Source organism: Cervus elaphus, chromosome 23 (genome assembly GCF_910594005.1).
Source record: "Cervus elaphus chromosome 23, mCerEla1.1, whole genome shotgun sequence".
Taxonomy (NCBI): domain Eukaryota; kingdom Metazoa; phylum Chordata; class Mammalia; order Artiodactyla; family Cervidae; genus Cervus; species Cervus elaphus.
In genome coordinates, this window is record NC_057837.1 from 73,890,850 (window position 1) to 74,018,929 (window position 128,080).

Consider the following 128,080-nt stretch of genomic DNA (forward strand, 5'->3'; position numbering starts at 1 on the left):
CAGAGGCCTTCAACCCTCAGAAAGGAATAGTTCTGTTGACTTCTTTGGTTTTATAACATGGGAAATAAAGCCCACCGGCCCAAACCCAAGGAATGAACTTGGAGACACGAGGAGCAGTGAGAAGTGCAATATCTGGCGTCTGGTGGGTAGGCACACCCAGGTTCATCATAATGGGGTTTTTATTCTCTCTGCTCCCAAGTCCCTCCCCTAGTTCCTCCTTGGCTGAGTACTACGAGGTTAACAATCTTCCCGAGGAAGTCACCTGGGTTTATTACTCTCCCTTTGCCTGGATTTTCCCATAAGCATCCTAAGGGCTATTACACATTAACAGGCTGTCACTAGGCTAGTTGTCCTTGAAAATGGACCAGTTTTAGTTTTTATTTCTTCCAACAATAGGAAAAGCTGCATAGAAAGGTCTTGGGGGCAGGGGCAGGCAGGTAGGGTGCAAGATGTGAAATTTGGCCTCAATTTCAAAAATGAAATTTGGTCTCAGTTGTTGACTGCCATTGGTTGAGCCCCAACACAACCCCAGTTCAAATTCAGCCCTTCAGCCCTTTCCCCCTCTTCTCTCCCCTTCCTGTCTGCCTCTGCTTCCCCCTTCCCCCACCCCCTCCCCGCCATTCCAGGCAGACAGGATGGGCTGGCCCAGATGAAGAGGACGGGAGGTCTGGAAGGACGTCTCTCCCAGTGCTCAGCCTGAGCTGCACCTGGAGCTCACACCTCCCTCTCCAGTCCTGCTCCCCACCTGGCAGAAAACCATCCTACAGTATTTTAAGATCCTCTTTTTTTTTGACCACACTGAGCAGCATGCAGGATCTTTGCTTCCCAACCAGGGATCTAACCTGTGCCCCTTTAAGTGAAAGCATGGAGCCCTAACCACTGAACTACCAAGGAATTCTCTGCAAATATATTAACGTCCAACAAGGGATAACTGGTTAGTTATTTTTATGGAGCTCTATTAAAGGAATGTATTTGATGGCATAAAAAAATCTCCAAGATATAGAATCTGATCCATAAAAAATAGAATTTTTTAAAAATTATCTTGGTCCGAAGAACCTAAAGAATGTCCAACAAGAGATAATTGGTTAGTTATTTTAATGTGTGTGTGTGAGTCGCTCAGTCGTGTCCAACTCTTTGTGACCCCATGAACTGTAGCTAGCCAGGCTTCTCTGCCCATGGAATTCTCCAGGCAAGAATACTAAAGTGGGTGGCCATTCCTTTCTCCTGGGGATCTTTCTGACCCAGGGATTGAACCTGGGTCTCCAGGCACTGCAGGCAGATTCTTTACCATCTGAGCCACCAGGGAACCCCAGTTATTTTTATGGAGCTCTATTAGAAGAATGCATGTGATGGCATAAAAGATCTCCAAGATATAGAATCTGATCCATAAAATATATATATATATATATATATATTTTTTTTTTTTTTTTTTTAATTATCTTGGTCCAAAGAGCCTAAAGACATCCCGTCCTATAGCAAAGTTTCCTGGAGGGGACAAAACACTTGTCTTGAAGCCAAGGGCTGGCACCCAAGTAAGGTGGACCATGGTGGCATCATCCAAGCGACTCAAAAAACTAGCCACTCACCCCAGTTCCACCCCAACCCTCATTCTCCAGCCAAAGAAAAGTCAGCAAGTCCAAAAAGAGGCCTGACTGTCCCTCTCCTGGAGCTGAGACACATGTCTATGGCAAGTCACCCTGGGTTTGGCATCCACCCATCTCCCCTTTGGCCGCACGCAACCAGCATCCATTTTTTGGTGTTCTCAGAATAGATCGCTTATCCCTCCTAAATAAGTCAATCCCAGAATCCCACAGGCACACTCAGACCCCTTTGCTCTCTTTCCTCAACTTAGCCCTCAAAAAGCACAGACAAGAGGGTCAGCACCAGCCTTTACTGGGGAAAAGAAGCGCCACACACCCACTGCCCAGGCCCACGGTCGGGTTTCCCACAGTCAAGGCAGCCGTCGGAACAGAAACAGTGGCGAGGGCAGTAACAGTGCCCGGGGGTGTCACAAGCCCCAGGACAAGAGTGTCTCCTGGCTGCCAGGACAAGCCCCCTTGATGCTCAGGACACATCAGATCGACGAGGGCACCGGGCCTCTGCAAGAAGAAACATCAGGTCATAATTGCACCCTCCTGGCTCCAGCTCCCCAGCATGTTTGTTTCCCCTTCTACACTGGAGAAGTTAGGCAAAGATTGCTCTCACAGGCCTTAAATGGCTACGTGCTTTTCAGGCAATCTGGGCTAAGCTGGCATGGAAGAGTCTTTATCACGCAGTGACCAACCTTATATCTCCTGTTGTAAAGACAGCCTGTCTGGTCCCTTACCCACTCTCGTATCACCCCCATCCCAGTTTCCCAAACGTGTCACATGCAATCCATCCTCTGTGTCTGTGGTCACCAGGCCACCCACCCAGCTGGTTCTCTGTGCTCTCCTCGCTGCGTCACATCTAGCCTAGCCTTCAGGGCCCAGATCAAATCCTACTTCTAGAAGGACCCTCCCAAGGAACCACACTTACTCTGATCACCTGTATGCCCATATGGCCCATACAGGGTCCTGACCTGTGAAACAGAATCTAACTAGACTCTCCAGGGTGAATACTGCCTTGCCCTTCTGGAGTTCCCACCCAGCATCTAAGTCGGTGTTTTGTACATAGCAGGGAAGACCGTTATTATTGACAACGAGGGACTGTACTCACCTAATTCAGAGTCAGACCTAATGGTCCAGGCGGGGTTCGGGGCCCGCTGGGGTGATGGGACTGGGTGGGACACAGAAGCGGCCACAGCCTGACTTGCAGCACTTTTCCCCAGGTTGGCAGTTCTCATCGACCATGCAGTTGACAATGCACAGGCCCACTAAGACTTTTGGACAGTCACCGCCCCACCCTGGGGGATAAACAGGCAAAGGTATAGAGCCAGGACGGTTAAGTTCCAGTGACTCCAGGTGGGATCCCATCTGGGACTTAGACACAGAGGCTCAGATGAATCCATCCCTGATTCTGACTAGATCTTAATCAAACATCTGGCTGGGACACCTTGAAGCTAGAGGATCTGAGCCCCCACAGGGCCCTAAGAGAGCATCTGGATTAATGATTTCCAAATAGTGTCCCTATTTGTTGGGTTGGGAAAGCTCCCCTGGAGAAGGGAATGGATACCCACTCCAGCACTCTTGTCTAGAGATTTTCATGGATGGAGGAGCCTGACGGGATACAGTCTGGGGTCGCAGAGTCAAATACAACTGAGCAACGAACACTCACTTTTTTCTTTTTTCACTTCAGGACTTGGTATCACTTTGGGTTTGGGGTGGGCCTGGGTGGGGTGCAGAAGCAGGGCTCCCACACCACTACCCTCTCCCCCGGTGCTTGGGCGTCCTACTCTCCACCCCCTGCCATGGCCTTCCTCTAGTTCCTTCAATGCCAACATGGGCCCCTTGATCCAGGAGAAGGGTTGCCTTGGCTTGAAGGGGGGCGGGGTATGAGGACTGGAAGGATAAGGATTCTGACTTCCTCCCACAAACAGAAAGAGAAGACCACAGATGGCCCCCTCCCTAACCAGCTCTGGGAGCCCAGGAGCACTCAAGGATTTCTTCCCCAAAGAGCTGACATACCTCCCTTAATGTCTCCGAAGCAGGCATGGCCACAGCCGGTGCTGCAGCACTTATGTCCCTGGGGACAGGATGTGTCCCCGTCACACAGCTCTTCACATGGAAGGGGGTCAGCCGGACATTCACCGCCAGACTCTGCCACAGAAACAGAACACTGGGGCTCAGAGGTACCCCAGCCCAGTGTTGCCAGTTATTTTCATCGGGACTCCAGCACAAAATGTACAAACAAAAATGTAATGGAAAGTGACATATTTTCCATTGTGTCCTGTGTGTATCTCATAAATATTCATGCTTAAAGTGTGTATATTTATGTGCATTCATGTAGATTCAATGCTGATACTTATTATTCTATGTCTTCTTTTTTTTAATGCTGGCCACAAAATACGAAGCTGATATCCAGATTCAGCTTGAAAAGCACGGCTGAGGTCTAACACATTGTGACAAACTCACCAGTTGCCACCCCCATATTCGTCTTCCCTCCGTGCTTACTGTGGTTGACACCAGCACTGCTGGCTGCTGAACTCATGCCCACGGGTAGCCCCCTTCCCATTGTCTCTGGGCTTGGCTGGGTGACGCTTTGACTGACAAGACACCAGCAAGTAGGACGCAAGCAGCGCGTGTGCGTGCATGCTCAGCTGCTTCAGTCATGTCTGACTCTTTGGGACCCCATGGACTGCAGCCCGCCGGGCTCCTCTGTCCATGGGATTCTCTAGGCAAGAATACTGGAGTGGTTGCCATGCCCTTCAAGGGACATGTTCACAGCCCCTAGACAGACAATGAAACTCCAAGAAGAGAAGCTGTTGGCCCAGAACCGCAGAGTGAGTCAGCAGCAAAGCAGGACGAAACTCAGCCTCTCAGTCTGTAGTGAAGCACTCTTTCTACTACACCATCCCTAAGACAGGTGGGCAACGGGCCAGGTCCACAGGGCAGGCACACCCAAGAAGTCACATCCAAACCACACCCACTTACCGTGACTCACTCCTCTCGGTGTTCAAGTTTTTTAAATGGAGGGGAAATACAGGCCATTCAAGGCTTTGTAGAAAACCAAGACAGGACTGGCCCAGTGCCTCTGAGAAAGAACATATACATACGATTGGACACAGCTGGCTCCGGGAAGCCTGACATGATGGAAAAAGCACGTGCTGGACTCCGAGAGAATGCATGCGGCTAAACATGTGCACATGCTGAGTCGTTCAGTTGTGTCTGACTCTTTGCAACCCTATGGACCGAAGCCCTCCAGGCTTCTCTGTCCATGATATTTTCCAGGCAAGAATACTGGAGCAGGTTGCCATTTCCTCCTCCAGGGGATCTTCCCCAGCCAGAGATCAAACTCCAGTCTCCTGCGTCTCCTGCATTAGCAGGCAGATTCTTTGCCACTGAGCCACCTGAGAAACCTCGTACAGCTGAACAATCCAAGGTATAATACCCTAGTATCCTTAGATTTTCTAAATAGCCCCTACTTCATGCCATTTCAGTCCATATTACAACTATGTGTCTTGATTGTTTTATTCAGAAAATATGATCACTGTTCATCACCACATCTCTCCCCACATCTCCCCACTTGTTTGACAAACACCAAAATCCCTCTGACAAGGAACAAAGCCTTTTATCCCCAAGGCTGAGAAGACTGAGCATAAAAACAATCTCCCCAAAAGAGAAAAAAACCAGCAACATAAACGTCTCACCAAATTATACCTTGTACCCTAGAGAGTGGAGACCTAGAGTCTCAAACTTCCCAGATTTCACCATTTTGCTGGGCCTGACTCTGAAGTAGCTTCCCAGGTGGCCCAGGGGTAAAGAACCTGCCTGCCAATGCAGGAGACAGAGGAGATGCGGGTTTGATCCCTGGGCCAGGAAGATCCCTGGAGGAGGAAATGGCAACCCACTCCAGTATCCTTGCCTGAAGAATCCCACGGACAGAGGAGCCTGGGAGGCTACAGTCCATGGGGTCACAAACAGTTGGACATGACTTAGCGACTGAGCGCACACTCATGACTCTGAAGTAACCAACGCCAGGAGCACCGGGCTACCACTGCTTTCGTCCGCAGGACCAGGCATAGACACCAAAGCTCTACTGTCTCCCAGGCCAGACTTCCTTGAGTTCCCTGGGGATTTATCAACTATCAGAAGCAACAAAAGGACCCTTGGAGAATAGGCTGAAGCCCTGAGGCTCAGAATATGTCCCTTCGGACCAGTGCCCAGTAGGGCCATCCAGTCCAACACCCTATCTGATGCCTGAATCCCTGCCAAACAATCCCCCATCCTCAGCTTGGAGAGCTGGAATTAAGGGAGCCTTACTACCTCCAAGCCCGACTACAGCCAGCCATCCTTATATTTAAGCTAGACAGCCTTACAGATAAGAAAGTCTTTCTTTATACTCAACTGAAGTCTGTTTCTCTCCACTGGCCCTTTACCTATCCCCAGACACCTGGTAAGATCACAGCTTGTGTCCCCTCTGTAGACATCCTCTGCCTTTCACTGTCTCAGCTTTGCCAGGCTAGCTGAGCTCAGTTCCTCCTATCACACGGTTTCCAGTCACCTCAGTTATCTTAGCAGGAATCAGGGTGAGAAATACAAATGACAGCCAGAACAGGGATGGTCAATCTAGCCTCTGGATACGCCCAATCCCAAGATCCCAAGCTATCACCAGAAAGGCAGAATAGAAAGCTGAAGCCCAGAAACACTCACTCACTGAATCTCCACTGCTGCCCCAGCTCCAACCTTCCACTAGGGAAAGACGCCAGCTGCTGGCAGGAAAGTGACATGTCAAAACTTCTTAAGCCAAGAAGGGCCCTGAGTCCTCAAACCTACTCCTTTCTTCTCATGTAAATAGACAGACAGACATCCAGAAGGGGGAGAGACCGGCCTGAAGTCAATGGTCCCAGAACTGGGCCCCAAACCCCCAGCTTTGACACTCGGTCCAGTTCCCTTTAACCCACATCATTACAATCCCCTACACTCTGCAAGGATCACCTAAGAACAAATCAACGAGCACTAGGACTCAGTTCAGTTCTGCCAAAAGACTGAGCAGTAGACAGCTTTAGGGGTTAGGAAAACTTACAAATAAACTAGTGTGTGCCTCGAGCCCCCGAGACCAGTCCTAGTTTTGGTGATTCACCGGGACTCAGCATACAGGTGTACACACGGCCATGATTTACAACAGCACAAAAATACAAAGCAAAACCACCAACGGGAAGAGGCGCACGACGCGAAGTCCAGAGGAAGCCGGGGCAAGCTTCCAGGAGCCTCTCCAGGAGAGTCGCACAGGATGGGCTTCATTCCTCTGGCATGAAGCTGTGACAACGCCTGTGAAGTGGCGTTCTCCCAGGGAACCCACTGCAGACTCAAGAGTTTTCCTGGGGGCTGGTCACACGGCACTCTCTGCCGAGCCCATACCTCTCTTAACAGTTAGGGTGGCACGAACTCTCTCGAAAATCTAAATTCCCAGAAGTCAGCCAAGGCCAATCTTGTGAACAGGCCTTTCTGGGAATGTTAACCTTGGACCTGCTGTGTTCTCTCTGTCAGCTGTACAAACAGCGTGGAGGTTTCAGGAAAGGGGGGCCCAAACACCCATGGAGCCCACACCCCCGATCCACACAAAAGGACGTGATGCATATGTCCTAATAAGCAAAACAGGCTCGGGGGGATCGGGAGGGGGACAACCTTCACGCAGTGGGAGGGGGGCAATAAGGGACCTAAGACAGACAGACAGAGACTGGCTCAGTCGTGTCCAAATCTTGGCGACCCCACATACTGTAGTCCACCAGGCTCCTCTGTCCATGGAATTCTCCAGGCAAGGATATTGGAAAGGTCTGCCATTCTCTTTTCCAGGGGGTCTTCCCAACCCAGGCATTGAACCTGGGTCTCCCACATTGCAGGCAGATTCTTTACCCTCTGAGCTACCAGGGAAGCCTCTGGGACAACATTAAGGGAGCCAAAAAGAACAACATTAAGGCCATTATCTGGATCTTCACTCTAAAACCTTCTCCTCCCAAAGTTGTCCCCTTCTCAGTAAAGAGTACGGCCATCACCCCAAGGCACCAGCCAGACACTCAGCATCCTTCTTGACACTTCCTCTTCCTCATCACCCACATCTGCTAACCAGGCCTGCCAGCTCCATCTTCAGGAGTATTTCAAGGACCTCCCTGGTGGTCCAGGGGAATCTGCCTGCCAATACAGTGGACCCGGGTTCAATCCCTGGTCCAGGAAGATCTCACATGCCCTGGGGCAACTAAGCCCATGAGCCGCAACTGCTGGGCCCCTCTGCTGCAACTACTGAAGCCTGCTTGCCGTGAGCTGGTGCTCCACAACAAAAGAAGCCTGAGCGCCAAAACTAGAGAGTGGCTCCCCCTTGCCGCAGCTACAGAAAGCCCATACGCAGCAACGAAGACCCAGCACAGCCAAAAACAGTAAATAAATTTTTTTTCCCCAAAAAAGTACTTCGAGTCTGCCACTTTTCCACGGTCTGAGCCATGGTCACCCCCTGCCCAGCCTGCCACAGTGGCCTCTCAACTGGCCTACCACCTTCTACATTTTCCTCAGCCATTCTTCACACACCAGCAGAAAGGTCTTTTTAAAATGAAAACCCAACCAGGTCTCTCCTGCTTTAAAGGCCTCCTGTCGCACTTACAATAAAGCCTTAGACAGAGGCCCTGGAGGTTCCCGGAGAGCCTAGCCCTGGACTGGAGCCACCCTCCTTCCCCATCCCTCCTCTCCAACCACACTGACCTTTCACCTCCTGAAAAAAGCAAGCCCAGCCCCACCCCACAGGCCTTGCCCCGGCAGTTCCCTCTTCCTAGCATTGCACCCAAAAGCCAGCTGCTGCTTCTCGTTCTCCAACTTAAAATGATACCTCCTCTTCCCCTCGCTTTTCTTTCCTTTCGTAGCACTCACTGTGACTGGTGCTTATTATTGTCCACTTATGATTATTTCCTGTGTCTCACATCAGGGGCTGAGCTCCACGAGACCAAGGGCCGTGACTGCCCTGCTCACCCCTGGATGCCCAAATGCCAGATAGTATAGACCGACTCAATGTGTACTGAATCTATTTATAAGCGAACAAGTGACATCTGCCAGACATCAGAGAGGTGGGAGGGAATCTGATCAGCAAGGTGCTGGGCATAACACTATAAGCTGCTGGGCATTATTTGGCAGGTTTTGTACAAGCTTTTTATATACATTTCTTCTCAACTACATGATTGGAGAAGGCAATGGCAACCCACTCCAGTACTCTTGCCTGGAAAATCCCATGGAGGAGGAGCCTGGTAGGCTGCAGTCCATGGGGTCACGAAGAGTCAGACACAACTGAGCAACTTCACTTTCACTTTTCACTTTCATGCATTAGAGAAGAAAATGGCAACCTCCTCCGCTGTTCTTGCCTGAAGAATCCCAGGGACGGGGGAGCCTGGTGGGCTGCCGTCTACGGGGTCGCACAGAGTCGGACACGACTGAAGCAACTTGGCATCAGCATCAACTACATGGGATAGACTGAATACTTGTACTCTCCGAAAATTCTTATATTGAAACCAAATACCCAAAGTGAGAGTATTTGGAAGTGGGGTCTTTGGGAAGTGATTAGGTCAAGAGACTGGAGCCCTCATAAGGGCAAGTAGCCCTTGTTGGCCTTCTGTCACATGAGGTCACAGCAAAAAGAGAGCCGTCTACAAACCAGGAAGCAAGCCCTCACCAGACACTCAATCTTCTGGCACCTTGATCTTGGATGCCCCCATTTCCAGAATTGTGGGAAATAAACGTCTGTAGTTTATAAGCCACCCAGTCTGCGGTATTCTGTTACAGCAGTGAGAAAGGACACTGCCTTATCACTCTATGAAAGAAATGTCCTTGCATGCATGTTTGTTTAGTCGATCGTTCATTTCCGAGTCGTTGCAACTCTTTGGAGCTCCCCAGGCCCCTCTTTCTATGGGTTTCTCCAGAGAAGAATACTGCAGCAGGTTGCCATTTCCTCCTCCAGGGGATCTTCCTGACCCAAGGATCAAACCCAGGGATCTCCTGTGTCTCCTGCATTGCAGACAGATTCTTACCTGCTGAGCCATCAGGGAAGTCCTGATAAGAGATAAATATGCTTACCTCCATTTTAAGGATGATAAAAAGAGGCCACAGAGGAGCCAGGCTTCTTACCCATGTTCAAACCCTAACTGCCTCAGGAGAGCAGGTCCAGGGTTCAGCCTGGACCCTCAGGCACCCTGATGTGCCCCTACCTTACCAAACAGACAGCCCAGGAAGCCTCTGGCGAATCAGGACTTAATGAAAGCAGAAGTTGTTCACAGCCCAGAAAGAGCTCCCAGTGCCGGTCATTGGGTGTACCAACGAGTCCCACTGGGTGAGTGGGCCAGCCCTGCTCCAGGACTGGAACTGTAGAAAAGCAGTTAACTAATAACCCCATGGCCAATATCACTTCCCACCAGACGAGGAACCCCACACAGCCAGTGGGCTCCGGGAGATCCTCAGAGAGATCACTGTTCTCCTGAGCTCCCAGGAGAAAAGCAGCCCCAACTGGGCTGGCCAGGGCCCAGAGCAGCTCACAGAGGTGCCCGGCTGGACTGCCAGCCTCACCCTCAGCTCCTACAATTCAGTCATCACCTTCAAACATGGGCAAGACTGTACCAGGCCCGACAAGCTGCCAGGGAGTGACCCGTGGGAGACAGACGCCCAGCCCTGGTTCCAGACAGGGGCCTCAAGAGTCCTGGCAAGGAGTACAACCCTCTATTCTCTTTTATGGGCACGCTGCCCAAGGGAGCTGCCAAACCCAGGTGCAGACGATCCCACAGGGTACAGGGAAGGGGCCTGCTACTTGGGGAGATTTGGCTGGCAGGTCAGCCTTCACAAGAACCCTAAGTTCAAAGTAAAAGAAGCACAAATAATCAACGGTCTATTCTTTCCTGAAAGAAAGCAAAGAACTGGGGCCTCTAGTGATTAAAGGAGAAGAGACAGCTCCCCCACCAAAAAAAAAGGGGTGGCGGCAGGGAAGAGGTGCTCTAGGTAAGCTAGACTCCAAGAGCCAACCTTGAAGACAGGAAGCTGGTTGGGTCTATGTAGCCCAGAGGCAAGATCGGAAAGGAGACATGGATTTTGCCTCTCGAGACATCCTTAGGGATGCCTCCTCAGCAGAGCCAACCACAGCATGCACCGCGGCGCATCTGCCCAGCCAGACAGAATTCATTCCCCTGGCACGGCTCTTGGCACAGGTTCTTATCGGAAGGATATTTTCCTTCTTTCACTGCAAAAGGTATCACCTGAGTTGGGGGTAACTGATAAGGCCTCAATAAATGGGGAATGGAAGCCAAATGCACTTCGGGGACTTTTAGCCTTTCCCAAATTCTTATCTAAAATATTTCTACAGCCACTTTCCCCTCCTCCCACACCCCCACCATCCACTAACATGCACCCAGCACCACTCAAGGACTAGCCATTCTGCAGAGAGAGAGACAGGTTGGGCAAACCCAGAACCTCTAGTAAGCCAGACTGGAAGTATTATCTCCTTGTCCAGAGAGGACAGAGAAAGCCAGGAAGACCTATCCTGGCTGCTGCCAGAATCAATCCATCCAGGTCCGTTGTACAGAGGAGACCATCATCTCCCCAAATGAGGACCCTCACTCTTGGGGGAGGCCAGGGGTGATTTCTCCTCTAGTCATTTTCAGTTACTCTTAGTCAGGGGTCCCAAAGGGTAACTCACCGCGCTCTCCTACAGTCACCCTGGATGCCTCGGACCCAAGAGCCACTATTGTCTTCAGGAGGAAGAGGCAGCCCAACACGACAATGATGCTGAGAGCTGAGATGAAAACTCCAATCCGGCCAGACATGTACATCTTGCCCAGAACATCAACCGAGGGAAGGGCAAGGCAAGGGGACTGGCCTAAGCCCAGCCCCAGATCCTTCCTTTTCGCAATAATTCCCAAGGATGTCTTCTCCTGACAAGAAGAAAAGTGATTGGTTGCTTGTGTGTGGGAACATTCCTGGTGCTACCAAAAGACACATGTGATCAGAATGATCAAACTCTGTACAATGGACAATGATGAGGAATCTAGGAATCTGGGAAAACAGAGGGATAGTCACTGGATCAAAGAGAGCCCTAGAGGGTTTTTCAGGGACATGGCTACAGCTGAAATGAGAGAGGAAAGGACTAAAGACACTACTAAAGAAAAGAACCAAAGCTAATAAAATGCACTGTGGCTCCTGTCCATCATTGCAACCTAGAAAGCAGAGACTAGAACCAACTGCATACAAACTATTAAAAAACTATAGAATGGAGAAGGAAATGGCAACCCACTCCAGTATTCTTGCCTGGAGAATCCCATGGACAGAGGAGCCTGGCGGGCTGCAGTCCATGGGGTCGCAGGAGTCGGACACGACTGAACGACTGACACAAACTTGTCTGTGGGGAAATGGCCTTTGAGCAGGAGTCTGGCCTCCTCCCCGGTTCCCGGTCTCTGAAGTGAAGCACACGTTCCTTTCCCACCAACCTGGCACCCCTGACACATGATGGGGAGGTGAGCGGGGCCCAAATGGTCACGTCCTTCCCCAGGAGTTGGCCGCCATCCACCGGGGCTGCTAAGCGCCGGCCTGGAGCCTGGGCTTTTCCATCCGAGCTGGTGCCTGAAATGGCACCAGAAACAATTCTGAAGCCCCCTCCCTTCCCGATGGTAGTTCTCTGTTATGCTTTCAACTTGCCTGATTCACATATTTGAGATGAGGGTTTCTTTTTTTTTTAATGCTACTTTATTACATAATATTTTTGAAGATACACATATTTGATTTTATTTTGTTAACTTTTCATCTTGTATAAGAATAAAATAGAGTGTAGCTGAAAAAAAAAAAAAAACTATAGAAAAGCAGTGTTTGAATTTCTTCAGAACTAACATAAATGCACCAAAAACCTACATCTTGGTCCGTCTGGCCTATATAGGACATTTTTGGACTATATGAAGGCTGGTTGACAAAACCCAAAAGAACAATTGCTGACTCAAGTAATAACATAGGTCATATAGATTCCCTTTATCTCTTCTTCCTATATTTCTTTTTACTTTTCTTTATCTGTCCCTTTGATCAACCATGATACCTAATAGTGTCCACTGGCATTGCTTAGTCTAATAAGGTTAAAGGGCAGGGGACATTCACGGTGCAAGGTAAAAAACCTCAATAGGGCCTAGGAGTTTGTTGCCAGAAAGTCACCTTATTATTTTAAGGCTGATAAATGAACATTTGTTGATCTAACATGTGCTTTACATATTTTATTTCTCACAACTGACTTGCAAAAGTAAGAAAACTAATTCTTTTTTTAAAGAGAAAACTGCCCAAGGTCATTAAGCTAGTAAGTGGTGGCTGCTGGAATTTAACAACAGTAATGACAGATAGCATTGTTTGAAGGTTTACTGCTGCCAAGGGTCTAAGTACTTTACATAAGTTAACTCACTTAATTCTCACTGCAACCCTATGAGTTAAGTACTATTATCCCCATTCTACAGATGGGGAAACTGAATCACAGAAAGAAATGTGGGTCACAGCTAATAAGTGGTAGAATAAAGGTGCACGTGTGCATGCTCAGTTGCTTCAGTCAAGTCTGACTTTTTGCAGTGTCCGAGTCCTTGCAACTCTATGGACTGTAGCCCACCAGGCTCCTCTTTCCATGGGATTCGCCAGGCAAGAATACCAGGAGTAGGTTGCCATTCCCTTCTCCAGGGAATTTTTCAACACAGGGATCGAACGGATGTCTCCTGCATCTCCTGTGTTGCAGGAGGATTCTTTAACCACTGAGCCACTTGGGAAGCCCAGAACAAAGGTAAGCAGTCCAATTCCATAGTCAGTGTTCTTTTATCATCATATCATAATGAATCTGAACTCAGATCTTTCTAATTGCAAAACTCATGCACCTTCTACTACCCCGTATTATGACCTCATAAAAGTAACTTTTGCTACTACATATAAGTAGGTCCAATTATATTCAGGGATGTCTTACCTCTAATGCAGAGCAAAAGGGGATCTGGGGAACGCTACAGCTGTGAAACCCCTGCATCCTCAACCTATCCCAGAATCAACCATCTGGGGAGAGAAGCCCAGGATCTTCATTAGATGCCTTCCGACGCCAAGAGGCAACCCCTGGGGTAAAGGCCTGGAGGGACCGCTGAGTGAGTGTTTACAATGCCAAGGGCCAGACCCCCTCCCCCTCTTGTTGGGTTTTGGGGTCCTCGCATGAGGCCCATCCAATTTTGGGAGCTGAGTGCCGAGCATATTAAAATCTAATTTTCAAAGAACCGCAGACCCCCCTGTACCAAACGCTCCCCTCCGCTCCCCAGCTCCAGCCCCGGGAAATCTGCTCCCTTCCTCCCGCCCCACACTTCTCCACGGGCCCTGGCCCGGCCAGAGAACGACCCTGACTGAACACCCCCAGTCACACCCGAAGCGAGACCGCCCCCGAAAGGGAGCCTGGCCACCCGACACGCAACGCCTCTAAGCAGCAGCAACCGGACGGGAACCAGCGGTTCGGTTTCCCTGGCAACCCCGCCGCTCGCCTCGTCGCGCTTCCGGAGCCTGCGGGCTGCGCGCTCCAATGACGTCACGGGGCCACTTTCCGGCCGGTGGCAGAGTCGGGCTGAAGTTGTGGGGGCCCGGGGCGCCATGGGGGCCACTGGCGACGTTGAGCAGCCGCGGGGACCCGGCGGGGCAGAGCGGGGTGGCCCCGAGCTAGGAGACGCGGGCGCAGCGGGGCAGCTGGTTCTTACGGTGAGGGCGCCCCCGGGGAGGCCCCGGCCGGGCCTGGGCTCGGGCCGGATAGGGCCTCGGGCTCCCGGGACCCTGGCCCGCGGGGGAGAGAACGCGGCGGCTGATCTACCGAGGGGGTTGGCGTTGTCGCAGTCCGACGATCTGGCTTCAAATTCTGTGCCGCCCTCCTCGCTAGGTGACGTGGGCCGGCCGTGTCAAGCCCCTGAGCCCCAGTTTTATCTTCGGGAAGATGAAGATGCTTAGCCCCTGCCTCGTAAAGTTGTCGGGGGGAGGGATAATAAATGCGGGTAAAGCGCCCAGCGCATCATCTGGCAGAGTAGACCCTCGGTAAACACTGGTCCCCTTCCTCCACCCTGTCCTGAAAAGTAGGGTTGGGACTTTGGAGGCAGGAAACTTTGCCTCGGTTCCTCTTCCCCTGCCCCACCCTACCCCAGGGTGGCAGAATCGGTGAAAGCACCCGAGAAGCAGGGATGTCTGAGGTGTAACTTAATACCCACGCTCCACCTCCACGCCAGTGTCACGGACCTCGGTGACATCTGCTCCCTTGGTCCCCACAGAACCCTTGGAACATAATGATCAAGCACCGGCAGGTGCAGCGGAGGGGCCGCCGCTCACAGATGACCACAAGGTAAGGCTAGCCCTGGATGGGACGTCTCTCCCAGGCACCGGCGTGGAAGGCAGCTTTGTGGCCCCCACTGCACAGGGCTAAGAAAGAGTTCATCAACTAGTAGAAAGAGGAGATTCAGATTCTGTAACTCTCTGTGTGATCTTGAGCAAGTCATTTCCCCTCTGAACTCAAAACGAGGGGGAGGCGTGTTGATTAGACAATGCCCAAGGTCCCTAACATTCATTGGCTCTTGTGTTTGAAGCTGCCAAAGAGGCAGAACCACATGGAGGTTATGAGAAACATGGGCCTGATAGTCTCCATCTCAGGGGAGGGAGGGAGCACAAGATGGGTCTTGGGATGCTGCTGGTTGTATATGTTTCTTGACCTGTATGTGTGTATGTATGCTAATTCACCTCAGTGGTGTCCAGGTCTTTGCAACCCTATGGACTGTAGCCCACCATGGGATTCTCCAGCCAAGAATACTGGAGCGGGTAGCCATGCCCTCCTCCAGGGGGATCTTCAGACCCAGGGATCAAACCCTCATCTCCTGCGTCTCAGGCGCATTCTTTACATCTAGCACTACCTGGGAAGTCTTGACCTGAGTAGTGATTAAATGGATGTTCACTAAAACTGTTACAGTGTATATAGACTTTTACTGTATTAAGTATTATACTTCTAAAACACTTTAAAAAATAATGCCCACTTCATAGAGTTATGAGTGTGAAATAAAGTCCTACGTCTGTGTGGTTTGCACAGAACTTGGACACATAGCTAGTTTTCAGTAAAAGTCATCTGATTGATTGTTCAGGGGTGGTTTGTTTTTTTCTTTTTCTAGCCACACTACATGGCATGCAGGATCTTAGTTCCCTGACCGGGGATCAAACCCGTGCTTCCTATAGTGGAAGCATAGAGTTTTAACCACTGGACTGCCAGGGAAGTCCCAAAGCCATCTGTTATTGTTGTTAAAGGATCTTATGTCAGTAATTGCCTGGGCAGACTGGGAAAGAAAATGTTTGGGACATGCCTCCTGACTGTGGCTTCTTCCCCTCCCTCCCTCTGCAGTTTCACAGATCCTGCCATCTCCATGGACCTCCTCCGAGCTGTCCTGCAGCCCAGCATCAACGAGGAGATCCAGACAGTCTTCAACAAGTACATGAAGGTGAGAAGGATGCAAAGACAAAAAAAAATAGCAATTAAGACTCATGGGTGATCCTTCCCTGCATCACAGTCTCCCTAGCTCTTTCTAGTACCTACACATGCCTAAAGTTTTCCAATTTGGAATCCCCACTCCAAGAATGTTTTTTCTCTTTGGGGGTAATTTGAATACCTCTTACTGTTACCAAAGCAAGTTTGGGTCTGCTCACACATGTGTGTGCTAAGTCGCTTCAGTCGTGTCCAACTCTTTGTGACCCTATGGACTGTAGCCCGCCAGGCTCCTCTGTCCATGGGATTCTCCAGGCAAGAAGACTGGAGTGGGTTGCCATGTCCTTCTCCAAAGGATCTTCCTAACCCAAGGATCAAACCTGCATCTCTTAAGTCTCCTGCGTTGGCAAGTGGGTTCTTTACCTCTAGCGCCACCTGGGAAGCCCAAGCAAGTTTGGGTCTGCTCGCCCACATGCAGTAAAACCAATCTACTGACACAGATAGTGGTGAAGGAAAGTGTGCATTTACTGCTGGGTAGCACCAAGCAAGAAGGCTGGGGGCTAGTTTGTTTCTGTTATTGTTATTTAGTCACTGAGTCATGTCCAACTCTTTGCAACCCCATGGACTGTAGCCCACCAGGCTCCTGTGTCCATGGAATTTCCCAAGCAAGACTACTGGAGTGGGTTGCTATTTCCTTCTCTACGGGATCTTCAAGCCCTCATCTCCTGTATTGGCAGGTGGATTCTTTACCACTGAGCCACCAGGGAAGCCCTCTGGGGACTAGACTAGTGCTTGAAACACCCAAACTCCCTAATGAGTTTCAGCAAAGCATTTTTAAAGACAAAGTGAGGGAGGGGCATCCCAGGGTATGTGCTCAGCTCGTGCACAATTCTCTGATTGGTTGGTGGTGAGGTGGCCATGTAGTATCACAGGGATTAACATTATTAACCCTTAGGCTCTGCTCATGTTCATCAAGTAGTTCATTTCTTCCACTTGGTGGTGGTTTTAACGTCTCTTAGACAACTCAGGAAATGTGCATCGGATGCTGTTATTGAGGAGCTTTAAAGCAGAGGATATGGGAGAGGAGTCTGCTCCCTGTCCTCCAAGGCTCCGTAGGGTCAGCTCCATTAGTTTTGCCAAGCTGTTGTGAGGATGAAATGACTTAAGTGTAATGTACTCAGTCTGTGCTTGGAATGCAAGTGTTCTTATTACTTGTTTAATAGATAACCATTGTTACTGTTTAAAATTCATTTCAATATCTATTAATAATCTTCTACACGGCTCTACCTGAATTCCCCACAGATGCCTCAGTCCCAGCATATTAAGGACTGACCTCTTTTGTTTTTCTTCCTAAATCTCCTCTTGTATTTATTCTTTCACTCGAGAAATATTTACTAAGCACTTACTATAATTCAGGCACTGTTCTAGGCACTTAAGGATGTAACAGGGAACAGAATGGGCAGCGTCCTTGCCCTCTTTAAATGTGTCCTTTGTCAGGGAGTGCCAGAGAGAAGGGGAAAGACAGTGGCCTGTAGGGAACAGAGGTGCTGTTTCATAGATTGTGTCTAGACAAGACATTTGAGCAGAGATCCAAAAGAGTGAGGAAGGAACAAGTCATGCATATACCTGGAGGGAAAGCAATCCAGGCACAGGGAACAAGAGCAAAGGCCCTGAGCCAGGAGCATGCTTGGCACGTTCAAAGCACCAGAGTGGCCAGTGTGGTAGGACCCAACCAAACCAGGAAAGAAGTAGGAGAGATGACCAGACAGGTAACAGACTCAGCTCAGGCAGAACTGTGAAGCCGGGGTGAGAACTGTGAATGAAAAACATTACCTGCCACATCAGAAAACAAAGGATGCTGCAGCCATCAAGCCATCTCTTTAGAGCCACCCTGCCTGGAGCCCCGAGGGAACTCAGGATAGAAACAGGATGCCCGCCATCTAGCGGTCAGCTGCTGCAACCACCACCGACAGTGCACCCTGAGGGGACTCAGGACTGAGAATAACACAGGATTCTGGCCCCAGGAAGCTAAGGCGCACATCAAAAGAATGGTTTCAGTGAGCCCAGACTCCTGCATCTTTCCATACATAGGAAAGCACTAAATTCCTCAACTGGAGATACCTGGTTTTCTTTATTTAACAGTAATCTTTTGATGTTCCAACTACCTGCTCTTTGTTACAAAAACTCTTGTGTCGATATCCTGGCTCCTCACCTTGCCTTCTTGGAGCAGTCTCTCAAAGCTGTCCTAGATGCTGTGTTCCACACTTAAGTCCTCAGTTTTGTCCACCAAATAAAACATAACTCTCAACTTTTAGGTTGTGCTTTTTTTTTTTTTTCCAGTTGACAGAACTTTGGGTTTTATTACAAGTAAAATAGAGGCTCTTGGAGAGTTCTGAGCAGAGTTCATGATCTGAACATTTTTAAAGAGTCTCTGGTGGTCATAGAGTCGACTTCAGGAGGAGCAGTTAGGAGGCCTGAGATGATAGTGGCTTGGGTATTAGCAGTAAGGGTGCCAGGAAAGAGTCGGATTCTATATGTCTTCAAGGTAGCAAACAGGATTTGCCAGTAATTCAGAAGTGCTGGGTAAAAGAAAAAGAGAAGTAAATAACTCCCAAGTTATTTGCCAGAGGCAGCTGTAAAGGTAGAATCACCACTGACTTAGTATGAAGAAGATGGAAACAAGCAGAGGAATCAGGAGCTCAGTTATGAACAAGTTTAAATGAGATCATCATTCACTTAAAAACCAAAGTCCAGTGGGCCCTGCCTTCTTCCACCTTCCATATTCAGTCCTGGGGTCCTGTGCTTTCCACCCCACACTCTGACCAGCCTGCCCTTCTGCCTTGCCTCTGCCTTGGTTCAGGCCTTCATTGTTTCTCCCACTGTAATCCTTAACTGCCTCTGTTCTTTCCCTCTTTCAGCCCACCCTCCATAAGTCCGGTGATCTCTAAAATGTAAATCCCTTAAAATCCCTCCACAACTTTCCATTTTTTCTGGGTGAAATCTGAATTCCTTCACGTGGCATATATGGCCCCCTGAGATCAGACCACAGCCACCCCGTGTTGTATACCTAGTTATTCCTGCCCCTGACTTGTGCACTTCCCAGGATGCCCCAAGTATTCTTATACCTCTGCACCTTTACATATGTAGAAATAAAGAGGTTAAGCCACTAGGAAAAGGCTAGACCAGGGTTGTCTACCTCTAAAGCACTTTACGGTTGCTTGTTCTAATGGTGGATACCATGATTCAGGAACTTTCTTTCCTGGACAAATGCTGAATAAACACAATTTGTGGCTTCACATTGTCTGCAAAGATACCTCCTTGCCACGCTTGTTTTTAGAACAAGGTACAAATGACTTGATTACATCACAGCTTCGGATTAAGTCCAGGCTCTTGATCAGCCTCATCAGATCACTTTGTTTAATGGTGTTCCCAAATCTCAGCTACCCATTTTCTTAAGAATGTTCAGAATAATAACTTCTATAAATGGCTGATCTTGTCCAAGAAATGTTTAATTTTATCAGTTTATTCTTGTTATTACTAAATGCACACCCCTTGAAAAAATATTCTAATAAAAAAAAATTCTAATAATATAGCTTAGAAAATGAAGAGATGGATGGATAAATGGGATGGGTAGATGGCTTTGTGATAGCAAATATAGCAAAAGGTTAGTTGTAGACTAGGTGGAAGGTATTAGTATTCACTGATTGAATAAAATTAACAACCAAAAGTCACTAAAACTTACCTTATAGAATACCAGACTGTTAATAATGACCATGTAGTCTCCTGTATTTATTTGTGTGTGTGCGTGTGTATGTATGTTTAAAAAATACAGGATCATTTTACACAGTTCTGCGATTTGTTTTTTTCATTTAACAATATATTTTGGTCATGTTTCTAGGTCAGTACGTAATAGCTCACACTGATTGTTTTGTAATAGTTGCAGAGTAATCTAGTGTGTGGATGTACTGCAGTTTAGCTAGCTAGTTCCTAGAACACTTGGATTATTTACATTTTTCTCTATTACAAACAGTTCTACATTGAACACTTTGAATGTATATCTTTGTTCACCTGTGAGAGTATTTCTGAAGGATAAAGTTGTAACGATGGAATTGGTGGGTAAAGGAGGAAACATTTTTCCCTCAAGAAGATTTCTCTCCAGAAATGTTGTGCCATTTTGCATTTCTACCAACAGTGCTTGAGAATTCCTTATTTATTCTCATCCAGAGATGGCTTACATTTAGCCTACTTATTCCTTCTACTGCCCGCCTCGCAGGGTAGTTGTAAAGTACCCACGTCATTTCCTTTAGCTTTTCACTTAGTCATTAGTCCGCACTGAACCCCAGTATTCATCTCCAGGTTTTAGTTTTTTGTTGTGAAGTCAAACTCATCTGATCATTTTACTTAATTTTGCCCGCAGAATTTTCCTCCTGAGCTCTTGAGCTCTCTAATCCAGTGCTTTCACACTCTTCTCCTTGGTTTGATGTGAACAACAAAGACATATATATATAAAATGCTAAATATAGGAGACCTCCCTGGTAGTCTAGTGGCTAAAACTCTGAGCTCCCAATGCAGGGGGCCAGGGTTCGATCCCTGGACAGGGAACTAGATCCCACATGCCACAACTAAAACCCGGCACAGCCAAATAAATATTTTTTTTTTTTTAATGCTCAATATAAAATGATTGTACTTCCTCATGGTTGTCTCCCTCGGGAGGTGCATGGGTTTTAAGTTTCAGAATTGTTCTATTTACTGAAGAGAACCGATACTTGATTCTAGAGACATGGACTCTCTTTTTGATGTATTCCCAGTGTCTCAGTTTGGACCTCACATCACCTTGTCCCTTGATGTTTTCAAGCTTAAGCTCTCCCTCGTACCTGGTGGAGGAACCTTCTGCCTTTCCTTTCCCCAGCCAGCTGGGGCTGCTGATACCCGGGGACCTGGCCAAGTCTTACACCTCCCAGCCTACAGATGTTTCTTTCAGATTGGGTAAAGTCAGGATTCAAGTAGGCTTTTCTGCCCACTGGGTCTTTTCTGGCTTCCCTGACCTGTTCATCTCAGGCACTGGCCTGTTTTTTTTTTCTTCTTCTATGGAAGTAAAACATGTACATTATAGAAATAGAGAAGATTTATAGTTAAACAAAAAAAAAAAAAGAGAAAACAATCATGATATCACCACTTTAATATAGTGTATTCTTACAGTTCTTTTGTCTGTGTTTGCTTTTTGCTATTTTAGGCTCACGCTATCCCAAACTGTTTAATAACTTCCTTTCTTCACTCTTCACTTGACTATATATCATGAATACCTTTTTGTGTCAAAAATATATTCTCCTGTACCTTCCTTACTGTGATTTTTGATACTTGTCTATTTCTTCATGGTATAGATAGTCCATAGTTTACTTCAGTTGTACTTGGACATTTAGGTTATCCTTTGATTTTGTACTGTCTACACGTTACTGCTGTGAAGACCCTCCTTTGAGTACCTCCATGATGGTTCTCCTCTGTAAGAGAGGATAAAGAGGGGAAGTAGAGGCAGGGACCTGAATCTAAGTCTGGCTGATCCCAAGGCATGGTCATGATTGCATTTCCCTTCTTTATGCATGCGTGTGTACTTAGTCACTCAGTTACGTCTGACTCTTTGCAACTCCATGGACACCAGGCTCCTCTGTCCATGGAATTTTCCAGGCAAGAATACTTGAATGGATTGCCATTTCCTACTGCAGAGGGTCTTCCTTGAACCTGTGTCTTGTGTGGCTCCTGCGTTGGCAGGCATATTCTTTACCACTGCGCCACCCGGGAAGCCCCTTCTCTTCTTTATAAGGGTGGATTTTATGTACCATTCCCTTCACGTTGATGCAAATCAGCAGGACTTGCCCTGTCTTCTACTGTACTTCTCCCTAGTTCTTCCAGAAGGCAGCACTGAACGTACGAGACAACGTTGGGGAAGAAGTGGATGCTGAGCAGCTGATCCAGGAGGCCTGTCGGAGCTGCCTGGAGCAGGTGAGATCAAAGGGGAAGAGAGATGTAGGCACAGGGGTTAGCCCTCTGGGCTCGGCAAAGACATACGGTCTCATCATCAGTGGTATATGGAAGGAAACCCGGTGAGCTTAGACAGGGCTTGGAGCTTTGCAGACAGAGGGAAGGGAGGTAGCTACTAGATCCAAGTACTAAGGTAGCGCTTTCATCTGCATGAGTTCATTTCCATCTCAGAAGAAACCTGTACAGAAGGCACATTTCAATTCCTAGTTTACAGATGAAGAAATTGTGGCTTAGAACAAGCAGGAGGTGGAAGAGCTAAGATCTGGCTCACCTTTGTAAGTGCGTGGTGACTTGACCCTTCGTGTAGTCACAGCCCCTTTTGGTGTCATGAGCACTCCCACCCTTTCTGCCTCCTTGCCTCCCAAGGTGTGGTCAGGAGGCATGACGTCATGCCTAGAAATGGCTGTGTGCTCAAGATAGTCGTGAACCTGTTTGCATGTGTCAGCTGCTGTTATTAATAGGAACTGTCAACATCACCCAGATTCTGTGCTTGACTGTGAAACCATTAGCTGTCAGAGATGGAATTTGCTTCATGATGCCCACAAGGGCAGGCTGGAGTTCAGTCCTTTGGGGTTGATTATCATGTTGTTCAGTCGCTAAGTCGTGTCTGACTTGGTGACCCCACGGACTACAGCACGCCAGGCTTCCCCTGTCCCTCACCATCATGAGTTGAGAGAATAATGTCTTCTGGGAGGTTGGCTGGCAAGCTGCTCAGGCCCAGCCTCAGAAAAGAGCAAGACCAGGGCCTCGAATCTGAGGTTGTTGCCATTCCCCCTGAGATACACATCTCATCTGTCTGAGGACCTGTTTATCCAGAGCACAGAGTGCCTCTTTTTTGTCTCGAGTTCCTCTCGGGGTGCAGTCTGCTTGCAGTGGGTTACAGCTTAACCCTCGTAGAGCTGAGCAATGCTCTTTGTTTTGTTTTGTTCACAAATCCCATCTCATCTGTGGCTCCCTGTCCTTCCAGGTGATTTTATCTACTCCTATGGCTTTGAAGCCAGTGTAGCTGTTGATGATTCTAAGCATACAGCTCAGCCCTGAGCTACTTCCCCATTTGCCTTCCTCCACTCTGTCCTCACAGCAGCCAGCCCCAGGTTTTTAAAGATGAATCGGATTGTGTCTGATCATGGTCCCAAATCCTCTTTTCTATGTGTTTGTTTATTTGCTTGCCATCCAGATCCAGCACTTACATACTAGGCACTCAATATTTATTTAAAAAAAAAAAAACAGCAGCTTACTGAGGAACATGTTTAACATCAGTGCATTTACTTAGAGAAAAATATTTAGCATATGTTTACATGGAAAAAGTGAGGAAGAGTCTTACATTGAAATGCTAATAGTATTCTGTGGGAATTGAGGTTTCAGATTTTTTTTTTTTATTTTGCTTATTAACATTTTTGTAATTTTTTAGTAATGATCCTTCATTATTCAGGGTTTTCAAAAAAGGTGTTTATTTGTATGACTATTTCAGGATCCCTTTGTACTGACCGTGAAAAAGTTTTAACAGAGTTTGAAGCTGTATCTAATGGAGGTAGATAGGTTTACCCACCAAAAGAGTGACTGATAAACTTTTTTTGTCTTTTCCCTTCAGGCTAAACTACTGTTTTCAGATGGAGAAAAAGTCATACCCAGATTGACTCATGAGCTTCCAGGGATAAAGGTCAGAGTCCCTGTGTGCTGGTGTTTTGCAGGCAGGACTGATCAGACTGGGAGGCTGGAGAGCTCTGTGGCCCTGAGGAGGCTGCACGGACCACCCCCTGCTTGTGGGACCAGGTCTGAATGGCATCGTGCCAGGAGGGCTGCTGAGTCCTGGCTCAGGGAGGTGCCAGAGGGTGTGGTCCAGGGCTTCTGTCTTCTGCTGCCCCGGGGACCTGCAGCTCCCGGGCAGCGGCCTCCATCTGACTCCCTTCCCTTCCCCACCCCCAGCGTGGCCGGCAGGCAGAAGAGGAGTGTGCCCTCCGAGGAAGCCCCATTCCCAAAAAGGTGAACCATCTCCTCATTTTCTGGCTGGGTAAAGGCCCTGCAGCTCCAGAAGAGGGTGGGCTTCCTCAGCGCCCCTTTGGGTCTTTCTAGCATGAGAGGCAGGCGTCTAGGCACAGTCACCCTCCCCGTTCGCCCCCGAGCGTCATCTGGCCTCGCAGGGAAACCACCTCCTTGGAGCGACCCTGGTCCTGCAGTGGGCTGGGGGCCCCCCAGGGCCAGGCCTCTGACGGCCGTTCTGTTCTCTGTGGCAGCGGAAGGGGCGGCCTCCGGGACACATCCTGTCAAACGACCGGGCCACCGCGGGCATGGTGTGAGTAGAGGCCCGCAGAGCCGCGGGGAGGAGCGGGCGGGGGGCGGGCCTGGAGGACAGGAAGCTGGAGTTCGCTGCCAGCAGCCTGGCAGACGCAGACTCATCTGTGCAAGAACCCAGGGAGGAGAGTTCTCTAGTCTGAGGGCTGGGGGAAGAAGGCAGCGAGGAGGAGGGTGTCGTATCCTGCTTTTACCCCAGAACAGTTCAGCCCAGCTTCATTGAACACCAGAGTTTTTCTTTAAACACCAGAATTGTGTTTTATTAGTATGTACTGAATGTTTCTGGGGCTTCCCCAGTGGCTCAGCGGCAAAGAAACCTCCTGCAATGCAAGAGGCACAGGAGATGCAGGTTTGATGCATGGGTCGAGAAGATCCCCTGGAGGAGGGCGTGGCAACCCACTCCAGTCTTCTTGCCTGGAGAATTCCATGGACAGAGGAGCCTGGCATGGGCTACACAGAGTCAGGCACGACTGAAGTGACTTAGCACACACACATGAATGCTTGTAATGTGCCATCACTGGTCTAAACACCTAATACATACTTTTCCTTTTAATCCTTCCAACCACCCTCTGACAAAGGTATAATTAATTCTACAAATAAGGAAACAGACTCACAATTACTTGCCCAAAGTCAGACAGCTAATAAAAGGCAAAACTGTACCACATTGCCTCCAGGATGGTCATTTTCAAAGACTATTGAAGGAACAGAATCTTTTTCAAACAGCTTTACGTGGAAGCCTAATACTGATATGTAAAAAAGATAAAGCCTCCCTGGTCAGGGAACTGAGATCCTGCAAGCTGCAGGGCATGGCTGAGGTTTGGGGGTAGGGTGAGAAGGAGCCACACTGATCTGGTTAAGAGAGATGAGATAGTTTGAAACCACTAGCTTAGGAGATGGATTAGTGTAATCCTCACACCTTAGACTTGTCTCCTGCCTTAAGCAAATTCATTCCTCACTTACACAAGACTGGAAGTTGCTACTGTTACTTCTTCTGACAGATGAGAAACTGCAGCCCAGAGAGGTTCCCGGATTTGCCCACGTGGCTAGATAGTGTCAGATCGAGTCCTAGAGTGGACTAGGACCCATTCTTTTTCCCTTTGCACCCCCTCTCATGGGCACCAGGCAGCAGTCCCCTTGAGGGTGGAGTGAGCGTGTTTGAGGAGCTCCCACCAGTAGCAGAAAGCTTTCTTGCAGTCCTAGGCCCTGTCTCGGAGAATTCACCTTTCCTCTTTCCCTCCAAGCAGATGGAAACCAAAATCCTGTGAACCAATTCGCCGGGAAGGCCCTAAGGTATGATGCTGTGAGCATGGCAGTGACCGCTGTCCCAGGGAGACCCCCGTCCAAGCTCTGGGCTCCCCCTTGAGGGAAAGGGGATGGGGTTGGTGAAGGATGTGTGCACCAGAGCCATTTTACGCGCCCACCTACCTCCCAACTCTGGCTTCCAGAAGGATCCCAAATAAGGATTGAAATTGGGGGCAAAACAAAGAGTGGACTTGGTCTTTGCCGCACCCTTCTCCCTGTAAAAGCTTGATGTCACCAAGACTTATCCAGTACTTATATGTCATAGGTATGGATTGCCTCATTTAATCTTTATCACAACCTGTTGAGAGAGATTCTGTTACCTTTCTATGGTTCATGAGCTTCCTTTCCTACCTCATGGCAGAAATTATTTTATCTGTTATCCTACACATTTGATACGCTTGAGGATACTAAGGACTACAGAGTTGCCCAAAGTCACATACCGAGTAAGTGGCAGAGCTGTGTCAAACCCAAGGTCTAGGGACATCAGTCCGGGTTCTTAAAACTGTTAGGTTCTGTTGCCTCCAGAACAGTTGTTTGCAGACTTTTTTTTTTTTTAACTTTAATATTTTTAACACCAAAAACATTTTGTTTTGGGGTATGCCAATTAACAATGTTGTGATAGTTTTAGGTGAACAGTGAAGGAACGCAGCCACGCACATGCATGTATCCATTCTCCCCCAAACCCCCCTCCCATCCAGGCTGCCACATAACACTGAGCAGACTTCCATATGCTGTACATTAGGTGTTTGTTTGTTCTCCATTTTAAATAGAGCAGAGTGTGCATGATATTCCCAAAGTCCTTAACTGTCCCTTCCCTTCTCTTCCCACCTCCACCCCCCACCACTCCACTGGCAACCATGAGTTCATTTTCTGAGTCTGGGAGTCTCTGTTTTGTAAGTTCATTTGTATCTTTTTTTTTTAGATTCCACATAAAAGCGATGTCATATGATATTTCTCCTTCTCTCTGACTGACGTATCAGTGTGACACTCTAGGTCTATCCATGTTGCTGCAGACGACCTTATGTCATTCTTGTTAATGGCTGAATAATATTCCATTGTGTATATGCACCACAGATTCTTTATCCATGCCTCTGTTGATGGACACTTAGGTTGTTTCTATGTCTTGGCCGTTGTAAGCAGTGCTGCAGTGAACACTGAGATGCGTGTATCTTTTGGGATCAATTTTTTTCTCTGGATATATGCCCAGGAGTGGGATTGCAGGATCATACGGTAGCTCTGTTTTTAAAGGAGCCTCCATACTGTTCTCCGTAGTGGCTGTTGCAGTTTATATTGTCACCAACAATTCAGGAAGGTTCCTTTCTCTCCACACCCTCTCCAGCATTTGTTGTTTATGGATTTTTTGATGATGGCCATTCTGACGGATGTAAGAATAGAATCTTTTCTTCAACTGAAATCATACATGCAAGCTCACCATCCAGTCATACATGATAGGTGAAAGCTCCACCATCCAGATTGAGGCTGTGTCCAGTGGAAATGGTCCCCCCGTTGTTGTACTGGCCCGCTGCCTCCACCAGGGCCCACGCCTACCTTCTTCACCTCTGCTCCCCACGAGCGGGTGATCCCACAGCCTCCTAGAGCTCTGTCTTCTTTCCCAAACACCCCTTCTCTCTCTCCAGTGAGTCCTTCCTCCGCAGTGGCTTGTATAAGTGGGCATTCCCCAGAATTCTCTCCATTGCCCACTTCTCCACCTCAGCTTTCTCTCCGGATGACCTAAAGCATCTACGCTTATTAGATCTCGGGGACTAGTACTTGCCGAAGTTGCCTTACCTCTTTGTTTGTACCCCACCTTTCCCTCTAGTTTAAAACCTGTATATCCTACTGTCTGCTGGAGCTCTCAGCCTGGAATCTCCGTAGAATTTCAAACTCAGCGTATCCAGAGTTGAAATCAGAATCTTTCTCCCACCTACTTCGACCTTCTCTACTTGAGTCATCTTTGCCTCTTCCTTCCCTTTCCCTCCCTACATCCAGTCCCGGCTGATTCTGCCTCCCAAATACATTCCCTAAAGAGGTCCCTATTCCCTCTTCTTCCTTCATCCTATTACTGCGGCCCTCATCTTCCCTTTTTTTGGCCAAACTGGCATGCAGGATCTTAAGTTCCCCAACCGGGATCGAACCCATCCCCCCTGCAGTGGAAGCACAGAGTCCTAACCACTGGACCACCAGGAAATTCCCCTTCATTTTCCAAACTGCTCTGTTACAACTACCTCTAAACTGTCCACCCCTCCTGTAGTCGAGCCACTTCACGCCCGTTAGCCGAGTTACAGAAGAGCAAGCGATCGTGAGCGCAGATCCAGCTCTCCCTGGCTAGAGGCCTTCAGTGGCTCTCCATCACCCCCAGGATAAACATAAAAAGCCGTCCACATAGTGAACGGGCGCCCCCAGCCCCGCCCGCTGCCACTCTCCGAATGCTCACTCTTTGAGCCGCGCAGGGCTGCTGTGGTTTCTGCAACGAGCCCCCCACCCGCCACCTGCCTGTTTGCGCCACCCCTCCTGCCTCGCCTCTCGCCGGTGTCACCGCCCACCTTGTAATGGTATCATTATCCACACGTGTCTGTGACCCTGTGGAGAGCAGAGACTGTCCCTGATTCATCCGCTCACCCCCCAGCCCCCCATGCCCCCCACTGCAGTTTATAGCACAGTGCCCAGTATATTAAAAGTATTCAGTTTCTTAAATCAGCTGTTGTTCAGTAATGGCCAAGGATGAGGGTAGGAGAGGGTGGGAGAGAGTTTCTGTCCTGCCCACCAGCTAAACCTCCACCTCACCAGCCTCTCTGTCTTTTGCACAGTGGGACCCAGCTCGGCTGAACGAATCTACCACCTTCGTGCTGGGATCTCGAGCCAACAAGTAAGTCTGTAAGGAGTTGGTGCTGAGGGAGGGGGCCCTGAGGGGTCCCCCTGAGCACCACGCCTGCTGGGATCCTCACCACTCGTCTGTTGCCTTGCAGGGCCCTGGGCATGGGGGGCACCCGAGGGAGAATCTACATCAAGCACCCACACCTCTTTAAGGTAGGTGAGTGCCAGGAGTCGGGCCAAACCTAGCTGTGGAGTAGGCAGCACTGGGAACTCTCCATGGCCCAGAGGAACCTGGAGTAAACCCTGACCCAGGAGCCGGAGCAGCGGGGTTCTAGTGGCCCCTCTGCCCTTAACCGCTGTGTCTCATAACCTGGCTCCAGTCCTCGTCTATTTGCTGTGTGTCAAACGTGGTTTTAAGTGCTACACTTACACTACCTCTTGGACATGAGTCAGGATTCTGTCTTCTGCAAATCCTGAGCTCTTAACCACTGCTGTATTCAGTTGTCTGCGAAATAAAGAGATTGCAGCGGAGCAGCAGTTCTGACGTTTTCCAAAGAGGGGACTCCTCACCTGAGCTATGCTTTGGTCTCCACTATTCAAGAAAATAATGAAGCGGGGAGGGCATGAATTCACGCTCTTAAATAAGTTTGTATTTTATCAGTCACAGAAGCATCCAAATATATTAGAAAAAAGGTAACACGCACGTGGTTCAGGTTAATAGTTTTTGCACCTATGTGCAAGACTCGGTGCCCCTTGTCAGAACAGCTCCTTGGGGTCTCAGAATCATGGGCTCTGGCCTCTACATTCGGTGCAAGTTCAAGTTCTTTAAAGGGCAAACCTACTTGTATCTTATCAGTCTTATGTTTTGGGATTTTCAACCTATGTTTTGGCCCACGTGCTACTACTTCATTTTCTTCCCTTAGTGTCTTCAATCCTGCTGTTCCCTTTGATGACCTTCCCCCGCCCCACCCCCCGACCCTTTTGTCTGCCTGACTGTTCTGTGGGATCCACCTTATCCAAGACCCTTGCTGGCATCATTGCCAAATGGATATGGTCTTGGACCTACTTCCAGTTCCTTTTGTGCAACGGTTAAGAGTATCATCTCAGTCCTGATTCCGCTAGCATGTGACCTTGGGCAAGTGGCTCCACATTTCTGAGCCTGTTTTGTCCTCTGTAAAATGAGAAGGATGCAAACTAGCCTTTTGTGGTTGGTAGAATTAAGACAGAATGCAGTAAAATATAGCCTTTTTTTGTAGTAACTTTTCTTTTTAGTACTTATTTGGCTGCATTGGGTCTTAGTTGCGACTCAGGCTTAGTTCCCTGACCAGGGATCAAACCTGCATCCCCTGCATTGGAAGGCAGATTCTTAACCATTGGACCACCAGGGAGGTCAGTAGTAATAACTTTAAAAGGAGTATAGTCTATAAAAACACTGAATCATTGTGTTGTACACCTGAACTTAATATAATATCATGAATCAGCTATACTTCAAAAAAAACAGACCTCCTCTATTAAAAGACAGAGAGAGAGAGAAAGCACAGTAAAACCCCAGACGATACCAGCATAGCAAGGGCTCGGTAAGTCGTCAGCGTTACCAGCATACTTCCTCAGTTCTTAGACCCATCATTGGTAACAAACTCGTGGCCACTGGATACTCTCTCTTACTTTAATCTTTTCAGAATAATAAATGGAGGGGGAAAAAGTTTTTGTTTTTTTTACTTTTAATTCTTTACTAGTGATGATAAGCATCTTTCCATCCATTTAGAGTTTTTGTGTAAACTGCCCATTATACCTTTTGCCCATTCTTCTGTCCTTCTAAAGGCATTTTGCAAATTTCCTTTTTGTTTTTAACCTTTTTAAATTATAGAAATAATATATAAACCCATTCTTGTAAAAAGATTAAAACAATACACTGAAGCTAACAGGGAGCAAGGCACCAAACTCCGCTTCACCCTCGACTCTGACTCTTCTCTGCTAGAGGTTACCCCCAGCAACATGGTAGCATTTTTCAGTCCTGTGTGTGTGTGTGTGTGTCCTTGTCCTTTAATGATGTTTTGTTTATGTTATTGGTCTTATACTATATATGTTGCTCTGATTTTTTTTCACCCCAAAATTCATTCATTCATTCAAATATCTATTGAGTACACAGCAGTGGGCAAAAGAGACACACACAACTCCTTGCCCTCACAGAGCTTACAGTCTAATGTAGAGCAAGCTGTATAGCCTGGAGCTAAATCCAACCTGTAGCCTGTTTTTGTCCAATGCAGAGTGATGACATTTTAAAGGGTAATTTAAAAAGAAAGAAAAAATAAAGATTATGTGACCAGCAAAGCCTAAAGTATTTACAGAAAAAGTATGCTGACCACTATAAATCTAGGGAATAATACCTTAAGAGATTTGTCCATGTTATTAAGTCCCCCTCATTTTACTTTTTTTTTTTTTTTAAGATTTATTTTTGACTGTGCTGGGTCTTTGTTGCTGCACAGGCTTTTCTCTTTTTTCGGAGAGCAGGGTCTACTCTCTAGTTGCGATGCACTAACTTCTCATTCCATTGGCTTCTCTTGTTGCAGAGCTCAGGCTCTAGGACACACGGCTTCAGTAGTTGAGGCTCCCAGGCTTTAGAACACAAGCTCAATAGTGTGGTGCATGGGCTTAGTCGCTCCTCGGCATGTGAGGTCTTCCCAGATCAGGGACGGAACCTGCATCCCTTGCATTGACAGGCGGACTCTTCACCACAGAGCCACCAGGGAAGCCCTTCTTTTTTTTTTATTTTATTTGTTTATTTTTGGCTCCGCTGGGTCTGTGTCCACCCTTCTCTAGTTGTGGCAAGCAGGGTCTTCTCTAGCTGTGGTGCACGGGCTGCTCATCACAGCGGCCCCCTTGTTGCGGGGCACAGGCTCTAGGTGCCCGGTCTTCAGTAGTTGCTAAATGTGGGCTCAGTAGTTGTGGCACACAGGTTTAGTTTCTCCCCGGCATGTAGGATCTTCACCGACCAGGACTGAAGCCACATCCTCTGCACTGGCAGGCAGATTCTGATCCACTGGACCACGAGGGATGTGCTGACTCCTTTAATTTTAACAACAATCCTATAAGTATTAATGCTCTCTGTTTTACAAATGAAGAAACTGAGTCTCAAAGAAATCATTGCCTCGATTTACACCACCTAATAAGTAGAAGAAACCAAGATTTATGAACCAAGTTTTTTTCTTTTCTTTCTTGTTGTTTTAACCTGCCGCCCCCTGGAAGCCCACCAGGCCAAACTAGCCACCTCATATGCTCATCTCCAGCTCTCCCCGCCACATGCGCTCCCTGTGGGCTGAGCTCTGAACCCCACAGTTAACTTCTTACCCATGATGCTCTTCTGCCTCCAGGGCATGAAGTGTCCTGACTTTTGTTTTAGAAAATTTGGTCACTTTAATAGCCACATATGTTGTAAGCCATCTCCAATCACTTCTTCAAAGAGGAGTACAGCTCTCAGACATAGTCACCAGTCTGACCAGTTGCCAGAGGTGCTGTGTTTTTTTTTTTTTTTTTTTTTTTTTTGGTGCTGTGTTTTAAGGAAGGAAAGGGAGGATACTCTGGTTTCTCTTGAAATCGAATAAATCTTTTGCCATTTACTAAAGATTTCCGTAGAGAGAAACAACTCTGAGTGTTAAACTCTGTGCCCTGGGCAGGGCTCATCTTTAATGTTATGGTGGTGGTTTAGTCGCTAAATCATGTCCAACTCTTGGCAAACCCCCACTGTAGCCTGCCAGGCTCCTCTGTCCATGGGATTTCCCAGACAAGAATATGGGAGTAGGTTGCCATTTCCTTCTCCAGGGGATCTTCCCCACTCAAGGATTAAACCTGGGTCTCCTGCATTGCAGGCGGATTCTTTACCAGGGAAGCCCCTTGATGTTATAATAAAAGATAAAAAAGTAAAAGAAAGCAAAGGGGGGAGTTCCTTGGTGGTCTAGTGGTTAGGACGCCATTCTTTCACTGCCATGCCCCAGGTTCCGTCCCTAGCTGGGGAACTGAGATCCCACAAGCCTCGAGTCTTGGCCAAAAAAAAAAAAGGAAAAAAAAATTTTTTTAAGGGAAAGGAATTAGAAGTATATTAAATCTATGGGAATTGGGCCCCCTTCCCTGGCCTCCTGGGCTCAGCCCTGTTTGCTCTGAAGAGGTCAGTGAGCCCTCTCCAGCCACCAGAGGTCTTGTTGGTAAGAAGGCCTCAAAGGCTAAGTGTATGTTCTGAACCAAATGAAAAATGCCCATCACACCAGGCTAATGTCTCCCCCTGTGGCTTCATCCCTCACAGTATGCAGCTGACCCCCAGGACAAGCACTGGCTGGCCGAGCAGCATCATATGCGGGCAACAGGGGGAAAGATGGTAAGCACTGTTCACACCTGCCACTGCCAGGGACCCACCCAGCCCAGAGACCAGGGCTGTTGGTGACAGCTTACCTCCAAACCTAAGAGACTCCACGCCCAACAAATGAGAAAGGAGACTTGTAGGAGTAGAGAGGGCCCATTCCTTCATGCTGAAGACCTGCCTGTAAGCGCTGCCTTTGCTCTCCTGTGCCCGGGTCTCCCACACACTGCCCCCCGCTCCATGGCCCCCTCATATGTAGTTCATAGTAGCCGATGTAAGAGTGGCAAGTGCAAGACACACCTAACACTCTGCCATCAGGACTGCCTATTGATAGATCTCACCCTCCGTCACAACTCTGCCACCAGACACAGCTACGGGATCTCTTCTCAGCACTGCCCCAGGCAGCACCCCTTGTCAGAGAAAATTAGCACATGCAGTGAAACTTGCTTGCCACACCTGGCAGCCCCTCCCAGAATCTCTTCTACTTGAAGAGTTCTCAGCACAAATCAACCAACATCCTTAGGAAAATCATCGTCACGTGTATTCTAAAACTGTCATGGAGGGATGTGTCCATCACATGCACTGTCTCTCACCTGAAGATGCACTTAGTCTAAATCTATGGCTGATTCATATCAATGTATGACAAAACCCACTGAAATGTTGTGAAGTAATTAGCCTCCAACTAATAAAAAAATTTAAAAAAAAAAAAAAAAAAGATGCACTTAGTCCCACTGCTGGGACTGCTCCCGTTAGGATTTAGTGGCCTTGCAAGCCACTACACCATCCCCTACCTGGCTACCTTTTGTTTTCTACTATATTTATGCTACACTCGCTTTCAAAAAGGATTTTGGGAAGCTTACTGTGAACACATAACATAAATAAGAAATAGGAAAAAAGGAAAGGCAGAATCGAAAATTAAGGCAGGAGCAAGACTAGTTATAAAAAAGGATTGTTGTGTGTTTTTTTGTGTGTGTGTGTTTTTTTTAAAAAAAGGCAGGGGAATTTTAAGTTACCAGCCTGGGAGACCAGTGCATGTCTATAGGTTTTCACAAATTCAGTTCCTGTGCCCCTAAGATGAAGACAGTCAAATGACTCAAGGGACACACAGTTATTTCTGACCCTAAGACTGGAAAGAAATGCCTCCCACAGAAGACTCTCATGTGATGAACATCATCACCCATGTGGTAAGTTCACAAGAGGGCTCTCCCAAGGCAGATCGTGGCATTGTGCCAAAGCAGTTCTACAGGCCCGGGACCACACAGCCCAGCTCCTGGACAGCAGTGCAGTTTATCGTGTTTGCCCTTTTGCCTCAGAGCTCAAAACCAGCTTATCTTAGTTCTGGGGTTCACACATGGCTTCCTTCTGATTTCCTGTCTCCATGTGTACTTTGCTGGCTCTCTGGCTCTTTCATTTTTTTATATTTATTTTTGATTGAAGGATAATTACAATATTGTGTTGGTTTCTGCCGTACATCAGCATGGATCACCCATGGGTACATGTGTCCCCTCCCTCTTGAGCCTCCTTCCCACTTCCTACCCCGTCCTATCCCGCTAGGTTGTCCCAGAGCCCCAGTTTGAGTTCTGTGAGTCATACAGTAAATTCCCATATCTGTTTTACATGTTAATGTATATGTTTCCGTGCCTCTGTCTTCATTTGTCCCACCATCTCCTCCTTACCCCGCCCCCTCCATGTCAATAAGTCTGTTCTCTATGTCTGCACCTCCATTACTGCCCAGCAAATAGGATCATTAGTACCATCTTTCTAGATTCCATATATATGGGTTAATACACAGTGTTTATTTATCTCTTTCCAACTTACTTCACTCTGTATGATAGGCTCTAGGTTCATCCACCTCATTAGCACTGACTCAGGTGTGTTCCTTTTTATTGGCCCTTTCATTTTAAAACACCTCAGGGTCCCTTTTTACAAGAGATGGCAGCTATAGATAAATTAGTCACCACTGCCCACTCTCCCACCCAGAAAGTTTCAACTTAAGTGAAAGATGTCTCAAGGAACTGTTCCCCAGACAGACAGTCTCTCCCTACTCTCTCCATTGCTAAATTATAAACTGTGACTACTGGCCCCTCCCTTCCAGTCCTTACTTTAAGCAGACATTTAATAAAGTGTTAATCGTTGGACTGAAATGAACCAGAGGCAATGATGACTCTCCTTTGCTCCTACCCTAGGCCTACCTCCTCATTGAGGAGGACATCCGGGACCTCGCTGCCAGCGATGACTACAGGTAAAACCATTAGTCTCTGCTCTCCCATCCCCACTGGGATGAGCTTGGACCTACATCCTCCCTTGCTTCAACCCTCCTCCTCAATGTCTGTTCTAGAGGATGCCTGGACCTGAAGTTAGAGGAGCTGAAATCCTTTGTCCTGCCCTCCTGGATGGTTGAGAAGATGCGGAAGTACATGGAGACACTCCGGACAGAGAATGAGCATCGTGCTGCCGAAGCGCCTCCACAGACCTGAAACCGGGTCCCCTGGTTACACTTGGCAGCCCTCCTCCAAGGCCCTTGTACCCACATGGCTGAGGCCACTGCTGGGACTGCTCCTAGATGGATCTCAGCGGCATTAAGCTATGCCTGGGCTAGTTTGTAGTGACTCACTGCAGAGCCCCCAGACTGGCATGTGGTTCTATATTTGTAAAGTTATTGGGATAAGAAGCAATTAAACAGTTTGTAATAAACACAGATGGTGAGCCTGCTGTGAGGTCTGCCAGTGGGGGCTGACAAAATATCAAGGGCTCTAGAAGAAGTGGGTGTAGGAAAAAAGGACCAGGCACCCTCACCACAGCAAGCCCAGTGCCCGCCTCGAATATCTGCTTTGTGAGATGAAGCTGGGGACACCAAGGATTTTGCCAGTCTTTCCTGTCCCTGTTTCTGTTTCCTCACCCAACTAAAGCGTGGAATAGCACAACGTGATGGCTGGCACCATGGGAGTTGATGACAAATCAGAAGAAAAATATAAGGTGGCTTTTATTACCCCCATTTTATAGGTTAAAACTCTAAATTTTGTGCCCAGGGTAACGCAGCAAACTGTTGGAGAGGCAGCCAATGAAGCTGTTTTCCAATAAGGACTCTCTCTAACCATCAGCTTCTAGTTTTTTCCCTCACCTGTGTGTTCAGACACCTAAGGCCCCAACCAAAGTACCTAGGACATTAATAACAGGTGGAGGAGCTGGGGTTTCCGGTTTTAGGGACGAGTGTGGCTTCCCAGGTGGCATTCAGGTAAAGAATCCGCCTGCCAATGCAGTAGACAGCAAGAGACACTGGTTTGATCCCTGAAATGGGAAAATCCCCAGGAGTAGGAAATGGAAACATACTCCAGTATTGCCTGGAAACTTCCATGGACAGAGGAGCCTGGCAGGCTACAGTCCGTGGGGTCGCAGAGTTAGGACTGAGTGCACACACACACATCACAAGATTGGAGACCCTCGGTAAGGGAGTGCAGGGTGTTGCCGACTGTAGCCAAGTATTTGACCTAAAAGGATTCATCCCACGTGGACGTCTTCTAGGCCCTTTAATGGTCGGCGTTTTCCAAAGGCGGCCAATCCATTACAGGTTCGTTAATCAATGACAGCGTCTTCTGCCAATCGCCGGTGAGAAGCCCGATTCTGTCGCCCAATAGTAATACGCTGGTAGGTGGGTCTAGCAGTTGCGCGGTGACATGGCACTCTGGAGTGCCCCATTGGCTGGATCAAACCCAAGCGAGTCACTGATTGGTTAGCGCTGCCGGAGGGTTACAATTCAAACGCGGGCGGGCGGGCCCTCAACCCTGCAGTTGCAACTGTGAGCTCCGCGTACCGCTTATCTCCGTCTCATCGCCGCCCGGATGGCTTCCCAGAATCGCGACCCAGCCGCAGCCAGCGTCGCCGCCGCCCGTAAAGGAGCCGAGCCCAGCGGGGGTGCCGCCCGGGGCCCCGTGGGCAAGAGGTGAGTGGTGTGGAGGTAACACCCGCCGGGCCTGGCACCCCCCGGGCATTTGGGGCCGAGAGGGAAGACTTCTGGGACCCCCCCCTCCTCCTGGAACGGGTAAGATACGGGAGTTAGAGAGACACGCCAGAAGCTCTCCTGCTCTTAAGAGACACTCCCGAAAGAGGACGGAAGGGGTAGGATCGCTGCCAGGATCCTCTGTCAGTGAGCCGAGATGAAGATACTCCGGCGATCCTCGGTGGCTAGGCCGGAGGGCGGCGGGGGAGCGGGGTCGGGGAGGAAGAAGGGGAGAAATTGAGATCCAGAGAGAGACGCCAGAGAAGCAGATGGGGTTAAGAGTAAGCCAGATCCTCGAATTAGAGAGGGTGAGGGCTCACTAGTACCCTCCTATGGAAATGGAGGTGACTGTTCCCCCAGGTGAGTCCGACCTCAGGGTAGAGGAAAGCCTCCGTGACAGCTGCCCCAGAAAGACTGGGATGGGAGGAGATCCCTGGAGTCCTGGCCCATCCAGACTCCCAGGTGACTCCAAGTATTCTTTTTGCAGGCTACAACAGGAGCTGATGACTCTCATGGTGAGTGACCGGTGCCCAGATCCCCAACCAACTGGTCTACCCTCCCACCTCCTGGTCACTTATCAGTGGCTTCCTTTCCTACATCAGGCTCTTTGGTAGTCGTGGGGGTAAAAAGATGAGTCCACCTTTCTTCTGGAAAGAAATTAATCCACCCCACCTACACACCTTTTCTCCCGCAATCTCTACTCCCCAGTACCATCCCCCCCACAGTGAAGTTGTACCTAAAATACAGCTCTTGTACAAGGCCCTCACCCTGTCCTGCCTGGCCCTACTTCCCTGCCCTAAGGTTTGAAAAAAGTGAAAGTGTCAGTAGCTCAGTGGTGTCCCGCTCTTTGCAACCCCATGAACTGTAGCCTGGTAGTCTCCTCTGTCCAGGGAATTCTCCAGGCAAGAATACTGGAGTGGAGCCATTCCCTTCTCCAGGGGATCTTCCCGCATTGTGGGCAGATTCTTTATCCCCTGAGCCACATTAACCCTAGATACTCAACTCACATCCTTCAATGACCATATTGTTCCTCTTCCCAGTCTGTGAATAGCTTCTGGGCTTCATATATAACCAGCACTCAATAGCATGCTGAGGGAATTCCCTGGTGGTCCAGTGGTTATGACTCAACACTTTCACTGCCTTGGGCCAGGTTCCATCCCTGGTCAGGGAACGAAGATCCCACAAGCCAAAGAACAGCCAAATAAAAGAGCATGTTGAACTGAATTCCCACAGCATTGAAAGGTACAGAGCTGCCTTCTGCTTCCCTACATAACATCTCCTTTCTTAGCCTGGCAATGAAACTCCACAATCCCAGTACTCCCCTCAGGAAAGCATATCAGTTTGGCCATGTTGCTTTTATTTTGGATCAAAATGTGAGGTTAAGAGAAAGGGGTTCACTGACTGGCCCCCCCCAGGAGCGAACTCTTCCAGCCCAGCATGTGTTGTGTTTGCTCCCCAGATGTCTGGCGATAAAGGAATTTCTGCCTTCCCTGAGTCGGACAACCTCTTCAAATGGGTGGGGACTATCCATGGAGCCGCTGGCACAGTAAGTGCAGGGTTGGGGGAGGTGAGTGTGACTCAGCTGAGTCTGGGGAGAGGTGGGAGGTGAAATCCAAGTGCCAGGTCTGCTTCACCTTTTGCCCGGCAGGACACTCCCCTGTGTCTGCTGGGGTGCCCTAAGCCTGTGGCCCTGGTCTCCAGGACTACAGTGAGAGGCTGGGTGTAAGGCAGCACTCTCCATCTGAGATGCTTACAGAGGACCAGACAGCAAAGATAATTGAGCACTTAGGCTGGTGGGCCTTAGACCAAAGGATCACTGAGGACCCCGCCAGATACGAGAGAAAGCACCAGACCAGTTTCATGCTTCGTCTTCTGTCGAGTCTCAGATGAACTCAGGGGTCCCGGCAAGTCCCTTATGTGGGGCTTGGGCTGGGAACTGAGGCTTGGGGCGGGAGGGTTACCCCGCGAATCTCTTTCTCCAGGTATATGAAGACCTGAGGTATAAACTGTCCCTGGAGTTCCCCAGTGGCTACCCTTACAACGCGCCCACGGTGAAGTTCCTCACACCCTGCTACCACCCCAATGTGGACACCCAGGGTAACATCTGCCTGGACATCCTGAAAGACAAGTGGTCCGCCCTGTATGACGTCAGGACCATCCTGCTCTCCATCCAGAGTCTGCTCGGAGGTGACTGCCCGGCCCGGCCCCTCCCCCAGAACCTGGGGACCTGTCAGGACTCCCCCCGGGCTGCCTCTCCTAGCCACACCTGACCCTTCTTTTCCTCCACCCACAGAGCCCAACATTGATAGCCCTTTGAACACACATGCCGCCGAGCTCTGGAAAAACCCCACAGGTGGGTCCTTCATCCTGAGGGCACCAGACCATCCCTCCCCAACCTTCAGAAGCTCCTTCAAACAACAGGATTCCAGTGACTTGAGAATGTGTCCTGATGGCTTAAGGGGGCCGGGCAGGGAGTGGCAGGGTGGGGGGCGGGGTTAAGGGGGCCAGGGAGGGGGTAACCCACTTCCACCTCTTCCTTGACGTGTCTGGTTCTCCTGTTTGCTATAAAATCAGAAAAACCAATCCGTTCCACATAAATGGAGCTTGGGGAGATTTTAAGTAGAAGGCAAAGCTTTGTGCAAATGTCTCTCGGGGCCCCTAGTCGCCTCCCCTGTCCCTGGGAGCAGAGCTACCCCCTAGAAGCAGAGCCCATCCAGGAGACCTGTCTGGGTGACCAGCAGAGGGTCAAACTGTTGAGCTGGGAAACCCCTCCCAGCTCCCCAAACTCCTCCCACGTGTGTATTCTTGCTGCTGGCTTGCCCACCTTACCCCTGCACCCATCACTCATGAGACCTGCCTGTTCTCTTCCAGCCTTTAAGAAGTACCTGCAAGAAACCTACTCAAAGCAAGTCTCCAGCCAAGACCCCTGACCTAGGATGTCCAGCTCTCCTTGTGTTGTCTTTTTTTTTCTTTTCTTTCCTTAGGTGGTCTGTCCATGCCTCGATTTCTGTACAGGACTCTGTCTTATCTGTGGTGTCATTTTTGTTTTGTTTCTGTTTTTTAAATTAAGTGTGGTTAAACCCTTGTGATGAATATATTAAATAAATACATTTTGGGGTTTTTATAGCAAGTTGCTGTTTTGTCATTACCCAAGGGTTGGAAGTGCCCAGGGTTAGCAGAGATCAGGTTTAGGGTTTGGGTTCTCTGCTCCACAGCCCAGGGAGTAGAAACAGCTGATAGGCTGTAGGGCTGAGCAAGGGAGTGACAGGATTCCCTCCCTTGCAACCTGAGTTATTTTATGATTCTGCATCTGTTTCCTCATCTATAAAACAGGTGTCACAAAATGCTAGTTTCTGGGAGTTCCCTGGCGGTCTAGTGGTGAGGAGTCAACACTTTCACTGCTGCAGCCCGGGTCCAATGCCTGGGAACAGATCCCAGAAGCCACACAGCGTGGCAATAAATAAATACTAATTTAAAAAAGAAAAGCAAAATGCTGATCCTATGGAGTGGTGACACAGACCAGGAATATAGGTGTTGTCCCAGTTGTGTTGCAGATGAAGCTGAGCCAGATCTTAAGACTGAAACAGAGTGATTACAGTGTGTATGTGTGTGTTGGAGGGGGTTGGAAAGAGGACCAGACACCCACTTTATGACAGTAGATTTTTTTGACCCTGAAGAAGGAGCAAGAGGACATTCAGGCGACCCTACAGCTGGCCCAGGCTCTGAGGAGGCAGCCAGGGGAAGTTTTCTGGATCGAGATTGCAAGTCACCCCCTGCCCCAGGTCCTCCATTGATGGCTCCATCTCCACTGGGGCACATTCACCTGCTCCATCTCCCAGCATTTCCTCTGTTTGCTGTACCACTGGTCCAGACCCCCAGGCCCTTAGGCCATCTTTCCACTGACCCACCACAGGCCTTTGGGCCCCTAGGAGGAAACCCCTGTGTTGACCAGCTGGGTCGCAGCAGGCTGAGGTGCTGGGCCCCGCCCAGGTCCTGCAGGAAGATCTGCGTGAGAAGCTCAGGTGCGCTCCAACAAGGCCCTAGTGTTGCCCTGCTCACCCAGCCTGGTCAACTGTGTCTGCAGCTGCTTGTGCAGGCCTGGGGTAGGGTAGGAGGAGGAGACAGCAGGAGACAATCAGACCACCTTTTCCTCTTAATCCAGCTAGCCCACATCCCTGTGCCCTGACCAAGCTGTCACATGTGGAAAGAAATGTGGTTGGAACTTAGATGTCCTCTGATCAATTTCTTCATCTCAGATTGTGCTGTTGGCTCTCTCCTTGGAGCTTAAACTCCTGTTGCTCAATCTACCGTGCTTGCAAACTTGCCCAGGATTTTATTCAAATACAAATTTTGATTCAGTCGGTCTGGGTGGGGCCTGAGGCTCTGCAGTTCCAATCAGCTCCCAGGGGGTATCATTGCCGTTTAGTTAAAGGTACAGAGCAGTCTTCTCACGGTGTGGTCCTTCCACTTGTCACCTGGATCTGGCTAGAAATGCAAGTTCTTGGCCCCAGTAATCTGTCCAGATGATTCTGACACTCTCAAATTGAAAATCACCAAAAAAATAAAATCGCCAGACCAGGCTTCCCTGGTGGTCCAGTGGTTCAGAATCTGTCTGCCAATGCAGGGGACACAGGTTCGACCCCTGGTCCAGAAAGACCCCATATGCTACAAGGCAACTGAGCTCGTATGCCACAACTACTGAGCCTACATTCTATAGAGTCCGCCAGTCACAACCCCTGAGCCCACGCATGCCCTAGAGGCCATGATCTGCAACAAGAGAAGTCACTGCAATAAGAACTCCACGCACTGCAACCAAGAGTAGCCCCCGTTGCTGCAACTAGAGAAAGCCCGTGTGCAGCAACAAAGACCCAGTGCAGCCAGAAATAAATTAAAAAAAAAAAAAAAAATCACCAGGCCGGGAGACATCTGAGAAGAGCAGAGCTCAGAATCTGACACTGGTTCTTAAGTGCTGGCCAAGGTGGATGCATCTTTGCCTGCCTCAGGAAACCTCTTTATGTGCTTTCGTAGATCATGGTGTCTGATCCACCCCCCACCCCAGATGGTCACGTGGCCTACAAGTGTCAGTCACAGAGACCCAACTCTACATTGTCATTCAGAACTAATCCCTCCAAGAAAGTAAAATTGCTTTCTTGAACACTACTAGGGCTGCTAAAAGAGGAGGGAGTCAGTCTGGGCTGCTGGTGGAGACAGCTGCAGATGGAAGAATGCCAAGCGGAGACAAATAGCTGAGCGATGACACTGAAACTCTGGCCTCCACTTCACACCTTGGCATCCCAGTGTCACAAGTCAACAAATCTCTTTTTGGTGTAAGTCAGTTTGACTTCGGCTTCTGACACTAGTGCAGGAAGTATGAGAAGGTGGTCATGGTTGCTAAGTCGCTAAGTCACGCCTGACTCTTGTGAACCCATGGACTGTGGCCTGCTAGGCTCCTGTGATGATCGTCATTCACATTCATTCAGTACAGCGGTTGAGTGCCTACAAGGTAAAGGCCCCAGGTTGGGGGCTGGGGATAAGGCAGGGAAGAGGGCACAGTGCTGTCCTCAAGGAGAATGAAATTTAGGGAACAGACAGACATATCAATGGGGCTTCCCAGGTGGCTCAGTGGTAAAGCCTCCACCTGCCAATCCCTGGATTGGGAAGATCCCCTGGAGAAGGAAACAGCAACCCACTCCGGTATTCTTGCTGGGAAATCACATGGACAGAGGAGCCTGGCAGGCTACAGTCCATGAGGTCACAAAAAGGCAAACACAACTGAGTGACTGAGCCCGTACACAAGCAAAGGCATGTCAGTAGCAGGAATAAGTGGTGGTTAAAGTAGAACTGTGTTAGAATTCCTGATCCACTCCCATATTACTCGTACACACTTGGGAACTTAGAGCAAACCTCTCTGTAAAATGGAAATATTAGTAGCTACCTCATAGGATAGAACAGTGCCTCAGAATAGTGCCTGACACACAAAAAGCTCTAAATAAAACCTGGATGTGGGAGATCCCTGGCAGTCTAGTGGTTAGGATTCCAGGCTTCCACTGACATGGCTTGGGTTCAGTCCCCAGTTAGGGAACTGAGATAAGCCACGTGGTGTAGCAAAAAACAAAAACTGAGTGCTAGGCTCACATGTTGCTATGAGAACTCAGAGGTGAGTGAGGCACCTAACGAAGACGAGGAGGGTCAAAGAAGGCTCTCTGGAGAAGGAAACTGGGCCGTGCGGGAGGTAATACGCAGTTCATGAAGCCTTGAGCAGGGCAGTGACATGATCTGATTTGGTTTTGGAAAGATCCTTCTGGCCACCACCTATCTAGGGAGTGAATGGCTAGAAGGAAGTTCGCTACCGTTATCATTAGCCTGGTAAGCAATAGTGGTTATGATGCCCTGAGTTATGATGCCCAGTGGGCTTGGAGAGGAGGGACAAAGTGGTAAGGAGACAAAGTGGCAGGGTCCAGTAAGTAAATTAGAGGTGGGAAACGAGCTCCAGAATTTCTGACTTGGGTGTCATCCCTGAGATAGGCACCACAGGGCAAGATAGGGGAGGGAGATTTATCAGTTTACGGCAGAGCCAGTCTGAAGCACTCAGGACGCCCGGGAAGAACTGTCAGCAGGTAGTCTTGCTCCTGTTTCCACCCCACAACCACATCGTCTAGGTCAGCGGTGCCCAGCCTTTGGGCACCAGGGACCAATTTCATGGCAGACAATTATCCACCGACTGGAGTGGTGGTGGGCGGGGGGATGGTTTCAGGATGATTCAAGCACACTACAGTTCTATTATTACTACACTGTGATATATAATTATATAACTCACCATAAGGCAGAATCAGATCATCAGGCATTAGATTCTTGTGCAACCTAGATCCCTCTCATGCGCAGTTCACAGAAGGGTTTGCGTTCCTTTGAGAATCTAATACTGCCACTGATCTTACCAGAGATGAAGCTCAGGCAGTAATGTGAGCAACGGGGAATGGCTATGAATACAGATGAAGCTTCAATCCTCACTCGCTAACTCACCTCTCACCTCCTACTGTGTGGCCCAGTTCCTAACAGGCCACAGACTGGTACCGTACCTGGTACTGGGGATTGGGGACCTCTGATCGAAGTTATCATCTATATGTCTGGGTGAGATGGTTGGATGGCATCACCGACTCGATGGGCATGAATCTGAGCAAGCTCTGGGAGTTGGTGACGGACATGGAAGCCTGGCATGCTGCAGTCCATGGGGTCACAAAGAGTCGGACACGACTGAGCAACTGAACTGAACTGATATGTCTGGGTACGTCATTCCTCAGCTGTAAAACGGAAATAAGGGCATCTGTCCCTGGGATTGTGTGGATAAATGAGACAGTGAGCAGCACACAGTAGGGACTCATAGGGATGATTACTAAACTCCAGCACAGCTCCTGGCTGGAAATACCATCCAGGAAACATGAATGAGTCAGAAAGGGGAAAAGAAAACACGGAGCTGGAGAAAGAGGGCTAGAGTGATGAATAAGAGTTCAATGTTTCAAGATGATAACAACATTACTAAAAGGATTTACTGTATGCTGACTCTGTGCCAGGCTCTATTCTAAGCACTTGGTACACATTAACTAGTCCTTCCAAACCTGTGCAAGTCACTCAGTCCTGTCTGACTCTTTCGGACCCCATGGACTGTACAATCCATAGAATTCTCCAGGCCAGAATATTGGAGTGGGTAGCCTTCTCCTCCAGGGCATCTTCCCAACCCAGGGATCAAACCCAGATCTCCAACATTGCAGGCGGATTCTTTACCAGCTGAGCCACCAGGTAAGCCCAAAGATAAGTACTGTCATTGTCCCCATTTTACAGATCAGGATAGGGAGCAGAGAGTGGTTTGTCACCAGCAATGAGGATTCAGACTCAGCCTGACCAAAGCCAAACTACCACTGCACTTAGTTAGCTTCGACCAGACTCTCACTATCCTTGAGTTGTTTCCAAAAGAGCTCTGGACGCCAGAGTGCAGCCAGTCACCGCACGGATCAAGGAAGGACGTGATGGTATCTGAGCTGGGTCTTGGTATCTTGGAGATGGCATCTGAGCTGGGTTGAGGATTTGCCAAGGCAGAGGAAGAAGGGCAGTCCAAGGAGAGAGAACAACGTGTGCATAGGCCCGAGGGCTTAAAAGTGCACCCCACCTCCCGAGCAAAAGAGAGAGGCCGGAGCCTCTCGAGGGGAGGGCCAACAGTGAGAGGAGGGGATTGAATCTGGACTTGATTCTAGAAGCAGTGGGGACCCTGGAAGCGCCAGGCGCCGCACAGCCCCTCGGCTAAGCTGTCACGCACGCTCAGTCGCGAAACTTCTGAGGGCACGGAACGCCACCTCGGGTTCCCGAGTCCCGCTGCGCTCGGACCCGAGGACGCTCAGGCGGCTCCAGCCTTGCGGGCGCCCTGGACGGTGGCCCAACCAGGCGGCCCGGGACACTCGATCCGTCCCCGTCCTCCCCTCTACTCAGGCCACGCGCTTTGCAACGTTTCCTTTTATTCCTTCCAGACACATCCCCAGACGGGGCCGCGCCTCCCTCCCGGGGAGGGGGAAACGCGAGCGGCCCGGGGGGCAGTGCCGCCCACGCCGAGGGCCGCGCGGTGTCGGTGGCTGCAAGGGCCGACTTCTTACTGCACGCCCTCCATCATCTTCAGGAACTCTGCGGGAAAGGAGACAGAGGAGCGCTCACGAGTCTCCCCGCGACGGACGAGGCCGGGCCGCTCCGGCCTCTTAGACGCGGCGCCCGGCTATTAGCGGATGCATTGCACAAACTGGCCTGCGGGAGGCGGGGAGGAACCTGGCCCCGCCCCGCCCCGCCCGGCCCCGCCCTCAAGGCGGAAGACGCCCGCCTGGGCGCGAAGCTCCGGGGGCTCCGGTCCCCGCGCGCCCCAACCCTCACCGTCGAAGTCAATGCGGCCGTCGTTGTTCTTGTCCCCGTCCTTCATCAGGGATTCGAGCTCCTCGTCTGTCACGTGCTCCCCGGAGGCCCGGAAAATCTCCGCCAGCTCCTCGGCGTCGATGTAGCCGTCCGCGTTCCTGCGGGCGTGTAGGGCCGGGGCGGGGGGCGCTCAGGGCCCGCAGGGGCGAGCCGCTCGCGCCACGCCCCCCGCCCCCTCCTGCACCCCTCCCCCGCCCCCCCAGAACCTTCGGGCCCTGCGGGCCAGATTCAGACTGCTCGGCCCTTGGCTGCTCCCAGGGTTCCCGACGCACCTGTCGAAGATGCGGAAACACTCAGCCAACTCCTCCTCGCTCTTGCCCTTGGCGTCCTCTTTCATCTGGCGCACCATCATGACCAAGAACTCCTCGAAGTCGATGGTACCGCTGCCTGAGGGGAGCGGGTGGTGAGCGGGCCAAGCCCTCGCTGCCACCCTCTCCCCGCCGCCCACCCTCCCACCCCCCCAAGGGCCACCCGCTCACCATCCTCATCCACCTCCTCGATGATGGCGTCCAGCTCCTCTTTGGTGGGTGTCTGGCCCAGCATCCTCATCACGGTGCCCAGCTCCTTGACGCTGATGTCCCCGCCGCCGTCCGCATCGAACATGTCGAAGGCGGCCTTGAACTCTGCCAGGGCGAGGAGGGCAGAGGGCCGCGGTGAGCCTGGCGAGACTGTCAGCCTCACATCCACACACTCTCTCCCTGCCTGCCCAGACACCCCAGGTTCGCCGGCACCCCGCTTCCCAGCAGCCAGCCCGCCCACCCCCACTCACCAGCGATCATCTCCTCGCTGAGGTAGGACCGGGCCTCAGCCTGCTGGTCCGTCTGCAGAAGACACGGGCCATCAAAGAGCCGAAGGGGCAGCCCGGAGTACATTCCTGCCTTCACCCCGTTCTCCTGCACCCCAATTTCTGTACATGCCCCCTAAGTCCCTGCAGAGCAACAGCTCCCAGTTGCCCCACTCTGGGCATGCCCCCACAGCACCCAGCCCCACTTTTGAAGAACTGGGGATTATGTCTCCATTGTCAATCAGAGATCAAGTTAGGACCGCCCCGCCCCCCCTTCCTCGAATCATTAAATGTGGCCTCATCTCTTCTCAGCAGCTTTTCGGGGATCAGCTGGAATCAGCCGAGTGAGAAGGCTTTGTAAAGTGCCAGCACGATTCCAGCATGGTTTTCCAGTTTCCCCTACCTGCTCATCACGCCTGGTACTTTAATAGGTGCTCAATAAATGTTTGTGGTCACACAAATAATAATGTGACGGAAAGTTACTGAGTACTGACCAAGGGTCAGGCCATAGACCTGGTACCACCAAGGAGTCAGACACATTCCCTGCCTCTGAGAACTTGCAGAGACAGACGGTGTAAGCTTCCTTCTGAAGCCTCAGTCATCGGAGTAAATACCACTCGGTGCTGGGCAGAGTGGGATGTTGGCCTTGCGGGGGTGACAGATGGCTCTGGAGAGTTCCGGTCACATCCAAGTCCAGCCACCCAGCCAGGGCTCTGGACTGAGGCTGGCCGTGAGGGAAGGCTGAAGCAACCTAGGAGTCCTTTAGCTGGCTGGCAGGGCCTGTCCTCCTGTCTCTCTCCTCCCCTCCCCCTCCCCAGTCCTGAGCCAGAAGGGCAGACTATTTTTAGTCAGGCATGGGCAACAGCAGCTGCCCTCCGGGTCTAGTTACTCCTTGAAGAGAAGCGGGGAGGGCTCTGGGAGGAGAAGCACAGCCTCAAATCCCAGCCCCTCTCAGGGAGGCTGACATCTCTCTAATCCTGCTGTATCATCTTTGGCCCCTTGGAGCTCTGGGGTTCTCCTCCTGAGCAGGCCTCCTGTCTTCCAGAGGAGGGCTTTAGCAAGGCTTCCAGCCCATCCCTCTACCACCACTCACTGCCTTGCTGGATTACCCCCTCTCCACCATTAGCGAGACAAGCTGAGGCCCCTCACAATCCTCTGATCCACACTGCTAGAAGCCTCAAAAGATCTCAGGGAACCAGGATGCCTGGAGGATGGACCCCTGGAATGTCCTCCCTAGCCCTCCCCTTCTAAGACAAGTCCAAGGCCGTCTTCCAGTCTTCCTCCCAGACACCGGGGTTCCAGGAGCCTTCAGGTTCCATCTTCACACATCCAAGTGACTGCCCCACCAAGCACCCAGATCTGAAAGATGCCCAGAAGAGCTCCAGTGAGGGCAGAAAGGAAGTCCCTTCTGGTCCTTACCATTTTGCGTGCCAACCTGGACTCCACCACTGCAGGTTACCTCCGTACACCAACACCCAAAGATGCCCTGGCCCTCTCTAGCCCCTCGGATTTGTAGGGGCATCCTCTCCTCCCACCTCCCTGCTCCCCAGGACCGATGCCCTGGCCAATCAGATCCTGGGGTCAGCGAGCCACCCCCTCCCAGAGTCCTAGCCCATTACCTAATTTAGCCAAGGGCCCTTGCAGAGAAATTTAAGCCTCCGAGCAGGTGGCAGGCCTTGACGTCCTAGATTCTTGTGAGGAGAACCCGCCCTGCTCTGCCGCTCCTAGTGAGCCCCCCCACCCTGCCCCCAAGAAGCACACTGGCTCCAAGATGGGTGAGGAAGATCAGGGTAGAGGGAAGTGAGGCAGCATGGTAGCATGGAAGAGCACAGGCCTTGACGTTCAAAACCCAAGATCCAAGTCCTGTCCCTACAAGCTGTGCATACGTGGGCAGGTGGCAATGCCACTCAGCTTCAGTGTCCTTGTGTGTGAGATAGGGACAGTCATAACCTCCCTCCCAGAGAAACCGTGGTAAACAGGAGCCTGGGTTTAAGTCATCGGGCTTGTGCCAACTACTTAAAGTCAGTGCTTTGCAAGTGGAGTATTTTGTCTTTGAATCAGAGACCAGAGGGGGACGGGACAGGAGGAGGGGAAATTGACAGCCTCTGCGACGTGCTGCACATGTGCTAAGCGTTTTAATCATCTGATCTCACCCAATACTCATCCTGTGAGGTAGCAACTATGGTTATTCCCCTTTTTACCGGGGAGCTTTGTAAATCATAAAGCTCTATAGTCACGTTGGGGATTCTTATTCATCCTGACTGAGGGGAAGTTGGGGCAGACGGTCCTCCAGGGACCTGTCTGGAAGGAAAAATGAATAGAGGGGTCCAGGAAATGGGGTATGCACTTGGAAGAGAAAGAGCATTGAAAGTAGATTCTTATGTCAAGCTTACCTTGTCCAGGAAAGGAGGTTTGGGGACTCACTTTTTTAAGGGGGAAGGGGAACCAGGGGAGGTTTCCCTAAGTAAATGCAGGTATAGCTGGCCCTTTGCTGGAGCTCAGGGAAGAAGTTTGGAGGAGCTCAGCTGGCCTTCTGGAGAGTGAAGGGGTGGGTGGATCAAGTCAAATACAAAGGGAGACCACCCTGAGACTCCACGGGTCCACCAGGGTGTTGGGATGGGCAACATTCATGGACTCTCATCAAGTAACAGAAAGAGCACGATGATGACTAAACACAGGGTCTGGGGCCAGGGAAAGGGGGCTGGACACCAAGGAAGGTAGACGGACAGTGGCAGCTGGGCTCTCTTCTTGCCCTACATAGATATTCCCAAGGAAAGCTCAGTGGAGCCAGGCCAGGCTAAATAAGGCCTCCCCCAGCCAGGCCCAGGGCCAAGGGGCGATACTCTCCAGGGGGTGCCTATTTGGACACAAACATTGGAATCACTTGATCCTTTAGGAACAGAGTATAGAGAGTACAGAACTCCCAGGAGTCCTTTGTTCATTAGTTTGTTCTTTAATTTATTCATGGAAATAGATAAGGTCCAAACTCAGTGTGGCCAAGCAAGGTCCCACTGACCCTTCCATTCTCATTCCCCACCTTGCATGTGGTTCTGCTCTGGTTCAAGCTAAAATGCAGCTCCAAACACCACCCTTTATAGCCCTCCAAGCCCTTGCACATGTAGGTTTGTTGGTTTGGTTTTTTTTTTTTTAGTATTTACTTATTTGGCTGTGCCGGGTCTTAGTTGAGGCATGTGGTATGTTCGATCTTCATTGAGGCATGCAGGATCTTTAGTTGTGGCCTGTGAACTCTTGGTTGCAGCATGTGGGATACAGTTCCCTGACCAGGGATTGAACTTGGGGCCCCCGCACTGGGAGCGCAGAGTCTTAGCCCCTGGACCAGGAGTGAAGTCCCTCGTTTTCTTCATCTTAAAAATGGACCATTCTTGTCCACTAACAGCCTGTTCCCCAGGAGGTTGTAAGGGTTAGATATGACCCCTTTTCAAGTACCTAGAACCGGGTGGAGGATACCGTGGAACGTCAGGAAATGAGAGCCCTGCCTCTTCTGCACCAAGGGATGGCAGGGAGTGTGTGTTCCATTCAAAGCCATCCCCCCACCCCTCTCTCCTGCACCATTTAAAAAGGGCAGGAGTGGACTTCCCTGGTGATGTGGAGGATAAGAGTCTGCCTGCCAATGCAGGGAATGTGGGTTCAAAACCTGGTCTGGGAAGATTCCACATGCTGCAGAGCAACTAAGCCCATGCTCCACAACTACTGAGCCCTCGCTCCAGAGCCCGCGAGCTGCAACTTCCAAGCCCAAGTGCTGCAGCTACTGAAGCTCAGGTGCCTGGAGCCTGTGCTCTGCAACAAGAGAAGCCACTGCAATGAAACGAAGAGTAGCCCCTACTCGCCACAACTAGAGAAGGCCAGGCGCAGCCAAAAGTTAAACTTAAAAAAATTTTTTCCATAAATTAAAAAAAAAATTTAAAGGAGGAGCTACCATCCGAGATTTTACTTGATCATATGATATAACTAGCACTATCTGCCCTGCTAGGGACTGATAGCTAGGCCTTCTGACAGGAAGGGACAATAAATTCTTGACCTACAGCTGCCTTCTGGATAAAAGATAAAAACACAGCTCGTTAGAGGAACTGCTGAGATTGCAACTGACATCGTGAGATAAAAAACAGGATGTGGAACTCAGGAGACCTGGGCTGCAAGGCCCCACTCTCAGAAACCTCTGGCAAGCTGTGTGACTTCAGGCAAGTAACTCAGTCTCTCTGGGTCTGTTTCCTCATTTGTCTATGTGCTATGTGTGAGGCAAGCGCAAATGAGATTGTAAGAGCGTGTGAACACTGGAGAAACAATAATCATTGTGTAACTGATGAAACTGATGATCCTCTTAGCCCCTGCTCTGAGCTAAGCCCTGGACTAGGGTCCTTTCCGAGAGCTGCAAAATTCGTGCTTCAGGTCTTATTGTTCTTGTTTTACGTATGAGAAAACCTAGGCCACTCGAGGTTAGATTCCATCTCAGATCACATGGCTTCTCTTGGCCTCGGCTTCCTCCCAGGAGAGATGGGTTTCTGACTGCCGCGCAGTGACTTTGGAAAGTTAGAGTGCTGGGTGGAAATGAGGGGACAGTCTGCGGCCAGCCTGGGTCTCCGGGAGGGGTGGGCGGATTCAAGGAGGGCGTAGGCCCCTCCGGATTGGGGACAATCCCGGAGGAGGCCTGGCCTACCCAGGATTCCCACAGCACTCCTGGAGCAAAGGGCCCGGGATTCCCGGGCGGCTCCGGGAGGGGGCGGGGCGGGAGGCGGGCCAGCGGCAGGAAGGGGCCGGAGCGGCGCTCGGAGCGGACTGGGCCGGGTCGGTGGAACCCGGTCGGCCCCGGCCAGCCTCCGGGAGCTGCACCTGGGAGCGGGGCGCCGGTAGTGCGCCGCAAGGGGGCAGGAGGCAGAGCCGCGGGGAGAGCCCCCGGTCCCCGCAACGGGCAGGGGCGGGACCTCCACAGCGCCCCGCCCTCCCCGGCCCCGGGCCCCGCCCCCTCCCGGCGCGGGGCCGGGGTCCGCCTCCCGCCCCGGCCCGCGACCCGGCGTCGCGCGCTCCCCCCGGGGTGCCATGGCCTCGCGGCTCCTGCACCGGCTGCGGCACGCCCTGACCGGCGACGGCCCCGGGGAGGCGGCGGCCGGCCCCGAGGCTGAGCAGTTCCCGGAGAGCTCGGAACTGGAGGACGACGATGCCGAGGGCCTGTCGTCCCGCCTCAGCGGCACCCTGAGCTTCACCAGCGCCGAGGACGACGACGAGGAGGACGGCGAGGACGACGACGACGCTGACCCCGACCCGCTGTCCGCTGGCGACCGGGTGGCGGGAGAAGACGCAGGCGAGTGCGGGAGGATGGAGGCGGGAACCCTGGGCTCGGTTAGGCCTCCACCCCGGCCGCGTTCCCGAGTTGATCCAGCCGAAACTCAAGACACTTCTTTTAAGTGTGTCCAGTTGCCTCTTGGCTGTGTGACCTTGAGAGAGTCACAACACCTCTCTGGGCCACGTTCCCTTGTGTCAAATCACTCCCATCTCAGGGTTGTTTGGGGCATGAAATATACAGTCTGGGATACAAACGGTAGTACTGTGCTAGGGATGTTTTGGGGGTGGAAATGTTTATTTAACGCCTCCTGTCTGCCCGGCAGGTGTTTGGCTCCGGGTCCCTCTCTGGCCCTCCGTTTCCATTTATGTCAATTAGGGATAAAGCCTTTGTCATTCATTGGGAGGAGTATGAATGAGGTCAGGGCACCTAATTTACATCATACGTGGCCCCAGGCCCATCCTGTGCTCAAGCAGAACGGAGCCCCCCACCTGATGGGCAGCGGGGCAGTCAGCTCCTGACCCGGCAGTTGCAAGATTTCTGGAAGAAGTCCAGAAACACCCTGGTACCCCAGCGGCTGCTCTTTGAGGTGACCAACGCCACCGTGGTTAAGGATCCGCCCTCCAAGTACGTGGTGAGTGAGGGTCCAGGACCCTGAGCTATGAATCTTAGAGGACCCTGGCTTAGAGAAAGGAGGGGAAACTTCAGCATCCTGGGTGATCTGGCTGAGTAGTTATAAATGGCTGCCCCATTTGACAAATGGGGAAACTGAGGCCAGAAAAGGGCTGTAACTTAAACAGATCCTCAGGCAAATGAACTTATCCTTTCCTGGTTTTGAGACTAAGAACTACTGGCATGTCCTCTGCCCCCTGGACTTTTGCAAACTGTCAGAAGATGCAAGATACATGGGGAAGAATATTATCTGAGTCAGACTTGAGACCAAGTTGGCATTGGTTGGAAAAATGGGTTTGGGATCCAGATCTTGATTCAGATCCCAGTTATTACCAGTTGTTTGACTTCAGGTGAGTTGTGAAACCTTGACTAACCCGTTTTCTCACCTGAACAATGGGAATAATGCAGGAGTTAAATGAGACAGTACACAGAAAGCCCTTAGCATTGTGCCTGGCATCTTGAAGTGCTCGATAAATGATAGTTCTGTTATTACTATTTTACTTTGGGTTGAAAATGTCAGGCATCTAGGGCCTGTTGTGGCCTCTTTGCAACCAAGAAGAGTCAGTTCTCCAGCACCCACGCCTGTACAGAATAAGCTTGTCCGAAGGACTGGATTTAGGGGATTGGTATGTGTGTGTATGTTCAGTCGTGTCCGACTCTTTGCAGCCCCATGGACCATAGCCCACCAGGCTCCTCTGTCCATAGGATTTTCCAGGCAAGGATACTGGAATGGGTTGCCATTTCCTTCACCAGGGGATTGGTGGATTGGGGTAAAGATCAATCAGTGGTGGGGGCTGGGGGGGTGCGGGCTGATTTCCTGACTGTGGAAAGGAGAAACACATGGAGGATGCGGTTGGCCTGGTCCTGAAACCCAGCCTAACCTGGCTGGTCGGGGCAGCAGCAGCTCCCTGCCTCTCACTTCCCTCCTCTTCCCCACCCTCCTCCATTTCTGACTCAGCAGGAAGGGGGCCTGGAGCCCTGTCCCACATCTGGACTTCTCCACCCTTCTCTGAGGCTCTCAGTGAAAAACGGGCCACGCCCACGGGGCAGCTGCTCCAGTTTCAGTGGGGATTGACTCTGATGATGGAGTCTTGAGTGGCAGAAGTCCTGGCTGGGGGTCATGCGCAGGAAGAGGGCGCAAGGAGCAGCTGAGAGACAGGGAAGTTGGGGCAGCTCTGGGAAGAGAATGACAAGATAGAGCTAAGCCTGGCCTGGGCCGGGCCTGGGAGAATCCCACAGGAATCAGGAGCCTCTTGGGCTACAGTCCATGGGGTCGCAGAGTCAGACACGACTGAGTGACTAGGCAACAAATCCTGCTTCAACATCTCCTGGAGGTTAAGAGCACAGGCTTTGGAATTGGGTCGGCCTGGGTTTGAGTCCCAGCTGGGTCATTTACCAGCTGCGTTGACTTGGAGGAGGTCTTTAAGCCCTTGGCCTTCTCTGGGAGCCTGCTTCCTGAGCTGACAGAGATACGGACACCTTCGTCACAGTGAGGTTGTGATGGTGAAATAGTGGCTGTGAAGAACTTGGCAGGGTAGTGCTCAGTTAATGATCCTCATTATTACCTGTCAATAGGACAACAGAAGGATCAGATAATGGATCCAAAATGGGTTTTTGTCCAAAAACTACAAATGAAAATAAAAGCTAGATGAGCATAAGGGGTCACTGTAGATGAGAGCTTCCTGAAATGTGTTCTGCAGAAAATTGGTTCCCTGGAATATTAATAACTGTCCCTTTAAAGAAAAAACAAAAGCTTTACAGTCAATATGTAATGTTTTGGGAATGCAGTTGAACTAGAGTAAAATAAGTTTCTTTATTGTTAAACTTTCTAATCCTGAATACTAATGTAGACTGAATCTTCCAGAGTGAGCAGGCAAACCTGACTGAGCAGGGGTGGCTACGATATTGGCAATTTCACAGAACAAATTTGAGAGTAAAATCTGGGTTTGGTGTTAGTACACTTTTACCATGTGTGTGTGTGTGTGTGTGTGTGTGTGTGCGCGCGCGCGTGCGCGTGCTCAGTTGCGACTGATTCTTTTTAACATCCAATGCTTGCTAATCCCCTTTTTAGACCTGTTAGCTCAGCACTGTTATAGATTAAGCCATATTTGGGTTCTCAGACCTGGTGGGAAGCTTAATGGTCATCTTGTTCAGCGTTTCGCAAACCTCCATCACCCTCACAATTTTTGTCCTATCTAAATGCTACTTTGACCATTTGGTGCTTATCATTTTTCTTCAAATAAACCTATTTTTTAAAAATAACTTTAAAAGACAACTTAACAACACAACTGTATATGGGAAGCCTGACTCACTCACCATAAAGAGAAGATAACTGTAAAAATGAAAGCAGTGAAAGTGTCATTAAAGTCTGGCTGGATGCTGCTGCCTGGAGGTGGCACTGACAGATTCTTTCTGGCTCTTTTCTAAAAATGGAGCTGAGAAGCGCTTTTGTGAACCAAACTGAGAGCTTCTCAATTTGTAGTCAGAAAGATTCAGAGAGAATGAGGGGGGTATCACCTTCTGCCTCTATTCAAGTGTTATCCACTCCAGTGCTTACCACCTAAACATCCCAGGGACCGACGTTTATGCCCGTCCCACACCTGAGTAAACAGTGAGCTGGGCCAGCGCTCCATTCACTAGAGTGGAAGTAGACCCAAGAAGGGGACCACCCTGCCTGACTCCCATAGTGAGGGAGCATCTGACCCAAGGGTAGAACTTGGGTCCCAGTCCAGTGTGCTTTTCACACTGGTCCCTACTGGGGCTGTCTGAAGACCTGTGTTGAGGGTCTGGATTGGAATAACCCGGCCATGTGGAGCCATGTGTCCAGAATGGAACAAAGCTACAAGCTGGTCCCAAAGGTTGGCCTGGAGTTGGGTCTGGGTTTCAACACACCGCTGGTTTTCCAGAGGGGCTGTCAGAAGAGCTCGCTTTCCAATGGGAGGGGCTTCCCAGGTGGCACTAGTGGTAAAGAACCCTCCTGCCCAGGTAGGAGACATAAGAGACCTGGGTTCGAACCCTGGGTGGGTAAGATCCCTTGGAGGAGGGCATGGCAACCCACTCCAGTATTCTTGCCTGGAGAATCCCATGGACAGTGGAGCCTGGTGGGCTACAGTCCATAGGGTCACACAGAGTCCGACAGGACTGAAGCAACTCAGCATGCACTCCCTGAAAGGGGGTGAGGGGGGCAGACGTCCAGGCACTGAAGCTCATCTCTGTCTTTTTCTCTCTGTGCTGCCTTGGGCCTGGGTCATTTCAGACGAGCCTCAGGTAAGATGAGACTGGGCACCCCGGCTGCAGCCCCGGCAGCTCCCACCCTCCGGGCTGGCTCGATCTCCAGGGTGAAGGGAAGGGGTGGGGGAAGAGAGTTGAAAGTGGGGGTGGGGGGTAGGAAGAGAAGGGGCCCGGGGACACCGTGCCTCTGCCCTGACCCCTGCCCTCCCTGCAGCTCTACACCCTCGCCGTGATGGGCCCGGGGCCACTGGATAGCCCGCCGGCCCAGATCTCCCGCCGCTACTCGGACTTTGAGCGGTTGCACCGAAACCTGCAGCGGCAGTTCCGCGGTCCCATGGCTGGCGTCTCCTTCCCCCGCAAGCGCCTGCGCCGGAACTTTACCGCCGAGACCATCGCCCGCCGCAGCCGGGCCTTCGAGCAGTTTCTGGGCCACCTCCAGGCTGTGCCCGAGCTGCGGCAGGCCGCGGACCTGCAGGACTTCTTCGTGCTGCCCGAGCTGCGGCGGGCGCAGAGCCTCACCTGCACCGGCCTCTACCGCGAGGCCCTGGCGCTCTGGGCCAACGCCTGGCAGCTACAGGCCCAGCTGGGCATCCCCTGTGGCCCAGATCGACGTCTGCTGACCTTGGCGGGGCTGGCCGTGTGCCACCAGGAGCTGGAGGATGCTGGGGAGGCCCGGGCATGCTGTGAGAAGGCGCTGCAGCTGCTGGGGGCCAAGAACCCGCACCCTCTGCTGGCCCCCTTTCTGGAGGCCCACGTGCGGCTCTCCTGGCGCCTGGGCTTGGACAAACGCCATTCTGAGGCCCGGCTCCAGGCCCTGCAGGAGGCAGGCCTGACCCCCACACCACCCCCCAGTCTTAAAGAGTTACTCATCAAGGAGGTGCTGGACTAGCGTCACCTAGACTTAAGGCCACTGTGGGAGAGGCGCTGCCCCTGGATGGGGGGTGCATTGGGGGGTGGATGAGAACACAGCTGCTGAGAAGGCTCCCTGGGGTGCTGGGAACCCCGAGAAGGTCCACAGAGAATTTGCAGCAGACCAAGGAAATGCGCTGCTTCTGTTGAGCTGCGCTCAGGACAAGCTGGGATGGTGCAGGGAGAAAGTCTGACGCTGCCTCTCCAGCTTATGAATACCTGGGGGCCGTGACCCAGGTCAGGGTTGATGGTCTGTCTTCCCGCAGGCCAGCCTGGCTGAAGGGCTAGGAATTCTGGCCCTGGAGTCCTGGGGTTGATGGCTGGAGGGAGGGCTGCGATCCTGGCCCAGGGGGATTAAAGGGCAGCAGCTCCAGTGGTTCGAGTCTCTTTATTTGGATGTCCCGGACAGAAGGCCCAGCCCTGGATGGTAATCCTGTCTCAGGAGTAGGGGGAGAACAGAGATCCTTGAAGCCCCAGGCCCAGCTGGCACCTCTGGCTACAGATTGCTCTTTGGGTCCTGGGGCTTAACTCGGATCACGCCCTCCTGGGCACAGGACACAGCCAGGACCCCATCCTGACGCCACAGCCGCCCGTGAACCAGGCCCCGGGAGCCACCTGCAGATGAAGAGAAGAGTCTCAGTGGCCTTCTGTCTCCTGCTGCCCAGCCAAATGCGCTCCTTGCAAGAGGTGCAACTCGGGTTGGGCCACCCCATGCCAGAGCCACGCTTGATGATGTGGTCACTCCCAATCTCCAAGCACCCCTTTTGAAGCCTGTTATGGTTGCTCAAGGGTGTAACTCCTCCCAAGGAAGCCCCACTTGATGGTTTAAAAGCACTTTCATGTATCTGCTGACTTCCTCAAGAAAAAAAATCCCAAGGGTAGAAGTTCTGCGAACAGTCTGGTTCAGTAGTTCAGCTAGGCGGATCTGTCCAACCTCTGGCCACTTGTGTAAGGAAACCCATCAGTTCCCTTTCTAATAAACCTGGCCCTCCCGGTCAGTCATTCATGTTAGAAAAAAAAAAAAATCTTCCACAATCACGGGGACAAAGGTGCTCAGGGGAGAGGATATGAAGCCATGAGGAGCCTAGGCAATCCCCTCTGCACGTGGAGATTCTCCCTTGCTACCTAGGGCCGACGTCTAATGTTTAGGAAGGGAACTGCTGGTTTCTTTTAAACACAGTACCGCCCACTTAGTTCTCACGGTAGCCAAGTAAAGCAGGCCTTGTCCTGTGTTCCAGATGATGACACTCAAACCCAGAGAGGCTTGGGAACTTGGCCTTAAGGATCAGGTCAAAGCCGAACCCAAGAGACCTACCATCAAGGTGTCTGTTCTGTGCTGTGATGCTGTTGATTCTTGAGAGTCCCTCTTCCCTGAGTATAAAGAGTCCCTTAAGTTTTGTCCCTGTTTCACAAAACAAGGCTTCTCTTCATTTGAAATGCACTTCCTTGGAAAGGAACCCAGGGCTCTGAGACCAGGCACTGATGAACAAGTCTGGGTTACTTGCTTCACAATATAAGGAGGGTCCAAGCAGTGGGGCCCCTACATGGCCGAGGGCCCCAACCCCCAGCCAGGCTAACTATCAGAATCAGGGAATCTTCGTAAAAATACTTTCTTGGACCTCATCCAAGCCTTGCAGTCAGAATCTTGGGGATCAAATCTGGGAATGTTTTGAAAAAGCTCTCCCGAGAGGTGGAAGAATAGGCCCCCAGCTTTGGATCTGTCTGCTCTGGTGCAACTCTATGTGTGTAGACGAGAAAACTGAGCCTCAGAGCGGAGGTGGGACGTGCCCAGCATCACACAGAGCATCTGAGGTGGTGGGACTAGCTAGTGGGACGAGCACTGAGCCTCAGATAAAGTGACTCATGTCCCCCGCATGTCACAGAAATGAAGAGCTGAGCAGGTGTCCTACCCTCAGGCCGCACCCTGTCATTTTGAAGACAAGGATGATGCAGCCTGCGGAAGCAGGCGAGGAAGTGATCTCTGCGGCACTCCATAGAAAGAGGGTGGGGCAGCATCACCCAAGAAAGCAGGCTCCCTGCCCTCCCCACCAAAGGCGCCAAGGTCAGCACCCTTGTTCCGCTTGACCCCAGTACTCACCGGCCCAGGGGCTCTCACACTCATAGAGCATCCAGTGGTCAGCTCGGAAAGGGGCGTGGAACCACATGGAGTGGTCCAGGGAGACCATGAAGTCGACGTTGTACTGCCAGTGGTGGGGCAGCATTGCTGTGCCCAGGAAGGCATAGTCCGAGATATAGGCCGCCACGCAGCAGTGCATCTTCATGTCGCCTTCGCCTGCAACAGGTTCCGGTCCCATCAGCCCTGGGCTCCTGGGCTTTACAGCTCAGGACCTGCAGGGAGGTAGGGAGAAAGGGGCTGCCGTGCACAGAGGTGCAGACTCTTCACAAGGGCACCTGGCCCAAGGGTGTGTGTATGTGATGGAGGCCAAGGGAGACAGAGACTGAAGGAGGGCAGGGGATGGGTGAGGACTGAAATCCTCCCCCCGTCTCCCACCCTGAACCTTCAAAGTGTCTTCTTCCAGCTTTACACAAAGGCACCTTATGCTTAGCAGGGGACCTGAAGAAGAATCTTGGCCAGGTGCCTTGCCTTGCCCAGGAAGGGCCCACGTGAGGATTCCCGTCACCTCCCCATTCTCCCCCTGCAAAAGGCTGAGCTCACTTCTCTGTCACTCAGATAAGGAAACAGGCCCACAGTGTGGGAGGACCATGCCCAAGGCCACCCAGGGCAGAGGAGGTGCAGGTCTAGACCCCCGAAGAGAGTTTCCTTTCAGGCCATGGGGTCCCGCTTACCAATATAGCCCTGGGCTCGCACCCAGAACATCTGTCTGGGTTCCATTTTCTTCAGCTGGCCTGGAGTGGGTGGGTTTACCACCTTGATCTCAATGGGCACCTCCTGGGCAGCAATTTGGTTCAGCCCCACTCTGTACTTCTCCTGGAGCTTCGGGTCCCTGAAAGTAAAGGAGAGAGGGGTGCGGAGACCCCAGAAGATAGGGAGCCTGTCTGAGCTGCCTCTTCTGACCCCACTCATTCCTCCACAGGAACTCCTGACATCCCCAGACCTCCCCTCCCCTCCCCTCCAGCAGACAGGATAGGACAGTATCTGCATCCCTTCTTTGCCACTGAAGAGCCCGTGGCCTGCTGCAAGTTAGTCATCATCAGCCTTTTTTTCCCATCTGCAAAATGTGGATGATGACAGTCACCTACCTCACAGTTAACACGGGAGGAGACAAGATAATGCATGTAAAGCCAACACATCGAGCCATGGGGCTACCCTGTAATGGGCCCAGCTCCAGGCAATTCACACCCAGGAACTCAGATGCTATCATCCCTGCCCTCTGAGAAGTGGAGTAAACACAGAGGGGGCAGATAGCCAGCTCAGGAAGTTCATGGGGGCGGGAGTTAGACCCAGGTAGTTCTGGCTCCTGCTCGGTTCCCGTTCTTAACCGCTTCTCTATTCTAACCCTCAGCAAACAGGCTGCCCTACTTGGACTGACTGACCTAACCTGAGCCACTGGGGACATTGTCTTCGGGGCAAGGAGCCCAATTCCAGGGAAGCCCCTTTGCCGCAGGGACCACCACCCCTCGTGCCCCTAGCGCTCTTCCCCAGTATTTCATTTCCTTCCCTTTCCCCTGGAGTCCTGTCTGATGGTACCTTCTGTGATGATGGAACATTCTGGTCCACTGTGGTGGCCACTAGCCACATGGGGCTGCTGAGGGCTTGACATGTGGCCAGTGCGACCAAGGTACAGATCTGAATTAATTCTGTTTAATGTTAATAAACTCAAAACAGCCCCCTGTGGTTAGTGGTTTCCTTATGGGAGACATGGTTCTAGATTCAGGGACCTTTAAGAACAATGTCCTCCTTTCATTCTCAAAGTTTTTTATTTAATTTATTTTTGTCCGTGGCATGTGGGATCTTAATTCCCCTAACAGGGACTGAACCCAAGTCCCCTGTCATGAAAGTTAACCCCTGAGCCTCCAGGGAGAAAAGAAGAGAAAATGAAAGTCGCTCAGTCATGTCTAACTCTTTGCGACCCCATGGACTACACAGTCCATGGAATTCTCCAGGCCAGAATACTGGAGTGGGTAGCCGTTCCCTTCTCCAGGGGATCTTCCTGACCCAGGGATTGAACCCAGGTCTCCTTCTCAAATATTTTGGAGCTCTGACCACACACCAGGCTCCATGTTTATTCCTCTCTGTCAAGAGTGGCGTAACTACAATTTACTGAGCACTCACTGAGCGCCTTGTTATCAATTATCTCTGTCATCCTCACAGCAGCCTTACGAGGGATTTTATAGGGATTTCGATGGATTTTATAACTGATCACAAGCTCAGAGTGGGAAAGCAACTTGCCAGACTCACACAGCGGGCAGTGACAGAGTCCAGATCTGAGCCCAGGCCTTTCCCAGGTTCGGACGCACACCTGCTCCGTCACACTGGGCTGACTCCCCTGCACGGGGCACTAGGCGGTGGAGCTCTCCTTACTACTCAGCTGTGAAGCAGGCGGGGCAGAAACGACGACCCCCATTTTTCATATGAAGAAGCGGGCTCTGAGAGGCTGGAGACTTGGGCAAAGCTACACAGCAGGGGCACACCAAGAGAGGTGGAGCCCTGGCAGGAACCTGTGGGCACCTCTGTCAAGTTTATGATTAACCTCCATATGTGAACCTTTATTCCTTTTCTTGTTCAAAACGTGTTCTCCTCAAGACTGAAGAGTGTCGAAAGAAAGGTGGGAACTGTAATTGAGCAGGACCCTGTGGGGCCTTCCGGGGACAGGTCTTCCACTTCCTTGGCTTTCACTCCTCTCTGAGGTACCCAGGTAACCAGCATTTGATTCACATTTCCTGAGTTGTTTTTACAGCTGTGAAAAGTCCTCACAAAATGGAAGATGTTAACTACTAGTGATTGTGAGCATACAGCCCCAGGAACCTAGGGACTGATGAGGTTCACCCCTGAGACACTGCCCTGTTACATCACCATCAGCCAATCAGAGAACTGCACATGAGCTGATCACGTGCCCTGCAGCCTGCCCCCACCACACCAGTCTAGCTTTTTTCTTCTTTTAATATATACCTATTTATTTTTATTTGGCTGTGCTGTGTCTTAGTTGTGATAGGGGGGGTTCTTCCATCTTCTTTGCGGTACTTGGGATCTTTTTGTTGTAGTATGGGGGATCTAGTCCCCCAAGCGGGGATTGAACCCAGGCTCCCTGCACTGGCAGCACGAAGTCTTAGCCACTGAACCACCAGGGAAGCCCCGAGCTTTTTTTTTTTTTAATTGGAGGATAACTGCTCTACAGTCATGTTAGTTTCTGCCATACAACAACGTGTGTCTGATAGGGACAGAGTTAAGGGACAAAACAGGTGATTCCATAGTGAATCCCACTAGGGGACTGTGGGCTTCCCTGGGAGCTCAGCTGGTAAAGCATCCGCCTGCAAGGCAGGAGACCCTGGTTCAATTCCTGGGTCGGGAAGATCCCCTGGAGAAGGGATAGGCCACCCACTCCAGTATTCATGGGCTTCCCTGGTGGCTTAGCTAGTAAAGAATCCACCTGCAATGCAGAAGACTACGGGTCAATACCTGAGTTGGGAAGATCCCCTGTAGGAGGGCATGGCAACCCACTCCAGTATTCTTGCCTGGAGAATTCCCATGGACAGAGGAGCCTGGCAGGCTACAGTCCATGAGGCTGCAAAGAGTCAGACATGACTGAGCCCCTGCAACTAAGCACTAAGGGACTGTTAAGTAGAATAAGTATGGGAAACCCTGATAAGTTAATGATTACTCAAGAAAGCAGGTTTGCTTAGCAACAAAGCCATGCAACAGAAGCATGAGACCTGCCCCCAAAACAATGAGACCCATACCCTGCCCAGTGAGTTCAGTAAGTTAATGAGCCCTGGGACACACTCTGTGCACACACGAAAAACAATCATTTGTGGATCTAGCTTGACCACGCAGGGACAAGAAAACTTCCCTGCTCAAGCTGGAGGAGGAGCTGATGTTGGAAGCATGACATCTACTCAAGAAAGACAAAGACGTTCTTTTCTTCCTTCCCACTTTTCCTTCGATTATAAAACTGTATCCCAGTAAGTTCTCAGGGTGCGGCATCTCTCCCGCCCACTTATAAGCCTCACAAGTGTCCTCTTCTAATAAATCACTTATCAATCACTTTGCCTCTTGCTGAATTATTTTCTGTGCTGAGTCATAAAGGACTATGGTACCGAAGCTCTTCAGAGCCCCTGAAATGACACCAAACGGTTTCAAATCAGCTGCAAGTATACCTATATTCCCTCCCTTCCACTCCCCCAAGTCCCAGTCCTGCTTTTTAAAATGCTAGTTGGGATCCACTGAAGAACCCTGTGACCCGCCAATGGGTGGCAGCTGCGGTTTGAACACTGTCCTGGGGCCTCCAGGTCTCTCACCTCAAATACTGGTCAATGAGGGCCTCGTGGCTGAGCAGCTCCTCCGGCGGGGGCACAGCGGGCATGGAGAACTGGTGCTGCATGGGGCTGGGCTGGGCCTTCTGGAAGGAAGCCTGGCAGATGAAGATGGGCTTGCCATGTTGCACAGCCTTCACGAAGCGCACAGAGAAGCTCGCCCCTGTCCGCGTCCGCTCCACCTGGTAGAGCACCGGCACCTTCGGGTCCCCTGCAGCGGGCATGAGGCTCACATGAGCCCCAGCGGGCCCCGCAGGCCCACCCACCTGATGGCTCTCCATTTCTTTTCTGCTAGAGAGCCACTGGCTGCGGCCTGCTGGGTCCCAGCTACTGGGGATGCAGAGAGGAACCCTAGACCCTGTCATCAGGATGCTCCTGGTGCAGGCAGAGCTCCTGTCCACCAATAGCACGGGACAGAAGGGATGCTGACAGATTCCGTGCATTCAAAGCCTGGCTCCGCCACTCACCAGCTGCAGCTGTGTGACCTTGGGGAAATCACTTAACCTCTCTGAGCAGTTAACCCATCTGTGAAATAGGAACATCATAGTGTTCATACCTCTCAGGGTTTCAATGAGGGTGAATTAGTTCAGAGTTGTAAGGTATTCAGAATAATATCTGGCACACAGTAAGTTCTCTGTGTTTACATAAAATACTCTCAGCCTTTGTCTTGTTCCACCTGTGACTGGGATCTTGTCATGAGCACAGTACCATTCTTCTAGATCAGGGGTCAGCAAATCTGGTCTGCTGCCTGTTTTCTTTCTTTAAAACAATTTTATTTATTTATTTTTGGCTGCACTGGGTCTTCGTTGCTTTGTGAGGGCTTTCTCTAACTGCCGCGAGCAGGGGCTACTCTCTAGTTATGGTGCTCGGGCTTCTCACTGCGGTGACCTTTCTCGTTACCAAGCACGGGATCTAGGCACTGGGCTTCCTTAGTTGCAGCACTCAGGCTCAGTGGTTGCAGCGTGTGGTCTCAGTTGCTCCTCGGAACGTGGGATCTTCCCAGAGCAGGAACTGAACCCATGCCCCCATGCAATGGCAGGTGGATTATTATCCATTGCACCACCAGGGAAGTCCCTGCTGCCTGTTTTCTTTTTGTTTTTCTTTTCTACCTTCCGTTTTTTTTGAGAACAAGCAAAGGTTATTTATTCAGAATTTAGTATATCAAAGGAATCAGCCACAGTTACTTCTGTTTGGCAGAGACTCAAAGGCAGACAGAGTGGGAAAGCTTTATAGTGGGGGGGAGAAAAAGCCTTCCGGTGTGCCCTGCTTGGACACCGCTGGCAAGGGGAAGCTACAGGTAGGCTAACCAGAGGTGGGATAGCCCATGTAACTGATGCAGGGCACATGTTTGGCTTTCCCTGGTTAGTCCTAAGTTGGAAACAGGGGTAAAAAGTAGGGAAGCTCTCGGTTATTCACCAACTCCTGGCCATTAGGGGCTGATCCTTACAGGGACTATGGTTTGGCTTTCTAGACTGACTGCTAGACATGGTGGTCTGACTTCCTCCAAGCCTGACTTGTAGATAGTAGGCTGGCTTCCTGTGCTAGTTGCTACCAGTTGTGGCTCAGAGTAATTTTTTTATATACGATTTGGCCATTGTCTGATAGTCATTCTCCCAGGAAAGGGCTGCTGTTAAGTCAGTTCCTTCATTCTTAATGCAAATGGAAGTCACTTGGTCCTTCTCCTTCGCTATCCGCTCTCTCAGTGCAGGAGGGGAAACACTGGCCCCAGGGTAAGGACTACTAACCCTCAACAAACAGGCTGGGAAGGGTTTTTAGAAGGAGAGAGTCTTCCTGGTGTCCCTGAAGTCCTTTGGTCTGAGTCAGATGACCTTGGAGAACCCTAACTTCTAGGTGGAAAAACGCCTTGGGGATGATTTTCAACTTTGAGATGAAAGAAGCAGATCTAGAGAAGTGTTGTTTCCTCCACCTTGTCCGGTGGGAAGCCTCCGCCAAGCACCAGGGCTCATTCAACAGCCATAAACATGCCTCTAACACCTTGAAGCCCAGCAGGTTTGCTCAGGTCTGCTAGCCGGCAATGCTAAAGGGCATTTTTATCAGAATGGGGGCTCCTCAAGGCCTTAGTGGAGTGAGAAGTGGCAACCCACTCTGGTATTCTTGCCTAGAGAATCCCATGGACAGAGGAGCCTGATGAGCTACAGTACATGGGTCACAAAGAGTCAGACACAGTTGAGCAACAGAGCACACACACAAGGCCAAAGGCCTTTGAGAAGGGTTTCCCAAGAGTCCAGAAACTGTAGATAGCTACATGAGCAGCCTGATTTCAGGGGATGGGAAAGAGGCCTCCCTTCCCTACCAAAAAACGTTTTTCATCCAGTCCTTGGGCTGCAGCTAAAATGCAGTATTTTCCATTACTAGTGATTTACCTTTCAGTATGAATGAGTTCTAGACCTGTTCTTTAAAATTTGTATTGGAACAGAGCAGGTAGGCTCTGCTGTATATTGAAGGAAGAGAGATAATGAGTTATGGAGTTGAGTGCATTTGTTACATTAACCTGAAACAGATAGCCAGATATTTCGCCAGAGAAGATATGTTTCTTCAGAATCAGCAGAGAATTGCAATTCGAGGTCTGCAACCATGGTGAGCCAGGTACAAGTTTCCCGCTCAGCAAGGGAAGGAGACCGCTTTTATAGAGGGGGATAGGAGGGGCTACAGTACAGTGTAATTAGGAGGGTCCTAGTAAACAAGGAGCCTGTGGTTTTCCATTGGCTGATGCCTTGCCAGAAAGGAGTCTTTCTTCCTCTTTGGCTCCGTTGTCACAGGGCACGAGAGCACCCTCTTCTCTTCCAACTCTCCTGAATGGAGGTTTCCGTTTAATTTTTTACAGTTAAACTAGGGTATCTTCTCATGTTGGTTTCACATTAACTATGCCAAGTAGGTCTTATCCCGATTGTATAGATGGGGAAATTGATGCCAAAAATAACAGTTTTGGAGAATACAGCCAAGACCATTTGTTTATGTATTTCGACTATTGTTCTGCCCATAAAATCGAAAATATTTATGATCTGACTTTATAGAATGTTTTTTGACTCCTGCTGTAGAATCTTCAAGCTCTAAAGAGCTGGACACGACTTAGTCACTAAACAACACCCTGGTAGTGGGTCACATCAGAAACTAACAGCTTCCCTTTCTGCCTTGCTGCCAGGAAGCTTGGAGCTAACTTTTGTATAAAACTGTGATGATATGCCTTAGCCTAGTATTCTGACACAATCATTCCCCCCCAAATCCCAGTCTCCTGGCCCTTTATTACTTTTAAAACTTTTGCCCCAAATGTTTTATTTTTTTCCCCACACTTTATTTTCTTGCAGATTATATTCCATTACAGGTTATTAAAAGATACTGAATTCTCTATGCCTCACAGTAAATCCTTGTTGCAGATCTATTTTACGTATTATAGTTTGTATCTGTTAACCCCATACTCCTAATCTGCCTCAACTTTTATTTTATTTTTTAAATTAAAGAATTTATTTTTGGCCACATCACACGGTTTGCAGGATCTTAGTTTCCTGACCAGGGATCAAACCTAGGCCCTCCACAGTGAAACCATGGAGTCTTAACCACTGGGCCATTAGGGAATTCTGACTTTTAACAGCCAATTATTTTCAGCTGTCTTCTTTCAAGAAGTAGAAAGGGGATACAAATAACTGGTGATTATTAGGATATAGCGGTGTTGGCACCATTCATTTCATGCTGCTTCTGGATGGAGAATTTCCAAGGAAGTGGATGCCTCCCGCAGAACCTGAGATGGGCTCTACCATGGTTCTGGAATTATTTCCCAAGAGTGAAAGAGCACAGAAGGAGAACAAAGCACAGAGCCTGGAGTCACCCAGCCTCAGGTTCAAATCCTGGCCTTGCCTCTCTGAGCATTATGGAAGCTGCTTACATAACCTCTTTGGGTCCAAGGTTCCTTACACGTAGAATAAACACCCCTCGGCTTTACTGAAGAGGATCAAACAAGATAATGTAAATAGTTGTGCACTGTAACATGCAAATTGTAACCACTCCCATAAATTCATCATCAAAAAATAGTGGTAAGTACTATTTATGGAAGACTCACAATTTGCCAGGTCCTGCACTATATACTTCACCTACAAAGATTAAGAATTGTTTTCAGAAACTGGATAATGAAACTGGTTCAAAGGGATCAGGTAATGCCCCCACTTCCACAAAGTGAAACAAAACTGTCTCACTGAGCGAGGAGGATTACAGTATCAAAAGGCCAGTATTTCTGGAGTTTACAAGCAAGCTGAGGGAACCAAGGGCACACGGGCATGTCTGCTTCCAACTGGCATAAAGGTTAAGGGCAGGGCTCATCCCAAAATAAGCATTCAAATACTTTATAGCAATGACTGTCAGGAAAGGCCAGGAAATAAAGGGGTGGGGAGTGACGGACAGGGGAATATAGTATGAAAAGGTATATTTACTATCAAACTATTCTATATTTGTATATATGCTGGGAAAGACTGAAGGCAAAAGGAGAAGTGGGTGACAGAGGATGAGATGGTTAGATAGCATCACTGACTCAATGGACATGAATTTGAGCAAACTCTGGAAGATAGTGAAGGACAGGGAAGCCTGGCAGGCTGCAGTCCTTGCGGACACGACTTACTGAGTGAACGACAATTCTATGTTTGTAAAATGAAGGGGGGAAACCCACTGTCTTTTTTAAAACAGGTCACATTTCATAAAGTTACATAAATTCTTCTCAGTTGATGGGACCACGCAGTAGGCAGAGACTCTTAAAATTGGGAGCATCTGCTTAGGAGTGAGATTTTGATGTTTCTCAAAAGAGCATGGGTTTTAAAAGATTATGCTCTTTCTTTGATTTGATCCCAGAGTTGTTAGCTAGAACAATCTTGCTTGGCCCAGGCCCTCCTGCATTTTTCAGCTGGGAAGAAGGAGGGGGTGAGGAAGAGTGCTCACCCAGCACCCAGCACTCAAGGGCACCCAGCAAATCAGTGACAAAGCTCCACCTAGACTAGAGGTCTCTTGATTCCCAGGCTGGTCTCTTTTCCAAACTCCCAGCAGAGATTCCAGGACTTCTCTGAGGAAAGCACCAGGACTGGCACCAGACGGTGTGTAAAGAATAAAGGGCAAAAGACCCACTGGGAACCATTAAGCACCAACAAGTACCTAGTATGTCAACAGCTACTGGGTCTAAGGTTCTTCCCAGTCCCTGCCCTTCTTCCTCTAGGCTCCCCTGAGGGTGATCAACTAACCTCACCATTCCTCTCCCCTCCCCTTCTCTCCCCCTTTCTCCTCAGTCACCACCCCCATCCCTCAAGGCCAGAATTCTTCTGCTGGGCCACCTGGGCTGGGGTGGGGTAGGGAGGAGTTGGTTTACCTTTCCGTACAAAGTAGCAATGCAGGGAATGCACATGGACATCTTCACTCACAGACTTGGCTGCAGCCACCAGGGCCTGGCCCACGATCTGACCCCCAAACAGACGCTGGGTTGAGGGTACCCAGTAATGCCTTCCTCTGTGGGGAGAGGGGGACAAGAGGAAAGACTTGGGGGCTGAGCCAAATCCTACGACCTTCAATGAGCCTCCAGTGCAGGATTTCTTAACCTGATTGGGGTTTGTGATGCTTTGAGAATCCGGCGAAAGCTTTTCCCTAGACAAATATCCTAACATCACTCTACCTACAACTCCAAGGCCTTATCTGTGGACTTCGGTTAAGGGTCATGAACCAATCCTCATATTTTACACTAGGAGAACAGGGATCAGAGAGGGACACTGACTTGAGCAAGGTCACAAAGTTCAAAAATTGCCATCCTGAGCAGTATCTGGGTCTTTTGATCCCAAGTCCAATATGTCTTCCATTGCCCATACGTGGGTAAGACATAAGCTTGTCTCAAGGCCTTGAGTAGACCAAGATGAACCCCACAACCTGCAGGTGGACTGCATTAGGTCTGCCACTTACACTCCTCAACTTTGCTAGACCAGTTCTTAAAAGAAATAAATTTAGAGCTTGGAGGCCCTCAGACCTCACGTCTAACCCATTCAGTGCACAGATGAGGAAACACAGCCCCTAGAGGTGAAAAGTCTCCCCAGTGAAAGATTAAGAATTAAGATTAAGTCTCAAGATTCCCACTGCCCGGCCCAGCATTTTTCATATCAGTTCAGTTCAGTTCAGTCACTCAGTCGTGTCTGACTCTTTGCGACCCCAAGAATCGCAGCACGCCAGGCCTCCCTGTCCATCACATACTCCTGGAGTTTACTCAAACTTATGCCCATCGAGTTGGTGATGCCATCCAGCCACCTCATCCTCTGTTGTCCCATTCTCCTCCTGCCCCCAATCCCTCCCAGCATCAGGGTCTTTTCCAGCGAGTCAACTCTTCACATGAGGTGGCCAAAGTATTGGAGTTTCAGCTTCACCATCAGTCCTTCCAATGAACACCCAGGACTGATCTCCTTTAGGATGGACTGGTTGAATCTCCTTGCAGTCCAAGGGACTCTCAAGAGTCTTCTCCAACACCATAGTTCAAAAGCATCAATTTTTTGGCACTCAGCTTTCTTCATAGTCCAACTCTCACATCCATACATGATCACAGGAAAAACCATAGCCTTGACTAGACGGACCTTTGTTGGCAAAGTAATGTCTCTGCTTTTTAATATGCTGTCTAGGTTGGTCATAACTTTCCTTCCAAGGAGTAAGCGTCTTTTAATTTTATGGCTGCAGTCACCATCTGCAGTGATTTTGGAGCCCCAAAAAATAAAGTCTGACACTGTTTCCACTGTCTCCCCATCTATTTCCCATGAGGTAATGGGACCAGATGCCATGATCTTAGTTTTCTGAGTGTTAAGCTTTAAGCCAACTTTTTCACTCTCCTCATATAAGGCACTGCAAAATTCCAGGCAGTTATTTGCAGTTGGTTAAACGGGGGTGCGGGGCGGGGCGGGGGGGGGGGGGGGGGCGGGCGGGATTAAGTTAGTGCCTAAAACAGCTTCCAATAAGCCAGGAGGAGCCTTGGAAGCTTGAACTGTTACATCCCCAGTTACAGTCAAGAAATTTAAGTGACATCAGGAAGGAAACTGGCTCAGGACTCAGAAGGAATAAGGAGCTACTAGACCCCACCTAGTGGTGGTGGGGATGGAGTATGTAAAAGGAAAAGATAGTGACTATGCAATGAGCTGCGGATAAGTTTGTCCCCTCGGACAAATCACTGCCCTTTCTGAGCTGGCTCTCCCAGGGACCTGACCCTTCCTGGGGAGGCTGCTGAGAAGTATACCTCGGATCACCACTTTATCTGACCAGATTGCCAGGACCTCCCGGGGATGAGGCTGCACAGAGCCCCGCGCCGAGGAGGAAGCCGGGGCAGCTTCTTCAGGCACAAGTTCACTCCCAATTACGGCAGACGCATCGCGCACAGAGCCCTCCCTCCTCCCGAGGGGTACGAGCAGGGGTAGTGGGGTTGCAGCAATCAAGATCAGGAGACTCTGACCCGATGCGGGGGTGCGGGCCAGATGCGGCCGGCTACCTGTAGAGATCCTCATCCAGCGGCTCGAGGTTGAGCACGCTGGTGACCAGGACGCTGCGGAGGTCCCCGGGTGGATCGCCGCCGCCCTGTTCGTCTTCCAGGTCCCGAGGGGGCGACATGTAGTTCACCAGCTGCCGGCCCGGGTCTTTGCGCTGGCGGGGCACACGCGGACACCTGAACAGAACGCGCAGCCTCGAGAGGACTCTTAAGTGACCGGAAGTCTCCCTCAGGCCCTAAGAAAGAAGGAAAGCCTGAATCCTGTTTATGATTGGTCGGTGCTTCGGTCATTCTTCGGCTGGAGACCCCATCTGCTCTCTAGCAATTGGGGGAAATGAGTGCCAGTCCGGTGAACCCATGCGTGATTGGATATGACGGTGAGGGGGCGGAGCCTAGAGACGATAATTAGGGTTTAGCGTCATTTCCCCTCTTGTCAGAGAGCAAACCCACCTAACCCATGGTGACCCCCTCAGGCCGAGGGATTCTCCTGAGCTCCGTAACAGGGCACCCAATAGAGGCCCGCTCTTAAGGCATCCTGGAGACCGCCAGCCTGTAGACCTTCCTAGGTGACCTCTGATCCCCGGTGTTGATCTTAGTGCAGCCCCTGGGTGGGCCGAGGGGGCGGCCATGGAGCTAGGGAGCTGCTTCAAGACCTACGAGGACTTCAAGGAGTGCTTCAGCGCCTACAAAAAGGAGAATAAGTGTTCCTTCATTCTCAGGGACTGCGTCTCCGTCCGGTACCACAACCTCAACCATGGCACCTGTATCCGCGAGGACATCCTGTAAGGGCGTGGCGGGGGCGGGTCAGGACGGTGGGGAGGAGGCCGGACAGTCCCAGAAAGGAGGGCGGCCTGGAGGAGGGAGTGCACCTGGGCGCCCCCCCACCCCGCCCCGTCTCTGAACAAGTCCACATTAAGCACCTGCTAGGTGCCTGGGAAAAGCGCAAAACCTCCACAGGCATCGCCTTTTGACCACCCACGTCACCTCCACTCATTCACTCCTTCATTCCCAGCTTTTCTGGAATTCATGACGACTGCAGTTTATCCCATTTTTTGAGCACCTGCCATATCCCAGACACAAAGTATGGCCTTCACAATGGATAAAAATGCCTTGGCGAGAATTCTAATCATGTCTTCTCTTTACAAAGCAGTAACACTGGTCAGTTATTGGTTGGTAGATTGGTCATTCATTCTTTCATTCTTTCCTTAGTTCTGTAAATGGTTCTCGAGCTCCGGAGATTAACAAACCGGTTTTCAAACACTTCCCATGCCCCAGGAGCGTCCTCTATTCTAGGTACGCTTTCACCCACAGGGGTTTATTGAAAACCACAGGCAAATGTTATTTTTCCCATTTGGCAGATGAGAAAAGAGGCTTGGAGGCTAAGTTAAGGGTTGAAAAACTCAACTGCCTTCCGGACTCAGGTGAAACAGCCCCGTGTAAGAAAACTGAACTTTTAATTTAACTATATGAAAAGGAATGATGAAATAATCAACACCAGGTCTTTGTGCTAGGGAGAATAGATGTGGAGAATAGTCGTGTGAACTGGGAAAAATGGAGAGCAGGCCAATTAACTCCAGCTGATGGCCTCCATGTGAAAGTGAAGATCCAGTGTTCCCAGATATGGGGCAAATGGAGTTAGCAGTCCAGGCTTTATGTGAATGTGTCCACTTATTAAAAATTGGAAATCAATTCACATGTGAACATGCACTCTATGGGCCAACTCTGAGAGTCAAACTGTATCTGAGTTTGAGACCTCCAGATTGAGACATTTGGCCAAAGCTCACTCTCTGGCCAGGCAGGCGGTGTTTTTTTCCCTGCTCTGAAGTCCAGTGCTGTGCTGGGTACAGATAAATATGAATAAGTAACTAAACTTGCCCTCAAAGAGCTTGAGATGGCATAGTACACGGACTAGTGTGTGGTAAATGCTTTATTAGATATGTGCAGAGGAAGAAGTGACAAGTGTCTGGGAAGACAGGAAGGGCTTCACACTGGAAGTAATGGTTTCTGCTGGGCTGTGAATGAAAGCAGAAGGCTAGTGCAGAAGTACAGTGGTTAACATCAAGTGTCACGGAGGGGTTTGACCAAAAGGAGCCGTGGAGTGAAGACACAAATATATGAAAGAATGTGGCGTGTTTGAGAAACAGTATAGGATACCGTACCTGGCAGGCGGTCATGTCAGTTGCAATTCACCCATCAATCAAAGCTTCCCTGGTGGCTTCACTGTAAAGAATCCGCCTGCAACGTGGGAGACCTGGGTTCGATCCCTGGGTTGGGAAGATCCCCTGGAAAAGGGAAAGGCTACCCACTCCAGTATTCTGGCCTGGAGAATTCCATGGACTGTATAGTCCTTGTGGTTGCAAAGAGTTGGACACAACCGAGAGACTTTCATCAATAAAAGGTCTTCGAGCTTCCCTGGTGGCTCAGATGGTAAAGAATCTGCCTGCAGTGCAGGAGAGTGGGGTTCGATCCCTGAATCGGGAAGATGCCCTGGAGAAGGCCATGGCTACCCAATCCAGTACTTTATGGAGAATCCCATAAAGTATGACTGTGAGGTGTTTGGACTTTGATCTATGCCTGTAGCATCTTTCTAAGCAGTGAAAGAATGCAAAAAAAAAAAAAAAAGGCCCTGCTTCAAACTGCTTAACAGTATAGGCCAGATAAAGTGCAGTAGCCTTCCCGTTGCTCTCTTGATTAAGTCCAGGACTGTTATTAACCTGGCTCACCAGACCATCTAACCCTTTTGACCTCCCCATCTTGCACTGCGTGCTCCATCCTCACCGACTCTTACTCCATCCATGATTAGCCCCTGTCCCAAGCCCATAGCTTCCTAGTCCTTGCACTTAACCACTTCTACTGGTTAGAATAACCTTGTCCATCACTTATCTTAGCGCTCTCTTCCTTAAACGTCAATTGTGTTGTATACTATCCTCTCTGTACTGTATATCCTGAACTAAGATACCTAACATTTTTCTTTAAATTGTTCTAATATTCAAAGAAACTTTAGAACCAATGTAATAGTATATAAGAAGTAACAGTATGGTGGCCAAAAAATAGTGTATCTTTTATAAGTAGCTACTAAACATTCTTGTGTTATCTGAAGTCATTTTGGACCACTTGTGGAAAACTCTGTCTTAGCTAGTTGTTACTTTTCCTTCAGATACTAGCATAATTTCCAAAAACCCTTTCTTAACTCCCTGAAGTTAGGTTCAGTGCTCCTACTCTGTGTTCTGACAGCACTTGTTATAGCTCTTTGCACATCCTTTTGGATTATAGTTTACAGAAGTTTCCCTGGTTTGCTGAGCTCTTTGAGGGAGGGACTCTGGTTTACTATTTTTTGCATTCTCACTGATTAACACCATGCTGCTTGCTTAGAATCAAGTCCAAACACCTCATAAATGCACCTAGACACCCTTCAGGTGGATCACCTCCAGGGTCTAGCACCGGGATTGTCTCACAGCAGGCCTTAAGTAACCATTAAATGAATGAGTCATCGAGTGTTAAATGTATAACTCGTCGAAACTGGTGCTGCAGGGGCTCAGAGAAAAGTCACAGTGGGCTAGGGAAGTAAGAGAGAAGGAGGCTTGAGCTGGGCCCTCAGAGACAGGGAGGTGTCAGGAGGTGTATTTTCTGTCTGCTGCTGTAACGAATTACCACAAACAGTGATGAAAGCAACATAAATTTAGAAGCTTTCCATTCTGTAGGTTAGAAGTCAGGCACAGATCTGACTGGGCTAAAACCAAGGCATCAGCAGAGTTGTATTTCTTTCTGGAGTCCCTGTGCATGCGTGCTAAGTCACTTCAGTTGTGTCTGACTCTTCACAACTCAATGGACTGTAGCCCTCCAGGCAAGAATACTGGAGTGGGTTGTCATGTCCTACAGGGGATCTTCCTGACCCGGGGATCTAACCCAAGTCTCCTGAGGCTCCCGTGTTGCAGTTAGCTTCTTTACCTCTGAGCCACTGGGGGAGCCCCTGGAGTCCCTGTAAGAGAGTCCATTTTCAACTCTTCCAGCTTCTAGAAGTTATCCACATTCCTTGACTCATGGTCCCCTTCCTCCATCTTCAAACCAGTAATGGCTGATGTAGTCCTTGCATCATATCACTCTAACCCTGCTTTGTTCCATCTCCTTCTCTGACGCCCTTTCTGCCTCCCTCTTCCATTTTTTAGGATCCTGTGATTATATTAGGCCTGCTCAGATAATCTAGGATAATTTTCCTTTAAAAAAAAATCAGGTAATTAGTAACCGTGATTCCATCTGCAATCTTAATTCCCCTTTGCCATGTAACCCAACATACTGACAAATTTTAGAGATGAGGCAGTTGGCATCTTCAGGGGCCCATCTGCCTATCACAAGAGGGTTAACATCCTGGAGGGAGAAGTGGTGTGTGAGCTAGTGCATATGTTAACATGTTGTCCTTGGAAGGCAGTGAGGAGACATACTTGACTAGAAGGAAGATTTATGCTGGAGCAGTACCAAAAAGAATGGCAGGGACTTAGCTAACAGAGGTGCAGATTGGTTTTATTTATTTTTGCAGGTTGAACAGTTTTTAAAATGAATTTGTTTTCGAGTGGTCAATATAGTCATTTAATTTTTTTAAAATTTCAAATTACATCAAAGTTTGCAAAAGGCAGTGTCCCTTCCAGTATGTTATCTAGAGACAACCATTCTTATCTTCCTGACATACTCTGAGCTTGAAAAAATATATCTTGTGTGTACATATGCACCTTTAAAAAAAAAACCACAGGTGACTGACTCTTTTTTTTTTTTTGGCGGCAATGCACCACATGTGGGATCTTAGTTCCCTAACCAGGGATCGAACTCAGGCCCCCTGCATTGGAGTCTTAACCGCTGGACCATTGGGGAAGTCCCTTGCATACTACTATTACATATCATTCTGCACCTTGCTTTTCTCACTTATCAATGTATTTTTGGAGATTACGCCACATCACTCCATTGTATGAACCATTTAATTCATTGATTTTGGAGACTGTTAACTGAAAACTTACTCCATGCTAGTGTCTGGAAACAGTGTTGAAAAACATAAGTTGAGTCCCTGCCTTCATAGAGCTTGCCCTCAGTCAGGGAGACAAATATTAAACTCTAATTGCAGAAATAATGATTTCCTTAAAATAGTAATAAGAGGGAATTCCCTGGCAGTCCAGTGGTTAGGACTCTGCAATTTCACTGCCAAGGGCCCAGGTTCCATCTCTGATCAGCCTCAAAGCCAGTCAGTCAATCAATCAGTAAAATAGTAGTAAGAGTCTAGGAAAGACAGGTAGTAAGAACCAAAGGAAAGTCTAAGGTGCCAGGTGGGGAATGACAAGGAACTTTAATCTTGTACATAGTGTGGGTGTTAGCTGACACTTGATATACCAGTGCAGACTCTTGGGGAGGAAAAAACAGCCATCCCTGATATTTTGTGGAGATAAGTTTACAAAGCACATTCACCTCCTTACCTGACTTGGCCCTCTGAATCTCCTTGTCAGAAGTAGGTTTCACTCCCATTAAATGAGTTAATACATGTAAAGTGTTTACCACAAGGCCCACTACACAGAAAATATTCCATAAATATTATTGCCTTTATAATAATGTTATTGTGCAGGTGGGGGAAACGGCCAGGAGAAGTTGAGTGTTAAGAGGACTGAAAGTTCTACCTCTCTGCTTTACATTAAGGCTCCTAGTTTCATTATGTAACTCTTTGAAAGCGGTTACCCCCTAGCTCCTGTGTTCTTAGGCAAAAGGGAGGAGAGAAGGTAGAGAGAGTCAAGGCAGGCAAGGAGCAGAGGCCCAGGTAGTCAAGACTTGGAAGAGGCAAATAAGAGAACCTGTAACAAAAACCATCCTCAGCCCCAAAATCACCTGGTGGGAGCCAGGGAAGTCTGAATTTGGGGTACAGTTACAGTCAAGGAAAATAAGAATGTGCAGAAAGGAGTGAGCAAGTCGGAGCAGGGAGTGGGGTAAGATTTCTTTCTTTTTTCTTTTTTGGCCACACCACACAGCATGTGGGATCTTAGTTCCCCTGCATTCGAAGCGCAGAGTCTTAACTACTGGATTGCCAGAGAAGTCACAAGATTTCCAGAAGCTGTAAGAAAGCATCAAGATGTTAGCTGAAGATCAGACCCATCCTGTTGATTGCCACAGCTTGACAGTCCCTCCTCAACCACTGGGTTGTAACAGCATCCTGGTGTTGATTCATTCAACAAATTTCTAGTGAGAGGTAAAAAGGTTTACCCCTCCAGGCTTGAGCTAGGGTTAAAAAGATTGAGTGAATTGTGGCCTCTACCTTTGAGGATAATCATATGCCAGAGCTAGTTTGGGAGGAAGTGAATTCTGAGCAGCTCAGGCTTTCAGCAGAGAGGGAGTGTCTGCTTGTTGGGGTATTGTAAAGGGTGTTCTTGGAGCGTGTGTTGGATACTGGATCTGTGCCAGAGTGCACTGTGTTGGGCTTTTGAGTGATGTATGGATGTGTGGGATGAGCACTTCTCTTGTGCGACTGGAGGGCAGGTGGGGGAAATGTTTTCAGGGAGTAATTTAGCAGAGCAGTGTTTCCTGCAACCAGACAGACATACTACTGGTGGTCAGGCGAGATGATTTTCAGTGTTTATGTTAATATCTAAACATAAAGATCCTTATTAAATAAAGTGAGCTGACTCAAAGAAAAACCATTTGAAAATACTAATACAAAGGTTATAGGAATGGCTATGGCAGATGGAAAGAGGGTTGGTGCTTCCTTGAAGTTCAGGAAAAACTGGCATATCTGTTAAAAGTGAGAGCTCTGAAGTCAGAAAGACAGGCTTTAACTCTGACCAGGAGCAAGACTTAATTTCCATGACACCGTTTCATCCTCTGCAAAATGAGGAGGATGTGGTGAAGATTACATAAAATACATGTAGTGGTTTAAGCACAGTAATATTTGCCAAAGTCGTAGCTGTAGTACATGACAGAAAATGGTAAGTATTTTTGAAAGAGTCAGAGAATTGTGTCATGGGAGTTACTACTAAATGACCCAAAATCCCAATCGACTGGGAGATTCTGTGATTTTTATGCTCAGTTTCCCTTCCCATATTTTTATGTATGGCTGTTACGTGTGTTTTTCTTTTTGTTATGTCTTTGGGGGATTTGATAGTCTTCAAACAGTCCGTGAAGTATTCTGTTGTCTCTCTCCATTACTGTTCAGTCTGGAACACGTTCCCAAAAAAAGTGTTCAAAAAAGGTAACTATTAGACTGAAGACTGTCGACCTCAACATGAATCTGTCATAGGTATACATATACATATATCCCCTCCCTTTTGAACCTCCCTCCTCTGCTAAGGATTTTACAGACATCTTTTATTTAATCCTCAACACACCCTTTGAACTAAGCCTTCATTATCTGAGTTTTCATTTTCCACATATCCCTGATGGCTCAGACAGTAAAACATCTGCCTATAATGCGGGAGACCCAGGTTCCATCCCTGGGTCAGGAAGTTCCCCTGGAGAAGGAAATGGCAACCCACTCCAGTACTGTTGCCTGGAAAATTCCATGGGCAGAGGAGCCTGGTAGGCTATAGTCCATGGGATCGCAAAGAGTCAGACACGAATGAGCGACTTCACTTTCTTTCTTTTCTAGTCACTAGGCTGTGTAGGAAAGCAAAAATGATACTAACAAACTAGCCACTTTTGAAATTAGTTACTACTTAGTCATTCCTTCTTGCTTGTCTCCACCAATTCCATCAACATCTTTGGTAGTCAGTTTCTGGCTAATGAGTAGATGGGGTAAACCTCAGGATAATACAGTGCAAATAAAATTGATTGCAGACTGAAATAGCACATCTTCCAAGAGCTGTGGTACTTCGTGAAGTCCCTGAGAGTCATGATAGAGATATCCTTACATTCCCCACAGCCTTATGCCAGCTGACAGATGGAGAAGGGAAATCAAGGACAGTGATGTGATACAGACTTGAAAAGCAAAGGATTTGCAGAGAAAAAAACTAAATTAGGCCCTTAGGAAACATGATAAAGCACAGGAATATTTTGGTAAAACTGACCTTTACATATTGCAAAAGTGAGCCAGGAAATAAAGTATAAGAATGTTTGGGGGAAATACATCAGGAAAAAAAAAGTTGACTCTTCAAGTGGTTCTTTGATTATTTTAAGAATTGGCAGACAGCCACCGTTATAGCTTGTTGTTCAGTTGCCACGTTGTGTCCAACTCTTTGCAACCCCATGGACTATAGCACATCAGGCTTCCCTGTCCTTCACTATCTCCCAGAGTTTGCTCAAATTCATGTCCATTGAGTTGGTGATGCTATCAAACCATCTCATCTTCTGCCACCCTCTTCTCCTTTTGCCTTCAATATTTCCCAGCATCAGGTCTTTTCCAATAAGTCAGCTCTTCGCATCAGGTGGCCAAAGTATTAGAGCTTCAACTTCAGCATCAGTCCTTCCAGTGAGTATTCAGGGTGATTTCCTTTAGGATTGACTGGTTGGATCTCCTTGCAGTCCAAGGGACTCTCAAGAGTCTTCTCCACCACCACAATTTGAAAGCATCAGTTCTTCAGTGCTCAGCCTTCTTTATAGTCCAGCTCTCACATCTCTACATGACTTATATTTCATTACATATAATATTTTCATAATTTCATCTCATTTTTTTAAAGATCTGCTCAAATCTTTTTTTCTACTATTTTCTATAAAACATGGATTCTGAAAATGCCTTTTGGGCTGCAATTAACTGAAAATCCTGACTCAAAATGCCTTATTTCTTAGCCCAAAGAAGGTGACTGTTTCAGCGGCTCAGGCTTTTCCTTTCTTTCCACTCTGCCATCTTCAGGTCTCAGCTTTGTCCTCAGGTTGTCTCGCCACACGGCACATATGTAGGAGTCACATTCAGAAGAAAAAGCCTGCCTTGGTTTCCTACAGACTTCCTATCACGTTTCTTTGCAGAATTGGGCCAGTATCCATGGCCATTCTTAATGAGATTACCTTAACTGGCTTAGACCATCCCTGAAGCACTTAGCTGTGTGGGAAGGAATGACAACCTGAATGAAACTGGCCTGAAGGAGGGAAGGAGGGGGGTGGGGGAATGTTGGATTAATTACCAACCGATCCTGCCTTTTTTTTTTTAATTGAAGAATAGTTGAGGAACTCCCTGGTGGTCCAGTTGCTAAGATGGTTAGGACATGGGCTTTTATCACCATGGACCCGGGATTGATCCCTAGCCAGAGAACTAAGATCCCACGAGCCTCGAGACATGGCCAAAAAAAAAAAAAGAAAGAAAGAAAAAAATAGTCATTGTACAATATTACCTAAGTTACAGGTGTACAGTATAGTGATTCACAATTTTCAAAGATTTCACCCCATTTTTATTATAAAATATTGGCTATATTTCCCATGTTGTACAGCATATCCTTATAGCTTATTTTATACCTAATAGTTTGTACCTCTTAGTCCCCTCCCCCCTTGCCTCTTCCCACTGTTAACCATTAGCTTGTTCCCTGTATCTGTGAGTCCACTTCTTTTTTGTTATATTCTCTAGTTTGTTATATTTTTTAGATCCCACATATAGGTGATATCATATTGTAAATCATCTTTCTCTGCCACAGCCTTTTAAACAAATTCACTTTTGTGCGTGCTAAGTCACTTCAGTCATGTCCGACTCTGTGTGACCCTATGGATTATGTAGCCCACCAGGCTCCTCTGTCCATGGGATTCTCCAGGCAAGAATACTGGAGTGGGTTGCCATGCCCTCCTCCAGGGGATCTTCCCAACCCAGGGATCAAACTTGAGTCTCTGACATCTCCTGCATTGGCAGGTGGGTTCTTTACCACTAGCGCCACTTGGAAGCCTGAATTCACTTTTAGTCGTGGCGACTACTCTTGGATCAGGTACTGATTATTCAGAAACCAGTGCTCTGTTATTTCTGTATTTATAGGTAAGATTTGGAGGCTGAGAGGAAATGAAGTGACTTGTTCACTTTCACACAGCTAAGTGGTAAAGCTGGAAATTAAACTCAGATCTTGAGTCTTGTTCCTAACTCAGATTATATTGTCTAAAATGGCTTGACTTCACCTGTAAAAATTCTGTTCATTGCTTGAGGTGCAGTTTACGTGCAGCAAGGACACAAATTTCATGTGAAATTAATCAAAAGCTTTAGATCTGTTCCAATCCCCATAGTCAAGGGGAATTACTCTTTATTCAGTTATAAGTGTATTGCTTGTATCTCTGTTTAACCTTTCACTTAGTTCTGACTTTACTGATCATCTGTGTACTAATCTCCCTGCTCAGCAGACTTTGACAGTAAAGCCTAATTTGTCTCCATTACCTTCTGAGCAACTAGTATAGTGTTTGGTACATAATAGACTTAGTAAATGTTTGAAAATAAAAAAAGGACTTGTCCAAAGTTACAGTTAATAATAGTGCTGGGATAGAAGCCAAGTCCCCTGGCAGAACTCTCCTGGTGATCTTCCTAACGTGCTATAAGGATCATCATACTATAAGATGAATTTTCTGTCATGCAATCACTCATTTAACGTGTGTATTCTGAGCACCTACTCTGTGCCAGGGGCAGTACTGGGCACTGGGAGTACACTGGGGGCACATTCCAGTTAGAGTAGATCTAACGACCTACAGAGTAGATTGGCTGACTTCCTTCCTTCAGGTCCTGGCTGAGCATGCTGGGCTACAAGCACTAAGGGGGATTCAGAAGTATAAAACCCTATCCCTGTCTTGAAGAGAGTCTGTGCCTTCACTTGGGAGATAGAAATAAATATAGATTAAAATGACTACGGTGCTCCAAGAATTCTTCCAAAAGACTTGTGTATTTCACTGTGTGTAAGTTACAGCTCAGTACCAAAGATTAAGGGAAGCAGGAGAAAATGACAGAGGCTTTAACCTAGTGCCCCTGAAGTTTGAAGTGCTTGATGCCAACAAACACAGTATGTTTGGAGATCTTTAAGGACACTATTGAACCTGAACAAAGTATTGAGGGTCAAGTTGAGGAAGATAAAAATGAGAATTCAGAAGGAGAAATATTTTGGAAGAAGACAGGTAACATAATGGTTAACTACATAGACGGTAGCCAAGCAGGCTCAGTTCAAATCCCAGATCCTCCAGTTTTAGCCAGGGGATTAAATCCCAGATTCTCATGCTCAAGAACCTCTTTTTTTTTTTTTTTCCCCGAGAACCTTTTTAAGGCTGTTGTCCCGTCTGTAAAATGTGGTTGGTAGAATCCTTTTATTAGTATGAAATGATGCATGTAAGGGGTTTACATGGAGCCTGGTATATAGTAATCCTTAATATATGCAAAAGTGGGAGAAATGAATTTAAAAGACTTAACATATTGGATGGAGAAGGAGGAATTAAAAGAATGCTGATGTCTCCACCCTGAGAGGTGCAGTCATTAATGAACCAGGAAAAGGGGGATGATCTTTATGGTTGGCACTCACCAGTGTCTTTTTTTTTTCTTTTTTTTTTTTTTGACTAGGTTAACAAGCATGGATTATGAGCACATAAAGTCAATACAGTGTGATGAGCTAAGATCTATGCCAAGATGTTGAGCCAGCGGAAGGGTAGGGCCCATCCTGAGGGCTTGGGGGAGGCCTCCTAGGAAAGAAGGTAGTTGCACATAGTCCTGAGGATGAGTAAGCTCTGAGATGAGGACAGGTGGGTAGGGCGTTCCAGACAGAGAGACAACATGAGCAAAGGCACAGAGATGGGACACAGTGTAGGGAACCCGGGGAGCAGTTGGTCTTTCTAGGGTACAATGAAACAAGATGGTGGGGGCAGTGGAAAACAGGTGGGAGAGTCAGAAGGAAGCTGTCCCGTGGTCACACCTTGCTGGCCTTGCCGTACCACCGGGCCGCTCCCAGAGGCAGGGATGACGTGGCTGCCCCCTGCGGTGCACACAGCAGGTGCAGGCATTTTCAGCCTCAGGCCCCTCCGCCCTGTTATTTCAGGCCAGACATCCTATTTCTTTAAGCTTGTCCCCACAGGGTGAGCAAACAGGTCCAGCTGGATTAGAGTGTTTGAGAAGGGTTGTTGAGATACCAAGGTTGTGTCATGTCATGCCAGGGGCTGAGATTTTTTTTCCCCTCCACTAATCTTTGGGTTGGGACCTCTCTGAAGAGGCAGGGGTGTGACCTGTCCCACCCACCTGTGATTCCTGAGTCACTCAGCCAGCCCATCTTTGACAAGCATCTGCTGAAAGAATAGCATTTGTGCTAGGTGCTTAGAATATGCTGAGGACTGATTTACTCTTGCCACTTGAAAACAGCCCCATCCAATTGGAAAAGTACTGCGTAAACGCCCAAGAATAGGTCACCAGGCTTAGGAGCTGTAATAACAGTAGATGACTCCTATTTAGAATAAATAAAAGGCTGAACCAGGCCCTGGGCTAAATATTATATCTGTGGCTTATTTAAATCTCTTAACAACCCTATTTAGTTTTATTTTATGTTGTTAAGGAAACTGCATACAGAGAGGTGAAGTAACTTGCCCAAGGTCAAACAGCTTCTGAGTGGTAGAGCCTGTATTCAAATCCAGAGAGTCAGCCTCCAGCCTCCCCACTGTGTAACCACTACTGCTACCCAGAAAATCTACTAAGCCTTTTGTTTCAAATAAATGCTATGAATCTTAAGTAAGGAGCAATTACTGTGGCTTGAGGGCATCCATAAAGGTTTCCTGGAGAAGGTAGGACCTGATTTGGGCCTCGAAGATAGAAAGGGGGGGGAGAGAACAGATATTCAGTTTAACTACTGTTCTCCTTTGAGTAGGCACGTTCAGCCTAGAACGGCAAAGCTCCAGAATCCCAGGGATCATCTAGCCTCAGGGTTCTCACTCTCAGGATGTAGACGTTTTTCTTTAAGTCAAAGACGAACCCAGATCTTTCCTCTTAGAGAGGAAGCCCAGATTCACCCTAACCGGAGACCTCTTTTATTTTTGCTGCCTGGAGGAGAAGGCAGAGAAAGCAATGGCTCCCTGAAGGCAGGAATGAAAGGACACTTTAGACAGCAGGTAACCAGTTCTGCTGTTGCGGCTTATCTATTTCCCCTTGTATGGTTGCCTCAGATTGACAACTACAGATGGGAAAAAGAGAGTAAATAAAAGGAGTTGGAGCTTAGAACTTCTGTAGATGCAAATGAAGGGTGTTTTAATTGGATGGGGTCTTGAAGAAAGACTTGAATACTTTGGGACTGGAGAGTGAAACGTAAATCTTTCTCTCCCATATCCTATACCACACTGTGGTCTCCAGGAAATGTATCAGGCACTGTGAGTCCCTACAGGGCCTTGACTTGTAAGAGAAAAATGGGTGGTCAGCACCTGTTTCATTGTTGCTTCTGCCTTCCCTAGATATGTGCAGGTGAAATTTGTCTGTATTCGGACCCAGTCAAACAGGAAGAGAGCAACAGAGGCAGACATGTGCCCGGCATACTTGCTCCTGCGGTATAATGAGAAACTGGATAGACTATTCGTCAGTGAACTCAACACACAGCACATACACATTGACTCCAAAGCCATGGGTCCTAGAGGAGACGCCACTGGCAAATCTCAGAAGAAACTCCAGTCTGCACAGCCCGCGATCAACAAAGACCTCGGCACAGCTGCGAAGTCCCCGAGTGAACCATTGTTTTGCTCAGACAAGGTCCAAATACCCACCAAGCCAGAGCAGGAGGGCATCACTCCTTCTGACCTGGCCAAGATAGCCAAAGTGATGAAGAACTTTCTTAAGGTGGACGTGGGTTCCATGGCCTCCTTCAGCGTGGGCAGCAGCCAAGACCTGGACCGGCTCAGCTTCCAGAGCAGCAAGATGAGTGATCTGTTTGTCCGCTTCCCAGAGAATCTCTTGCTGCACCGGGTGGAGAACGTCCAGGGCCACATCCTCTACGCTTTCCTGGTGGAGAGCAAGGAACGAGAGGGACGGGTGGTGCACTTCGCGGTGCTCAAGGCCGAGACAGCCACTTCCGTGGCCAAGATGCTGAGCATCTTTACAGAGTTCAACTCAGATTGGCCCAAGGTCAAGGTGGTCTTCGTGGACCCGTCCTTCCCTCACCGAGCCGTCCTACAGGAGGTCTTCCCTGGTGCCCGCACCCTCCTCTCCATCTATCACACGACCCGGCTCTTGGAGAAGAAGCTGCATCGTAGTTCCGCAGATCCATCCTTTAAACGGCTCATGAAGGAAGCCCTGCGGGAGGCCGTGTTTGTCACCTCCGAGACCAGCCTGCAAAATCTCTGCCAGATGTCTCGGGCCCTGCTCGATGAGCAGCTCTTCAGCTTCCTGCAGGCCCACTGGTTCTCCTGTGAACTGCTGTGGTACATGCACGTCAGGAAGGGCCTGCATGCCTGCAGCACCTACATGGACAGCCTGGACATCGTCACCAGCAAGGTGTCGAGCCTCTTCCGGGAGCAGCAGTCCCTGCTGGACTGCATCCTCCGCTTCGTGGATTACATAGACTTCTTTAACACCAAAGGCGTGAAGAACTTGCCCACCGCTCACCCCAAGTTAAAGAGAGCCCGGTCAGCAAGCACGGCCCCCAAGTCCAAGAAGCCTTCCGGCCTCTGCAGAGGGAGCCTCAGCAGGCCCCCCGTGCAGGAGGCCAAGCCAGAGCAGGTGCAGGGGCCACCGCGGCAGCCTCCCCCGGGGCAGCCCTCGCAGGGCGGCATGCTGGCTTCCTTACGCCAGAGCAGCTCTGACCTGGCCTACAAGCTGTGCCACAATGAGTGGGCGGTGGTGCAGAGCTCCACGCACCTGGTGGACGTGGCCGGCTACGCCGTGGACGTGCAGCTGCTCGAGAACTCCCACCAGGTGAGCAAAGACGGCCGCAGCTGCAGCTGCTCCTTCCAGCAGCGGTACCACCTGCCGTGCAGGCACATCCTGGCGCTGCTACACACCAGCCAGAGGCCGGTGAGTGAAGCCATGGTGTGCCGCCGGTGGCAGAAGAGGTACCAGCACCTCCTCGGGCCCAGCGGGGAGCTCCGGGACCCCATTCTGGTCCCGGCGGATGCAGGCCAGCCAGGGGAGCCGGGACGGAACGACATGATTCAGGACCTAAGCAGGGAACTTGCAAACCTGCTGATGCAGAGTGAGGGACCAGAGCTGGAGGAGCGCTGCTCCACGCTGCGCAAGATCGTGGACATCTGGGCGGCCCCCCGCCAGCCTCCTGAGCCCAGTCACCAGCCGGGGGACTTCAGGGATGTGGGCCACCTCCCTTTCCTCTGGGGAAAGCTGGAGGAAGAGGAGGGACTGGATCCCGCCGGCACCACCATCCACGGTTGAAGCACTTGCACTGGCACACTAGGCCGCCAGCCCCTCTCCCTAGCAGTCTGAGAGCTCAAAGCAGGCAGGACATGCTCGGGATCAGCGTTTTAACCAGCGTCTTTCTAGGTAGGGTTAGGAAAATGGTTCCAAGAGAAAGAAGAGGAACCCTACTGGGTGACAGTCCTTTGAATCTGCCCCATTTCTGCCCTGGCTTTGGTTTTCCTAGGGAGCCTCATTCATTGTTCAAGGCCAAAGTTATCTCCATGCAGAAAGGTCATTCCTCTTTCTCCCTGAACCCCTGAGATCAGATCTTATTCACTTTACGGAGATGAAACCCAGCCCCAGGATAGGGGGAGATAAAACGACCAGGTTTCAGGGACTAAAGGGAAGGAGGGTGCTACTTGGCTGTTGCTGCTCTTTACAAAGAATTTATTTGTACTTATTTTTATTCATATTAAAGTTTTGTTTTGTTTCTGTTCTTTAAATAAAAGCAAATAAGCAAGAGAAATGGGTTCTGCCTGAACAGGGAAGGAATCTGATGGGGGTTGTGCAGCCAAATAGAGTTCGATGCCTCAAATTCAATGAGCGATCCACCCCTTGCTTCATACTCTTCCTGCAACCAAGTCTTCAACATGAACTTCAGGCTGCTTCATATTCTAGCCCAAAGAAGCCAAATAGATTGGGAGGGAAGAAACCTGGGTCCAAGACTTGACTGCCCTCAACTTGCTGGGGGACTGTGGGCAAGTCCTTAATCTCTTTGACCCCAGTTTCCGCATCTGCAAAAACTAATCCGTTGGCCTGTTCTAATTCCAGTTTCCCTTCTAGATTCAAGGGAGGTTTAAGCACCAACACAGACTTTTGTTGTTGCTAGTTTGTAATCTTAGTCACCTAAAGCCTGGTAGCTTCCCAGCTTTCCAAGAACCGTCTTCAACGGAACCGAGGTCAAAAGATGGTAGTCAGTCCTGCTTCTTGCAGTAGTTCACCATGACCTTAACAGTCACAACACTATTCTGGATCTTGCCTGTAAAATACTGGAGGGGTTGGGCTGAGCAACACCCAAGTTCAGCTCTCTCAAGAAGATCTCGATCTCCTCAACTCCGATAGTTGGGCCCCTCGACCCTTGTTGGAGAAGCAAAATTTGAGACCCGGGCCTCAGCTTCCCCATAAGACAGAAGACAGTACAATCACACAGGCACCACTTCCTACCCTCCTGGGGCTTTGGAATTTGACCAGAAAAGAAAAAAAAAAAAAATCTTGAAACACTGCTATTTATTTTCTTTTTGCTTTTTGGCCTCTGAGGGAGTTTCCATAGCAACCCGCCCCTCCAGCCCTCTTCCCAGACGTGTGCTTCTGCAGTTTCAGCTCCAGGGCTCAGACTCCAAAGGATGCTGGTGTCTTCAGGCTTTCATTGGTTGCCGCCAGCCGAGCCCCTCGTAACCCTGGTAACAGCGCCCGCCCACAAATCGCCGGACTATGATTGGTCGTTGCCACAAAGTCCGAAAGCGAATTTCTCAGGCCATTGGCCCGAGTCACGGGAAGCTGGCGCCGCGGTTGGTGAGCCTAGAGGTCAGTCAGAGTCAGAGGCAGGGTCAAATAGGGAGAAATGGCGACCGAGCCAAGCTGTGGGTGAGTAATTCTTTAAGGGGTGGAGGTGTGAGGCAGCTGGTGACCGCAGTCACCATGACACAGCCCCCAAAAGGGTGGGAGGTTGACGTCTCTTCTGGCTCTGGCCAGACTCCGAATGCGAACATCAGACATCCACATCCTGCCACCTGGGTTAGAGGTGAGAGGTCAGAGGCCGCATCCCCTCTCTGTCTCTGGTTTTTTACTGTGGCAAGCAGTCAGAATCCCGAGCCAAAGACTCAGCTTCCAGCTACTTACTGAGTGATGGTAGGCAAGTCACTTAACTTCTTTGAACCTCAGTTTCTCATCTGTAAAATGGGGACAGTAACCCGGTTTGAGGGGCTAAATAAAGGAAACATTTGAACAAAGTATTACAGTTAATAGAGGGATTTACGTAGAGGGAGGAAAGACTTATGAACACTTGTTAACCCCGTTTTCGGTTGAAGGGATTGAGGCTAAGAGGGAATCACTGGCTTGCCCAAGATCACACAGTAAGTCTGGGGCAATTGCAGTTCTCTTGTATATACCAGGACCAATGAAAGAATGGAGGCCAAGAAGTAAATACAACGTGCTGTACAAATATTTTAAATATTTAAGGAAAAAAAAGGCAGCTCCGCCCTTCACACTCACTTAAATCTCTGGAACCAAATCTTTCCATGCTGACTTCTTATCAGTTATGTCTCAGTTCCAAGTCATCCTCCCACCACCCAGAGACAGCTTCCTTGGCTGCCTTGGCTAAGGCATTCCTCCCTCCTCCAGCCTACCCTTACCCCGTTTTAGGGTTATTGTAAATTTCATTATCTGATACATCCTTGTTTGTTTACATGTTTATTGCATATCCCTCAGAACAGTGCTGATACATAGTTAAGGAATAAAATATTGTCTGGATGAATAATTGAAGAGCCAAGCCCTACTGGCTTCTTATATCTCTTTTCTTCTCCATAGGCCCATCTTTGGATTAAGATCTGGGGTCTGCAGCCCAGCCTCAAGCCTTGACTTAGTTGGAGCTTTAGAGAGTGGGAGCCTTCTGTTTGGCAGCCACACAGAGCAAATATTTTGACCTTGGCATCGAGACATTTCCCATCTCCCCCATGGCGCTGACAGTGCTGAATGAGCTCCTGATTGAGGACCCAAGCCCACCTCTGCTGTTCTACCAGCTTAACAAGACTGCCCAGTTAGAGACCCTCAACTATCAGAGCTGCTTTATGCAGAGGGTCTTTACCCATTTTCCCGAGATCTTATTTATCCACCGGACCTATAACCCGAGGGGCGAGGTGTTATACACCTTCCTGGTGGATGGACCCCGGGTGCCGCTGGAGGGTCATCTTTCCCGGGCAGTCTACTTCGCCATTCTTGCCAAGGAGGATGCTGAAGCCTTGGCCCAGATGTGCCAGGTGTTCAAGAAGTTTAACCCAGCATGGGAGAGAGTCTGTACCATTCTGGTGGATCCCTACTTCCTCCTGCTGCCCACCCTTGCTGTGGAGTTCCCCGCAGCTGAGGTCCTGCTCTCGGCCTTCCACATCTGTAAGTTCCTCCAGGGCAAGTTCTGTCGACTGGCCCTCGAGCAGCCGGTGGAGAGGCTGCTCCTGACCGCCCTGCGGAGCGCCATGTGCTCGGCCACGGCCGGGAACCTGCAGAAGCTGTACACGCTGCTGAACACCTGCATCCCACCGGCCCAGCGGCCCGCGCTCCACTCACACTGGCTGCTCAATGACCGCATCTGGTTGGCCCACCGCTGGAGGAGCCGAGCCGAGAGCAGCCGCTATTTTCAGGGCCTGGAGGTCACCACTCGCCTCCTCAGCCAGCTCTTTGGAAGCACCCCAGTGGTGGAAAAAGGCATGAGCGCCCTGCTCCGGTACCTTCGGCAGAACTCGGGAGACAAGGTGAGTTTCAACCTGGGCCCGAGTCCCCCGAACCATTACACCCCCTTGGAGGGCAGTCCCGAAAGCCCCAAAGTGGAGCAGTTGGTGGAAGCCCGCATCCAGCACTCACTTAATGCCATCTGCACGGGGCCGGCCGCCCAGCTCTGCCTGGGCGAGCTTGCTGTGGTCCAGAAATCCATGCACCTCATTGGCTCGGGTTCCGAAAAGGTGAACATACAGATCCTGGAGGACACCCACAGGGTGCAGCCCCAGCCCCCGGCCAGCTGCAGCTGCTACTTCAACCAGGCCTTCCGCCTGCCCTGCCGCCACATCCTGGCCATGCTCAGCGCCCACCGCCAGGAGCTCCAGCCCGACATGCTGCCTGCTGAGTGGACGGCGGGCTGTGCCCCCAGTCTCGGTGACATCCTGGGCAGCACGTGGAGCGAGACCCTGGAGAAGCGCTTGGCCATAGCTCTCCTCACGGAGGAGGTGAGTCAGCTCCTGCAGCGTTGCAGCCAGGAGGAGTTTGAACGGCGGTACAGCACCCTGCGGGAGCTGGCCGACAGCTGGATCGGCCCTTATGAGCAGGTCCAACTCTGATTACCTGTGGTGCTCATCCTCTGTATCACTCACATCCCCCTCCCACACCCTCCCCCCAACACTCACACTGCTGTCCTGCCTCGGACCCTCCTTCCAGGGAAGAAGCACGAGGGTCTCCTCTTCTGCAGCCTGCTACCCACAATGTGTCTGGATTCCTAAAACAGGAGGCAGCGAAGCTGTCCCTTAAAGGGCCCGATAGTCAGTATCCAGGACTTTGCTGGGCACTTACAGCCTGTTGTATATTCCTGGTTGCTTGTCTTTGTTGTGTGGGTTGTTTTTGTTGTTTTTTTCCCCCAACAACCTTTACAAAAAGTAAAACCCATTCTTAGCTAAGGGCCTTAACAGGTAATACCTGCTCTAGGATAAGAGATAAGACAGTGAAGATCGAGACTGGGACTTGGTAAGAGCTTCCACAGTCATGAGATGACACCCTACCCACAGAGGAAAAGGCACCCCCAGAGGCTGAGAGCCAGGCTGTCAGCCTCACCACCCGCCACGCTCCCCGATCCTGAGGTTATTAAAGTGAATGTTGTCTATTTTAGCACTTGTCTAGTTTCTTGTCTCATAGAAGGAAGTTTAGGAAATACTGGGTTGGCCAAAATGTTTGGGTTTTTCTGTAAGATGTTAGGAAAAACCCGAACGACCTTTTTGGCCACCCCAATACTATAGAACGACTAGACTTTATAGAGTCTGACATTACATTGCAAACCCTGGTTTCTTCCCTGTCTGCTTTCTGAGGCCGGGTGCTGCCTTTTACTTGCTCTGGGACTTGAGGCAAGCCTCAATTCATTCACCTATAAAAATGGAGCTTTCCCGGAGCACTGATAGGATGAGAGGAGACTGGGCATGTGATGGGCTGACGCCCAGTGGGTGCTCAGAGTTAGTGTTAATAAGCGTTAGTGTTCCTTCCTTGTCTGTGGTCTCATCACCTGCCCTCAGCAGAGAGAGACAAAAGGCAGGAGAAAAGTGCACGTTGCCTAGGGCTTTGTGCAAGAATTCTGATGGGAGTGCCAGGACGGCACGAAAGAAGCCTCCACTCTCCAGGCAGGGCCGCCTACCTCGGTAATTCTCATTGTCACTACTCTGACCAAAGACCCATCTCCCAGCTTAATGGTTTCTGGGAACTTCCTGGGGTCTGGGCCCTGAATGGGCCGGTGTTTGTCAGAGTGGCTCAGACCACTACCTTATTCCAGTCCCTGCCATAGGCACCACCAACCCTGCCTGCCCAAAAACCATACGGAGAAGCCACCCTATGAGTCTGGTGCTATTTCATCCAGCTACAAGTAGGAGCCAGGAGGCTGGCCCCTCCGGGATCTTGCTAAGGCCATTGGCCCAGAGGCTTTGTGGGCCTGCGCCTGCGCCCACTGGGCCCTCTCCACAGCCCCCTCCGGCTCCGGATGGGCCATCATGAAAGCTTGAGCCGCCCGAATCAGGTCCTCCTCCCGCAGGCCTGGGACGGGCACGGTGGGGATGCCAGCGATCATCATGGCCAAGGTCAGGATGCAGATGTTGGGCTGGGAGCTGGCCTCCTTCCCCCCTGCTTCGACGGGCATCGGCGGAGCCCCAGGTGATGGCCCACACAGCAGCAGGGGCGCGGGCCTGCTGGGGCCGCCCAGCTGGGGGGCTCTGCTTCTGGAGTAGCCATCCTCCCGGCCCAGGCTCTCCGGCTGCCTCGCGGCAGGGAATTTGTGGCAGTACCAGTTGTACTCCTGCCTCGGTGGCTCCCAGCCAGCGCCCCCAGGGGCCGGGCCCCAGGCCTGGGCAACAGGTGTCACCTGCTCAGCTTTCTGGCTCAGTGGGCCTTGTCCGCCAGAGGCCACCACCCCTGGCTCTATAGGACTATAGAGGCCAAGAGATGAGCCCGGAGAAGCGGCCCCACCTGCAGAGACAGGAATGGGATGGAGTGTTATTCTTGGTCTCGGAGGAGGAGGCCCTGAGGGGCAGGGCACAGGAGCAGAGCCCTGGGATCGGGAGCAATTAAGAGCAGCCCAAGAGGGCGGTCTGGTGGTTGGGAACTGGGTTTTGCTCATATCCACACCCCAAATCAATCCCTAATGCAGGTAGGTGACGGAGCCATGTTTGTTGAATGAATGAATGAACAAGTGGGTGGCTCTTGGCAAGGACTTTGGGAATGGCTTTCTTCAAAGAGAACTGACTCCAGGGCAAGCCCAACAATGCCCAGCAGAACCGCCACCTCCCCAGAGCCAGGACTCAGGTTCTCAGGAAGTTGTACACCCTCCAGTTCTGTGGGCCCCCTCACCTTGGCCAGAAGACGGAAGACCTGGCTGAGTCTGTGGAGACATGAAATAGGACATGGCTGCCCCAAAGCCCCTATTTGTGAGGAAACAGTCATCTGCCTCCTGTCCTACCTTCTCCACCCTTCTAGAATGTCACCTCATAGTCCTTCCCTTTTACACCTGGAACCCACCTCACAGGATTGACCTGTTCATTCTAGAACCTGCATATGACAATGGATGGCGCTAAAAGAGTGCTGGACCAGGAATGGGGCATTCTAGGTTCTTGCCTTTACCTTGGACAAGTCACCTGGATAGTCCATTCCTCGATATCTTTATCTGTAAGATGGGGAAATGACTGCCCACTACTTCACCAGAAGTTATGAAGGATCAAATGAGATCATTTGTATGAAAGAAATGATCAGAGATACAAATAAAGGAATCGGGTGCTTTGTGCCCTGCAGTGTGTGCGGAGGAAACACCCTGTATTCATTCATTTGCTGTGTGTCCTTGGACAAATACATTCCCATCTCTGGGCTTCCACTTCCCATCTGTGAAATGATGTAGTTGGTCTAGGGCATTGGTTCTCACCCCAGGCTGCACGGTAGATTCTCTTGGAAGCTTTTAGAAATCCTGATGCTCAGCCTTATCCCAGGGTTAACTAAATCAGAATACCAGGGTGAGACCCAGTTAGCAGTATTTTTCAAAGTTTCTCAAGTGGTTACACCATGTGCCAAAGTTGAGACCTCTGCTTGAGGGAAATGCTTCTCAACCCTGGCTATTCCTTAGTATCTCGAGGGGAACTTTTGCAAAAACAATGTCCTTTGACAAATCAAATGAGAATCTCTGGTATCAGGGCCCAGAGCGCTGGCAGTCTGTCTTAGATCACGAGTAGTCAGGCTAGGAGTCACTGGTCTGGGTGATGTCGAAATGCTCCCTTTCTCTCACCTGCCCTGCTGACCCCCAGTGATTCTAAAAGAAATGCCCCTCACAGACTTCAGGGGCAAGGAGACCCTCCAAGGATCGGTGGCAACATCAGCTGTGTTTATTTCCATCCTGGCTGGCGGCAGCGTGGCCAGCTTCAGGGCAGGCACGCCTCTGGGGCCAGGATGCACTCGCGTGGCCCTGCTCCAGGGCGGTGCAGGCCTTCACTCATACTTGCAGAAATCCTTAAGTCCTTTGGGCAGATGGAGCCCATCAATGGCCAACCGGTGCACCACGCTCCTCTGGATCACCAGGCGGCACAGGGTCTGCAGGGACGGCACTGTGGAGAGAAGGCTATCTAAGGCAAAAGCAACGATGGGGGGTGGGGGTGCCGAGACCCAGATCTAGGTCTTGGTCCCTTCTCTCTCAGGCCGAGGCTGGCTGGGGCCGTTTACATGATTGAGATAAGCACCTCTTGCGCAGCACTTTCCCAACGGCTCTGTCTCCTTGATAGCATCACCCTGCTCCCTTCCCCTCCCTTAGCAGCTTCTGAGGGCAGGGGTAGTATCTGATAAACCTGTGCAACCCAGCCTCCAGCACAGACCTGGCACAGAGAGGGTTCTCGTCTACTGAATTCATAAAATGTGAATTCAGATATATGGCTTCCCAGGCGGTTCAGTGGTAAAGAATCCACTTGCCAACGCAGGAGCTGCAGCATCTGTGGGTTCGATCTCTGGGTCAGGAAGATCCCCTAGAGGAGGTCATGGCAACCCACTCCAGTATTCTTGCCTGGAAAATCCCATGGACAGAGAAGCCTGGTGGGCTGTCGTCCATAGGGTCGCAAAGAGTCAGAGGCGAGTGATAAAGGGCTTAATGGTGCTATCATGAACCAGACCTCAGGATTCAGAAGCTCTCACCTGGGGTTTAGAGGTGATGCCTTTAAACTCTGTACACTCAAATCGATGAGTATTTGTCTAACAGACATAATTCTCAGAGGACCAAAATCTAAAATTGGTTTCGAATTCATGCCCTAGGTTAATACAGAAAATATTGGCAAAGCCAGAAAGGGGATTTAGAGGACATCCTAATCGATCACAGCCAAGGTGGCTAAATCGAGGCCCAATGCCAGGGGAACTGACTTGTCCAAGGCCCCAGGCAGAGGCAGAATCTGAAGTCAGATTCCCCCCTCCACCTTTTTTTTTTTTTAAATATCTATGTATTTATTTGGCTGTGCTAGCTCTTAGTTGCAGCATGCAAACTCCTAGCTGTGGCATGTGGGATCCAGTTCCCTGACCAGGGATGGAACGCCAGGTCCCTGCATTGGGCGCAGAGTCCTAGCCACCGGTCCACCAGGGAGTCCCAGGTTCCCCAACTTCTAAAACAACGCTGGGCAGGCCAAGGCCTTGCCAGCTGGTTCAGAAGTCCTAGCAGGTTCCTGCCCCCCTGGGGGCCAGGAGGGGTCGCTGCCCAGGGGGTGGGGTACCTACAGCCATACTCCAGCTGGACCAAGCGCACGCTCTTGGTGGAGGCGAAGACGTCCACCACCGCGTAGAGGGGCTGGGCGGCTGGCAGCCCCCGGGCGCTGGGGCCCATGTCCTCGCCGTTGATGACGATGTGCATGTCAGCCGTGCCGTCCGGGCGCGGGCAGAAGAGAACGCCCAGGCGGCTGCGGCGCGCGGTCGGAGGCAGCACATTCAGCTCATAGAGCTGATCCAAGAGGTGGCTGTACAAACCCGGCCGGCTGCGGCCGACCAGGCGGTCGCGGGGAATGCGAAACTGCTCGATGCAGAGATACGGTTCCACCAGGAGGGCTGGGGGACGACTGGGGGCCAGGGCCTCTGCCTCCGGGCGGCCCTCCCGGGGCACGCGGTTGTGATGGCGCGTGATGGCGAAGACCCAGGTGTGCCCGAGGCTGACCAGGTCGGGTAGCGAAAATTCGGGCACGGCGGCCAGACTGGCGGGGTCCAGCGCGGTCAGGCCGAGGCGCAGGTGCCCGCACCAGCCCAGCTCTTTCTCCTCGATCTCAACCAGGAACACCTGGCCGGGGGCCAGCGGCTCGCGACTGAAGCACACGCCGTGGGCGAAGCTCTCCACGCGTGTGGCCCGCGTCCCGGAGAGGTCCACGCGGATGTTGGCACCGTGCACTGGGTGGAAGCGGGTGGGAGGGGGCTCGGGGAGCGCCGGTCCCCACGGCGCACCCAGCCCCACGGGGTCGGAGACAGCAGCCATCTCCGGGCCATGGAGCAGACCTGCGGGCGCCGGGGGCTATTTTGGGCAGCGGACTCAGATGGTGACCACGGGAGGGGGGCGGGTGCACCATGTAAGGTATTGCCCCCCGCCCACCGACTCCCTTCCCCGAGGCTCTGCCCAGGGGTCCTAGCGCCGCTGGCTCGGCCATCCCGCCTCGAAGCGGGTCCCGGGATGCTCGGGGGTCCCGGCCGTCCACGCTTGGGTCATCTGACCGCCGGCGCCCGGGATGCGACCTGCCGAACCCGCTGACCTTCGCCCGGGTAGAACCTCCGCCGCCCTCGTCCTGCCCACCCTCCCCAGGTCCCTAGAGGCCAGAAGTGGGCAGGAGGCGGCCCGTCACATGACGCCGGAGCACACGTGACTCGCAGTACACATGACTTCCCGTCGCCGGGCCGGCACCTCCAGAAGAGCAAGGACGCGAGGGAGCGGAGGTGAGAGGGATCCCGGAGCTGGAGGGGATCCCGGAAGCTGGAAGCGATCCGGGAGCGCCCCGGGCGGGACGCGACGGAGGAGGCACGGCGGGTGGGAGCTGGGGCAGGGCAGGGGCTTCCCTGGAGGGTGCGCCGCCAGCTCCCCGCCAGGGGCGGCCGAGCAGCGAGCGGGCGAGGCAACAGCCGGCACCCGCTTCCTGCCGCAGATGTTCCGAGCCGCGCTGTGGCCGCCGGTCCTCCTCCTGCTGCAGCTGCTGCTGCTTGCCTGCGCGCCCGGGGGCGAGGCGGCCCCCGCCCAGGACGAGATCCGCTTCCTGCCCGGGCTGGCCAAGCAGCCTTCTTTCCGCCAGTATTCCGGCTACCTCAAAGGCTCCGGCTCCAAGCGCCTCCACTACTGGTCTGCAGCCCTGTCTCCCAGGACGGGGTTGGGAGGGGGGCACTGCAATGCCCACCGTGGGGGGAGATGATGGGGGAGTATCCTTAAGACCCCTCAGGGATCGGACTTCCCTGGGGGTCTGGTGGTTAAGGCTTTAGTGCTTCCAGCTGCAGGGGACCAGGTTTCCATCCCTGGTTGGGGGACTAAGAGCTCGCATGCTCTGCTGTCAAACTGAGATTAAGAAGAAGGAAAAAAAAAAAAAAAAGATCCCTGAGGAAATCCAGGAGTAGGGAAGGCTGGCAGACTGAGCCGCACGCAGTCCCCCGCACCAGCACCCACCCTAGCCTGACTCACCCCCAGGTTTGTGGAGTCCCAGAAGGATCCCAAGAGCAGACCTGTGGTTCTGTGGCTCAATGGAGGGCCAGGCTGTAGCTCCCTTGACGGCCTCCTGACAGAGCATGGCCCTTTCCTGGTGAGTGGAGAGCAGTGGGGTCACCCCCTGGTCAGGGGCAGGGAGGGGACAGTTCCCAAAGGAAAAGGCCCAGGAAGAGGGAGAAAAGGACTTTGTGGTTTTCCAAAAAACGTGTCCCTTTCCTGAGCCTCGGTGTCTTCATCCATACCTCTGACTTGACAGTTTCATATCTCTTGGGGGTTTTGCCTGGTTGTGCAATACCCAGCAGGGTGACCTTCCCCCACCCCCCGCCCACCCAGCTGACTCTTGGAATGTAGCCGTCTCTCTCCTCCACAGATCCAGCCAGATGGTGTCACCCTGGAGTACAACCCCTACTCCTGGAACCTGGTATTGCCGCCCTTTTGGGTCCTGGGTGGGTGTCTGGGCAGTTGGATGGGGAAGGGAACAGCCTCCCTCAGCCCATTTCCACTTCTCCTCTAGATTGCCAACATGTTATACCTCGAGTCCCCAGCTGGAGTAGGCTTCTCCTACTCCGATGACAAGTCTTATGCCACCAATGACACGGAGGTGAGTCCAGTGTCTGCTCACGTGTCCCAGTCTCCCTGGTTGGCATGATGCAAGGAGAAAAAGAGCATGGTCTTGGAGTCCATTTGTGGCTCTGTCGCCAGCTTTGTGGTGTGGTCTGTGACAAGTCACAGGCTCTTGCACAAACAGGGTGGGTGGGTGTTATTATCTCTGAGATTGTTTGTAGCTCAAGCACCACCACTTTCTGATTCTATCCTGCCATCTCCAGGTCGCCCAGAGCAATTTTGAAGCCCTTAAAGATTTCTTCTGCCTGTTCCCGGAATACAAGGGCAATGAGCTTTTCCTGACTGGCGAGAGCTATGCCGGCATCTACATCCCAACCCTGGCAGTGCTGGTCATGCAGGACCCCAGCATGAACCTTCAGGTGCAAGGAGGCTGCAGGAGGGGAGGGAGGCCTAGCCTTGTGGTTAGCAAGGTCAAACAGGTCCACTCCTCCATCCACCTCTTGGGCAATCCCCTGTGGCAGGTCTTGGGACCTCAGGTCTGTCCTCCAGGCATGTGATATCCCAGGTCCTAACTCCCCTGCTCTACGAGCAGAGGGTCAACTCCTCCATCCAACTCTTTCTTCATGAAACCCCTTGCCACTCTCTGGCCCCTCTGGGCTGTGTGCCTCCCCTGACCGGAAGCTCACTCATCAAGCTACCAGCTCCATTATTTACACTGAGTGGCCTCCCCCGCCCAACCACTCCCACAAACCACCCTGGATTTCAGCTTCCAGACTGCTGAAGGTTTGGGTGGAGGTCAAAGGAGGCTCTTCTGCCTCACGTCCAGATGAGCTGAACACCCTGGGTGTTTCACAGGGGCTGGCGGTGGGCAATGGACTCTCTTCCTATGAGCAGAATGACAACTCCCTGGTCTATTTCGCCTACTACCATGGCCTTCTGGGGAACAGGTATGGGCGAGGACCCCTGGGCAATCCCTGGGGCATGGCGGGTCACAGGGTCTCAGGTCTGTCCTCCAGGCACATGCTATCTCAGGTCCTGCCCTGGTTTATGAGCAGAAGTTGGGGGGCGTGGGGGTGGATGGGGCTGGGGTTGCTAGAAGGGTTTTGGTGTGGAAAGACGAAAGGATCTTTCATGTAAAGATCAGAATGTAAAGGAATGAAGGAGGGCTGGCAGGATGGCCCCAGGGCAGCCAGGTTTGGGAGCTACATACCATGTCTTCTAATGTCTTTGTCCCCAGGAAACAGGTCCCTTGGGTCCAGGCCCTGACGGGAGGTTGAGAAGGTAGGGTACTTGCCTTCTTTGGCCCACCATGGGCCTAAGCAATTATCATTCATCTCTTACAGGCTCTGGTCTTCCCTGCAGAAGCACTGCTGCTCTGAAAACAAGTGTAACTTCCATGACAACAAACAGCCAGAATGCGTGACCAATGTGCGGTTCTGCCCCCGCCCTGCGTCACCCCCAACAGCCCCCGTCCCCCAGCCCCCTTTGTTTTATATCCTGCTTGGTGGTGTTTAGTCAGTTGTGTCCGACTCTTTGTGACCCCATGGACTGTAGCCCACCAGGCTCCTCTGTCCATGGGATTCTCCAGGCAAGAATACTGGGGTGGGGTGCCATTTCCTTCTCCAGGAGATCTTCCCAACTAAGGGATTAACCCGTTTCTCCTGCATTGGCAGGCGGATGCTTTGGAGTGTGGGTGCGGTCCCACACCACTGCCTGTGACCTCCCTATGAGGGGAAAGGGCGTCTCCCTCATCAGCGTCTGATGTGCCATGGCTGTGCTCAGCAATGGCGACGCAGATTGTTCCTCCTCCAAGAGTCCCTCTCGAGGGAGATCGTATTATCCACATTTTCCAGATAAGGAAACTGAGGCCAAGCATGTGGAAGTCACAGTGCTAGGAAGTAGAGGCACAAGGATTTGGACCCAGGACTAGCAGATTCCTTCCCCTGAGGCTCAGTTTCCCTGGCATGGGGGAGGGATAATGACCAGGCCAAGTAGAAGAGCAGTAAATCCTGGGATGTGGTACTTCCCTGGTGGTCCAATGGTTAAGACTCCTTACTCCCAAGACAGGGCATGCAGGTTTGATCCCTGGTCCATCAGGGAATTTAAGATCTCATGTGTCACATGATAGGGCCAAAGAGAGAAAAAAGTCTTGGGGCGCTGTTGGGGAAGTGGTGGGAGGCCAGGATTCTGTAAAGCATGGCGGCTTGGGGGTGTCATTGCAGCTTCAGGAAGTATCCCACATCGTGTCCAGCTCTGGCCTCAACATCTACAACCTCTACGCTCCATGTGCTGGGGGGGTGCCCAGCCAAGTAAGGTAGGCCCTGCCAGGTGTCCCGCGTGCCAACCCTAGCCCCATCTGGGGGCCCAGGCACCCATTCCCCCCACTGCACTTGCAGGTATGAGCAGGACACTGTCATGGTCCAGGATCTGGGCAACATCTTCACCCGCCTGCCACTCAAGCGGGTGTGGCATCAGGTGTGCAAGGGCCGGGCTTCCTCCCAGCAGGGACGGGGAGGGACGGCAGGGCAGGGAAGCCAAGATCCTGACCTTCTGTGCCCCCCTCCCAGATGCTGCTGCGTTCTGGGGAGAAGGTGCGCCTGGACCCCCCCTGCACCAATGCCACAGCCCCCTCCAACTACCTCAACGACCCTCAAGTGCGGAAGGCGCTCCACATCCCCGAGCAGCTGCCCCGCTGGGACTTGTGCAAGTGGGTTTCTGTGGGCGCTCGTGGCCCGAGAGGTGGCGGGCTTGTGGGCATCAGCGAGGTCCCCAGGCATCCTGTGCCTAGGGTTTCTCATTGAGGACACCATGGGTGTTCGGGTTGTGACCGTGAATTGTTCCAAGAGGGAGGTTCAAGGTCCCTGACCCCCGGATTGACTGATATTCAGCCACTTAACTCTTAAACAGCCACACTGGTTGTTAAAATGTCAGTTGCTTACACTGATCTTCAGTAGACACTCCCACCTCCTGCCCCTCCCTGACTTCAGTATCACCCCAGCTGCCCGCAGCTGTCTCCTGTGACACCTACAAGTAAGAAGGTGACCACAGCAGGGGCCAGTCAGGTCTGTTCTGATTGGTGGGCACGAGCCCTTACGCCTTAATGCCAGAGGCACCCCAGCCACAGTAACAAAGTGTCCCTGTATGTTTCTAAATGGGGGTGAGTTGGGGTCCTCTGGATTCCAGCCCCACCTCCCCTCATCTAGGTGAGTCCCAGAGAGGTTACATGCCCAAGGAGGGGCTGGATCTCAGCCGTCTGTCTCTCTTGGGCTGGAGCTTGGGAACAGGAGCGGGTAGGGGATGAGGTCTGATCTGTGGTCTCTTTTTCTTCCCCACCCTGGACCTGGCCTTCTTGCCCATGTGGCCCTGCAGCTTCCTGGTGAATATCCAGTACCAACGTCTCTACCAAAGCATGTGTTCCCAGTACCTGAAGCTGCTCACTGCACAGGTGAGTGGGCGGCAGCCACAGCGGGGTCCATCAGCAGCCTCAGGACCCTGGAGCAGCGTGGCAAGGCAGGGGCTTCCTTAGGGCGCCGCTCGGGGCAGGGGAAGCTGAAACTCCCCAAAAAAGTAATGTCACTTGCCCAAGAGCCTGTGGTCAGCAGGGTCAGGATTTGAACCTGGCTCTGTCCCCACCTGATGCTGCTTTGTGGGACGAGTCTGAGGGGTCTCCATCAGTCAAGGAGCCTTTAAGGTGAGAAGAGCTAGTCAGATCTTGTTACAGAAGGGCAAACAGAGGTCTGATCTGGGAGAGGAACTTGTCCAAGGTCACCTAGAAGATACAGTAGGTTACCTAGGAGATACTGGCTGAGCCAGGACAGGACCAAGTTCTGCAGAGCACAGTGGGTAGAGTGTGGGCTCTGGGAGCACTAGCCAGGTGACCCTGGGCAAGTTTCTCACATATCTGAGGCTTGATTTTCCCATCTGTAAAATGGGGTTACTAATGGTATCGTGGTAAAATGCTTCATAGGTAAAGCATTCAGTAGGGCTCTTGCCATGTAGGAAGTGGTCAGAAAACACAAGGGTTTCCTGGTTTATGCAATTTAGCTGGATTCTTTGAATTTCCCAGTGGGTAGGGCTTGAACCAGGGGAGGGCTGGGGTCTGGGCTTATTCCAAACCCCTCATTTTCCCCCTTGTGCTGCTTCAGAAATACCGGATTCTGCTGTACAACGGCGATGTGGACATGGCCTGCAATTTCATGGGAGATGAGTGGTTTGTGGATTCCCTCAACCAGAAGGTGAGGCAGGGGTCCCAGCCCCAGGGTCGAGTGGGTGCGGGGGAGGGCAGACTGGCTGGGACAGACAGAGACAGCAAACCTGGAGGCGTTCCCGGCCCCTGAGGCCTGGCCAGTGGCTGCGAGCAGAGGCAAGGGGGCAGCTGCAGGCCGCTAAGTCTTTCCTGGCGGGGCAGATGGAAGTCCAGCGCCGGCCCTGGTTGGTGGACTACGGGGAGAGCGGGGAGCAGATTGCTGGCTTCGTGAAGGAGTTCTCCCACATCGCCTTCCTTACCATCAAGGTAGGAACTTGATGAGGACCAGGGGGGAGGAAAGGGTGCAGCAGGACGTGCTTGTCCTTTTCTCCCGACCTTTTATGCTGGGTTACCACGTGGCCCCTGGAAGGGCAAGTTCTGGGCAGGGATGGGATAAAGGGAGGGATCAGAGGAGGAAGGTCACGGGCTAGAGGGATCCCGTAGGATGAAGGAAGCACCCAGGGGCAGGGGTCGTCCAGGGAGGGAAATCTCACAAAGCTTTGCCCTGCAGGGCGCCGGACACATGGTCCCCACCGACAAGCCCCAGGCTGCCCTGACCATGTTCTCCCGCTTCCTGAATAAGCAGCCATACTGAGAACCACGGGGACCCGCCCCCGCTGCCTGATCTAGCCCTTCCCAGCCTCTCCTGCCAGAAGAGAGGGCCCTTTTTATGCAGAATGCCCCTGTGGGGCAGATCCCTGCTTCCAGAATGGCTCCCACCCCCCTCCATTGCCCTGTGCATCCCAGACCTGGCCCCAGCGTCTCACTTAGACAGTCTGGAAGGAGCTTGCACTTTATAACTCACCGGGGTGGGGTCTAACCCCCTCCCTGCTGAAAGAATTGCCCTCATTGCACTGATCGCATCCCACAATCAAAGCTCAGAACAGCCCCACGGGGAGAGTGGACGGACTATAATTGATGGATTGACTTTGATTATGGAATTAAATTTGGTACAGCTTAAAACCCCGTCTTCTCTGTGGCACTGGGGGTTATAGAGGACACTAGAGGCTGTGATGGGGTGAGGGAGGGGATGAGAGGTGGTGGAGTCCTGAATGCAGCTGCCAGGGTAGGGGCTGAGGGCTCAGACAGCTGCCGTGGAGGGTGGCGGGGCACTGGATGTTCGGGGGTCCCTGGTGTCAGCAGGCCGGTTCTTCTCAATCACCTCTCGCAGCCCTTTGGCAAAGTGGAGGTCAGCCCCGATGGTGAGGAAGCCCTGTGTGGGGGGCGGGCAGAGAAAGGGGTCTCTATTCCATTCCTGAGAATAGAGTTTAGAGACACAGACAAGAATCCCTGGCCTCAATCTAGTGGGAGAGGCAGAGCACCAAAGTGGTTCTTACAACTCTCTGTGATGGGTGCTGAAATAGAGGCTGCAGGTGCACAGCCTGTGGAGGTCCAGGAGGACTTCCTGGAGGAGGCAAGCTCTTAGTTAAGACCTGAAAGATTAGTAGGCATTGGGGATGGAATCAGGGAACAGTGTTCCAAGGTGAGGATGCAGCCTGTGCAAAGGGCTGGAGGAATCTGATGTAAGGTTGAGATGAGAAGAGACCATTGAAAAAAAATAATTGATTTTTAAAAAGATGCCGTTGATAAGGGAGAAACTGGGATGAGGTCATGGAGGGCAGAGGAGAGCTGTGGAGGGAGGGGAAGGCTCTGCCCTCCTTCCCCACGGTGCCCCTACTCACCGCATGGTTTGTCACCACCTCACGCACAAAGTCAATTCCCTCGGGGAGTGGGATTTGCACTCCACGCCAGGTCCGCTCTGCGGGCGGAACAGTCAGCTCAGTCCAAACCCACCCAGCTCCTCCCCTAACCTCTCCCCCACCCTCCTCACAGCCCCCCGACCCTACCATTGAGCATTGGCATCACTGCAATCTGCAGCAGGGTCTTCAGAGGGGTCTGCAGTGGTATCAGCTGGGAGTGGGGAGACAGGAAGTCAGGGCAGTGAGGAGGGATGGGCTGGCCTTCACCGCTCTCCCCAGACCCCAGCCTTGTGCCCACGCCCCCCCTTCCCAACTCACTGCCAGTGACTCCAGTGCAGATTGGTTTGAGTAGATTCGGAACCTATGGGAGAGAAAGAAGGGTCCCGTGGGCAGGGGCCCTTCCCCAGGCCATCCAGGCCTACCTACCCAAAGCCCTTGAGCTTCCGTCTTGGATGTTCCACCCACACACCTTTCCAGGGGCTTCTAGAACTTTCCAGGTGTGCATCCTTGGGTGAGTCGTTGCTCCCTCTTCGGGTCTCCTTTCTCCGAGTCTGCTACCTTTTTGTTTTGTTTTGAATCTCAAGTCTGCTACTTTTTATTTGTAGAGCACCTCCTATAGCCAGACTTTCGCTGATGGCTTTCCATGTGTTGGGGTTTCCCTGGTAGCTCAGACGGTAAAGTGTCTGCCTACAATGCGGGAGACCCAGGTTCGATCCCTGGGTTGGGAAGATCCCCTAGAGAAGGAAGTGGCAACCCACTCCAGTATTCATGCCTGGAAAATCCCATGGACCGAGGAGCCTGGTAGGCTACAGTCCATGGGGTCTCGAAAAGTCGGACACGACTGAGCAACTTCACTTTCACTTCTGTGTGTTGTTTACTTTTATTTAGCAAAACTGTCAGTGCTTGCTTCCTGCCAGATACCAGGCATGTTAAAAAGCTAAATACTGAACTATTTTTAAATGCCACATGACTTAATCCTCATAATAACCCTAAGGAATAGGCACTACTAAACTTTGCATTTATAGAGGCAGCACATGAGGCCCAGAGAGACTGAGTGATTTGCATAAGGTCACACACCTGGCAAATTCCAGAACCTGCCTCTAGAATCTAGGCTCTTAAGCACTACCCTGCGGTATCTCACTGGAGCCCCTAGAACAACGCTGGTCCAATAGAACTTTCTGTAAAGTGTTCTACACCAGCCACACAGTAGCTACTAGCTACCGTGGTTATAGAAATGAGCAAGTGAGGAACTATTTCATTATAATTAAATGTATACAGCCACCAGTGGCTAGCGCCTGCTACACTGAACAGCACAGCCTTAGACAGTAGATGCTACTGTTTTCTAGATTTAATACATGAAGAAAATGAAGCTCAGAAAGATAAAAGGACTTGTTTCAAGACCACAAAGCTAAGTTGTGCCAGAGTCTATGTTCTTACGCGCTTTGCTGTGTGACAGTGGGTGTGTCATTTAACCTGGCTGGGCCAGCTGGATCATCTCTCATCATACCTGCTCTGCCTGCTTCTGGGTGGTTGAGGATGCAGAGAAATTACACTGAAATGAAACACTTGATGCGTTAACAAGACCCTGGCTCTCAGGTGGCTGATAGCTACGACTGAACTTTAGCTCCCCAGCATCACTGGGCAGGTATGCCTATCCTGAAGGCACTGATGCTCAGAGAGGTTACGGGCTCACCCAAGACCCTCAGACACCTGCCCACCTGCGCAGGTCCAGCTGGGTGCGTAGCGCCTTCCCCCAGAGGGCCATCTTGGCGCTGAGTCGGGCATCCTGGGCGGGAAAGCGGGGAAGGTGGTGTTACTGCCCGAAAGGGGGCAGCGGCCCCCCTCCCTGGCCCTCTGCATCCCCTGCCCTGGTGTCCACACCATGATCATGCTGGACAGCTGGACCTCGGGCTGGTTGGGTGGCACCAGGGCGATGGTGACACTGGCGGTGACAGAGACGGTAGTGCCCGAGGGCTTGATGGTGCAGCGAGGGGGCTCCGTGACCCGCAGCTCCAGCTTCAGCGGAGAGTCGATCACCGCCGGGCTCTGGGGACACAGCAGGGAGGGCCGGTGAAGTCCTCCCTGATGAGTCCCTGGGCAGGAGTGGGTAGTTTCTACCCTCTGGGAGCACACAGATACAAATGGGAAGACAGCGATGGCTTCCGGAACCCTCCAGGACTGTGTCCAGCCTCTGCTCAGACAAGGGAATGTCTCGTTCCAGGAATGCCTCCTTCCTTCTCTTCTGTTTTCCCATGTTCTTAATATTCAGGACCCGATCCAGACTCCTCCAGAACAGTCTCTTTGCATTAAATACCCCAGGGAATTCCCTAGTGGTCCAGTGGTTAGGATCTGCCTCCAAGTAGGAGGCGCAGGTTCGATCCCTGGGTCGGGAAGATCCCCTGGGTAAGGAAATAGCAGCCCACTCCAGTATTCTTGCCTGGAGAATCCCATGGACAGAGGAGCCTGGCGGGCTGCAGTCCATGGGGTCGCAAAGAGTCAGACACAACTTAGCGACTAAACCACCACCACCAGCAGTGGTTAGGACTCCGTGCTTTCACTGCCGTGGGCCTGGGTACAATCCCTGCTCAGGGAACTAAGATCCCACAAGCCACATGACTTGACAAAATTAATAAATAAACAAAACTCAGCCCCCTGCCGTAACTCTTTTCTTGAAACTTGTGGAGCTATTTCTTCTGCAGGCAGTGTAGCGACCAACTGCTTACTTTTCACCAAACACTTCACATGTATTCACTCATTTAAACCTCACAGTAACTGTGAAGCAGGTATTAACTTATACCCACTTTTGAGATGGGAAAATTGAAGCACAGGGAGATTAAGTAGCCTGTCCAGGTTGTGTTACTCAGTTGAAGAATTGGGACTGAGGCCCAGGCAATCATGGCAACAGAGTCCATGCTCTTAACAGTGCTTGGCCACGGTGATGATGCCAGTGATGACGACAAGGATAGCATTCATAGCAGCTGGTGTTGTAATTTTAAGTATTAACACATTCAATCCTCATGACAATTCTGGGAGGTGGTGTAGTATAGAGAAGTAGGGTAAACTTGAATCACCGAGATTCATACCCAGGTTCAAATCCCAGCTCCGTCATTTTATAAGCTAGAACCAAGGACAAGTCCTTTAATGATCACTGAAGTAATGGACATGGGTTTGGGTGGACTCCGGGAGTTAGTGATGGACAGGGAGGCTTGGTATGCTGCAGTCCATGGGGTCGCAAAGAGTGGGACATGACTGAGCGACTGAACTGAACTGAAGCATTTCTTTAAAAATTTTAACTCTCCATTAAACAAGGGAAAAGAAGCGAAAAGGATAATACCCGGGTCTCCCACATTGCAGGCAGATTACCATCTGAGCCAGCAAGGAGGCCCAGATTAGTATTTCAGTTGCTGTTAAAGCCCCTACACTGACCTGCCTTGGGTTCTCAGCCCACCTTCATCCTGGTTTCATGAAAGAGACAAAGCAAGAGTAGACCTTCCTTGCAGACCTGGGACCCTTCATAGACTCTGGCCACGTGGCTGTGGCCACCGGCAGGAGGCCGGGCCTTCTGTCTACTCGGTGGCCGCCGCTGGGGGCCCTGCTCGCCTCGCCAGTTGCCTCGTGGGTGTACACTTGGTGTGCCCACCTACCTGGCCAGGCTCCCACCTCCCACCCACACTCACCATCAGGACGATGCTCCCGAAGTAGGAAGCCCTCAACACCATATCCAGGTCATGAGGCACCTGCACAGGGGAATCGGGGTAAGGCAGAAGCCCCATCACAGGCCCCCACCCCACAAACAGATCCCGGCTTACCTTGTCCCCCACCAGCGAGAGCTTCAGAGCTCCTGCCCGGAAGTAGCTCTCCAAGGCAGAGTCGAAGAAGAACTCGGAGAAGGCCACGTACACCATCCGCTCTTCCTCCTGCAGCTGGGGCTCCACCGCCCGGTTGGGCAGACTCCAGTTGGCCTCAGTCAGGGGATAGAAGGCCCCCTGGGGTTGGAGGATCAGGGTCAGGGCCAGGCAGGCTGGTCCAGCACCCAGATGTCTCCAGCCCTGAGGGCATGGTGGAGGATTGGACCTTGTTGTTGACCTTGAGGGGACTCAACAGGTACTTTTCTTAAAAAGCATGGAAGGGAGGAGAGCTGGAGTGCTCCAAGGGCGCAGTCCCATCTGACTGAAGGAGGGACCCAAGAAAGGGTTCAAGGGGGAGGTGGCCCCTGAGTGGGCCTTGAAAACTAGGCGGTAATAATGATGGCAACTACTGCCTACATGTATGGAGTACTTCTGTGCCGCTTACCTGGACCAACTCCTTTAATCCACGTGACATCCCATGAGATTATCTTTTCTTACTGTATTATTTCCATTTCCATTTGAGGAAACGGGCACAGAAACGTTAAGCCACTGGCTTAAGATCACACAGCTAGTAAGTGGCAGAGCCGAGAGCCGACCTTCAGGCATTCTAACTGGACTCTCTGCTCTGAAACTCTGCAACACTCCATTAGGAAAAGCAATGGCCATGGCCACAGCCTAGTTGGGTAGCCTTGGACAAGGGACATGGCCTCCCTGAGCAAGTCTCCACATCCCCAAAATGAATAAAACATCAGGACCTGATTTACAGGGTTGTGAGAGGAGGGAATGAGATTGTGAATGTTAAAGCTGAATGTTCAGTTTCTTCTGGGAGAAATGGGGGAAGACAGTACATGAGCAAAGGCCCTGAGATAGGAAGCGAAGGGCATCCTTGGGAAAGAGTAGCAGTTTCCCAGGTGGCGCTTGTGGTAAAGAACTCGCCTGCAATGCAAGAGATGTAAGAGACATGGGTTCAATCCCTGGGTCAGGAAGATCCCCTGGAGGAGGGCATGGCAACCCACTCCATTATTCTTGCCTGGAGAATCCCATGGACAGAGAAGCCTGGAGGGCTACAGTCCACAGGGTCGCAAAGAGTCAGACATGACTGAAGCGACTTAGCACAGGCACAGCTGCAAAGGTTGACGTTGGAAAGGTGGGACCAAACAAGATTGACAAGGCTCAGTGTCAGACCCAGGAGTTGAGCCTGAGGCCATAGCATCTCCACCAGTGGAGTGGCCACATCAGAGCTGTGCTTTAGGGGAGAAGGAGGGGGTCCAGTTACACACACCAGCTGGGCAACTCACCCGGAATTCCATGTCCAGGTTGCTGGTGGAGGCCACGGGATCCTTCAGGAGGGAGTAGTCGATGCCAACCAGCTCGTCCACAGCACTGCGCACTGTGGGGAGGGGCTGGAGTCATGCAAAGCTGTGTGGTGCTGGGCTGGGTGCTTAGGCTCCCTGGGCCTCAGCTGCTTCCTCATAGAAGGGGGATTAGAATACTTCCCTCATAGGGTGCTTATGAAGCTCAAATCAGTTTGACTATAAGTGGGAAGTATTTAGTGCCTGGCGTGCAGTGGTCAACAGTGTTAGCTATTATTGTTGTGGTCTTTGTTGTTCTATTGGTTTGTTTTTGGCCGCACTGCTCAGCTTGCTGCATTTTAGTTCCCCAACCAGGAATTGAACCTGGGGCCATGGCAGTGAAAGCGCTGGGTTCTAACCACTGGACCACCAGAGACCTGCCCCCCTCCCCCGATTATTGTTATTGTCGTTGTTGTTTGTTGCTACTACTACATAGGTTTCATCAAGTCACTAAATAATATGGCAAGGGAGAGACTTCCCTGGTGGTCCAGTGGCTAAGACTCTGTGCTCCCAATGCAGGGGCCCGGGTTCGATCCCTGGTCAGGGAACTAAGATCCCACATGCCGCAATTAAGAGTTTGCATGCTGCAACTAAAGATCCCGCATCCCACAATTAAGACCCAGCACAGCCACATAAATAAATAAAAAGAAATTTAAGAAATACTCTAAGATGGCAAAGGATTCCCTTCTCTCATTGGTTTGGTTCCCCTACCCTCTCCTTCCCATCCTGTGCCCCATGCATGTGACATGATGATCTCATTGCTTAGGGAAAGGGAAGTTATGTTAATTGAGCTCCTATTAAGTGCCAGTGTTGAATACAAATGAGGCCCCCACAGGAGACACGTATTAAAGATCATGACAACCATGCCCTCAGTCAACCCTCCCAGCAAGCCCTGAGGAAGTGTCGTCAGCCAAGCAAGGGAACCGAGGAGGGAGAGAAGTGAGTACTGACCACAGGAAGTCAGTGGCAGAAGCCACCTTTGAACCCAGGGCTGTTCTGTCACAGGGTGGGGAAGGGGCCTCCTCGCGTGCTACCAGACAGCTGCCCACCCAGCCTGCTCCCCACCCCAGCGCCAGGGCGGGGCCCAGAGCTCCCCACCCATCTGCACCAGCTCACCAGGCACGGTGTCCAGCAGCGAGTTGAGAAGCACAGTCCCTGCGTGGTAGAGCACGGGGCAGATCTGGGAGGTGGTGGCCAGAGTCAAGATCTTGGCAAGAGAGGGCACGCCCACCCCACCCCGCCGTTGTCCCCCCAACACTCCCCCTCCATCTGCCACTGCCCACACCTGCTGGTTGAGGAGGAAGCGCATCCCTGAGGTGATGAACGTGGAGAGGAATTCATACACCTTCCTGTGAGGAGAGGAGAGGCCAAGTGAGTCCAGACTCTGCCCTCACCCCAACCCAGTTCTGGGAGAAATCACAGTGATCATAGAATGTGTGTGTGTGTGTGGGGGGGGGTGGGCAGAATACCTCTACTTCAACTTAATTTACCACCTCTTTAGTGGAGTTTTCATTAAAGATATGGGCTCAAATTCCTTCTCCAGACTTGTTCTCAAGACCTCTTCTCTCACCCCATCCCCCCACCAATCAAATGAATGGACCCAGAGTTCTTCAAACCTCTGAGCATCCTCAGCTCCATATCCTTACTCCTGTCTTCCCTTACACCCTCAATGCTCCCACCCTGTATTTTCCCGTCTGGGCACAGATGCTTCCTCTTCCAGGCAGTCCTCCTAGATTGTTCTTCTCTGAAATCCTCCTCCCAGAATACTTTCTTGGTCCCTCTCTCAAGGCCCCGATGACATATGTTTCATCCCTCCAGCCAGGCTCTGTGTCCTTTCTGAATCCTCAGGGCCTGGCCTACACTTCATTTGTTGAATGAATAAAAAAATTGTGTACCAACACCAGATAATAAATCCACCATTTTCTCTCCCCCACCTTCTTTCAGAACCAGCACAAATTCCCCTTCTCAACCCCAACCGTGGAACTATGTTATTATTTTTGTTATTAGTAGTAAGAGCTACTGATTGTTGAGAACCCAGTACATGCCCACTGTATACACTAGGTCCTCACAGTGGTTCTTACCTAAGTGGTGAGCCCATATTATACGTGAGGTACTGTTATAAATATTTTTACATAGATTAAGATGGAATAGTCCTCACATCTCATAGAATAGGTCCTATTACCATCCCCATCTTAGAAAGCTTCAGCAACTTGCTCAAGTTCATAGCCAGGAAGTGGTGGGGCTGAGATCTGGACCCAGTTGATCTGATTCCCAAGCCAGTGCATTGCACTAGGCAAATGGGCTGTGGGGCTGAAACAGGGGGCACTAGGATTGGGGACAGGGCTTACTTGAAGGTTCCCCCAAAGGCTGCATGCATTCTGGAGACAGAGGCCTGGCAGGAGACATTGGACACTTTGATCCGGCCAGTGGGATCCCGGGAGAGTTGCAGAGCGGTGTGGATGGATACGCCCTCGGCGGAGGCATTGATATAGCCCCCATCATAGCTGTGGCGGGGGTGGGAGCGTTAATGGTCACTCCAGCTTGGAGCTTAACCAAGTCTTTACTGCCCTCCTCCTCAACCCCCACCACCACCATGACCGCTCTTAATAAGGCTTATTCTGCACATTTCATCTGACTGTAAAATGGGTATGATTGCCGCTTTTGTACAGATGGAGAAACTGAGGCTCAGAAAGGCTAAGGGAGTGCCCACAGCTCCACAGTTCCCCCAGGCTTCCCAGTCCACTCTCCACTCCCCCAGGGGCGCCAGGTCCTCACAAGAACCAGTAGAGGAGCTGTCTCCGGAAGCGCAGCCCCCAGGAGGCATTGTTGATTTGTAGCGCCAGCTCCTGGTCTGGCTGGAAATTGAGCTCAGAGAATGTCAGCTGCAGCTCTGTGACCTTCACCCTGTGTGGGAGGCCTCAGGGTCAGATTCGGGACCAAGAAAAGGGCATCCCATCCAACCGTAGTGAATTCATTTGCTCCTCTTCTGTTCCAGGTCGGGGGAAGCTGGGGTGAGTGGAATGAGTTCTCCCATTGCCCGTCACGTGCCCAACCTGGACCTGGGTGGCTAAAACTTGGACTTGAGTGGTTCAGAGACTAGCTACTCCCAATAAGTGCACTTCGCCCTATCTAAGAGAAGTCCTGGTGCACTTCCCTCCCCCACCCTGGGATCGCTAGACCCTGTCCCCACTATCCCAGACCATGGGCCTTTATCTCCTGTTCTTCTGACCTCTCCTATTAGCTCCACCCGGGTACCCTATACCCTACTCACATCCAAGGCCAAGTTTCTTGACTCCGCCTCTAGGGCCAGCCTCAATTCCACAGGTTTGGCTTCGCTTTTCTTGGTCCCGCCTACTTATAGGCCACGCCCATCGGCTTGGTCCCGCCTCCGTAGGCGGGCTAGGCCTTTATCTTTTCCGGCCTCATCCTGTTTCTTAAGTCCTGCCTCGGAGATCGGGCCACGCCCCCAACCCCCCCCCCCCCAATCAACTCAGCCCTCGAGTCTCCAGAGACTCCGTAGGTATTTCCTAAGCCTCCGCCCCTGCCCAGGCCCCGCCCCCTTGACCCCCACTTACTCAGAGATGTTGTAGAAGAAGTGGCCCTCTCGGCCCCGCAGGTCCGGGATGGTCACGGTCTCCAGCTCTTGTTCCAGAAAGCGCAGCCCCTCCTGCTTCACTGAAGCCGCAGTGAGGTCCTTAGCTCCTGCACACGCACACGCACACGCACACGCGCACACACACACACCCCTCTCCTCCTCCCCCCACCCCGCACCCCCGCGCCTTACCCAGCTCCAGCGCCTTGGAGGTGATGCGGATCTTGCAGCCGGGGAGCTCGGCGTGAGCGCCGGCCAGCAGCGCAAGGATCAGAGCCCCGAAGAGGGCCATGGCGAGCGGGCCTGGGGATGGGGTGGGGATCGCAGGAGTCATCCAGGCCGCTAAAACCCACTCCTCGGATGGCCAACCAGAGGAGGGGGATGGCCCGGCCCGTTAAGCTTGAGATTGCTCTTCGGGGAACTTGCAACCAGTAACACTGCCTCCATTTGACAGATGCGGAAACTGAGGCTTAGGCGACGTGCTCTCCGACGCTCGGAGGATTTGGGGCAGCGGGTGAGAGCAAGGGCACCTTCTCGGTTCCCTCGTGCAACCGCCGCGTGACGGGTCTGGATCTCCCGGGGATCAAGCCCCCAGCCCCCACAGCAGCCTCCCCTTTTCCTCGGCGGAGGGGGAGTGCGGCTTGCACGTTACCGTGGGAACGGCTGCACGCGCATTCCTGCGGGGTGGCTTGCGGTCTCCTAGGCCGCGAGTCGGAGGAGCCGAGGGAGCAAGCGGCCGACCCGACCTCCGGCTCCCGGGGCTCCCGGCTCCTCCAGGTCCTAAATCCCTGTCGTCCGGCTTCTGCCAAATGCCCCCCACCCCAATCTCAGCGCTCTCCTTCGGAGGACCTCTTCCCCAGCCCGGGTTCAGTAGATCAGGGGGCTAGGCGTGGGTCTGAGGGCGGATGGGGGCGCGCCCCCAACTCACTCGCGGTGGAGCTGGTGGTCGGCGCGGTCACGTGGGGCGGCGGGCAGCGCAGGGGATCCGTGCGGCGGGGTCTGGCGGGCAGCGCTGGTCCAGCCGCCTTTATAAAGACGAGCCTTCCCGAGCCCCCCTCCTCTCTTCCACTCTCCCCTCCTCCCTCGGGGATTGGGAGGGGATGGGGCGGGACGCTGGCAACCGGGAGGGTGGAGAGGGCTGTACGGAGCCCCGTGACAAGCCTGGCCCTGTCGAGACAAGTGGGGGACCCAAACGGGGCAAGAGGGAGGGAAGTGCAGAAGTCAGTCCGCCCAGCGCCAGCAGCCCCTGCTTTGCTGGGACCTTGGTTCAGTCCCCCTGCCCATCTCTTCTTGTGCTATCCTAGGCAAGTCCCTTCCCTTGGCTGCCTGAGCCTCAATGTCCTCATCCAGTAAAATGTGTGTGATAATAGGAACCACCTCTTGGGTCCCGGTAAGCCTCAAAGTCAATGCCCAAGGCGCGTACTTCCCTTTCCTTCCACCGAGCATCATCTCAAGACCTCTCCTTGCCAGGCTTCACTGTGGGGAGCCCCCGCCGCCACCCCACCCCAACTGTCTCTGTGTCACCAACCTGTGGATCTTCAGGGCCCAGAGACCTCTCCGACTGGGGTTCAAGCAAACACTGCCAGTCCAGGAGGACACACACAAGCTGCTGGAATCACCCTCAGGGAGGCTGGCATTTCCCCAAGGGCTGTGGGTTTCTGGTGAGCCTCTGAAGCTAGGTTCTCTGCACGTGTACTGCCTACAGATGTCCCCAGCTCCCAGGACAGGCTCAGGGCATGCAACCTTTTTGTTGTCAAATGTGTGAAAGTGGGAAAGAGAAATAATGATGGTTCATGTCCATTGAACATATATTTAAGCACAAAACACTAGTCCAGACATGATGACCAACTCCTCCTAATTTCCCCAGAACTTTCCCAGATTTTGAAACTCCAAGTCTCCCTGCCTGGGACCCCACCCCCACCCCACAGTCCCAGGGAAACCAGAATGGTCTTTCACCCTGGATCTAGATTAACTTGTTTAATCTTCTGACAACCTGTGAGGTTGGCATTATTATGAACCCTCTTTAGCAGGAAACTAGAGGTAAAGACAATTCTTGGCTGCTCTGGGAGCCCATAAACTGTTCATGGCAAGGTGGGAGGTCGGAGGTAGGTGCCTACAGCCCAGTAATTGTGTCCAGATCCTGTGTCTAACAGATCAGGGTTAAAATTCTAGACTTGCAGCAACATGGATGAATCTAGAGAGTGTCATACTGAGTGAAGTGAGTCAGACAGAGAAGGAGAAATATCGTATAACAGCCCTTATATGAGGAATCTAAAAAGAAATGATACGCAGGGACTTCCCTGGTGGTCCAGTGGTACGACTCTGCGATCCCAATGCAGGGCCTCTGGGTTCGATCCCTGGTCAGGGAACTAGATCCCATATGCCGCAATTAAGAGTTTGGAAAAAAAGAAGAGTTTGCATGCCAAGACCTAAGAACCCACATGCCAAAACTAAGAGCCAATGCAGCCAGATAAATACATATTTTTAAAAATAAAAAGAAATGATACAAATAAACTTACATACAAAATAGAAACAGACTCAGACTTCAAAAATGAGATTATGGTTGCCAGGGGAAGAAAGATCGGGGGAAGGGAGAATTAGGGAGTTTGGGATGGACATGTACACACTGTTATATTTCAATGGATTAAACAACAAGGATCTACTGCATAGCAAGTGGGACTCTGCTCAATGTTATGTGGCAGCCTGGATGGGAGGGGAGTTTGGGGGAGACAGGATACATGAATATGTATGGCTGAGTCCCTTCTGTGTTCACCTGAAACTATCATCACATTGTTAATTAGCTATACCCCAACAAAATAAAAGATTTTAAAAAATTCCTAGGCTATCAATTCTTAGGTGTATGACCTTGGACCCCTTACTTTAGCAACTCTCAGCCTCAGTTTCTAAAATGGAGACAATTAGATTATTGCAAGAATAAATTAAATAGGCATAGTGCATGTGCTGGGCATGATACATGACACACCATTAATGCCAAATAAATGCTAACTATTGTGATTAGGGTCACAGATTACAAACAAGACAGAAGGGCTGTAGGAGGGGAACAGAGAAAGTGCTAAGGATATCCAGAGGAGGAAGTGCCTGAACGCCTTTAAACTCTAGTAACCCTGGCTCTTCCCGGAGTCTGGCTGGAGAGAAAAACCTGACGGATGTTAATTTTTCTTTCCTCACACTTTCTTAACTGGAATGCAAATGTCTTTTGTATCATTGTTATCTTTTACAGGGTTGAGCATGCCTGCTAAGTCACTTCAGTCGAGTCTGACCCTCTGCGACCCCAGGGATTGTAGCCTGCCAGGCTCCTCTGTCCATGGGGATTCTCCAGGCAAGAACATGGGAGTGGGTTTGCCATGCCGTCCTCAAGGGGTTCTTCCTAACCCAGGGATTGAACCCATGTCTCTTATGTCTCCTACATTGGCAGGTGGGTTCTTTACCACTAGCACCACCTGGGAAGCCCCTTACAGGGTCTTGCCACTATAATTCACTGTCCCCAGAGAACCCCAGTGAACTTTACATTTTTAAAATTAGTTATTTATGTATTATTTAGGGCTGTGTGGGTCTTCATTGCTGCACACGAGTGTCTCATTGCGGTGGCTTCTCTTGTAGAGTATGGGCTCTAGAGTACGTGGGTTTCAATAGTTGCAGATTGTGGGTTCAGTAATTGTGGCCCTGCAGCGTGTGGAATCTTCCCAGATCAGGGATCAAATCCGTGTCCCCTGTGTTGGCAGGTGGATTATTAACCACTGGACCACCAGGGAAGTCCCTGGCTGGGGCCCCAGTGAACTTTAAATGTAGCAGTGTGACCCTGGGCCAGTGGTTTAATCTCTCTGTGCCTTTGTTTCCTCATCTATAAAATGAGGACAAAGCACCTCCTTCTTAGGGTTGCTTGTGAGGATTAAATGAGTTAATGAATAAAAAGGACTTAATAAGCACCTGGCATTTAGTAAGGGCTCAAAAACTAGCTACAATTATTAGCGTCATTCAGTTCAGTTCAGTTCAGTCGCTCGGTCGTGTCCGACTCTTTGCGACCCCATGAATCGCAGCAGCCAGGCCTCCCTGTCCATCACCAACTCCCGGAGTTTATTCAAACTCAAGTCCATCGAGTCGGTGATGCCATCCAGCCATCTCATTCTCTGTCTTCCCCTTCTCCTCCCGCCTTCAATCTTTCCCAGCATCAGGGTCTTTCCCAATGAGTCAGTCTGCATCTCCGGCATTGGCAGGCACCATTGCCAATTGGCAGGCACCTGAGCCACCTGGGAAGCCCACAGGTTAGGCACTGCGTGGGTACTTGCTGAGTAACTGGGCTGGTTTGGGAGCGCTTGAGTATCCCTGGGGAGCAGGCGATACCTGTGCTGTCAGTCTAACTGACTCTAAACACAGCCTTGACCTGGGCTGGGGGACATGAAGGTCACCTCTGACCTTGATTCCAGGGACTTGCCTACTCAGCCTGACCCTCTCCATCACGTGGGTTCCCCCTTTCTCCCACAATTTGTGCCCCCAACCTTCTCACTGGAGAATGAAGTTGACAAACATCCAGCCAAAATGGAGTTCTTTTTACGTTTCTGTTTTTGTTTTCTTAATTAATTTATTTGGCTACACTGTATCTTAGTTGTGGCATGCAGGATCTAGTTCCCTGACCAGGGATGAAACCCGGGGCCCCCTGCCCTGCCAGCATAGAGTCTTAGCCACTAGATCACCAGGGAAGTCCCCCACGCAGAGTTTTGGCAGCCTCCCCAAGTCCTCACCACTTGGCTTGAGAGATGGAGCGATCAGAATGCCCAATCCCTTTCTTCTTTCACTTCTGTCTTTGAGATGATAAGAAAAGCCTTCCCAGCATTCAAAGTGATAGGAAAGAAATGCTTTTCTAGACTTTATTTTACAAACAGCACACTGATAGGGCAAAAAACCAGTGCTTTGGATCCAGGCCAATCTGGTTCAAATCCTGCTTCTGCCACTTTCTAAAGCAGAGGTCAGCAAGCCTTTCCTGTAAAGGGCCAGACAGTACATATTTCAGACTTTGTAGGCCCTTTAATCTCTGTCATAGCTCCACTCTGGTACTGTAGCATGAGAGGAGCCTACACAGTCCTTTAAGGAAGAGGCTGCTTGTTGGACTGGGCCCATGGGCTGTAGTTTGCCTACTCCTGTTCTAGAGTAAAAATTAAAAGTAAATCTCTTGGGACTTTCCTGGTGGTCCAGTGGTTGAGACTTTGTTTTCCAATACTGGGGTTATGGGTTTGATCCCGGGTTGGGGAACTAAGATCTCACATGCCTCATGGCCATAAAAATCCAAAACACGAAACAGAAGCCATATTGCAACAAATTTAATAGACTTTTAAGAAATGGTTCATATTTTAAAAAATCTTCAAAGAAAAAAATTAAGCTTTTCTCGTGCCTCAGTTTCCACATCTGTAAAATGGGGATGATTTAGTACCTGCCTCCCCACCCTGCCAGGTGGCAGTGAAATTTTAATATCATAAAGTATATCAAGTGCTAAATCTAGTACTTGACCTACCAAAGGGCTGAATAAATGTCTCTGGTTATTAGTATTAAGCAGTTGTTTAACAAACAAAAAGTGCCTTGCAAATAGGAACTCAGTTGAACCTTAAAACATCCTACAGAAGAGCTATCATCATACCCCCTTAACAGAAGTGGAAACGGAGGTCTAGAGAGGTGAAATAATTAGCTCAAGTCAGTTTGGCTCCAGAGCCCACGCTCTTCACCCCTTCAGTCTGTCATCTTTCTTTATTTTTTTAAATATTTATTTATTTGGCTGCTCTGGGTCTTAGTTGCGGCACTCAGGCTCTTTAATTTCAGCACGCAAACTCCTAGTTGTGGCATGTGGGGTCTAACTTCCTGACCAGGGATCAGACCCCGGGCCCCTGGCATTGGGAGAGTAGCATCCTAGCTCCTGGACCACCAGGGAAGCCCCTGTCCTCTTTCTTTTTGAATGATCCCCTTTAATCCTCACAGCCACCCCTCGAGTTAGCCACTGTCCCTGTTTAGCAGACTGAGATACTGAGGTACAGCAGGAGGAAGTAACTGGTTTTAGTCAATAAACACAGGCTCCACTGACCACAGGATACCAAGTTGGATTTCTGCCCAAGAAGTCAACAGGAGGGTAGCCGGGCTCCCCCCTCCCTCTCCCTGTCTCCAGCTGTGTTTTCTTTGGATCCTTGTGTGGCTTGGAGAAGCTGCAGTCAGCCCATCTCCCTTTCTGACCTTTCCCCTACTCCCCAAAGCTCACCCAAGTGACCCCCCAGGCAATCATCCGCCTCTCTCTCATGAACCCTGCAGGCTCTGTGCCCCCGCTGCTCCACGAGGCTGTGCCTGGGACCGTGTGATGGGGGCCAGTTGGAATGAGGGGAGGGGTGCGTGGTGGGCGGTGGGGGGGTCACAGATATCAAATCAGGAAACCCTGATTACATCTCTCCAAACCACCTGTTTCCAGAATGTAGCTGGACGGAACTGCCCCCATGGGGGCCAGACATTTACCAAATGGAGAGAGAGACAGGATGGACCCGGGCTTTCAGGGTTCAGCCAGGGTGGAGCTGTTGACTGCTTCTGTGGCTTCTAAAGTTGGAAGACCTGGTCTTTCGATTTCTCCTTTTCTGTCCCATTTCCTCCTTTTTCGGGTTAGGGAGCCGGCTACGTGGTCCTCGAAGGCCCTTTCAGGTTTGAAACTCAAGGATTCTAAGGCTTCTCGCAGGGTGCTGCAGCCTGGCTCCTGGGTCCTCTGCAGGAGGACCGGGGTTTGATCTCGGTCGGGGAACTAAGATCCTGCAAGCTGTGCGGTGCAACCAAAATACATATAAGCATCATCCATGCCCTCACGTTTCTCCTGATACCTCTCCAACTCAACTCCAACGTTGACCTCGGGCAGTTCACTCATTCCCTCTGATTTCTTCTTTGTTTTCTTCATGCTCTACCCTCCTTTCCAGGTTCTATGCCTCTTGCAGCCTGTGAACTGACTGACTCACAGGGCCTCTCTCTGACAGTCCTCTAAGCCTCCTGCCCTTGCTTGTGCTAGTCATCTAGCATGGGCTTTCCAGCTTCTAGGTGATTTGAGGACAGGGTGGAGGGTTTGCAGCAGTGCTATTTGGATGCTTGGAGTTTGTAAGCCAGTAATAAAATTTCAAAGTACCTGAAATTCAGTTCAGTTCAGTCACTTAGTCGTGTCCGACTCTTTGCAACCCATGGACTGCAGCACGCCAGGCTTCCCTGTCCATCACCAACTCCGGGAGCTTGCTCAAACTCATGTCCATCGAGTTGTTGATGGCATCCAACCATCTCATCTGTCATCCCCTTCTCCTCCTGCCTTCAATCTTTCCCAGCATCAGGGTCTTTTCCAATGAGTCAGCTCTTCACATCAGGTGGCCAAAGTACTGGAGTTTCAGCTTCAGCATCAGTCCTTCCAATGAATATTCACTGTTGATTTCCTCTAGGATTTACTAGTTTGATCTCCTTGCAGTCCAAGGAACTCTCAGAGTCTTCTCCAACACCACAGTTCAAAAGCATCAATTCTTCAGTGCTCAGCTTTCTTTATAGTCCAACTCTCACGTACATACATGACTACTGGAAAAACCATAGCTTTGACTAGATGTACCTTTGTTGGCAAAGTAATGTCTCTGCTTTTCAATATGCTGTCTAGGTTGGTCATAACTTTCCTTCCAAGGAGCAAGCATCTTTTAATTTCATGGCTGTAGTCACCATCTGCAGTGATTTTGGAGCCCCCGAAAAATAAAGTCTGTCACTGTTTCCACTGTTTCCCCATCTATTTGCCATGAGGTGATGGGACCAGATGCCATGATCTTAGTTTTCTGAATGTTGAGTTGTAAGCCTACTTTTTCACTCTCCTCTTTCACTTTCATCAAGAGGCTCTTTAGTTCTTCTTCACTTTCTGCCATAAGGGTGGTGTCATCTGCATATCTGAGGTTATTGATATTTCTCCCAGCAATCTTGATTCCAGCTGTGCTTCATCCAGCCCAGCATTTTGCATGATGTACTCTGCATATAAGTTAAATAAGCAGGGTGACAATATACAGCCTTGACATACTCCTTTCCCAATTTGGAACCAGTCTGTTGTTCCATGTCCAGTTCCAACTGTTGCTTCCTGACCTGCATACAGGTTTCTCAAGAGGCAGGTCAGGTGGTCTGGTATTCCCATCTCTTTGAGAATTTTCCACAACAGTCTCTTGTGATCCACACAATCAAAGGCTTTGGTGTAGTCAATAAACAGAAGTAGACGTACCTGAAGAGAGGGGACAAAAAAAGATAGTGACTTTTCATTTTGATAATAAAGATGGGCCACCTCTTCGGCTAAACTTGTCTCTAATACTTTAGGGACCTCCTAAAGGTTGCAAGAAACATCCTGAATATTCCAGAATCTTAAAATTTTCCGAGATGCTCTAATACTCCGGTCTCAGGGGCCCACCCCTGGCGGCTCAGGTGGTAAAGAATCCACCTGTGGTACAGGAGACCCAGGTTCAATCCCTGGGTCAGGAAGATCCCCTGGAGAATGGAATGGCAACCCACTCCAGTATTCTTGCCTGCGAAATCCAGTGGACAGAGGAGCCTGATGGGTTAGAGTCCCTGGGGTCACAAAAGAGTCAGACATGACTTAGTGAATAAACCACCACAAGGACCCAACATACACAGGCTTCGATCTGACGAGGACAGCCAGCCCCTTAGCTGGGAATCACAAGGACATCACAGTCCCTGGCCTCCCTCCTCTCTTCCACTGAGCTAGATCTCTTTTAGTATCCCCACCTCTGGTTCCAATTCTGCTCTCTCCCAGTGTTCTCCATCTCATTTCACAGCACCATCCTGCACCCAGATGCTCAAGTGAGAAACACAGGCCTCAGGGTTTCCCGGCCAGCACAGTGATGAGGATGCTGTACTTCCACTGCCAGGAGCCAGGGTTCAATCTCTGGTCAGGGAACTTAAGAGGGCTTCCCCTGGTGGCTCAGTGGAAAGGAATCCACTTGCCATGAAGGAGCTTCAGGAGACTCGGGTTCAGTCCCTGGGTCGGGAAGATCCCCTGGAGGAAAGCATGGCAACCCACTCCACTGTTCTTTCCTGGAGAATCCCATGGACAGAGGAGCCTGGCGAGCCAGTCTATAGTGTGGCAAAGAGTCAGACACAACTTAGCACGCACACACACTGGGAACTAAGATCCTGCAAGCTGCGCAGTGCATAAAAAAAAAAAAAAAAAAAAAAAAGGCATCATCCTTGCCCCCCTCTTCTCCCCTCCTACTCCATGTCAGCAAATCCTGGTGTCTCTCACTCCAGAATATGACCCATATCTACACACATCTCTCCATTTGCACCAACACCGGTCCAAGCCATTTTCCTCGTCTATCTGGACAACTTGATTTATCTCCCTTCATCACTCTCGGCCCTTTCAGTCTAGTTTCCCTGTACCAACCAAAATGATCTTTAAAAAGGAGAAATCCTATCATGCTACTACACTGCCCCCATCCCTTCAACTGCTCCCCATTGCTCCCAACATAAAACCTAGACTCTGGTCATGACTCCTGGGAGACGCTAGGTGATCTAGCCCTTGTCTACCTTCCTCTCCATCTCCACCATTCACCACTCTCAGGAACACACCAAACCCACTCAGTCTCAAGCTTTCCGCAAACTCTTCTCTCTACCTGAAACATCTTTACACACAGATCTTTGCATAATCGACTTCCTTCACTGACTCAGATCTCTACTCACATGCCTCCCCCACTGAGAGGCCCCCTCCCCATCATTACCTGTAATTCTGTTTAATTCTTTATTGTCTGTTTCTTCCAGTAAACTGTCAGCTCCATGGGAGTAAAGAGTCTGACACTTAGTCATGGCTGTAACTGCCATGCCCAGGGTCTGGGACATGGAAAGTGGGCGGTGGTTATCATCTGCAGACCCTCCAAGAGGAGGAGATCTTATCACGGACTGTGTGGCCCTGGCCTAATTCCTTCCCAAGCCTCTAAGCTCCCTTACTCTTCCTGCTGGCACCACCTAGCTCCTTCATTTCCCCAGAGTTATCTGGAGCTGGTCTGCAGCCAGGAATGTCATACTTTCCTAATCTTTTGAGAGGCCTGAACAATCCCTAAAGTTGTGGGAGGTGCCCCCTGCCTTGAGATCTCAACAGGTTGTGCAGAAATCAGGACCCCTGAACCCAACCCACTCCCTGGTCCCTTCACCTCACCTTCCAACAAGCCCATCTGCTGTGAGACTGCATGCACCTTTTTGGGAAGTTTCTCGTTTCTTGTCCCCAAGCCCATGTGTCTTCTGGGAGAGGCTGCCGGCCAACTTAAGCTCCCCCTTGGTGAAGTTGGACAGCACTTCAAGCTGAAAGTTAGATCACTGGTTCTCAACCCATCTGCATGTTAATAATGGCTTTTTAAGCAGGGAGGTTTCTGCTTTGCTTTGTTATGTTTTGAATACCTATGCTTGGGCCCCCACTCCCAAGAGTCTGATTTAACTGGTTTGAGATGGAGCCCGGGCAACTTTAGGTGTTTTTAAAAAGTTCCTCAGCAGGATATAACATAAAAGACGGACAATAATAAGTAATCACAAGGACACAGAGAAACCAGAACCCTCATACTTTGCTGCTACGAATGTAAAATGGTGCAGCTGCTTGGGAAAACATTTTGGCGGTTTCTTAGACAGTTAAACACAAATGTACTCTATATACAACAATCCCCCTTCTAGCTGTCCACTTAACAAGGAAGAAAACATATGTTCACACAACATTGTACATGAATGTTCAAAGACGCCAATTTGTAATAGCCAAAAAGTGGAAACAATCCAAAAGTCCATCAGCTGTGAACAGATAAACAAAATGTGGTTTATCTATAGAAGAGAATACTGCTCAGGGATAAACAAGAATGAGCTACTGATCAATGCTAAAACCTGGATGAACCTCAGAAATATTCTGCAAGACATCCCTGGTGGTCCAGTGGTTAAGAATCAACCTGCCACTGCAAGGGGCATGAGTTCGATCCCTGGACTGGGAAGATTCCCCATGCTGAGAAGCAACTAAACTTGTGCACCACAACTACTGAAGCCTCCGTGCCTAGAGCCTGTGCTCCGCAACAAGAGAAGGGACCACAATGTACCCCAACAAAGAGTAGCTCTGGCTCGCCTCAGCCTCAGAAAGTCCACAGGGAGCAACAAAGACCCAGTCATGTTGTTATGTGTTAAGTCACTTCAGTCGTTTCCAGCTCTGTGCAACCCTATGAACTGTAGCTCACCAGGCTCCCCTGTCCATGGGATTCTCCAGGAAAGAATACTGGAGTGGATTGCCATTCCCTTCTCCAGGGGATCTTCCTGACCCAGGGATCAAACCAGCATCTCTTACGCCTAACCTGCATTAGCAGGTAGGTTCTTTACCACCAGTGCCACCTGGGAAGCCCAAAGACCCAGTGCAGCCAAAAAAAAAAAAAATTCTGCAAAGCAAAAGAACCAAGATATAAAGACTACAATTTTTTTTTCTTTTTAAAGACTACATTTTGTATGAATTTTTTTTTTTCTGCCATGCCACACAGCCACGTGGAGATCTTAGTTCCCGGACCAGGGATGGAACCCGTCTCCCCGGCAGTGAAGGCTCGGAGTCCCAACCACTGGACCATCAGGGAAGCCCCTGTATGATTTCATATGAAAGGGCCAGAGAAGACAAGACCATAGTGACAGAAAACAGATGAGCAGTAACCTGGAACTGGGGCATTTGAAGAGGGGTTGACTGCAAATAGGAACAAGAGATCTTTTGGGGGAGAAATGTTCTAAAGACTGAGCTGTGACGGTTGCACAATTGTGTAAATTTACCAAAAATCACCGAATTGCTCTTTGAAACCAGTAAATCTCGTGTTATGTAAATTATACCCAAGTAAAGGGTTGTGATCTCTGGATGAGAAGGCAAGTGTTCTAGAAACCCCTCAGCTGAGGCCAAGGATCCCTCGGAGTCCTTCCCCTCCTCTGTCTAGGTCAGTGTTTTCTCTGATCTCAGACTTTCAGGAAACTGCCAGCTGACGCTCTGGCTTCTTTTTTGGAGAAGTCTGGGGTTTAATTCTGCAGACTCAGCTCACAAGGGTGTAAACATCTGGCTCCTGGCTATGCTGCCTGAAGGAGAAAAATGGGCATCGGAGGGGATAGGTTGGATGGTGCAGGAGACCACCGCAGGTGCCCCCCACCCTCTCCCGAGATGACTCTAACACCACCTGGGGATGCTGGGCCCTAAACCAGAACTGGGATTGGATTTGGGTTCCAAGGCCCTGGTACCCATTCCCCGGCAGCACTCAAGCTGGACTAATTCTCCAAACATAACACATCTTTTTATACTTCCAGGCCTGGCCGTACCCTCCCCTACCTGAAAAATTCTGTTCTTCCCACCAAACCCATCTCATTGTTCTCTCTTCTGAAGGCTTCTCCTTTGCAGCCCATTCCCCTGATCATCCCAACAGAACCCTTATCTTCCTGCAGTAGAGGGTTTATTCATGTGTCTGCCTCCCCCACTGCTCCATGGGCTCCTGAAGACAAAGAGCCTGTCTTACTTATCACTGGTGCTCAAGTTTCTGGGGCAGGCCTCAACATGTATCAGGTAGTGGAGAAATGGAAGGGCGCCTCACACCACATCAGACACTCGCTGGGCCATGGAGACCAGAGGAGACGCCCCACTGCCCTCATCTATTCTTGGCCTAAATGGCTTCTCTCATCTAGCCCAGAATGGCCGGAGAGCCACTCCCTGGAAAACCACAGCTCAGGGTGGCAGCCTCTTCTGCAGCTTTCTTACTGCCAGGCCCACTCGCCTTGGAAACTGCCTTAGTGTTTGGGGGGTTTTATTTTTTAATTAATTAATTCATTTCACTGTGCTGAGTCTGAGTGGCAGCATGTGATATCTTTGATCTTCACTGTGGCATGTGAGATCCAGTGCCCTGGCCAGCGATCGAAACCAGGCCCCCTGCATTGGGAGCTCGGAGTCTTAGCTACTGGACTACCAGGGAAGTCCAAAACTGCCTTATTGTTACTTCAACTGCAGAATAAGGTCTTGGGGTCGCTGTGGCTTGGCCTTGGTGGGGAGAAAAGCAACCTGGAATAGGGTTGGAACCTCCCTTCCCCAACTGAACAGGAGGGAAGGCGGGAAAGTACAGCCTTTAGAAAAATGACGTAGCCATAGAACGGGTGACGTGAACTGGTTACAACCAAGTCCAAGACGGCGGACCAGACTTCCACTAGACCTTGAGCCTCACTGACTTTGAGTATCTGTTCATTGTCGCACATCTGCATACTAAATGACACACCCACAGGCACCAGGACAGTTTCAAGGCAGACCATAAAAGGTCAACAAGGGGTGGTGGCCCAATTCCTGGAAATCCTCATCCCCTTCCCCAAAATAGCTGGACTATTCGTCCCACTCATTAGCCTATGAAATTCAGTTCAGTTCAGCCTCTCAGTCGTGTCCAGCTCTCTGCGACCCCATGGGTTGCAACATACCAGGCTTCCCTGCCCATCACCAACTCTCAGAGCTTGCTTAAACTCATGTCCATCGAATTGTTGATGGCATCCAACCATCTCATCTTCTGTCATCCCCTTCTCCTCCTGCCTTCAATCTTTCCCAGCATCAGAGTCTTTTCTAAGGAGTCAGTTCTTTGTTTCAGGTGGCCAAAGTATTGGAGTTTCAGCTTCAGCATCAGTCCTTCCAATGAACACCCAGGCCTGATCTCCTTTAGGATGGACTGGCTGGATCTCCTTGCAATCCAAGGGACTCTCAAGAGTCTTCTCCAACACCACAGTTCAAAAGCATCAATTTTTCAGCGCCCACCTTCTTTCCGGTCCAACTCTCACATCCATACATGACTACTGGGAAGAACATAGCCTTGACTAGACAGACCTTTGCCAGCAAAATAATCTGACTTCACTGATTTTAGCTGCCCTCAAGTCTCTATATCAGCACACTCAAAGCCCCAACCAGGGATCAAATCCACGTCGCCTTCATTGCAAGATGAATTCTTAACCACTGGACCACCAGGGAAGTCCCTGCAATATTTTTTCTTGACTGCTCCTCCCTTGTCCCTGCATTGCCTGCCTTCCCTGATTAGAAACTGCTCAAAAGGGCTTCCACACCCAGGGTTCTGCTTGGTTTCCCAGCCAGGACTGGCTATTATCTGGAGGAGCTCTGCTTACCCCAACCATCTCTCATACCCCAGGCCTGCTGTCTACTGAGGCTTCTACAGAGAAGTTGTTGGAGTGCTTGAAAGTCCTAGGATCTTTACTCACCCTGCCTCTCCCCATCTTGGGAGTAAAGGATTCCAGGCTGCTGGCAGGGACTCTGCCACATCGGGCAGCTCATGTTTTTCTTGGTGTCCCAGAGGGCGCTGCCTTGGTGTTCCCACCACAGAAACCAGAGCCTGGAATAGAGATGGGGACACCTGAAAAAGTCACCAAGACTTTAACTCGGTGTGGTCTGTTTGCGGTCAGCAAATATTCACAGGCTTGGGCACAGTGCTGGGCCTGGGGAACTGCAGGAGTGATGAGCCCTTGCCCTGCCCTTCAGCAGTCCACAGCCTCGTGGTCGGAGAAAATGAACAAACCCTGAGCACAGGCTATTAGGGGAATACAGAAGAGGTGACCTTCTGTATGCTAGGTGCCTATGACCTAGGCACCTAGCCTAGTCTAGGTGCAAGCAAATTCAGGGAAGACTGCCTGGTGGGGGTGACATCTTCATGTTAACATGAAGGCCAAACTAGGCAAAGAAGGGAGGAAAAGTGAGAGCAAACAGTGTATGCAAAGGACCAGGGTCAAGAGAGAATTTGGCACAATTAGGTGAATCACGGAGATCCCTGGGACCAAATGCAGGACAGCTGGTTTGAAGGTCCAGGCTGTGAATAACACAAATACATGTGAAGTGCTTGGCTCAGCCCCTAGCAAATGCCCTGCCATAGTAGCTCATCATCTTGGAAGCCAGGGTAGGAGTTTGAGAATTAATTGTGCAGTCAATGGGGAGACATTCCAGGGTTTTAAGGCAAGGGTGACTTGGTCAGATTTGCCATATGACCAAGCTTAGATTCCTGTGACTGTCTGGTGGATTATGTACCACCAGAAGGACAGATGGATGATCAGACTAGTTTGGGAACTGATCTCCAAACCAACAGTAATTGAGAAAAGAGGTACAGGGTGGGGGAGCTTCAAACATACCCCAAGTGGAAGAGAAAAATATACAGTGGAAGACAGGATACAGCAATGAAAATTAACCATAGCTACACACAACAATTTAGATGGGTCTTACAAGTGCAATGCTGAACAAAACAAGGAAACATATATAATTCCATTTATACAAAGTTCAAAGAACAGGTGAAATAAAGGATACTCTTTAGGGATGTGTGCTTAGGTGGTAAAACTATAAAAGCAACAACGTATCGCAAAAGTAGTGGCAACAGTGATTATCCTGTGCTTTACAATATCTTGACCTGAGTGATATTTACCAGGTTCACTCAGTGACAAATCATTTCTCTTTCTGTTTTACCATGTAGTCCTCTGCAAGATTTTCCCAGGTGGTGGTGCAGTGGTAAAAAATGTGCCTGTCAACGCAGGAGACCAACGAGACGAGGGTTCCGGTTTGAAGGTCCAAGTTGCGAATAACATGAATGTATGTAAAGTGCTTGTTGCAGCCCCTAGAAAACGCCAAATACACTAGAAAAAAGGTTTTAAACTGCTTTAGGTAGTAGAAATAAGGATGGAGAGAAGGGATGAGGAACAAGTTTGGGGAGGGGAAAAGCAGTGTTTAACACTCTTGAGTTAGAGAACCCTCCAAGATATTGAAGTGGGAATGTCCAGGATCACTGTGTGAGCTCAGATAACCCACTTGTCCCAAGACCAAATTTCCTTCTCTATGAGAGAGAAGCAGTATGATTTTAAGGAATCAGCCTTAAAAAGTTTTAGTGTTGAGAACCCTGAGCTTAAAATCCCAGTTCTCTCACTTCATGGCTTTGAACCTAGACAATCACTTCACCCCCTGCCCCCACCCCTACCCCCAGCTTCAGTTTCCTCAGGTGTAGATTTGATATAATCATTTCCACTCTCAGGATGGAAAGCCATATTAATAACTATACCAGGACAACAGATATAAATCAACTGTCCCAGACAAAGCAGGGTAGGTGGTTCCCTTGTGTCTGTCTGACATGAGGCCCTTGCCTGTCAAGCC

The 128,080-nt window shown here is 50.6% G+C and overlaps 12 protein-coding genes, 3 long non-coding RNA genes, 1 other non-coding gene and 1 pseudogene across 27 annotated transcripts; 10 read left to right on the plus strand and 7 right to left on the minus strand.

Annotated features, from left to right (window-relative positions):
• Positions 1-1,876: 1,876 nt before the first annotated feature.
• On the minus strand, positions 1,877-14,142 carry WFDC3 (WAP four-disulfide core domain 3). The gene is made up of 6 exons (XM_043883664.1): positions 14,012-14,142; positions 13,576-13,658; positions 11,296-11,530; positions 3,606-3,737; positions 2,698-2,884; positions 1,877-2,099 (listed from the first exon to the last, which is right to left on the minus strand). Exons 2-5 carry the CDS (start codon positions 13,630-13,632, stop codon positions 2,715-2,717), a joined length of 594 nt encoding a protein of 197 aa, XP_043739599.1. The 5' UTR covers positions 13,633-13,658; positions 14,012-14,142; the 3' UTR covers positions 1,877-2,099; positions 2,698-2,714.
• Positions 14,143-14,156: 14 nt separating this feature from the next.
• On the plus strand, positions 14,157-35,582 carry DNTTIP1 (deoxynucleotidyltransferase terminal interacting protein 1). Of its 2 annotated transcripts, none has more exons than XM_043883662.1 (13): positions 14,157-14,339; positions 14,897-14,967; positions 16,009-16,105; positions 21,988-22,086; positions 23,717-23,785; positions 24,052-24,108; positions 24,360-24,418; positions 25,659-25,707; positions 28,527-28,585; positions 28,686-28,746; positions 32,831-32,902; positions 35,071-35,126; positions 35,223-35,582. In XM_043883662.1, exons 1-13 carry the CDS (start codon positions 14,235-14,237, stop codon positions 35,359-35,361), a joined length of 993 nt encoding a protein of 330 aa, XP_043739597.1. In that variant the 5' UTR covers positions 14,157-14,234; the 3' UTR covers positions 35,362-35,582. The 2 variants fall into 2 exon arrangements, with proteins under 2 accessions (XP_043739597.1, XP_043739598.1); XM_043883663.1 differs by having other exon boundaries at positions 14,158-14,339; positions 25,662-25,707.
• LOC122682360 lies at positions 32,107-32,211 on the plus strand (annotated as a pseudogene).
• Positions 35,583-36,638: 1,056 nt separating the features above from the next.
• Positions 36,639-40,011, plus strand: UBE2C (ubiquitin conjugating enzyme E2 C). The gene is made up of 6 exons (XM_043883665.1): positions 36,639-36,824; positions 37,369-37,396; positions 38,341-38,427; positions 38,864-39,068; positions 39,175-39,234; positions 39,753-40,011. The coding sequence occupies exons 1-6, from the start codon at positions 36,724-36,726 to the stop codon at positions 39,809-39,811; spliced, it is 540 nt and encodes a 179-aa protein (XP_043739600.1). The 5' UTR covers positions 36,639-36,723; the 3' UTR covers positions 39,812-40,011.
• A 5,357-nt stretch (positions 40,012-45,368) lies between these two features.
• Positions 45,369-48,156, minus strand: TNNC2 (troponin C2, fast skeletal type). Its single transcript, XM_043884557.1, has 6 exons — positions 48,031-48,156; positions 46,597-46,648; positions 46,307-46,450; positions 46,100-46,214; positions 45,789-45,925; positions 45,369-45,548 (listed from the first exon to the last, which is right to left on the minus strand). The coding sequence occupies exons 1-6, from the start codon at positions 48,031-48,033 to the stop codon at positions 45,517-45,519; spliced, it is 483 nt and encodes a 160-aa protein (XP_043740492.1). The 5' UTR covers positions 48,034-48,156; the 3' UTR covers positions 45,369-45,516.
• LOC122681947 lies at positions 46,371-47,061 on the plus strand. Its single transcript, XR_006337161.1, has 2 exons — positions 46,371-46,546; positions 46,927-47,061. It is a non-coding gene; the product is annotated as an uncharacterized LOC122681947 (long non-coding RNA).
• A 2,834-nt stretch (positions 48,157-50,990) lies between the features above and the next one.
• On the plus strand, positions 50,991-56,940 carry SNX21 (sorting nexin family member 21). The gene is made up of 3 exons (XM_043884573.1): positions 50,991-51,928; positions 52,363-52,541; positions 56,025-56,940. Exons 1-3 carry the CDS (start codon positions 51,667-51,669, stop codon positions 56,697-56,699), a joined length of 1,116 nt encoding a protein of 371 aa, XP_043740508.1. The 5' UTR covers positions 50,991-51,666; the 3' UTR covers positions 56,700-56,940.
• Positions 56,941-57,088: 148 nt separating this feature from the next.
• ACOT8 (acyl-CoA thioesterase 8) lies at positions 57,089-70,909 on the minus strand. Its single transcript, XM_043884574.1, has 6 exons — positions 70,674-70,909; positions 68,535-68,671; positions 63,158-63,383; positions 59,528-59,685; positions 58,818-59,012; positions 57,089-57,334 (listed from the first exon to the last, which is right to left on the minus strand). The coding sequence occupies exons 1-6, from the start codon at positions 70,790-70,792 to the stop codon at positions 57,216-57,218; spliced, it is 954 nt and encodes a 317-aa protein (XP_043740509.1). The 5' UTR covers positions 70,793-70,909; the 3' UTR covers positions 57,089-57,215.
• A 118-nt stretch (positions 70,910-71,027) lies between these two features.
• On the plus strand, positions 71,028-86,471 carry ZSWIM3 (zinc finger SWIM-type containing 3). Of its 5 annotated transcripts, none has more exons than XM_043884558.1 (3): positions 71,028-71,452; positions 71,880-71,963; positions 83,997-86,471. In XM_043884558.1, the coding sequence occupies exons 1-3, from the start codon at positions 71,298-71,300 to the stop codon at positions 85,918-85,920; spliced, it is 2,163 nt and encodes a 720-aa protein (XP_043740493.1). In that variant the 5' UTR covers positions 71,028-71,297; the 3' UTR covers positions 85,921-86,471. The 5 variants fall into 5 exon arrangements, with proteins under 5 accessions (XP_043740493.1, XP_043740495.1, XP_043740496.1 ...); XM_043884561.1 differs by lacking the exon at positions 71,880-71,963 and adding an exon at positions 82,132-82,216 and having other exon boundaries at positions 71,318-71,452; positions 83,997-86,467; XM_043884562.1 differs by lacking the exon at positions 71,028-71,452 and adding an exon at positions 82,132-82,216 and having other exon boundaries at positions 71,902-71,963; positions 83,997-86,467.
• On the plus strand, positions 71,977-78,922 carry LOC122681958. The gene is made up of 3 exons (XR_006337164.1): positions 71,977-73,209; positions 74,419-74,422; positions 78,203-78,922. It is a non-coding gene; the product is annotated as an uncharacterized LOC122681958 (long non-coding RNA).
• A 746-nt stretch (positions 86,472-87,217) lies between the features above and the next one.
• On the plus strand, positions 87,218-90,142 carry ZSWIM1 (zinc finger SWIM-type containing 1). 4 transcript variants are annotated; one of them, XM_043884569.1, is made up of 2 exons: positions 87,218-87,528; positions 88,471-90,142. In XM_043884569.1, exon 2 carries the CDS (start codon positions 88,617-88,619, stop codon positions 89,985-89,987), a length of 1,371 nt encoding a protein of 456 aa, XP_043740504.1. In that variant the 5' UTR covers positions 87,218-87,528; positions 88,471-88,616; the 3' UTR covers positions 89,988-90,142. The 4 variants fall into 4 exon arrangements, with proteins under 4 accessions (XP_043740504.1, XP_043740505.1, XP_043740507.1 ...); XM_043884570.1 differs by lacking the exon at positions 87,218-87,528 and adding an exon at positions 87,537-87,685; XM_043884572.1 differs by lacking the exon at positions 87,218-87,528 and adding an exon at positions 87,543-87,692.
• Positions 90,143-90,733: 591 nt separating this feature from the next.
• On the minus strand, positions 90,734-92,772 carry SPATA25 (spermatogenesis associated 25). Its single transcript, XM_043884576.1, has 2 exons — positions 92,248-92,772; positions 90,734-91,866 (listed from the first exon to the last, which is right to left on the minus strand). The coding sequence occupies exons 1-2, from the start codon at positions 92,300-92,302 to the stop codon at positions 91,265-91,267; spliced, it is 657 nt and encodes a 218-aa protein (XP_043740511.1). The 5' UTR covers positions 92,303-92,772; the 3' UTR covers positions 90,734-91,264.
• A 474-nt stretch (positions 92,773-93,246) lies between these two features.
• NEURL2 (neuralized E3 ubiquitin protein ligase 2) lies at positions 93,247-95,555 on the minus strand. Of its 2 annotated transcripts, XR_006337162.1 has the most exons (3): positions 94,633-95,555; positions 93,750-93,934; positions 93,347-93,485 (listed from the first exon to the last, which is right to left on the minus strand). XR_006337162.1 is itself a non-coding variant. In XM_043884575.1 (2 exons), exons 1-2 carry the CDS (start codon positions 95,372-95,374, stop codon positions 93,370-93,372), a joined length of 858 nt encoding a protein of 285 aa, XP_043740510.1. In that variant the 5' UTR covers positions 95,375-95,555; the 3' UTR covers positions 93,247-93,369. The 2 variants fall into 2 exon arrangements, 1 of the variants encoding a protein (XP_043740510.1); XM_043884575.1 differs by lacking the exon at positions 93,750-93,934 and having other exon boundaries at positions 93,247-93,485.
• A 156-nt stretch (positions 95,556-95,711) lies between these two features.
• Positions 95,712-102,353, plus strand: CTSA (cathepsin A). The gene is made up of 15 exons (XM_043884567.1): positions 95,712-95,826; positions 96,033-96,223; positions 96,563-96,674; positions 96,951-97,001; positions 97,095-97,181; positions 97,408-97,563; positions 98,000-98,091; positions 98,488-98,572; positions 99,367-99,458; positions 99,541-99,619; positions 99,712-99,851; positions 100,514-100,589; positions 101,290-101,379; positions 101,553-101,657; positions 101,902-102,353. Exons 2-15 carry the CDS (start codon positions 96,033-96,035, stop codon positions 101,983-101,985), a joined length of 1,440 nt encoding a protein of 479 aa, XP_043740502.1. The 5' UTR covers positions 95,712-95,826; the 3' UTR covers positions 101,986-102,353.
• Positions 99,848-101,906, minus strand: LOC122681957. Its single transcript, XR_006337163.1, has 3 exons — positions 101,459-101,906; positions 100,778-100,913; positions 99,848-100,636 (listed from the first exon to the last, which is right to left on the minus strand). It is a non-coding gene; the product is annotated as an uncharacterized LOC122681957 (long non-coding RNA).
• On the minus strand, positions 102,287-113,154 carry LOC122681949 (phospholipid transfer protein). 3 transcript variants are annotated; one of them, XM_043884565.1, is made up of 16 exons: positions 112,811-113,154; positions 112,075-112,185; positions 111,866-111,965; positions 111,066-111,194; positions 110,639-110,794; positions 109,576-109,639; positions 109,407-109,470; positions 108,237-108,328; positions 106,900-107,076; positions 106,768-106,827; positions 104,972-105,136; positions 104,809-104,876; positions 103,409-103,451; positions 103,238-103,301; positions 103,073-103,149; positions 102,287-102,603 (listed from the first exon to the last, which is right to left on the minus strand). In XM_043884565.1, exons 2-16 carry the CDS (start codon positions 112,172-112,174, stop codon positions 102,472-102,474), a joined length of 1,491 nt encoding a protein of 496 aa, XP_043740500.1. In that variant the 5' UTR covers positions 112,175-112,185; positions 112,811-113,154; the 3' UTR covers positions 102,287-102,471. The 3 variants fall into 3 exon arrangements, with proteins under 3 accessions (XP_043740500.1, XP_043740501.1, XP_043740499.1); XM_043884566.1 differs by lacking the exon at positions 111,066-111,194 and having other exon boundaries at positions 112,811-113,014; XM_043884564.1 differs by lacking the exon at positions 112,811-113,154 and having other exon boundaries at positions 112,075-112,773.
• Positions 108,767-108,838, plus strand: TRNAG-CCC. The gene has a single exon. It is a non-coding gene; the product is annotated as a tRNA-Gly (tRNA).
• Positions 113,155-128,080: the final 14,926 nt, after the last annotated feature.

Bases quoted from the DNA above. Each gene is read 5' to 3' on its own strand.
- LOC122681949 (XM_043884564.1), bottom strand. From the start codon at position 112,216: ATGACTCCTGCGATCCCCACCCCATCCCCAGGCCCGCTCGCCATGGCC. The intron at 106,828-106,899 runs GTAAGCCGGGAT...TCCCCTGTGCAG, and splicing joins TCTCGCTGGTGGGGGACAAG to GTGCCTCATGACCTGGATAT. The intron at 105,137-106,767 runs GTGAGTGTGGGT...CTGTGTCCCCAG, and splicing joins TCGGGAGCATCGTCCTGATG to AGCCCGGCGGTGATCGACTC.
- DNTTIP1 (XM_043883662.1), top strand. From the start codon at position 14,235: ATGGGGGCCACTGGCGACGTTGAGCAGCCGCGGGGACCCGGCGGGGCA. The intron at 24,419-25,658 runs GTGAGTAGAGGC...TTTCCCTCCAAG, and splicing joins CGGGCCACCGCGGGCATGGT to CAGATGGAAACCAAAATCCT. The intron at 32,903-35,070 runs GTAAGCACTGTT...CTCCTACCCTAG, and splicing joins GGGCAACAGGGGGAAAGATG to GCCTACCTCCTCATTGAGGA.
- ZSWIM3 (XM_043884558.1), top strand. From the start codon at position 71,298: ATGGAGCTAGGGAGCTGCTTCAAGACCTACGAGGACTTCAAGGAGTGC. The intron at 71,453-71,879 runs GTAAGGGCGTGG...TTCTTTCCTTAG, and splicing joins TGTATCCGCGAGGACATCCT to TTCTGTAAATGGTTCTCGAG. The intron at 71,964-83,996 runs GTACGCTTTCAC...TGCCTTCCCTAG, and splicing joins AGGAGCGTCCTCTATTCTAG to ATATGTGCAGGTGAAATTTG.
- UBE2C (XM_043883665.1), top strand. From the start codon at position 36,724: ATGGCTTCCCAGAATCGCGACCCAGCCGCAGCCAGCGTCGCCGCCGCC. The intron at 36,825-37,368 runs GTGAGTGGTGTG...TTCTTTTTGCAG, and splicing joins CGGGGCCCCGTGGGCAAGAG to GCTACAACAGGAGCTGATGA. The intron at 39,235-39,752 runs GTGGGTCCTTCA...GTTCTCTTCCAG, and splicing joins GCTCTGGAAAAACCCCACAG to CCTTTAAGAAGTACCTGCAA.
- SPATA25 (XM_043884576.1), bottom strand. From the start codon at position 92,302: ATGTCCTATTTCATGTCTCCACAGACTCAGCCAGGTCTTCCGTCTTCT. The intron at 91,867-92,247 runs GTGAGGGGGCCC...CTGTCTCTGCAG, and splicing joins TCTTCCGTCTTCTGGCCAAG to GTGGGGCCGCTTCTCCGGGC.
- TNNC2 (XM_043884557.1), bottom strand. The intron at 46,451-46,596 runs GTGAGTGGGGGT...TCGCCCTGGCAG, and splicing joins CAGCGAGGAGATGATCGCTG to AGTTCAAGGCCGCCTTCGAC. The intron at 45,549-45,788 runs GTGAGGGTTGGG...CCTTTCCCGCAG, and splicing joins CGGCCGCATTGACTTCGACG to AGTTCCTGAAGATGATGGAG.
- ACOT8 (XM_043884574.1), bottom strand. From the start codon at position 70,792: ATGTCGCCCCCTCGGGACCTGGAAGACGAACAGGGCGGCGGCGATCCA. The intron at 59,013-59,527 runs GTAAGCGGGACC...AACCTGTTGCAG, and splicing joins GCGAGCCCAGGGCTATATTG to GCGAAGGCGACATGAAGATG. The intron at 57,335-58,817 runs GTGAGTACTGGG...CTTCATCTGCAG, and splicing joins GTGTGAGAGCCCCTGGGCCG to GTGGCTCCCGGGGCCTGGTT.
- NEURL2 (XM_043884575.1), bottom strand. From the start codon at position 95,374: ATGGCTGCTGTCTCCGACCCCGTGGGGCTGGGTGCGCCGTGGGGACCG. The intron at 93,486-94,632 runs GTAGGTACCCCA...TTCTCTCCACAG, and splicing joins GGTCCAGCTGGAGTATGGCT to TGCCGTCCCTGCAGACCCTG.
- CTSA (XM_043884567.1), top strand. From the start codon at position 96,033: ATGTTCCGAGCCGCGCTGTGGCCGCCGGTCCTCCTCCTGCTGCAGCTG. The intron at 96,675-96,950 runs GTGAGTGGAGAG...TCTCCTCCACAG, and splicing joins CAGAGCATGGCCCTTTCCTG to ATCCAGCCAGATGGTGTCAC. The intron at 99,620-99,711 runs GTGTGCAAGGGC...CCCCCCTCCCAG, and splicing joins TCAAGCGGGTGTGGCATCAG to ATGCTGCTGCGTTCTGGGGA.
- ZSWIM1 (XM_043884569.1), top strand. From the start codon at position 88,617: ATGGCGCTGACAGTGCTGAATGAGCTCCTGATTGAGGACCCAAGCCCA.
- WFDC3 (XM_043883664.1), bottom strand. From the start codon at position 13,632: ATGCAGGGGTTTCACAGCTGTAGCGTTCCCCAGATCCCCTTTTGCTCT. The intron at 3,738-11,295 runs GTGAGTTACCCT...TTTCTGTGGCAG, and splicing joins GGTGACTGTAGGAGAGCGCG to AGTCTGGCGGTGAATGTCCG. The intron at 2,885-3,605 runs GTATGTCAGCTC...TTTATCCCCCAG, and splicing joins CTTCGGAGACATTAAGGGAG to GGTGGGGCGGTGACTGTCCA.
- SNX21 (XM_043884573.1), top strand. From the start codon at position 51,667: ATGGCCTCGCGGCTCCTGCACCGGCTGCGGCACGCCCTGACCGGCGAC. The intron at 51,929-52,362 runs GCGAGTGCGGGA...ACGTGGCCCCAG, and splicing joins GGTGGCGGGAGAAGACGCAG to GCCCATCCTGTGCTCAAGCA. The intron at 52,542-56,024 runs GTGAGTGAGGGT...CCCTCCCTGCAG, and splicing joins ATCCGCCCTCCAAGTACGTG to CTCTACACCCTCGCCGTGAT.